Raw genomic sequence first — 144,179 nt, forward strand, 5'->3', positions numbered from 1 at the left:
GGGCTAAGAGGGAAATTTAGAGCACGAAATGCTTACATTAGAAATAAGGAAAGGTCTTAATTAATATTCCAAGTTCCTACATCAAGAAACTAGAAGGGCAAAAATAAACCCAAACCAAGCAGAAAGAAAGAAAGAAAAGAAAGGGGGTTTTTTTTTTGTAGATATAAGATAAACTTTTCCTAAAACTTACATGGAAAGGCACAGGCTCTAAAATAGCTAAACAATATTGACAAAGAATAGTGGGAGAACTCAACCCAATATCAGTGCTTAATTGTATTGCTACAGTAATCAATACACACATAGGTCAGTGGAACAGAACAGAGAAACCAGAAGTAATCCCTCCCTGTATGCTGAACTTATTGTAACAACTTCATTGAAAATATAATTCACATACCATGAAGTTCACCTATTCAAAGTATACAATTCAATGGTATTTCAGTATGTTCACAGGGTTATGTAACTATCACAATTAAATTTAAAACATTTTCATCACCACAAAAAAGAAACCCTCTATCTATTAGCGCTCATTCTTCATCTCCTCCGTCAGCCCAAAGCAACCACCAATTTACTTTCTGAAATTTGCCTATTCTGGATATTTCAGATAAATAGACTCATACAATATGTAGTCTTTTGTGACTGGCTTCTTTCACATAGTGTGATGTTCAAGGTTCATCCATGTAGTGTGTGTATCAGTACTTCATTACTTTTATTACTTTCGATGGCTGAATAATATGGGCATTTGGGTTGTTTCCACTCTGGCTATTATGAATAGTGCTGCTATGAACAATTTGTGTACTAGTTTTTGCATGCATGTATGTTTTCATTTTTCTTAGGTATACACCTAGGACTGAAATTGCTGGTTCATATAGTAACTCTATATCTTTATCTTTTTAAGGAACTTCTGGAATGTTTTTCCAAGGCAGCTGCTTCATTTTAAATTCCCATTAACAATGTATGAGGGGTTCAGTTTCTCCACATCCTCACCAGCACTTGTTATCTGACTTTTTGATTCTAGCCATCTTAATAGGTGTGAAGTGGTAAGTCATTTTGGTTTTGATTTGCATTTCCCCAAGGACTGATGATGCTGAGCATCTTTTTATGTGCTTTTGGACCTTTTGTTTATCTTCTTTGGAGAAATGTCTATTCAAATCCTTTGCCCATTTTTAAATTGTGTTAATTGTATTTTTATTAGTTACTTGTTAAGTATTCTTTACGTATTCTGGATACAAGTCCTTGTCAGAACTGAATTTTTATTTTTTTTTTTTTGCGGTACGCGGGCCTCTCACTGCTGTGGCCTCTCCCGTTGCGGAGCACAGACTCTGGACGCGCAGGCTCAGCGGCCATGGCTCACGGACCCAGCCGCTCCGCGGCATGTGGGATCTTCCCGGACCAGGGCACGAACCCGTGTCCCCTGCAACAGCATGCGGACTCTCAACCACTGCGCCACTGGGGAAGCCCCTCCTTTTACTTTTTTATCACAGGAACAGTTTTCCAATTTTGCAATCTTAGTGTAATTGTAACAGCTCTGTTCCTCCTCAGAACAAAACTTAAGAAATATTTCTACAGGTTGCTTCATCATCACACGATTATTTTTATGTTGTATAGTTTCAAACAGATGTAGTTATTTATTTACTTCTCTATTTTTAGCCATATTGTTTATATTCAACATTTTATTACTATGTACAGTGTTTCAATAACTTTGTGAATATAACATTTGCATTTTTACATTTCCTCAATATAAAAATTACCAGCTTATTTGCTTTTTGTCATTGGGTACTTTGGTGAGACAAGTTACATTGAAGCTCTGCATCTTATAACAAAATTTCTAAAGAGGTGAGGCATGAATGTGGGTTAGTACTAGAGATAGAAGTTTATGAAGTATTTTCAGACATAGGTTGAATATGAACCAGAGGGTGTAACAAAGAACTAAGAACTGAAAGAATGATGTTTATACTCTGTTTTGCTTTTCTTTATAACGCGTATCAATTCCCAGTATATATTAGTACCTTTTTTTTCCTATTAAATTTCTCCCATAATAAAATGTCAGCTCCACGGGTGGGGATTTTTGCACGTTCACAGTTGCGTCCCCAGCATCTACAACAGTGCTTGGCACACAGTAGGCGCTCAATAAGTGGAGAATGAAAGGATAGGGAGGACAGAAGAAACAGAAAAATAGAGCAAAGAAAGAAATCCAGAGCACCTTATCTCTTAACTACGCCCGCATCCTCCCGGGATGTCCCCCTCCGGCGGGCCCCAGCCCTCACACCCAGCCTCGCCAGCTGCGTTTTTCCAGCACCGGGCCAGGAGCCCCACCTGCTGCGCCCGGGCGCGGGCCCGACCACCGCGCATGCGCAACACAGCCGCGTCCGCTACTCGCGGCCGACGCGTGCACCGAGCCTGGACGCCTCCGCGACGCGAGCAAGCTGCACCTGCGCAGTTCGAGCCGGCCAATCCAGGTCCGGGCTGGATTCGGTGGCGGGAGCGGTGGGTTGGACGGCCTGAGAGGGCGGGGCGAGTGCGAGTTCTGGGTCGCAAGGTCGGGGTGTTAAGGAGCGTGGCAGAGACGACGCGAACGGACGAGGCAGGAAGCGGCTGTCTGCCCGGCCCCCTGCGGCGAGCAGCCCCAGGATGCTCCGCGCCGCGCCGCGCCTGGCCCCGGACTCCATTTCCCAGCAGCCACTGCGGCTGGCGCCGACAGCCTGCCCGAGCGCTTTGGCCCCTTTGTGAGTCCGCCCGTCGGGCCCGAGATCGAGTCCACGCCCCGGCCGCAGAGCGCTCAGCTCCCAGCCTCCGCGAACGGTGCGGAACGAAGTGCGGACTCTCGGGGAGAAGGCGGTGAGGAGCCCGGGGTGGGTGCGCGCGCCTGGGCAGGCCTGTCGGGCGGGAGCGGGCATGTGAGGGGGCCTGTGACGGTGGGAGCCTGGGTCCGGTGTGTGTGACCGTGTTTGAACAGAGTGAAACCGTGTGACAGTGTGTGAGGCTGTGTGGGACCGAGGGAGAATGTGTGACAGTGTCTGAGAATGTGACAGGGAAACCGTGTCACTGTGTATGAACAGTGTGACCGTGTACGGGACCGTGTGTTACAGTGTCACTGTGTGTGTGACCTTGTGTATGGGGCTCTGTGCGACGGTGTGTGAACAGAATTTGAGAATGTGTGTGACAGTTTCTGTAACAGTGGACGTGCAGCTGTGTGTTCACCTGAGACTGCTTGAGATTGTGTGACCCTAGGAGTGTGTGACAGTATATGACACCGTGTGTCATCATGTCAGTGACTGTGTGACTCACTGCGAGGGGTGGGCAAGCTACAGCTCGGGAGCATGTCCACAGTCTGCCAGGGGAGCTGCCAGCATGAGGGATTGTGTGGTTTGTGTGGTGGCTGGGAGGCTGTGTGGATGCTTTGGGAAGCCAGTGTGCTCCAGGATTTGGGAGACTCTTGTAGCGGGAAGACCGAGATTGAGATGAAGGGGAAGAGAGGGCGTTTACGGAGAGGAGAGTGGGAGAGGGGAAGAGAGCTGGAGAGGAGGAGAAAGGCTCGGGCCTGGAGAGCAGAAGACCGAGCTGCTGGACCTTAGTCCTCTCTGGCACAGAAGGTCTTTCCGTCCCTCTCTTAGTGAGGAATCGAAGAGAAAAAAGGACGGGGAGACCTACTGTGTGCTACTTATGAAAATAAATGATTGAATGATATTTATTGCACACAAAGGATGACCAGGTACTGTGCTAAATGCTTGATGTGGATCATCTTATGACCCTCCCAACCGTTGATAGAGAGTAGGTACTACTCTGTTGATGAGGAAATTGAGGTTTGGAATAGAGGCTGCAGAGCCAGTTAAGTGGTGGATCAGATGTTTGAGCATTCTGATCCACGAACCTAGTTGTTCTTACCACTAAGTTATGCTGCTTCTGAGATCATTTCTTTACTCTCCAAGGCAGTGAAGTTTAGTGGAAAATAATTAATGATTAAGGGGTTGCAGTGACTGTTTCTGCATATCCCTCCCCCCAGCCCCTTCTGAGGAAATTTCTTAGAAAAGTTGAGAGGTTGGTTTTCAGGTGCATTTTATTATAAGCCAGGACCAGAAGCAGGATGTTCTTTTTGGTCCAGTGTCTTCCAGACCACGTGATCCCTCTGATGCCTACTCTGTGTAAAGATGCTTTCTCTGAGGCATTCACTTTGTAGTTTTATCTCTCATCTTTGTAGAAAGGGTGGGGACACATTTCCTTTCAACGTCATCATCTGGTGGAAAGACTAACGAGTCAGACCTGGATTCCAGTTGGGCTCAATTACTTAATTACCATGAGGCATTGGATGATATCACTGACGAATAGCCTGCATGTGTGAAGGGGGAAATTATCCTTATTTGGCAGTGCCATTCTGAAGCATAAATACTGTTACTTCTTATAAATATAAACGAGGTATCTTAAGCACAGAAAGTTTATGTTGCATATTGAGATCTAAAGCACGTGGGAGATTTAAGTGGAGTATAATCTATAAAAATATTGAATCACTATGTTGAACACCTGAAACTAATATAACACTATAAATCAACTATACTTCAAAAAATAAAGCACATAGGTGAAAGAATTATAAATTTAGATAGGAATGACCAATGCAGTGACACCTTGTATCTACTTCTGTGGTTGGGGAGAACTGCACAGAGAAGGAAAGGAGAGTATCTAGGCTGGTGATGCTGGGAGATGAGGGCAGGCCCAGCATTTCATGTTTTCTTTCTCCCTCTCCAGCTCTGTTTTCTCTGGACACTGCCCTTCTCCCAAAGAGAAGCCAGAAGGTGGAGGACAGAAGGGCTGTCCTAAATTCTTAAAGCCATGTCTGAGGTAAGGAAGCTTTTCTACTCTCTTCTCTGAAATGCCTTGTTTTTCAGATTTTATATGAACATTTTGCTTTTCTTCTGAAATTTCCCATTCTAAAATTCCATTCATTCAGTGACCTGGTCCTCATGTTCTCCAGTCTAGTAAAAGGAGGTCCCCCAAAACCCACTGAGCCTCCTTTTTTTTTTTCTCAGCCAGAATTTTCATCTTCATTCAAGAAACAGTTTAGCACTTCCTGCGGGTTAGGTGTTCTGTTGGGAGGTCTCAAGAGGCAAAAATACACTCCTTGGTGGAATCTGAAAGTCTTCCCTGTAGGGAAGTGAAGTGATTCACTGAGGTCAAGGTGGGTGTTCAGATGTGACCAACAGTTTAGAGCTTTTCCACAGACCTGGGTTTGAAAAGTAGACAGGGACTACTTGGGGAAGTCTTAGCTGTAGTATTGATACATGACAGGGTTGCTTGCTCAAGGTGATTTTGAGGAGTGGGATCTGTTGTGTCTTGAGTATTAAAGTGTGGGTCAGCTAGGGCAGGAGTGTTTTTCAGGCATTCTGAAGGCACTGAAGAGCAGGATTCCATGGGGGTAATGAGGTCCTGTTCTAGGGATATCCTGACTTAGTAGCTGGTTACAGCTAAAATATTCTAGATCATGCAGTAAAGATTAGAGGAGTTAATATGGAAAAATAGCAGGGAATTTTTTGAAAAAGGAGAATAGTAGGGAGTATTGAATCTACATAAAAAAATGGCTAAATACATCTGTAATAACAAATCGTAAATAGTAAATAACAAAAATAGTATAGAATGAGAGCCAGAAGAAATAAATGAAAAAAATCAGCATATAATATCCAGAAACAAATGCAAATATGAATAAGAATAGAAAATATTTATTCATTCACTGAACATATAGTTATTAAAGACTTACTGTATATTAACTGCTGGCAATACTGTGGTGAAAAAAATACTGTCTTCATGGAATTCAATGTCTACTAGTTTGTTTATTACATAATAACGTAATGATGTTATTTTAAATCAGTGGAGAAGAGCTGGAGTATTCATTTAGAAAAAAATTTTCTTCCTCATACTTTGAGGTTAAATACATTTTGTAGGTTAAACATAAAAAATAAAACCATACAAACTACTACATCTTTTTATTTTCTTACATCTTAAGATGACTCAGAAGCAGAAATCACCTAGAGAAGCACTGTGATGATTGATGATAAAAGTGCTCTATGTTTGCACTGCCCAATACAGTAGCAACTAGCCACATGTGGCTGTGGAGCACTTGTATGTACTAGTGTGACTGAAGAACTGAATTTTTAAATGTTAATTGATTTAGATTTAAATAACCACATGTGGCTAGTAACTAGTGTATTAGGCAGCAAAGATGTAGGTTCATAAAATGATAAAGCCAGGAACAAAATTACGGGTGATCTTGTCTAAGACACTTGTTTTACAAATGAGGAAAAAGCCAAGGAAGGAAAGTGATGTATACACATCACTAGTTAGTGACTGTCAGATGTAGGAAGTTGTACTCTATATTGAGGGTCAGTAACACAGATGATGGTGAGAGATTTAAAGAGGGTGGTAGAAAATAATGAAGGACTCTAGGGAGCAGTGTGCTCAGTGTGATGGAACACATCATTTCACTCCTTGGCCCAGAAACTTTGTTCGCTTCCCATTTTACTTGGAATGAAATCCAGTTTCCTTACCTGGGCCTCTAAGGCCCTACATGATCCAGCTCCTGGCTACCCCACACCTCATTTTCTACAAGTCTTTACTGCTCTCTGTTCCAGTCACACTGGTCAACTTGCTGTTCCTCAAATGTTCCAAGCTACCTTCTATTTCTGAACCTTTGCGTTTGCTCCTCCCTCTTCTGTAATTCTCCCCTAGATGATGACATGGCTGGCTCTCCCACTTTATGTATTGACAGATTTTTGTTCAAAAATCACCTCTTTGTTAAGTTTTACATTATTTTTTTAAAAAATAAATTTATTTTTATTTATTTATTTTTGGCTGTGTTGGGTCTTCATTGCTGCGTGCGGGCTTTCTCTAGTTGTGGCGAGTGGGGGCTACTCTTCGTTGCAGTGCACGGGCTTCTCATTGTGGTGGCTTCTCTTGTTGGGAGCATGGGCTCTAGGTGTGTGGGCTTCAGTAGTTGTGGCGTGCAGGCTAAGTAGTTGTGGCTTGTGGGCTCTAGAACGCAGGCTGAGTAGTTGTGGCACACGGGCTGAGTTGCTCACGGCATGTGGGATCTTCCTGAACCAGGGCTTGAACCCATGTCCCCTGCATTGGCAGGCGGACTCTTAACCACTGCGCCACCAGGGAAGCCCTACATTACTTTATCTTACTTTATCTTACACAAACGCTCCTGTAACTTTCAGTTACCTTACCTTGTTTTTTGTCATAGTATTTAATAGTACATGACACTGTATGACCATATGGTTGTTTTTTTTTTTTAATGGGGGTATAGTTGCTTTACAATGTTGTGTTAGTTTCTCCTATACAGAGAAGTGAATCAGCTATACGTATACATATATCCCCTTTTTTGGATTTCCTTCCCATTTAGGTAGCCACAGAGCACTGAGTAGAGGTCCCTGTGCTATACAGCAGGTTCTCATTAGTTATCTATTTTATACATATTAGTGTATATATGTGTATGACCTTATGTTTAGTGTCTTTCTCCTCTGTTAGAATATTAACTCCACAAAGGGAGGGGCTGTATTCTGTTCACTTTTGTATTCCCAACTCTTAGAACAAAATAGGTAGTAGTCGTTCAGTAAATATTTGCCAAATTAATATATGAATCAACAAAGGAATGAATTTGTGAGACCAGGGCAGCAAGAGCCAGCAGGCAACCTCTTTTTTCCTGCCACTGAATTGGTAATGGAAGAAGGAGAAGGCAGAGGATATGATGTGTAGAACAGACAAAGCCCATCAGCCCAAATGCTCTTTCTGGGATGCCACCCCAGACCTCCTGAATCACAGTCTCTTGTGGTGCTCTAAAGATTATATTTAAAGTATGCCTCTTATAAACAGTATATAGCCTTTCTTTTTTTTTTTTTTCTCCCCTGCGCTCACAGCCAGGCACTCGGCCCAGTGTGCCTCCCAATCCCCTATGCCTCTCATGATCCCTTGTGCCTCCCCGCAAAAAAGTTTGGCTGGTTTTTAAAAATCCAGTCTGATAATCTTGGTCTTTTTAAATAAGCGTTTAGTACATTTTCATTTAATGTATTATTAATATATTTGTGTTTAAGTATACCATGCTGCAATTTATTTTCTACTTATCCCATCTGTTCTTTCTTCCTTTATTTCTCCTTTTTTGCCTTCTTTTGGATAAATCAGGTTTTTCCCTAGTTATCTTAATTATACATTACTTTTATTATTCTTTTAGTGGCCACTCTAGGATATGTACTATTGCTTCTTACGTAATGATCTTCTTTCTTCCTTCTGTAATCTTCCTTCTAAATAATTAGTATTCTTGCCACTTTCTGAATAAGGTAAGTCCCCTATTATTAGTAGATATAATATTTTGGGGGACTTACCTTATTGAGTTTATAATTAGTTTGGGGGCTCTTAGTTTCTTCCTGTGTTTTGATGCTTCCATTTTCCTTTTATTTCCATTTCCTTCCATTTTCTTTCTATGTGAAGAACCTTTATTAATATTTCTTTGACTACCGGTCAACACTTTACTCCCAGCCTGAATTATTTTTTCATTAGGTCCTATTCTGACTGGGTCAAAATAGTGTAAACTGTTTTCTGATGTTAAGTAACTTTGGGAGATCCTAGTCTCAATGGAGAGAAAAACTTTTAGGAATATATTTTAAGAAAATAATAGAGACCTTTATAGCATCATAGTGAGAAAGTAAGATTCATATAACTGAAAATAAGCAAGGGGATAGTAAATAAGATATCACATATTTACATCATGTAATATTATCTAACAAGTGATGTTATAAGAAAATGAATATGTATAGATAATCATAGACATGTCTGTATAAGGAAACATTTGAACAAATATATACTAACTAAATTTTGATTGTTTCTAGGTCGGGTGCCATGGTAGGTAGGTGCTGAGGGTTGAGGACTTCCAGTTTTTTACCTTAGAAAGGGAAAAAAATTCACTGAGGGTAGAAATACCAGACTTTTTTGTTTTTGTTCTCTTAAGCCATCACCATATTTTATAAATTGTATTTATTACTTTTTATTGACATAAAAATTGACATATTTTTATTGACATTGATTTACAATGTTGTGTTAATTACTGCTGTACAGCAGAGTGATGAGTTATACATATATACATTCTTTTTTTAATCTTCTTTTCCATTATGGTTTATCACAGGATATTGAATATAGTTCTCTGTGCTATACAGTAAGACTTTGTTGTTTATCCATTCTATATATAAAAGCTTAGATCTGCTAAGCCCAACCTCCCACTTCATCCCTCCCCCAACTTCCTCCCCCTTGGCAACCCTCAGTCTGTTCTCTATGTCTGTGATTCTGTTTCTATTTCATAGGTAGGTTCATTTGTGTCATATTTTAGATTTCACATATAAGTGATATCATATGGTATCTGTCTTTTTCTTTCTGAGTTACTTAGTATGATAATCTCTGCTTGCATCCATGTTGCTGCAAATGGCATTATTTCATTCTTTTTCATGGCTGAGTAGTATTTCAGTGTATACATGTACCACATCTTTATCCATTCATCTGTCGATGGACATTTAGGTTGATTCCATGTCTTGGCTATTGTGAATACTGCTGCTGTGAACACAGGGGTGCATGTATCTTTTTGAATAATAGTTTTGTCTAGATATATGCCCAGTAGTGGGACTGCTGGATCATATGGTAATTCTATTTTTATTTTTCTGAGGAACCTCCATACTGTTCTCCATAGTGGCTGCACCAACTTACCTTCCCACCAACAGTGTAGGAAGGTTCCCCTTTCTCCACACCCTCTCCAGCATTTGTTTTGTAGACATTTTAATGATGGCTATTCTGACTGGTGTGAGGTGGTACCTCATTGTAGTTTTGATTTGCATTTCTCTAATAATTAGCGATGTTAAGCATCTTTTCATGTGCCTACTAGCCATCTGTATTTCTTCTTTGGAGAAATGTCTAGGTCTTCTGCCCATTCTTCTGTTGGATTGTTTGTTTTTTGGGGTTGTATGAGCTGTGTGTATAATTTGGAAATCAAGCCCTTGTTGCTCACATCATTTGCAAATATTTTCTCCTATCCTGTAGGTTGTCTTTCCGTTTTATGGTTTCCTTTGCTGTGTAAAAGCCTGTAGGTTTGATTAGATCCCATTTGCTTATTTTTGTTTTTATTTCTATTGCCATGGGACACTGACCTAAGAAAACATTGGTACAATTTATGTCAGCGATTGTTTTGCCTGTGTTATCTTCTAAGAGTTTTATGGTGTCATGTCTTATGTTTAAGTCTTTAAGCCATTTTGAGTTTATTTTTGTGTGTGATGGGAGGGTGTGTTCTAAGTTCATTGATTTACATGCAGCTGTCCAGATTTCCCAATACCACTTGTTGAAGAGAATGTCTTTTTCCCATTGTATATTCTTGCCTCCTCTGACAAAGATTAATTGACCATAGGTGTGTGGGTTTATTTCTGGGCTCTCTTCCATTCCATTCATCCATATGTCTGTTTTACTGCCAGTACCACACTGTTTTGATTACTCTAGCTTTCTAATATTGTCTGAACTCTGGGAGGGTTTTGCCTTCTACTTTGTTCTTTTTCTTCAGGATTGCTTTGGCAATTCTGGGTCTTTTATGGTTCCACATGAATTTTAGGATTATTTTTTCTAGTTCTGTGAAAAATGTCATGGGTAATTTGATAGGGATCACATTAAATCTGTAGATTGCTTTGGGTAGTATGACCATTTTAACAACATTAATTCTTCCAATCCAAAAGCATGGGATATCTTTCCATTTCTTTGAATCATCTCAGTTTCCTTCATCAGTGTTTTATAGTTCTCAGTGTATAAGTTTCATCTGCTTGGTGAGGTTTATTCCAAAGTAATTTATGTTTTGAGTTGCAATTTTAAAATATTTTTTTTTACATTCCCTTCTCATATTTCATTGTTGGTGTAAAGAAATGCAACTGATTTCTGTACATTAATGTTGTATCTTGCTACCTTGCCAAATTCGTTTATCTGTTCTAGTAGTTTATGTGTGGACTGTTTAGGGTTTTCTATATGTAGTAACATATCATCTGCATATAATGACAATTTTACCTCTTCCCTACCAATCTGGATTTTTTTTTTTTTTTTTTTTAGTTTTGGCTGCACTGCGTCTTTGTTGCTGTGCGCTGGCTTTCTCTAGTTGCGGCAAGTGGGGGCTTTGTTGTCATGCGCGGGCTTCTCATTGTGGGGGCTTCTCTTGTGGAGCACAGGCTCTAGGTGCGCAGGCTTCAGTGTTTGTAGCACACAGGCTCAGTAGTCGTGGCTGGCAGGCTCTAGAGTGCAGGCTCAGTAGTTGTGGTGCACAAGCTTAGCTGCTTTGCAGCATGTGGGATCTTCCCAGACCAGGGCTCGAACCCATGTCCCCTGCATTGGCAGGCGGATTCTTAACCACTGTGCCACCAGGGAAGCCCTAATCTGGGTATCTTTTATCTCTTTTTCTTATCTGATTGCTGCAGCTAGGACTTCCAATAGTGTTGAATAGAAGAGGTGAGAGTGGTCATCCTTGTCTTGTTCCAGATTTTAGCAGGAATGCTTTCAGCTTTTCACTGTTGAGTATTATATTGGCTGTGGATTTGTCATGAAGAGCTTTTATTATCTTGAGGTATTTTCCCTCTATACCCGTTTTGGTAAGAGTTTTTATCATGAATGGATGTTGAATTTGTCAAATGCCTTTTCTACGTCTATTCAGAAGACCATGTGGGTTTTGGCTTTTCTTTTATAATTGTTCGTAGTATTCCCTTACGGTTTTTTGTATTTCTGTGGTGTCAGTTGTTATGTTTCCTTTTTCATTTCTTATTTTGTTTAATGAAATAAGTTCTCTCTTCCTCCTTGAAGAGCTTGGTGAGAGGTTTGTCAATGTTGTTTATCCTTTCAGAGAACCAGCTCTTAGTTTTATTGATTTTTTCTATTTTTTTAAATGTCTTTTATTTATTTCCTCTCTGATCTTTATTGTTTCATTCTTTCTGCTGACTTTAGGTTTTGTTTGTTCTTCTTTTTCTAGTTCTTTGTGGTAGGTTAGGTTGTTTGAGATTTTTCTTGTTTTTTGAGGAAAGCCTGTATTGCTATGAGCTTCTAAGAACTGCTTTTGTTGCATTCCATAGATTTTGTATGGTTGTGTTTTCATTGTCATTTGTCTCAAGGTATTTTTAAATCTCCTCTTTGATTTCCTCATTGACCCATTGGATTTGTAGTACCATGTTGTTTAGTCTCCATGTAATCATTTTTTTCTCATTTATTTTTCTGTGGTTAATTTCTAGTTCCATGCCGTTGTGGTCAGAAAAGATGCTTGAGATAATTTCTATACTCTTAAATTTGTTGAGGCTTGTTTTATGCCCTAGTACGTGGTCAGTTCTAGAGAATGTTCCATGTGCACTTGAAAAGAATGTGTATTCTGGGTTTTTTTGGATGTAACGTACTGAAAATATCAATTAAGTCTAACTTTTCTGTTGTATCATTTAGTATCTCTTGTCTTATTGATTCTCTATCTGGAAGATCTGTCCATTGATGTGAACGGGGTGTTAAAATATCCTATTATTATTGTAGTCTTCTCAATTTCTGCCTTTACTTCTTTTTCTTTTTTATAAATGTATTATTTATTAGCTGCTTTGTGTCTTCGTTGCTGCACACGGGCTTTCTCTAGTTGCAGCGAGGAGGAACAGGGGCTACTCTTTGTTGCGGAGCGTGGGCTCTAGGCACACAGGCTTCCGTAGTTGTGGTGCATGGGCTCAGTAGTAATGGCTCTCAGGTTCTAGAGTGCAGGCTCAGTAGTTGTGGTGCATGGGCTTAGTTGCTCCACGGCATGTGGGATCTTCCTGGAACAGGGCTCAAACCCATGTCCCCTGCATTGGCAGGTGGATTCTTAACCACTGCACCATCAGGGAAGTCCCTCTCCCTGTATTTCTGTTAGTATTTGTTTTACGTACATGGGTGTTCCTATATTAGGTGCATATATGTTGACGTAAAATCCTCTTGTATTGATCCTTTTTTCATTATATAGTATCCTTCTTTATCTTTATGGCTTTTGTCTTAAAGTCTATTTTATCTGATATGAGTATTGCAACCCCACTTTCTTGTCATTTCCTTTTGCATGAAATATCTTTTTCCATCCCCTCACTTTCAATTTCTATGTGTCCTTTGCCCTAAAGTGGGTCTCTTGTAGGCAGCATATTGTAGGCTCTTTTTTTTTTTTTTTCTCCCAATCTGCCACTCTGTGTCTTTTGATTGGAGGATTTAGTCCATTGACAGTTACGGTAATTACTGATAGATATGTATTTATTGCTATTTTAAACCTTGTTTTCCTGTTGATTTTATATTTCTTCTTTGTCCCTTATTTTTCCTTTTGTGGTTTCATGATTTTCTTTGGTATTATACTTATGTTCTCTTCTTTTTGGTTTTTGTGAATCTACTGTATGTTTTTGATTTGTGGGTCCCCTATTTTTCAAGAATGTTAACCCCTTCCTATATCTACTTGCCTTAGACTGGTAGTTATATAGGCTGAAACACATTCATTCTAGGAAAGAAAAAGAATCTACACTTTTTTACTCTCCTCCCCCACATTTTATGATTTTGATGTCCTGTTTTACATCTTGTTCATCCTTCTGCTGTTCATTGTGGTTACCATCATTTTCACACAAATTTTTGGATTTTTTTCTTTAGTCTGTGTCCTGGCTTTAAATTTAAAGTAAATTTAAGTAATTTACTTTCCAATTGTGATGTTTTTTTCTTTCCTATAGATTCTTCTTTTCTATTTAGAGAAGACCTTTCAATGTTTCCTTTAGGATAGATTTAGTATTTTAGTTTTTATGAGTCTGAGAAATTCTTTATCTCTCTTTCTATTCTAAATGATAATCTTGCTAGGTAGAGTATCCTAGGTTGTATATTTTTCCCTTTCAGGACTTTGAATGTATCTTACCACTCCCTTCTGGCCTGCAGCATTTCTGTAGAGAAATCACCTGGTAGCCTTATGGGGGTTTCCTTGTAATGAACTCTTTGTTTTCCTCTTGCTGCCTTTAGAATTCTCTCTTTAACTTTTGCTGTTTTTATTGTAATATGTCTTGGTGTAGGTCTGTTTTGGTTTATCTTACTTGGGACCCTCTGTGCTTCCTGTACCTGGATATGTGTTTCCTTCTTTAGGTTTGGGAATTTGTGTGTGTGTGTGTGTGTGTGTGGTACTCGGGCCTCTCACTATTGTGGCCTCTCCCATTGCGGAGCACAGGTTCTGGAAGCGCAGGCTCAGCGGCCATGGCTCACAGGCCTAGCCACTCCACAGCATGTGGGATATTCCCAGACCAGGGCATGAACCCATGTCCCCTGCATCGGCAGGTGGACTCTCAACCACTGCGCCACCAGGGAAGCCCCATTGAGAATTTTTCAGACATAATTTTTTCAAATACATTTTTGACCCCCTTTTTCTTCTCCTTCTGGAATCCCCATTATGTGTAGATTGGCATGGTTTATATTATCCCATAGGTCTCTTATATTGCTTTCATTTTTTTTCATTTGGCTTTCTGTCTGCTGTCCTTGTTGGGTGATTTCCATTATTCTATGTTCCAGGTCACTTATTCATTCTTCTGCATCATTCATTCTGCTATTCATTGCCCGTAGCTTTCATCTCTGCGGATGAGTTTTCTAATTTTTTGTGGTTCCTCTGTATAGTTTCTAGTTCCCTTTTACAGTACTCTGCATTTCTGTCGATAGCTTTCCTTACTCCTCCAGTATTTTCATTATCTCCTTTTTGAAATCAGTGTCTATTAGAATGAAGAGGTCTGTTTCACTGTTTGTTCTTTCAGGGGAATGCTCTTGGTCTTTTAACTGGGAGTGGTTCCTCTGCTGTTTACCAACCAGTGTGGAAGGATTTCAATATTTGACAAGTCAGTTCAGCTGTTTAGGTCATCTACATACCAGCTCAGCTTAAGAGTAGATTTTGCTCCGTGACATGCCAGACCTGTGAAGCATATACCAAATCAGACAGCAAGCCTTGATAAGTCTGAAGCAGATTTACCACATTAGGAAGAATGCCCATTTTCAATTTCTAGGGAGCAGACTAGGTCATCTTCCGTGCTATCAAGATCCTTAATGTAACATACAGTGGTATTTAAAGAGCTATGTTTTAACATTTAAAAAACTCTTGCTCATTAGATGTGCACAATTGGGTATGTTCCTCTAGTGAGAGTTGTAGGTATTTTTTGATGGCACTTCATTATCACGTTTGAAATGTTCACTCTTTAACTTAATTAGTAGTGCTTAAAATTACTATTATTTTGTCTTTTAGGTAGCATGATAAGTTACCAGCTGTCTTTGAAACTTAGTGATGTTGTCAGAGCTGTTATGTAATCTTTTGTTGTCCCTGATTGTTCTCCGTAATGGCATATAGTTTTATTTTTGCAAAATCACCATAAAACTTTACTGTTATTATATTTGTATTTAATTTTAGAAAACCAGTTATAAGCATCAAATATACTTTAATATATACCTTATTGATATAGCTGGCACATTGACCATTCCATTGTAGAATTTGGGAAAATGCTGGTTTAGACCATGTACATCCTGTAAGGCAAAACTCATGTTTCTGCCTCCTCTTTGAAGCCTTTTTCACTGCCCCAGTCTATCCTTATTTTCCATATTGAGAAATGCTCTAGCATTTAGTATGAATAACATTTTACACTTGATTGTTTACAGTGTTGTGTTATTGCCAATTTCTGTGTGTATCTTTTCTCCATCAGTAGAGACTCTGAAATTGTATACTTTCCATGACAGAATATCAACACTAAGCGGAGAAGTTGTCTAGCAATTACTTGACATGTGTTGCTCAGAACTCAAGATACTGACAGAAAATTTCACTACCTGTAGTATTTCTCTCTAGAAGTATAGACAATTTAATTTTTTAAACTATGCTCATGCGAGGGTAAGGACACTAGTTGAGCAAGAATATGTTTATGTCATTTCAGGATTTGGTGACATTTGGGGATGTGGCTGTAGATTTCTCTCAAGAGGAGTGGGAATGGCTGAACCCTGCTCAGAGGAATTTGTACAGGAAAGTGATGTTGCAGAACTATAGGAGCCTGGTATCACTGGGTAAGGAGGTCTCCCTGTAATTCAGAATCTGCACGTAGGGCTGCTTTCCAATGTAATGTTTGGGAAACCTCTGATATAGTTCGCTAAGTTTCTGATTTTTGTGCTCCCCCAGATAAATATAGTTTTGTAGAATTGGCAGCTTCATTAGACTGTCCATGCAACTTCATCTTCCCCATTCTTCAGAATACTTCATCTCTTCCTCAGCTCCCTTCTATAATGGCCTCACCTTCCTGATGACCAAGCAACTTGATCTGATTTATGGGCCTGGCTAATTCCCCTTTTATTTCTTGTAAGCAGGAGTTTCAGTTTCTAAGCCAGATGTGATCTCATTATTGGAGCAAGGAAAAGAGCCCTGGATGGTGAAGAAGGAGGGGACAAGAGGAGCATGCCCTGGTGAGTGAGAGAGAACTAGGCAGGCAGAGGCCATTGCAAGGAAAAGCTCAGCTATTCTGTAAAGTTCCAGCTCATAATTGATGTTTCCTGGGTAGCCTGAAAAGGCACAAGGCCTGGGAAGAAACACTGTGGTGTGTCTAGCGTGAGTTCCCCAACCTAACTCTCCTCACACATTATGTGTGTATATTTTCTCTCACACATAACTGTCTTCTCTGATAACATTTTCTTATTCTCTGGATGCAGATGTCACAGTTATCTCCTTGTCCTTGCTTTTTAGTTTTACACACATTGCTCCATACTATGTTTAAAAATCCAGACACAGCAATGCATATTTTTTCCTTTTTGGTCACTCATTCCTTTCAGATTGATTCATTTACTTATTCACGTGATTCACTGAATTTCTACTTTCATAAAATCATTCTGCTCAATTTTTAGGATTATTCAGAGGTTTATAAACCATCAAAGAAAAAATAAAGCATTTCCAGTTGTATTTTCAAGTCTGGGTAACTGGAAAGTGATAGCATTTAATAGAAACAAGTCAGAAGAACAGGTTGGTAGAGGAAAAGATGAATTTGGCTTGGGACAATAAGAGACTTATTTTTAAGAGATGGGGAGATTGCTAAGGGAAGATATGCAATGTATGATTGGAGGGAGATGGAGGCTAAGAAGAAAAAGTCTGATTTAGAGATGTTAGTGTGAAGGAATGAGGTCATAGTCTTCAAGTTTGAGAGAAAAGTCCTGGTACTTGGGCCTTTGTGGGGAAGTGGACCTTTGACAACTTTCTCAATGTCCTCTCTGGTAAATAACCTCCCTATAGTTTCTTCCTTGGGTTAAATTATATAAATTAAAATTTTTCTAGTTAGTTACCCTTTTCATTTAGGTTACAGATTTATTTCTATGAACCTGAGCATAATAATCGCTTATAATTGTTTTTCTTTTATATCTAGTAATTTCCAATTTTAATTTATTTTACATAGCTGTTATTTTTTTAAAAAATTGTTTGCTACTCAGTCAATTTTGTTAATTTTTATTTATTTTTAAAATCCAGCTTTTGGATGTATCTGTTAAATATGTAGTGTCATCATTCTTCTCTTTTCTAATTCTCTATTTTCTGCTTTTCTCTTTACTAATTCTTTCCATCTAATTTCCTTAGGTTTATTTTGTTTTCCATTTTGCTGAAAAAAACTTAAATTATTAATTTCATTTTCTCATTCACTAATGACATTATTAGGAGTTTTAATTTTCCTCTGAATATACCTTTAGGTGACTTCCATAGATTCTGATATGTAGTTGTTTTTCTTATTTCCATTTCCTAGACAACCTATTTTTTTTTAAATTCCTTTTTACACAGAGTTGTTTAAAAGAAACTTTTCTTGTTTTATTTTATCTTGATCAAATTGTTTTATCATATTTGATCAGGATAGTAATTAGTACTAATTCTACTCTCTAACGATTTGAGGATTTTATATGTCCTAATATAGCATTAGTTTTCTTTAACGGTTCCATATGTTCCAAGGTATAGTCTCTATTTTCAGTGTAAAGAGCTTATTACATGAGTTTCTTTTTTTATTATGTTACTAAAGTCTCTCTTTACTTAATCTTTCTTGATTCCATCTATAATTTGTTCTTTCTTATTTTTGGCTGCATTGGGTCTTAATTGTGGCACGTGGGATCTTTCATTATTGCGCACACGCTCTTCATTGTGGTGCTTGGGTTTCTCTCTAGTTGTGGCATGCAGGCTCCAGAGCACATAGGCTCTCTAGTTGTGGCACGTGGGCTCAGTAGTTGTGGCATGCAGGCTCCAGAGTGCATGGGCTCTGTAGTTGTGGCACACAGGCTCTCTAGTTGTGGCATGCAGGCTCAGTAACCACGCGGCATGTGGGATCTTAGTTCCCCAACCAGGAACTAAGAAGGCAGATTCTTTACCACTGGACCACCAGGGAAGTCCCTATAATATTTTTCTTAATAACTAATTATTTACATACAGTAAATTGCGTTCATATAAATTACACAATGTGATGAGTTCTGCCAGTTGTATACGTCCATGAAACCATCACCACACTCAAGACATAAAACGTTTCCATCACCCCAAAAGATAGCTTGTACCTCTATGCAGTTCATTCTTCTTCACTCCTGGCTCCAAACATTAATCTGATATTTGTCATTTTAGATTACTTTGCATTTAAACTAAATGGAATCATACTGTTATGTGTGGCTTATTTTGTCATCAAAATTATTTTGAAAATCATATTGTTTCATATATAAATAATTTACTCCTTTTGTTTCTGAGTAGCAGTCTATTGTATAGATGTTCCACACTTTTTCCATTCACCTGTTGATGCACTTTTGGGTTGTTTGCAGTTTGGGGCTATATGAAGTGGTCACATACAGGACTTTGTGTGGACATACGTTTTCATTTCTCTTAGGTAAATATCTGAAAGTGGAAAAACTGAGTCATATAACAGGAATATGTTTAAATTTTTAAGAAACTGCCAGATAGTTTTCCAAAGAGATTGTATCATTTTCATTCCCACCAGCACTGTAGAAGAGTTCCAGTTGCTCTACATCCTCACCATATCTTGGTGAGGTTTTTTTCTTTTTTAAAATAAGTTTATTGAAGTATAGTTGATTTACAATGTTCTGTTAATTTTTGCTGTGCAGCAAAGTGATTCAGTTACATACGTATATTCTTTTCCATTATGGTTTATCACAGGATACTGAATATAGTTTCCTGTGCTACACAATAGGACCTTGTTATTTATCCATCCTATATATTGATATAATACTTTGCATCTGCTAATCCCAAAATCCCAATCCTTCTCTCCCCCACCCCTCCTCCCCCTTGGCAAACACAAGTCTGTTCTCTAGATGAGTCTGTTTCTGTTTTGCAAATATATTCATTTGTATTGTATTTTAGATTCCACATATAAGTGATACCATATGGTATGTCTTTCTCTGACTTACTTGGCTTAGTATGATGATCTCCAGGTCCATCCATGTGCTGCAGATGGCATTATTTCATTCTTTTTTATAGCTGAGTAATATTCCATTGTGTGTATGTATGTACATATGTGTGTGTGTGTATATGTATACACACACATATGTACCATAGCTCCTTTATCCATTCACCTGTTGATGGACATTTAGGTTGTTTCCATGTCTTGGCTATTGTACATAGTGCTGCTGTGAACATAGTGGTGCATGTATCTTTTTGAATTATAGTTATGTCTGGATATATGCCCAGGAGTGGGAGTTCTGGATCATATGGCAAGTCTAGTGTTTTGAGGAACCTCCATACTGTTTTCCATAGAGGCTGCATCAATTTACATTCCCATCAACAATGTAGGAGGGTTCCCTTTTTGGTGAGCTATTTTTAGTTTTATCCATTCTAATGATTGTGTTATGGTATCTCATAGTTTTAGTATGTATTTATCTGATGACTAATGATGTTGAGGATCTTTTCATGTGCTATTGGCCATTCATATATCTATTGTGAAGTATTTGTTCAAATCTTTTGCCCATGTTTTATTAGGTTTTATTATTATTGTAAAAGTTCTTAATACTGGTATACTTCATTTTATTGTGCTTCACTTTATTGTACTTCGCAGATATTGCACTTTTTACAAATTGAAGGTTTGTGGTGACCCTGCGTTGTCAGATGATGGTTAGTACTTTTTAGCAATAAAGTGCTTTTTAATTAAGGTATGTAAACTGATTTTTTTTAGACTTAATGCTATTGCACACTTAATAGACTACAGTTTAGTGTAAACATAACTCTTACATGCACTGGGAAACCAAAAAATTCGTGTGACTCGCTTAATTGCAACATTCATTTTATTGGGGTGGCCTCGAACTGAACCCATGATACCTCTGAGGTATGCCTGTATAGTCCTGATACAAATTCTTTGTCATTTATGTGTATTGAGACATACATACCAATTGTGACTTGTATTTTTATTTTCCTACTACTGTCTTTTGAACATCCAAAGTTTTCAATATTTGTTAAGTCCAAATTATTGCCTTGGTTTGTCCCTTTTGTGTCATATCTAAGAAAGTCTTGCTACCCGCAGGTCACAAACATTTTCTTCTGTGTTTTCACCTGGGAATTTTATCATTTTGGCTTTATATTTTGGTATATGTTCCATTGAGCCAATTTTTATGTCTTGTGTGAGGTAAAGGTTGAAGTTCTTTTTTTTTTTTTCCCCCAATTTGTATATATAGTTTCTCCAGTACCTTTCTTTTAAAGACTTTCCCTTCCCCATTATATTGTCTTGTTGGTACCTTCACTGAAAGTCATTTGACCGTATATGCATGCATTAAGTTCTAAACTCTGTCCTTTCACCAGTACCACACTGTCTTGATTACTGTAGGTTTATAGTAAATTTTGATATCAGTTCAATTTGTAAAATCACTTTGACTACTTTAATAGATCATTTGCATTTCCATATAAATTCTAGGATGAAGTTGAGAATTTCCACCCAGAAAGCCTCCTGGGGTTTTGTTTGGGATTGTGTTGAATCTATGTATCAGTTTGGAGAGAAATGACATCCTAATATCATTTTTTTCAATTTCTGAGTATTGTTTATTTAGCCATTTTTTACAGTCTTAATTTCTCTTAGCAGTGTTTTGTCATATCCAGTGTAGTGGTCTTATATTTATATAGCTATATATAAAAAATATACTTATATCTAAAAATTTTTTTCCCTGAGTCTTTTGTGTTTTTTTGGTGCTTTTATATTAAAAAGACCATTTTCCAATTGTTTGCTGCTAGTATGTAAAAATGTAAATTGATTTTTAAAATTTTTTTATTGAAGTATAGTTCATTTACAATGTTGTTAGACTTTTATATTAACTTTACATCTTTTGACCTTGCTGGATTGATTTAGCAGTTGTTCTAGTAGTTGTTTTGTAAGTTCCTGAGGATTTTCTGCATGAACATTTTTTCTGCAAATACAGTTTTATTTCTTCCTTTCTGATCTTTATGTCTTTTTCTTGACTAATTGTAATAGCTAGGACCTCCTGTAAAATGTTGACTAGAATTGGTAAGAGCATATATACTTGCATTGTTGTAAGGGGAAATGTATTCACTCTTTCACTGTTGATGTTACAGATTTTTCATAGATGCCCTTTATCAGCTTGAGGAATTTCCTTTCTGTTCCTGGTTTGCCGAGAATTTTTATAATAAACAGGTGTTGATTTTTTTTTTTTTTTTTTGCCGTATGTGGGCCTCTCACTGTTGTGGCCCCTCCTGTTGCAGAGCACAGGCTCCAGACGTGCAGGCTCAGTGGCCATGACTCACGGGCCCAGCTGCTCCATGGTATGTGGGATCTTCCCAGACTGGGGCACGAACCTGTGTCCCCTGCATCAGCAGGTGGACTCTCAACCACTGTGCCACCAGGTGTTGAATTTAGTAAAATACTTTTATATCTTTTGAAATGATATGATTTTCCTTTTTTTAATCTGTTAATGTGGTGAATTACATTGATTTTCATATATTAAACCAACCTTGCATTCGTGGGACAAACTCCACTTGGTTATGATTATGCTTTCATATGTTCCTGGATTTTATTTGCCATAATTTTATATAGGCTTTACATTTATGTTCATGTGCTACATTGATTTTGTAAATCATAATAGGAATTTTGGTTTTATTTTGGTTTTACTATAAATAAGGTGAGAAACCACTGGAAAATCTTGAACAGAATAATAGGTGATTTGATTTGGGAATGAAAAGGGTAAGGCAAATTAAGGCCAATGGCAGTTAATATAAAACCAAGAAATTTTATACAAAATTACTTCTATATGAAGGCATCTTAGCTTGAGTATCACTTGAAAACTTACATTTGGTTGGAACATATCACACAGAAAATGATACTCAGGAAGACCACTTCCAGGCTGCAAAAGTTTAACCATAGAGTTTTATTTATAGCCTATGGCAATTAATGGTACTGGGAGTTTATTCAGCCACACTGACATGATATTGGTTTTTTAAGGGTAATGAACTTAGCTTGAATGCAGGATAACTAGCAGCAAGAGAGGAAGGGTGTTTGCAGACTGTTATATTAATATATCTATAAAAAGATTATTATGATTTTCTGATAATTACCTTTAGTTATGCATGATTTATTTTCTTAATAAATTTTCCTTCATTCTCATTCTTTATAATCTCATTATTAGACAGCATTTAATAGCTGTTAAATCCTTGAACTTCTTATGTAGTTCATTCACCAATTTGTGCTTTAGAACTTTTTCTTTTCTAATGCATAAATACAAAAGACATTTGTTTTCTTGGTATCTTTTAGATTGGGAGTATGCATTTAAAAACAATGAATTTTCATCAAAGCAAGTTATTTATGAGGAATCATCCAAAGTAAGGACAATGGGAAGAAGCCATCTTAGTTATAACCTTGACTGCTCCAGTTTGAGAGAAGACTCTAAAAATGAGGACTGGTTTAAGAACCACTTGGGAAGTCAGGAGATACATTCTAGTCAATTGATCATCACTCATAAAGAAATCCTGACTAAAGATCAAAGTAATGAATATACTAAATCTTGGCAAACTTTCCACCAGAATGCAATCTTTGATATAAGGCAGAGTTTTCCCACCAAAGAAAGAATACATAAGCATGAGCCACGAAAGAGAAGCTACCGGAAAAAATCTGTTGAAATGAAACGTAAGAAAGTCTATGTAGAAAAGAAACTTTTGAAATGTAATGAATGTGAGAAGGTTTTCAACCAGAGCTCATCTCTTACTCTTCATCAGAGAATTCACACTGGAGAGAAACCCTATGCATGTGTTGAATGTGGGAAAACCTTCAGCCAGAGTGCGAACTTAGCTCAACATAAGAGAATACATACTGGAGAGAAACCCTACGAATGTAAAGAATGTAGGAAAGCCTTCAGCCAGAATGCCCATCTTGCTCAACATCAGAGAGTTCATACTGGAGAGAAACCTTATCAGTGTAAAGAATGTAAAAAAGCCTTCAGCCAGATTGCACACCTGACTCAACATCAGAGGGTTCATACTGGGGAAAGACCTTTTGAATGTATTGAATGTGGAAAGGCCTTTAGTAATGGCTCATTTCTTGCTCAGCATCAGAGAATTCACACAGGAGAGAAGCCTTATGTATGTAACGTGTGTGGGAAAGCCTTCAGCCATCGAGGATACCTAATTGTACATCAGAGAATTCATACTGGAGAGAGACCCTATGAATGTAAGGAATGTAGGAAAACCTTCAGCCAGTATGCACACCTGGCTCAACATCAGAGAGTTCATACTGGAGAGAAACCTTATGAGTGTAAAGTATGTAGGAAAGCCTTCAGCCAGATTGCATACCTTGATCAACATCAGAGGGTTCATACTGGAGAGAAGCCCTATGAATGTATCGAATGTGGGAAGGCCTTTAGCAACAGCTCGTCACTTGCACAACATCAGAGAAGTCATACCGGAGAGAAACCTTACATGTGTAAGGAATGCAGGAAAACATTTAGCCAGAATGCAGGCCTTGCTCAACATCAGCGAATTCACACTGGAGAGAAACCTTACGAATGTAACATTTGTGGGAAAGCCTTTAGCTACAGTGGATCTCTTACTCTACATCAAAGAATTCATACTGGGGAAAGACCCTATGAATGTAAGGATTGCAGGAAATCTTTCAGGCAGCGAGCACACCTTGCTCATCATGAGAGAATTCATACCATGGAGTCATTCTTGACTCTTTCCTCCCCCTCACCCTCCGTGTCCAGTCAGTTGCCAAGACCTGTAGGTTCTATCTCCTAAATATGCCTTGAATCTGACTCTAATTAATTTCCATTCTGTCATCTTTGTCCAGTACACAATAATCTATTTGACATGGACTATGGAAATAACTCTCTAATTGATCTCCCTGTGTTTACCATTTCCTGCTAGTAGTGCATATTACAGTCAAACTTGTGTTTAAGAAGTTTAATCATATCACTTCTCCATCATTAAAACCCTTCATTGGCATCCCATAGGTCTTAGGTCAAGGCACACATTCCTCAAAATAGCCTAAAAGACCTCCAACCCCCAATACTTTGTTCCAGTCTACATTTCAGAGTCCTATCTCATGTTATCCACCTCATTCTTTGGCTACTTATCAACATTAAGAATTTATAGTGCAGCATCAAATAGATCTGGGTTCCAATTCTTACTCTTCCATTTTTTGGCCCTCTAGTTTTTGGAGAAACCTTTTGTCCCTTGTAAGCTTCAGTCTTTTTATTTATATTATGGAAAATAATAATGGTACTACCTCAAGTTAATGTAAGGATTAAATGAGATAATGCATGTGAACTGCTCAGCAGAGTGCCTAGCATAAAGTAATCACTCAATAAACACTAATGTAAAATAAAAAGGTACTATGAAAAAAGAATATCATCTCAGCAATGATTATCTGCGAAATAACAAAGCAACCCAAAAGACTGTAAAGGTTTTTGATTAGGAACAGCAGTCATTGTTCTAAAGGTGGGTGATAGGGGTATCCAGCACAGGAGAGTTAATGTTGGAGTCCATGATGACAGAGTAAGATGGGGGCTTCTGTTTCAACATGAATACACAGAGATATGATTTTGTTGATAAGAAAAACTAACTTCATTATATAGTCAACAGTTTTAAGAAGCCAGGTGTTAAAAATCACTTGTAATAAGTAAAATTTACTGAGATGTATTCATCACTTGCATTTAAATAAAGGCAATATAGTTTTTAAAAGACAGAAAACTTTAAAAGATCAATAACCAAAGAAGAATAGAAAGTTAAGTTTAACTCACCTCTCTTAATCCCAGGTAGATGAATTGTATTAAACACATGTCATTTAAATAGAAAAGTTGTTAAGCTTCTAAGCTGTAATTCCAAAACTAGAGGGAAAAGAAACCAAAACTATAGGTCAAAACTCATCAACATGTTTGATTTGATATGCATCAAGTTTCAAATGAATATGAATACCTTTAGATGGACATGTGTTTTCCAGTTCTGCACAGTTCAAACCACTACCTGTTCCCTTACATCTGACTTGTTTTACACTTTATATTACTTCCTGACTCCTGAAGGCTTTGAGCATGCAATCAATGCAGTAACCAGTTCTCTTGTGAACATAAGTACAAAGAAAATAACTAAAGTTTAATGGAGGATTAAAAGAATAGACATTTTATCCTTCTGTAGGGGAAGACTCAGTACTCTACAGATGTTAATAGGCCCCAAATTAATCTATAGATTTGTTAGTAGGCCTCAGATTAATCTATAGATTCTTTGTACCTGACAAAATAAGGCTTTCTTTTTAAGGCTTGAAACATTGTGTTTGCCAACATACACACATACACATTCACAACATACACACATAAAGGAAATATATAATAAAGGTGATATTTCATGTCAGTGGCTTAACAGTATTGGTAAATGAGATTCGGCTCAAAAAATTATTTCTGTACAAAACAATCACCTCATTCTTTTATCCAGATGCAAAACAGAGTCATTAAAGGACACCATAACATGCTTTATAATCATGAAGAATGGTCTTCCTAAATACGACATGAGATCCAGAAGCCACACACACAAAGATTCTAGATTTGACTATATAAGAACTTTAATTAAAGCTTTTATATAGTCAAAGATAGTACAGACGAAAGGTTTTTAAACATTAGAGTTGGAAAAAATCATTAAAATATGTTTAACTTATGAAGTTCGTATACTTAACATAAAAGTGCTTCTACAAGTCATTTAGAAAAATGACACCTCCTCCCCTCATGGGCAAAAGGGTATAAAGAGCCAACAGGTGACTGATGAAAGTGGTAAGTACAGAATCTCACAAGGATCAGAACACAAGTTAAACAAATGAACTACCATCTTTCAATATCAGATTGATAAAATTTGCATTGCAAAAGCATAGGAGAGGAGGTACTTCTATGTACTGATGTAAGGGTGTATGAATTTGTACAGTATTTCTGAAAGGTAACTTGTCAGCATCAAAATTTTCATTGGGAATCAAGGTTTTCTTTTGCAGTTAAACACAAGTTTATCTTTCCTCCATATCCTATTAAACAGATAAAACAATTTAAAAGGTATCAAAAAAGAGCAGAAGTCATCAGTGGATGAAAGAATCAAGTTTTATAAAAGACAAAAGGGAAAAGAGTGGTTATTCATGAAATGTTGCAGAAGAAGCTGTTACCTGAAATGTTGGCATGACAGGGATTTCAGTAAAGGGAGTCAGTCTGTCCAAAGGGTCCCTAGAAAAGTTCATGCTTTGAGTTGGCTTGTGTAGAGGCTGGGTAATAAGGAGACACGATGACAAGACAGTTAATGATTTTTTATGTGAAAGTTATGTTAGTACCCCTGCCAACAGCTTTCCCACTCCACCCTCTCTTCTATAAGTAAATTGAAATGGATCCTTCCTTCACACCATTCACAAAAATTAGTTCCAGTTGAATAAAATCCTAAATGTTAAAGTAAATAGTAAAGTATTAGAAGAAAATATAGTACCATATGCTTATGACTTTGCTGTTGGACATATCTTCCTAAATTAGACAAAAATGAAAGCCATAATGAAGATTAAATCAAACGTTAGAATGCTTTTAAAAAAAGATAAGAAACAGAATGGGAAAAAATTGTAATATAATACAAAGGGAAAGATGTAAGAGTACTTATAAATAGGTAAAGGACAACCAAGTAAGAATAAAAATGAACAAAGGACAAGAATGCGCAAGTCAGAAGAAATACAGGTGGACCATAAATATGAGTACCTGCTTAACCTTGCTAGTATTGAGATGCAAATTTAAGTAATCTACAATAATAAAAAAACTTGGTAGTTGTGTAGAGAAATAAATACTCTCATCAGTGCTAATTTGGAGGCACTGAAGTTTTAAAAATGCTCACTATAACCCCTTTGGAGGGCAGCACAGTACATGAAACTGGGAACAGTCTAAATTTCCATCAACAGAGGCATGACTAGAAATACTAGCACCAGTTTAAAAAAATGGACTTGTAATATTGGTATGGATTTGACTAAAAGACACTGATTGAAAATGGAAAATTTTCAGAATAATAGAGTATTATATATTTAAAATATATTTATAATACATTTATATAAGTATGCAAATACTTAGAAAAAGTCCTGAACAGACACATCCAACTGATAAGTGTTTCTTTGGGGGAGGGAACTAGAATTGGACATTCTGGTCAAGAGGGTAAATTTACCATTATCTGTAATGTTTGAAGTTTTAAATAAGAATGTTAAAATTTAAAAAACTTAAACTATGAAAAAATTCAACAAACTCACGGAGAACTAGAGCAGCTAGAGTGAGAGTTGGCAGCCTAAGTTGAAACCTTTTTTGGAATTTGGAGAATTTCCCATCAACTCACCAGCCTTTCCCATGCAGGCAGAGATCCCAGTAAACCTTTTCATTCAGGGAAACAGATCTACAATGAGAATAACGAGAGAACCTCCTGCTATCTACCTAAGATAATCAAACCATATCATTATTAAGCGTGAACAGACAGCTAAGGATCATCACAGATGAAGAAAAGTACCAACATAAGGACCAAGAGAGAGACTGAACCAGAGTAGGGAAAGTTATACAATGAGAAGAAAATAAAAATTTATGTTAGTCTGAGATTTGAATAGATATTGCACTTTTAAAGCAAATATGGGAAGCTACCAAAAACAGGAATAAGACAGAACTCCTAAGGATGAAAAAACATTATTGCTGTAATAGAAGGTTTGAAAGAAAATTGTGGAAACTCTTCAAGTTCATAAATTGAAAAGTTAAATGAGAAACAAAAGGGACCTGGAAGTTCAGAAGGTCTAACATCTAATTAATGAGTTCCAGAAAAAAAATTAATGGAGAAAATATAATAGGAATGTATCAAATAAATGATTAAGAATCTTTCTAAACTGAAGAAAATTATGAACACTCAGCTAGGAATAGCTCACTCAATGTTGGGCAGGCTGAAGTGGCAAAAAGCACAATTACAATAGAAACAAAAGACACCCAGAAATACGCTTGTGAAATTTCATAATACTAAAGACGAGGCCATCCTAAAAGCTTTCAAAATATGGAAATTTCTCCTGATAAAGAATAATGATCAAGATAGCATTAGCCTTCCCTCTGATGAGCAATATTAGATTGTAGAATACAGAACAGCACTTTCCAACTTGTGAGTTAAAACTGCTTTGAATCTAGAACTTTATACCCAAACAGTAATTAAGCATGAGGCCAAGTACTGATATTTTGTATTACCAGTTTACTTCAGTTTACTCCCACTGTCTTTTAATAGGGTATTGAATGATTAGCTTCAGCAAAATTTGGATGGAAAAGGTAAAAAACAGGAAGGGCTTTAAACAGTGGATCTAACCCAGTAAAGTGGTGCTGAGGATGAATAGGATGATCACCCTGCAAGAATCAGACCAAATTACTGGTAGCCTAGATATCCAGGGAGTCAGTGAAGAGGAACTTAAGAATGAAAGGGGTGGGTTACATTAAATAGAATTAATACAAAGTTTGAGGATTTTAGTAATATGGTGAAGACAAAAGTTCGTCAGAAGGAAAGAAAAACAATTACTGGCTCTGGAAAAAAAAAAAAGGAGAAGCCATACCAGATATTATGGTCCTAATATAAAGCAAGCCCCCATAAAATGTCACATGACTTTGGAAAATAAGTAGAATATGAAAAAAAAAGTCCATATGACTGATACAAGGAATAGATTCCTTTAAGTGGGTACTGGGATCATAACATTGGACTTGTAGAGCAGAAAATGTAATCGTCACACATTGCTTGGCTCTGACTCTTCAGAGAATAATATTTACGTGGTGATAACGATCTAATGCTATTTTATTTCCAACTTTAAAATAGACAAATCACTGAAGTCTCTATGTGTATATATATCTACATATCTAATATCTACCTAATAACGTAAAGGCAAAATGTAGCTGATATAGACTGGATGGTGGGAGGTTGACAAGGAAATAAGAGCTTGAAGCAAGGATAAGGGGAAATATGCTCACTGTATATAGAGGGGATTCAGGAGATGTCTAAAGGCGATAGAATAAGAAATGTAGGTTAGCTGTATTTCAAGTTAAAACACATCAGAGGAGCTAATATAACTCAGTGGGATGAATTAAATCCTTACCTTTCATAAGAAAGACTGTATAAAGTTGATAAATTTACAAATAAAATTACAACTGTAATCATGATTATGACAGAAACCCAATTCAAGTCAGCTCAGGAGAAAGGTATTTATTAGTTCCTATAACTCAAAGATGTAGAACATGTATGTTACAGTCTCAGGTAGGCTGTAGGCTGCATGTAAGTGTTCAGACTCATCAGAGATTAATAGCTCACAGCTCTGTGTTCAGTTGTTTCATCCTCTGGCAGGTTCTGTCTCTTGGCAGGAAGAAAATGGCATCTGATGATATTACACTTAAAAAATCCTTCGAGCTTTTAATCTCAAAAGCAAGGTGATCTCTTTCTGAGCCTCCATGTCAATCCCTGGGAGGAAAATATAATTTGTTCCAGTTTATGCTATGTGCCCACTCTGGACCAATCACCAGATCCAGGGTAGGGGGTACTCTGGCCAAGCTGGGTCAAGTTCACATACCAGGGGAATTGGATCACTGGATGGCCAATTAACAAAATTCCCATGGGATGGGGGTAGGGTGGAGGGCAGTTGAGAATCAGTTCCCATAAAGAAAACAACAGACCTGAACTGACATATGAGGGCAACACTGACTCACTAAGTGTGTAGATATACCTATCTTTTGCTGCAAAAATACTGTGTGTAATTATAGGGAGCTGCCTCAGCCCCTGTAGCAAGGGTAAGTTAAATTTCCAGGGGTCAACTGGACTCAATACACAGTTGCTAGTAATTAAGCTATCTTGCCAGACTCCTGAGGTGGCTGCACATTGGACAAGGTAACTCCAACAGCAAGAGACTAGGGCTTGGGTGACAAGTGGTTGAGCCTCACCTGCACCATTTATGCCAGGAGACATCAGGGGAGTTCCCTTTAAAGACCTCCAAAGAAGGCTTTCTGCACAGATGTCAGAGACAGCCAACAAAAAGTGAAGCTGTTTACATAAAGGACAGCAGATCTGCTCTACAAAGGGGACTGCCTTCCAGTTTAGAAAAACTCCATTTCCCCCCCACCCCCCACCGCCCCTTTTCATGGTCTCTATGGAAGAGTAGCAGACTGGTACATTCCCATAAGGAGGCAAATTCAAATGTATGTATGAGGAGCTTTTAAAAATACTAACTTTGAATTTAAAGTGGTGGGACCAAGATATCTCTATCCATTTCTCCTTTCTGAAACCAAGTGAAAGCAACAAGAATAAGAAACAGAAGGAAACTCCATCTTCGATGAAGTAAAGAAACGTCTATAATTCTGAGTCTCAAAATCCACAAGGAAATGCTGCTAAATGTGAGAATCCTGGGAGAGGAAACTGATGATGCATTGATGAGCACAAAATACCTCCAAAGTAGTGGCATATCTGGAAGGGCAAAAGAAAAGGCACCTCAACTGAAGCCACAGTATTACTCTGAAAAGTCTGGCTTTAGAAGTCTCCGGAAATTCTGTTTACAATTGCAAGAGTGGTAGGGGTGAGGAGCTGGAGTGTTCAAGGAGGAAATACATGGGTTTTGAAGAGGTGATTTATCATCTGACAGAGGAGAGGGAAGCTGCGAATGATGTGCAGAACTGCAAGGTAAATGCTAAATCCTTGCTACTCAACATGTGGGGCCTGGACTAGCAGCATCAGCCTCACCTCGTAATTTCTTAGGATTCCAGAACCTTGGGCCTTAACCCGGAGCTAGTAATTCAGAATCTGTATCTTACAAGATGCCCAGGTGATCTGAATACACGGTAATACACGAGAATCACTAGGCTAAAACAAATTTCCTACTAGTCTAGAATACAGGCCTTTAATAAACAGCCAGATCAGGAAGAGCTCTACTCATTCAAAAATGTAGTCTAGTCTTTCAGAGACCCTATGGAATGATAGTAGACTCAGATTTAGAAATTCCTCTTACTAAAATTGAACAGAGTGAGGAAAAAAAACCCCAATATACCACCTTACATCACACACTATGAAAAGTAAAATACAGAATTAACAGAGCCACATTAAAAGAACATGCCAATATCTTTGGCACAGTCTGCCCTCTGGTAAAGTGGCATAATGGAGAAAAAGTAGGCAGAAGAAATTCTGAAAAACTTTACTAATATATCTCAAGATGGGCAAGATGTAGGCAGCACTGGACAAAGGTACATAACATTTCTCTAGGTAACCTTCATTCTAGATAAATACTAGTTTGAACAGGAAAGGCAAGTTGGCAGTATCTATCAAAATATGCCTATCCTTTGATCCAGCAATTTAATTCTCCAAAAATATTGGTAAAAAATTTCAAAAGCATATGTGAAAGACTGTTAATTGCAACCCTGTTTTTAAAAATAAATCCTAGCTCCACAGTGAGGCCTACCCTAACTAAATGCTTATTTGAGATCTGCTGGTGAAGATGGATTTATAGAGAACTGTTTATCCTCCCATCTGAAACAATAAAACACTGGACAAAACATGAAACCTTGGCATTCAAGACACTGGATAACAGGCAATGAAACAGAGACTGCTGAAAAATGGGAAACAAATGAGATGAGTACTATGATTTCTCCAGATAACTGCATGGAAAGTTTCCAGGCTGTTGCCTCCCAAAGTTGAGGAAATGAAGCTAAAAGTCACGGAGACTGAGGTGACTGGAGTTCACAGGATGAAGTGCCTGAAAGCTCTTAGAGGAAAAAACCCTAGACATCTGCAGAATTTTTAGGTGAATTTTACCTGAATACTCATCAGAACATGCATGTGAAGAAATTACCTGAAGCAGGGGAAAAAAACTGATAGAACTACAAAAAGAAATAGACAAATCCAAATCTTTAAAGTAAAGACTGTTACAAGAAACAAAGAAGGACACTACATAATGATCAACGGATCAATCCAAGAAGATATAACAATTGTAAATACATATGTACCCAACATAGGAGCACCTCAATATATAAGGCAAATATTAACAGATATAAAAGGAGAAATCCACAGTAATACAATAATAGTAGGGGACTTTTAACACTCCACTTACATTAATGGATATAAAAAACACACACTTAAGTAACACAGTAGAGCAAATGGTCTTACCTGAAACCTATAGAGCAGCAGTCCCCAACCTTTTTGGCACCAGGGATTGGTTTCGTGGAAGACAATTTTTCCACAGACTGGGGTTGGCAGGGCGGATGGTTTCGGGATGATTCAAGCACATTTCATTTGTTGTGCACTTCTATTATTCTTTTTTTTTTTTTTCAACTAATACATATTTACACTTAGTGACACTTTTGTAACTATCACAGCAATACATCTATAATAAACTTTGCCCGCTATACTTTATCTGTGCCTGTCAAACGCCAAGAGCACAAAGTAACAGTAGATACTACCAACGAAACTTGTACGTCTGTTAAGGTCCCAATAAAAATTCCACTGAAAACAAAAACAGCAGTACACACAGTTATTTTATTGTTTTAGTGAGAGAGAGAGAATAGACGTACGTCAATACATATCAACAGGGACAAAAATGACGTCCAAGCGACAAAATTAAATCTCGCGGGCCAAAGAAAGGGAACACGAAATTTGCGGTGATGCTAAGGTTGGGGAAATCAAACAATTTCAACTTACTAAGATAAAAACACCATAAAGAATGGGTTTTAAGGGTTTCCCGGTAGCACGGTTACAAACAGTTCATGTTTATGTCGGTGAAACTTAAGCAAAAGAAAGACCTTGAATGAAACCGTCTATTCAGCACTACCGCGTTGCAAACGCCTTCAGGGGCAGACTGTCTTGTTTCTTATCCCTAGATTCTAGAACACAGAAACCATTTGCTAAACGAGGTGCACACGTGTAAGTTTGATGGCTTTTCATCTTCTTGAAATATCAAACTTCCCAGTGGTGATAAACCACGCAACAGTCCTTTTTATTTACTCAACCACTACTTAATGAGGGCCTATGAGGTGCCAGGCACCGGTGATACACGACTCCTCGAGAAGCCTCGGCTCCCGGCACGTACGTAGGCCGCTAAGCTCCTCTGGGCGCTCCCACACTCTGCAAAGAACCCCCACACAGGGTCGTAAAGCACCAGGGCCTGGGCCAGGATTTCTCCCCAGGAGGCCGCTACGCTTTATCTCTCCACCTGCCCTCACCTTTTATCTCCTCTCTCGTCTCTCCTCCCTCTCCCTCCTGAAGTAAATGAGGAGGCGGAAAGGAGGCACGGACAGTTTCGCGAGTTATTAACTGGAAAACGGAAGTCTGCGGAGGCTGTAAAGGCCGACCCAGCCCCTCGCCCCCTCAACCTCAGGAAGCCGGGCACTGCTGCTTGGGGCGCCGCAGGCCTGGAAGGCTCCCCACGAAGGACTCCAAGAGCCAACCCAGCCTCACCCGCTCTCCACGGACTACCACCTTTCTCTCCACAGCTTACCCTAAGTTCATGGCGCAACCAGCCGCTCTATTATTCTTTTTTTTTTTTTTTTTGGTACGCGGGCCTCCCACCGCTGTGGCTTCTCCTGTTGCAGAGCACAGGCTCCGGACGCGCAGGCGCAGCGGCCACGGCTCACGGGCCCAGCCGCTCCGTGGCGAGCGGGATCCTCCCGGATCGGGGCACGAACCCGTGTTCCCTGCATCGGCAGGCGGACCCTCAACCACTGCGCCACCACGGAAGCCCTATTATTCTTATATTGTAATAATATAATGAAATAATTATACAACTCACCATAATGCTGACAGGAGGTGGAGCTCAGGTGGTAATGCGAGCGATGGGGAGTGGCTGTAAATACAGATGAAGCTTCGCTCGCTTGCCTGCCGCTCACCTCCTGCCATGTGGCCTGGTTCCTAACAGGCCACGGACTGGTTGGGGACCCCTGCTATACAGCATACTATCCAAAAGCAGCAGAAGACACATTCTTTTCAAGTGCACATGGAACATTCTCCGGGACAGATCACGTGCTAGGTGGCAAAACAAGCCTCAGTAAATTTAAGAAAATTGAAACCATATCATCTTTTCTGACCACAATGCTATAAGGCTAAAAGTCAACTACGAGAAAAACTGCAAAAAACAGACACGTGTAGGCTGAATAAAATGCTACTAAACAACAAATGGGATCACTGAAGAAATCAAAAAATACCTAGAGATGAAAACATGACAATCCAAAACCTATGGGACACCACAAAAGCAGTTCTAAGAGGGAAATCTACAGTGATACAATCTTGACTCAGAAAACAAGGAAGAGCTCAAAAAACAACCTAACCTTACACATAAAGGAACTAGAGAAAGAAGAACAAACAAAACCTAAAGTTAGTAGAAGGAAAAAAATCATAAAGATTCAGAGCAGAAACAAATGAAATAGAGACTAAAAAAATAGAAAAGATCAATGGAACTAAAAGCTGGTTCTTTGAAGAGATAAAATTGATAAACCTTTAGCCAGGTTCATCAAAAAAAAAAGGGAGAGGGCCCATTTCAATAAAATCAGAGGGCTTCCCTGGTGGCGCAAGTGGTTGAGAGTCCACCTTCGGATGCAGGGGACACGGGTTCGTGCCCCGGTCCGGGAAGATTCCACATGCCGCGGAGTGGCTGGGCCCGTGAGCCATGGCTGCTGAGCCTGCGTGTCCAGAGCCTGTGCTCCACAATGGGAGAGGCCACAACAGTGAGAGGCCTGCATACCACAAAACAAATAAATTTGAAAAAATAAAATCAGAAATGAAAAAGAAGTTACAACCGAAAACACAGAAATAAAAAGGATCATAAGAGACTACTACGAGCAATTATAGGCCAATAAAATGGACAACCTAGAAGAAATGAACAAATTCTTACAAAGGTACAATCACCCAAGACTGAGACAGGAAGAAACAGAAAATATGAACAGACCAATTGCCAGTACTGAAATTGAATCAGTAATTTAAAAACTCCCAACAAACAAAAGTCCAGGACAAGATGGCTTCACAGGTGAATTCTACCAAACATTTAGAGAAGTTAACAACTATCCTTCTGAAATGATTCCAGAAAACAGTAGAGGAAGGAACACTTCCAAACTCATTCTGTGCAACCACCATCACCCTGACAGCAAAATCTGACAGAGATTTCCTGGTGGTCCAGTAGTTAGGACTCCGTGCTGCCACTGCAGGGGGCCCAGGATCAATCCGTGGTCAGGGAGCTAAGACCCCACAAGCTGTGTGGCGTGGCCAAAAACAAAAAAACAAAAAACTCAGACAAAGATATCACAAAAAAAAGAATTACAGGTCAATATCACTGGTGAACATAGATGCAAAAATCCTCAACAAAATACTAGCAAACCAAATAATAGGTTAAAAGGATCACACAACCAATATCAAGTGGGATTTATCCCAGGGAGGCAAGGATTTTTCAATATCTACAAATCAGTCAATGTGATGATACACAACATTAAAAAACTGGAAAATGGGGACTCCCCTGGTGGCTCAGGGGTTAAGAATCCGCCTGCCAATGCAGGGGACACGGGTTCGAGCCCTGGTCCGGGAAGATCCCACATGCCGTGGAGCAACTAAGCCCGTGTGCCACAACTACTGAGCCCACGTGCCCCAACTACCGAAGCCCACGCGCTTAGAGCCCGTGCTCCGCAACAAGACAAACCACCACACAGTAAGAAATCCGCGCACTTCAACGAAGAGTAGCCCCCGCTAGCCGCAACTAGAGGAAGCCCTCACCCAGCAACAAAAACCCACCGCAGCCAAAAAAAAAAAAAAAAAAAAAAAAAAAAACTGGAAAATGAAAACCATATGATCATTACCATAGATGCCGAAGAAGCTTTTGACAATATTCAACATCCATTTATAAAAACTCTCCAGAAAGTGGGCATAGAGGGAACATACCTCAACACAATGAAGACCATATATGATAAAGCTAACATCATAATCAATGGTGAAAAGCTGAATGCATTCTCTCTAGGAACAAGACAAGGATGCTCACTCTCACCACTTTTATTCAACATACTTTTGGAAGTCCTAGCCACAGCAAGCCAAGAAGAAAAACAAGAAAAGAAATCCAAATTGGAAAAGAAGAAGTACAACTGTCACTGTTTGCTGATGACATGATACTATACATAGAAAATCATAAAGACACTACCAGAATACTAGAGTTCATCAATAAATTCAGTCAATTTGCAGGATATAAAATTAATATATAGAAATCTGTTGAATTTCCATACACTAACTACAAAATATCAGAAAGAAAAATTAAGGAAACAATTCCATTTGCCACTGCATTAAAAAGAATAAAATTCTGAGGAATAAACCTATCCAAGAGAGCAAAAGACCTGTATAAGACTGATGAAAGAAGCTGAAGACAATACAAACAGATGGAAAGATACACGGTGTTCTTGGATTGGAAGAATCAATATTGTTAAAATGACCATACTACTGAAGGCAATCTACAGATCAATTGCAATTCCTACCAAATTACCAATGGCATTTTTCACAGAACTAGAACAAAAAAACTTTTAATTTGTATGGAAACACAAAAGACTCCTAGTAGCAAAAGCAATCTTAAGAAAGAATGGAGCTGGAGGACTCATGCTCCCTGACTTCAGACTATAATACAAAGCGACAGTAATCAAAACAGTACCGTACTGGCACAAAATCAGACAGATCAATGGAACAGGACAGAAAACCCAGAAATAAACCCACACTCTTATGGTCAATTAACCTATGACAAAGGAGGCAAGAATATAAAATGGAGGGCTTCCCTGGTGGTGCAGTGGTTAAGAATCCGCCTGCCAATGCAGGGGACATGGGTTCAAGCCCTGGTCTGGGAAGATCCCACACACCGCGGAGCAACTAAGCCCATGCGCCACAACTACTGAGCCTACGCTCTAGAGCCCACGGGCCACAACTACTGAGCCCACGTGCCTAGAGCCCTGCTCCGCAACAAGACAAGCCACCACAGTGAGAAGCCTGCATACTACAACAAAGAGTAGGCCCCGCTCATCACGACTAGAGAAAGCCCATGCGCAGCAACAAAGACCCAAAAAATAAATTAAAAAAAAAAAAAAAATATATATATATATATAATGGAGAAAAGACAGTACCTTCAATAATAAGTGCTGGGAAAACTGGACAGCTACATGTAAAAGAATGAAATTAGAACATTCTATAACACCATATACAAAAATCAACTCAAAATGGATTAAATACCTAAACGTAAGACTGGATACTATAAAGCTCCTAGAGGAAAACATAAGCAGAACACTCTTTGACATAAATTGTAGCAATATTTTTTTGGATCCTTCTCCTAAAGTAACGGAAATAAAAGCAAAAATAAACAAACTGGACCTAATTAAGCTTAAAAGTTTCTGAACACAAAAGAAACCATGAACAGAACAAAAGACAACCTAGGGAATGGGAGAAAATATTTGCAAATGAGGCAACCACAAGGGATTAATTTCCAAAATATACAAACAGCTCAGAATCAAAAAACAAATAACCCAATTTAAAAAAATTTAAAAAATGGACAGAAGACCTAAACAGACATTTCTCCAAAAAAGATATACAGATAGCCAACAGGCACATGAAAAGATGCTTCACATTGCTAATCAGTAGAGAAATGCAAATCAAAACTACAATGAGGTATCACCTCACACCAGTCAGAATGGCCATCATCAAAAAGTCCACAAATAATAAATGCTGGAGAGGGTGTGGGAAAAAGGGAACCCTCCTACACTGTTGGTGGGAATGTAAATTGGTACAGCCAGTATGGAGAACAGTAAGGAGGTTCCTTAAAACACTAAACATAGTTACCATATGATCCTGCAATCCAACTCCTGGGCATATATCCAGAGAAAATTATAATTTGAAATGACACATGCACGACAATGTTCACTGCAGCACTATTTACAACAGCTAAGACATGGAAACAACCTAAATGTCCATCAAAAGATGAATGGATAAAAAAGATGTGGTATATATGTACAATGGAATACTACTCAGCCATAAAAAAATAAAATAATGCCATTTGCAGCAACATGGAGGACCCAGAGATTATATTAAGTGAAGTACGTCAGACAGAGAAAGACATATCAAATGATATTGCTTATATGTGGAATCTAAAAAAAATGATACTGATACAAATGAACTTATTTACAAAACAGCAATAGACTCACAGATACAGAAAACAAACTATGGTTACAAAAGGGGAAAGGTAGGGGAGGGAATAAATTAGGAGCTTGGGATTAAGAGATACACACTATTATATATAAAATAAACAACAATGACCTGTATAGCACAGGAAACTATATTCAATATCTTGTAATAACCTATAATGAAAAAGAATCTGAAAAACATATATATATATACACATATATATATATAAAAGTAAATCACTCCACTGTACATCTGAAACTAACACAACACTGTAAATCAACTATACTTCAATTTAAAAAAATAGACAAATCCACAATTATAATAGATTTTGACATGCATCTCCCGAAGAACAAGTTGACTGAAAATCAGTAAGGGCACTGAAGACTTGAACAACACCATCAGCCAACTTGATCTAGTTGACATTTAAAAAACACTCCACCCAAGAACAGTAGAATATGCATTCTTTTTAAATGCACCCAGAACATTTACCAAGATAGACAATATTCCGGGCCTTAAAACACATCTCAATAAATTTAAAAGGATTCAATTCATACAAAATGTTTTCTAACTAGAATGGATTAAGTTAGAAATCAATAATAGAAAGATAATTGGAAAATCCCCCAAATATTTGGATCTAAATAGCACAATTTTTAGTAACCCATGGGTTAAAAGAGAAATCAAAAGGCAAAACAAAGTATTTTTAATTGAATGAAACTTGTAACACAGCATATCAAAATATGTGGAATGCAGCTAACACATTACTTAGAAGGAAACATAATATTACTAAGTTGGAAAATAAAACTCTCAAATCAATGACTTCAATTTCCACCTTAACAAATTAGAAATTGAAGAGCAATGAAACCCAGTTACCATAAAAATGGAAGTAAAGAAATCAGTAGGAAACAGAAAAGACAAAAGCAGGTCAATAAAACCAATAAATCTTCACTCAGACAATATGAAAAAAAAAAAGAGAGATAACACACAAGTTACCAATATCTGGAATGGCAGGGATGACATCACCACAGTTATTAAACAGATAAGGGAATATTGGGAACTTTATGTAAATAAATTTAACCACTTAGATAAAATGTAAAATTTTTCTTGGAAGAACCAAACTGCCAACCTTACTCAAGAAGAAATAATTCTTCAACTTATTCCTGGTTTATCCTTTGTCAAGTGCTTTTTATAAAGGAATGTTTGATTTCTTGATATATCTGCCACAATTAGTAACACCCAGTTTCCCACAGCAAATTTTATAACCTTCATGAAATAAACACAAAGTGAAACTCACCTTTTGGGATCTTAAATAATGAAGCAGGCAAGGTAGATGAGCTTTTGTCTGTCAACAAAAAGATCATTAACTTTAAATTCATAGTCAAGAAGTGTCAAAAGCAGAATTAATGACCATGGAACATAAACTGAAAAACTTGTATCTTGCAAACGAATTTGAGGAAATATAGGATTGGTCAATTAAAAAAATAGGATTGAGTGTACAGTCTACCTTGGCTTTTTCCAAATAGCTGCTTGTTCTCTTCTAAATGACTCAAAGTTAATTCCATTCTTCGGCAATGTGGCAGGAGTACTGGGAATCAAACATACTGGGGCAGTAAGAAATGACTGAGGCAAACTTGGCACGAGGTCATCGAGCAGATGCCCACAGGATGTAGGTTCCGTGTCATGTGGTGCCAGCAGTGGAGGAAAAGGTGGGCTTGCTCCTCGAGGTGGCGGGGCCCGAGGGGGGTGGCCCGAGATGCAGCCAGAGCAGTGGAGGGGTCTGCACTTTAAGAAGTTAAATTACATGTCAAGTTCTTGACTTTAAAATCAGGTGGGAAATTGGGGGCTTTCTCATTTCTAACCTGTTACATCTGCCTGAATTGCCTGCATTTCTGCATATATGAGAAAGAAACTGCTGAAGAAAACCCCACACGTTTGAAGATTAAATTATTTGATGCTTACTAGCCAATTTCTGAATTCTTATGTATTTCCAGGAGTGTGTGACATATCAGAAAACGGCACAGAAAGTATCACATAATGGGTCTTTCCCATCATGATTTAAATCCCAGCATTTTCAGTTACTTATGTAATTCCTCTGTACTCATTACAGTTGACCCCAAATCACTTGGGTCTGAACTGCATAGGTCCACTTATTCAATAGTAAATTTAATTCTGTATCTATTAAAAAAGTGGAATTTGTAATTTAAACCTTCCAAATATTTTCAGATACCATGCTGTTATTGCTAGTTTAGTTCTGTATGGACAGGGAATATACTTTATGTAACTAAATTTTAAAAATTTATTAAGATTTGTTTTACGGTCTCTCTTGGTGAAATGTTCCATGTGGAAAGAACATTTGGAAGACTTGGAAAGAAAGTGTATTCTACTCTTGTGGAGTGGAATGTCTTATAAAGGTCAACTCATTAATTTGGTTGATCATGTTGTTCAGTTTTATATTCTTACAGATTTTCTACTTGTTCTATCAATGACTGAGAGAGAAGTGGTGAAGTTTCTAATGATAATTGTAGACTATTTACACTTTCTTTTTTCCTTTGTGAAATTTGCACCTCTGTAGTTTGATGCATATACGTTTAGGATTGTTATGTTTACCTAGAAAATTTATTGTTATGTAGTGTTTGTCTTTTTCCCTGATTATATTCCTTACTCTGAAGTCTACTTCATCTGATATTAAAAATGAATTCAGCTTCCTTTTTACCAATGCTTGCATGATCTCTCTTTCCCCACTACTTAACTTTTACCTATGCCTTTAAAGTGACTTTCTGCTAGACAGCATATAGCTGTGTCCTGCTTTTTCATTCAATCTTATAATCTGTCTTTTAACTGGTGTGTTTTGACCATTTATATTTGATGCAATTTTTTATATATTTGGATTAAAACCCACCCATCCTCTTAACTATTTTCTAATTGTTCTGCCTATTCTTTGGTTTTTGTTCTCTTTCTGCCTTCTATTGGGTTAACTGAGGATTTCTAATTATTCCATTTTATTCTGTTAACTGCTTACATCTCTTTAAAATGTTTTAGAGGTTATTGTAAGGTTACAATATGTCTTTAACTAACCAGAATATATCTTCAAGTAATGTAACATTAACAAGTAAAGATATTACACAATATATTTCTTAATTTCTCCCTCACATCCTTTGTGCTTCTGTCATCTATTTACACTGATATATGCTATAGCATACTGTTTTAGACAGCTTTTAGGTAGATAAGTTAAAAAAAAAACTATCTTACCTTCATTTATTCCATTTCCAGATCTCTTTCTTTGTGCATCTCCTTCTGTTTAAAGAACTGTTAAATAAAGTTAGAGTAGGGTCTTCTGGCAATGTATTTTCTGTTTTTTCCTCCTCTGAGAAAGTCATTTCTCTATCAATTCTGAAAGACATTTTCATGAAAAATTTCATAAAGACAGTTTTTTCCCCCTTTTGTTCCTACGTAACGTCTTTTTTAAAAAAGTCTTTCCTTGTATTCTTTGAAGCTTTATAGATTTTTGTTCTGGTGTCATTATCTATTGTTTATTCAAATATTTCTTCCCACCCAATTTCTCTATTCCTTCCAGGAATCCAATTCTGCATGTGTTGGACCAACAGATCTTTTCCCACAGCTCTTGCATGATTTGTTTTGTGACCCCTGCCCTCCTCTGTGTTTCAGTTTTGCTATTCTTATTGACTTACCTTCAAGTTGACTTCTTTCCTTGGCTATGTCAAGTATACCTTTGAGCCTGTTGAAGGTATTGTTCCCACCTCTTTACTGTGCTCATTTCAGTATTTCCATTTGATTCTCATAGTTCCATCTCTGATCAAATGACCCATCTAATTTGCCTGTTGTACACTTTTTTCATTAGAGCCTTTAACATATTATTTAAAATTCTGTGTGAGGTAGTCTGGGTCTAGTTCTTGACTGCTTTGTCTTTTGGTGGGTGGTGACTTTTCTTGCATTTTTGTATGTCTTGTAAATTTTTATTTTTTGGCCCAAACCCAGGTATCTCATGTAGGACAGTAGAAACAGAGGTAAACAGATTTAAGCCCTAGAAATGGTCATGTCATTCCTTCTGTTATTCCCTTCATGTAGGTTTTCATTAATATAAAAATTGGACTAGGTTTAAGGTTGCTCCTTGCTGTGGTTACCCTAAGTTCATCACAGCCTTCAAAATTCACTAGTGATTCCTTAGATTTAGGGCATGTTTTCCATGGGTTAATCTCAATGTCTGTGTGACCTTCAAATTTCAGTGTTCTCTTTGGATTATGCCTTAGAGACAGGACAGCTAAACTAAGATGTTTTCATTCATTCATTCAATATTATTGAGTACTTACTACTTCCTATGTGCCAGTCACTGTACTAAATGCTGGAACTTGTAACTCCCCTAATACTCCACAACCCTCTGCCTTTAGTTTGTACCTCTGTACTTTCTCTTGCCTTCAATAGCCTCCCAACTTTTCTGTGCCTAGTAAATTTCTATTCTCCCTTTAATACTATCGCTGTCTCCAAGTGATCCATCACCATGGAGTTCATCATCCTCTATATTACCTGTGTACCTTATATGCTTCCGTATTTAAATATTCTGTATTCCCTAAACTGTAAATGCCTGCAGACAAGAACAGTGTCTTATTAGTACATATTAGGTTTGTGACCATTATTTTGGAACCAACTTCTATGGCAGACTGACAGAGGACTTAACAAAGTAGAGGGGTGTGTGTATAGGATAGGGAGAAAAAACATGCCCCTCCATGAGCCTTCTCTATGCTGTTTGCTCATCCATTTGCTTGAAGTGTTGATTTTTTATGCTGATCTTGCAGACTGATATGACAAGTTTAAATGGAAAATTGTTCTATTATCCTACATGCATGCTCCCTTCACAAATCCAGTTGTCGTCTTCTCAGCTGTGGTCAAAGTTAGAGGGACCTAATCCATGTGGTCAAACATTTCACAAAGTTGTCTTAGATATAGGTGCTTTCAAAAGTAGCTTTTGCAACAGAAAAACGCACACAGAAGAGTCCAACTGTATATAACCTAATTCCAAAAAAGAATTCTGATTTTATTTCTTACACATTTTGCACAAACTGGAAAGCAGCATTGAAAACTATTATATATATGGTGAACAGCTGACATGAAAGAGCCTGGCACATAAATGCAGGGTTTTTCCCATGTATTAGTCAGTTTAGGTTGCCATAACAAAATACCATAGACTGGGTGATGTAAACAAAATTTATTTCTCACAGTTTGGGAGGCTGAAAGTCTGAGATCAGGATGCCACAAGGTTGGATACTGATGAGGGCTAGTTTCTTGGCTTGCAGATAGCCACCTTCTTGCTGTGTCCTCACATGGCAGAGGTCTCTGGTGTCTCTTCTTTAAAAACACTAATCCTATTATGAGGGCCCCACCCTCATGACCTCATCTAACCCTTATTATCTCCCAAAGGCCTCAATTCCAAATACAATCACATTGGGGGTTAGGGTTTTAACAAACGAATTTTGGGAGGACACATTCAGTCCATGACATCCCATTCTCCACCAATCACTTGTACACCAGTGTTTTCACATGAAAATACCAATGTTTATTCATATAAATATAAATTCATTTTCAAACAAAACAATAACAAATGATTTCTTCTTGTTCTGAAGTTCCTCATTCTTCAATACATCCTGTTTTTTTTTTCATTAGCTTGTCCCAGGCTTGTTAGATTTTTCACACCATTAAGATCATATGTCTTCATATCCATAGAGACAGTATGGTAATGACTCTATTGCGTCACACAATTATGAGTGCTATCTTTACTCAATCTTCTTTATTCTCAACCAGAAGTTTCTGCCAGCTGAAAATGGCACCCTGGTTTGTGAGGAAATCCCTTCTGTGTGATACTTCTAGTTCTAAGGGACAAAGTCAAACTCTTTCTTCATGTTACCTTAAATCAGGCTCACAGCTCCATCCAGAAAAATGGATTTACAATTCACTTTGTTGTACATAACCAATGAAATAGCTTTAAAATTACATTGGAAATAAAGTACCAGTTATTTTTATCAAATGAAGAATGCTCTTCATTAAAAATGACTGATCCAATCATCTGAGCTTGCTATTTTGAAACAAAGACCTATAATAAAGTCACTGCCTCAGTTGATTTCAAATACTCAGGTCAAAATCACCAATGACTTTTGCTCTTTGGGTTTCAAAGTGGGACACACCATCAAACTGTCCCATTTTTACACAATTTATGTTATAGACAAATGCATTTTCCCATGCCTGTGTCTCTGCTACTTTGCTAGCCTCCCTCTTAGCTTTTACATATTTAAAACAATCTTAAGCCTTTTCCTCAGAATGTGTATTCTGATGTCGAATCAAGGATGAGCTCCGACTATATGCCTTCCCACATTTACTACACTCATAGGGCTTCTCTGAAGAATGACTTCTCTGGTGCCGAATAAGATCTGAGCCACTGCTAAATGCCTTCCCACATTCGTTACACTCATAGGGTTTCTCTCCAGTATGACTTCTTTCATGTAGAATAAGGGATGTACGCTGGCTAAAGGCCTTCCCACACGTTTTGCATGTATATGGTTTCTCTCCAGTGTGAATTCTCTCATGTTGGGCCAGGTGTGCACTCTGACTGAAGGCCTTCCCACACTGATCACATTCATAGGGTCTATCTTCAGTATGAATTCTCTTATGTCGAGTAAGAGATATTCGGTGACTGAAGGCTTTCCCACATTCCTCACACTGATAGGGTTTTTCTCCAGTATGGATTCTCTGATGTTCAATAAGAAATGATTGGCGGCCAAAAACTTTACTACATTTATTGCATTTGAAAGGTTTCTCTTCAGAATGAATGTTTTGATGTATTTTAAGGTTGGCAATTCCAGAAAACATCTTCCCGCATTCCTTACATTCAAACAGTTTCTTTTTCTTTGTATGAACTTTCTGATGTTGAATAAGGGATGAATGCCGGTTGCAGACCTTCTCACATTTATTACATCTGTATAGTTTCTCTCTATTATGAATTCTTACATGTAGAGTAAAGGTTGAAAGCCGCATGAAGATCTTCTCACATTTATCACATTTGTAGGGTTTCTTTGAAGTGTGAATTCTCTGATGAAGCATAATGGATGAAATCCTATTAAAGAATTTCCCACATTTTCTGCATTTATAAGGATTCTGTGCATGGTGACTTCGCTGCTGTAAACTCTGACTTAAGGCCTTCTCACTTTCATGGGTTTTCTCTCCAGTATGAATTCTTTTATGTACAACAAGGACGGATTTCTTACTGAAGCCTCTCCCACATTCATTGCATTTATGTATTTTCTTTCCATTGTGAATTTTCTTATGGAGTAAAAAAGATGACATTCGAATGAAGGCTTTCTCACATTTTCTGCACTGGTAGACATTTTGGACAAGGTGGATTTTCTGATGTATACTGAGAGATTGGCATTGACTCAAGGCCTTCCCACAGTCAAAGATTTCCTTTTCATCGTGACTTCTCCCATGTAAAATAAGGGTTGTTCTTTGAATGAAGCCTTCCCCACATTTATCACATTCATAGCTTTTCCTTCCATTGTGAATTTTCTGATGAAGAATAAGGGATGAGATCTGTCTGAAAGCTTTTCTACAATTACTGCATTCATAAGGCTTCTCTCTAGTATGAGAGTTCTCATGAAGTTTAAGAGATAAGCTTTGACTAAAGAATTTCCCACAGTCGTTACATTTTAGAGATTTCTTCTTTGAATGCACTTTCTTGGGTTTTATTAGGACTGAATTTTTCTTGCAGCCTCTCTTTCCTGTGGGAACTTTTTGTGGTGCAGAAACTGCTTTCTGATAGATGCTTTGCCCAGATTTGTTGCACTGATATGGAGATAACTTCTTGGTCTCACATTTAGACCCTAAGTCTGAAAGACATCAAGAAATTCAATTTGTTTTCCTGTGCTAGAAAAATAAAGCTATTTGCAATCATTATCATAATAACAATGATAATCAGAATAACTTTTTAGTGTCACATTATGGTTTTAACACAGTAAGGGCTTTATAGAAACATTTCATAACTGAAATTCAGGGAAGCGCAATTGGAAATGAATAAAGGTTTTATTTAGAGAATAAATGTATACCATATACCACATTAAACTCCATATATTGTTCAGCAGATGAATGTAGTTTTATTATAGGAAATGTCCAGAAAAGGCAGAAGGTAAAATACAGACAGAAGGTAAATTACTGGTTGCCTGTGGCTGAAGGTGGGAATGGGGATTATCTGTAAATGGTCATGAGGGATCTTACTGAGGTGACAAAACTGTTCCAAAACTGGTTTATGGCGATGGTGGCACAACTTGGTAAATTTAGCAAAAACTACTAAATTATACACTTAATATGGATGAATTTTACAGTATGTGGCTCAATAAAGTTGTAAATTTTTTAAATGTATTCTTAAAATCGAATCTTAAAAAAAACAAACTGGACTTCTGGTTTCTGGCTCCTCATGTAAAAGTTTGGAAGTCACCATTTTGCCCTACAACTCTTCTTAGATCCATTATAGAGGGGAGGGCACGGGGCGAACCACTTCCTCCAAGACTGGAGAGACAAACCGAAGCTTACTGAAGCAGAGACTCAGAAGCATAACCACCATGGGAACCTGTGCTGGGGCAGGAAAACCTAAACTATAATTAATGAGTTGTTGGAGGCTCAGTGCCAACAGCTCTGAGAGTTAAAAACTCCAGGGGGACCTAGTCAAAGCAGCCCACACAATATGGCAAGATTTACCTTTAGGAGTTTGATCAGATTCTCACCTTAAATATAGGAGAAAAATTATCTTGGGCTGCCTCCAAGGGGTGGGGAAAAGGAATCATTTTGAAATATGCCAGATCAGTCTGTTCCTCTTAACCAGGCCTGCCCTCAGGGGACACTAGGTAGGTAACCAGAGCCTACCAGGCTGAGGTATTATCAGAGCTTAATTGACCTGGGGAAGGAAAATATCCAACTCCACCTGGCTCTAGCCAGCTTGTCCCACCTAACGTGGGAGGGAAAAACAGAATCATTTGTGATGTTCGCAATCCAGAGAAGTTTCACTAAAAGACTGAAAACCTAATCATAGGACTAAAGACTTCTTCCCTCCCCCACCTCACCATCACATCACTAAAGACCTATTTAGAGCAGTTCCTTTTAAATGGTATATCATGGTTGGCTATCAAGAAAAAATTAGAAGACATACCAAAAGGCAAAAAACACAACTTGAAGAGACAAAGCAAGCATCAAAACCAGATTCAAATATGGCAGGGATGTTTGACTTATCAGGTCAGAAATTTTAAACAAGTATGTTGGGCTTCCCTGGTGGCGCAGTGGTTGAGAGTCCGCCTGCCGATGCAGGGGACACGGGTTCGTGCCCCGGTGTGGGAGGATCCCGCATGCCGCGGAGCGGCTGGGCCCGTGAGCCGTGGCCGCTGGGCCTGCGCGTCCGGAGCCTGTTGCTCCGCGGCGGGAGAGGCCGCAACGGTGAGAGGCCCGCGTACCGCAAAAAAAAAAAAAAAAAAAAAAAAAAAAAAAAAAAAACAAGTATGTTTAATATGCTAAGGGCTCTAGTGGATAAAGTATACAGCATATTAGAAGAGATGGGCAATGTAAGCAGAAAGATGGAAATCCTAAGGAAGAAACAAAATGAAATGTTAAGAGATCAAAACCACTGTAGCAGAAATGAAGAATGCCTTTGATGGGCTTTTTGGTAGATTTAACACAGCTGAGGAAAGATTCTGCGAGTTAAAGAATTTATCAATAAAATCCTCAAAACCTGAAAAGCAAAGAGAACAAAGACTGAAACAACAGAACAAAATATCCAAAGACTGGAACAATTACAAAAGAAATAACATATCTGTAATAGAAATACCAGAAGAGAAGAAAGAGAAAAAAAGATAATGACTGAAAACTTCCCCAAATTAATGTCAGACACTAAATTACATATCTAAGCTGCTCAAAGAACACGAAACAGGATAAATGTTAGGAAACCTATACCTAGGTGTGTAATTTTTTTTTTTAGGCATATCATTTTTTAAACTGCAGAGTATCAAAGAAAAAATCCTGAAAGAAGCCAGAGGGAAAAAAGATTCCACCTATAGAGGAACAAAGATTAGATTTACATTCAACTTCTTAGAAACCATGCAAGCAAGAAGAGAGTGGCATGAAATATTTAAATTACTGAGAAAAAACCCCACCAATCTAGTATTCTGTACCTTGTGAAAATTTCCTGCAAAAGTGAAAGAGAAAGACTTCCTCATATAAACAAGTATTGTGAGAACTTGTTGCCAGTACACGTGCCTTGCAAGAAATGTTAAAGAGGTCCTTTGGAGAGAAGGAAAATAATGTAAGTCAGAAACTCGGATCTACATAGAGAAAGGAAGAGCACTGAAGAAGGAATAAATGAAGGCAAAAAAAAAACCTCTTTTATTATTTTTGATTAGTCTAACAGATAACAGTTTATTCAAAATAATAATAGCAACAATGTATTTGATTACATATGCTTATATATTTACCTTATGTGTGTGTGTATGCTAATGTATACTTATATATATGAGTGAAGTAAATGACAGCAATGAAAGAGGGGATGGGAGGAAGGAGTTAGCATTACTTTATTATAAGGTACTCATGCTATCCACAAAGTGGTACAGTGTTATTTAAAAGTGGACATGGATTAACTGTAAATGTGTACTGTGAGCTCTAGGGCAACCACTAAAAAGAGTTTAAAAAGTAAAAAAAAAAAAAAGTATAAAAAAAGAAAGTATGCTACGGATAGAAAATGGAACCATATAAAATGTTCATTTAAAAGGCAGAAAAGAGTGGAAGACAAAAATAGGAACAAAAAATAAAGGTAACAAATAGAAAACAGTAACAAAATGGTAGATATAAATTCAACTACATCAATAATCACTTTAAATGTCAATGGTCTAAATGCATCAATTAAAAGAGATTTTTCAGGGTGCATAAAAAACATGACCCACCTGTATGCTGTCTATAAGAAACCCACTTTAGATATGAAGACACATATGGATTAAGAGTAAATGAATGGAGAAAAGTAGACCATGCTGACACTTATCAAAAGACAACAGAAGTAGCTATATTAATTCTAGATAGAGCAGGCTTAAAAACATGGAACGTTATCATGGATAAAGAGGGATATTACATAATGATAAAGGGGTCAATTCTTCAGGAAGACATAACAATTCTTAACATGTATGTACCTAACAACAGAGCATCAAACTACATGAGACAAAAACTGATAGAACCACAAGGAGAAATAGATGAATCCACTATCATAGTTGGAGGCTTCAACACCCTCCTCTCATAAATGGACACATCCAGCAGGCAGAAAATCAGTAAGGACATAATGGAACTCAACCACACCATCATTCAACTGGATATAATTGACACCTATAGAGTATTTCATCCAACAGCAGAATTAACATTATTCTCAAGCTCACGTGGACCATGCACCAAGACAGACTATATTCTGGGCCATAAAACGCACCTAAACAAATTTAAAAGAATAGAAATCATACTGTCTGCTTTCAAACCACAATGGAATTAAACTGGATATCACTAACAAAAAGATGACTCGAAAATCCCCAAATACGTGGAGATTATACAGCACACTTCTAAATAACACATGGGTCAAAGAAGAAATCTCAAGAGAAATTTTAAAATACTTTGAACTAAATGAAAATGGAAACACAACTTATCAAAATGTGTGGGATGCACTGAAAGTAGTGCTTAGAGGGAAATTTATAGCACTGGATGCATATAATAGAAAAGAACAAAAACCTAAAGTCAAAAATTTAAGTTTCCCCCTTAGGAAACTAGAAAAAGAGCAAATTAAATCCAAAGTAAGCAGAAAAAAAAAGAATTAGAGCAAATCATTGAAAATGAAAACAGGAAATCAATAGAGAAATACAATGAAATAAAAAGATGGTTCTTTGAAAATCAGTAAAATTGGTAAGTCTCTAGATAGACTAAGAGAGAGAAGACACAAATTAATATCAGAAATCAAAGAGGGGACATCACTACATATTTCATGGAAATTAAAAATATAATAAAAGAAAACTGAACAATTCTATGCCCACAAATCTGATAATCTAGATGAAATTGATCAATTCCTTAAAAGACATAATTTGCCAAAACTCACACAAGAAAAAGATGATGTGAATAGGCATATATCTATCTAAAAAACTGAATCAGTAATTAATAAACTTCAAAAACAAAGTACCAGGCCCATTATGTGTTCACTAGTGAATCCTACCAAACATTTAAGGAAGAAATCATTCCAATTCTCCATAATCTCTTTCAGAAGACAGAAGCAGAGGGAATACTTACTCATTGTGTAAGGCCATCATTACCTTAATGCCAAAACCAGAGACATCACAACAAAGTAAAACTACAGACCAATATCCCTGGATAAATACTGATGCAAAAATCCTAAACAAAATACTAGCAAACCAGATTCAACAACATATTAAAAGGATCATACACATGAGCCAGTGGGATTTATACCTGGAATGCAAGGATAGTTTAATATGGGAAAATAAATGTAGTCTATCACATTAACAAATTAAAGGATAAAAACCAGACGATCATCTCAACTGATGCAGAAAAAGCTTTTGACAAAACTTAACATGATAAAAACACTCAAAAAAATAGGAATAGAAGGAACTACCACACTGTTTGAAGCAATCAATGAATTCAGTAAAGTGGCAGGATATAAAATCAACACCCGAAAATCAGTTGTGTTTCTATACACTAACCATGACCACTCCGTAAAGGAAACTGAGAAAACAATCCTATTTATTATAGCATCAAAAAGGATAAAATATTTAGGAACAAGTTTAACTAAAGAGATGAAAGACTTGTACACTGAAAGCTACAAACATAGCTAAAAGAAATCAAAAGACACAAATAAATGGAAAGACATCCTGTGCTTGTGGATTGGAAGACTTAATATTGTAAAACTGTCCATACCACTCAAAGTTATCTACAGATTCAATGCAATCCCTATCAAAATCTCAATAACATCTTTTTGCAGAAATAGAAAAAAGTCCTAAAATTCATATGGAATCTCAAGGGACCCTGAACAGCCAAAACAATCTTGCAAGAGAGGAATGAAGCAGGAGGGCTCAGACTTCCTGATAATTAAGATGGTGTGGTAGTAGCATAAAGATAGATATGTAGACCAAAGGAAGAGAATGGAGAGCCCAGAAATAAACTCTTGCAAATCTGATCAAATGATTTTCAACAAGGGTGCCAAGACTATACAATGGGGAAAGAACAGTTTCTTCCATGCACGGTGTTGGGAAAACTGGGTATCTACATGCAAAAAATGAACTTGGACCCCTACCATACACCATATACAAAAATTAACTCAAAATAAATTAAAGACCTAAGTGTAAGACCTAAAACTATTAAACTCCTAGAAGAAAACATAGGGGAAAAGCTTCAGGACATTGGATTTGGCACTGATTTCTTAGACATGGCATCAAAGCACATGCTACAAAATGAAAAAACAGACAAATGAGACTACTTCAAACTTAACTTTTGCATGTCAAAGAAAACGACAGGGAAAAGGCAACCTATGGGTATTGTAAATCATATATCTGATAAGGGATTAACATGCAAAATATATAAAGAACTCCTACAATTTAAAAACAAAGGACAAATAACCCTGTTAAAAAATGGGCAAAGGACTTGAACAGACATTTCTCCAAGACAGACAAATGGCCAATAAACACATAAAAAGATCCTCAACATCACTCATCATCAGGGAAATGCAAATTGAACCCACAATATCACCTCACACCATAAGGATGGCCACTATCAAAAACACCCCAGAGGACTTCCCTGGTAGTCCAGTGGTTAAGACACCATGCTCCCAATGCAGAGGGGCCCAATTCAATCCCTGGTCAGGGAACTAGATCCCACATGCCTTAACCAAGAGCCTGCATGCCGCACTAAAAGAGCCTGCATGCCGCAACTAAAGAACCCACATGCCGCAACTAAAAAGAACCCACATGCCACAGTAAGACCAGCATGCTGCAACGAAGATCCCACAAGCAGCAACGAAGATCCCGGGTGCCACAACTAAGACCCGGCGCAGCCAAATAAATAAATATTAAAAAATAATAATAACAACAAGTGCTGGTGAGCATGAGCAGAAGTTGGAATCCTTGTGTACTGTTGGTGGAAATGAAAAATCGTGCAGCCACTGTGGAAAACGGTATGGAGGTTACTCAGAAAATTAAAAACATAACTACCATATGATCCAGCAATCCTACCTCTGGGTACATACCCAAAGGAATTGAAATCAGGATCTCGAAGAGATATCTGTACTCCCATGTTCATTGCAGCATGATTCACAATAGCTAAGAGGGGAAGCAACCCAAATGTCTATTGACAGATGAATGGATAAAGAAAATGTGGTATATACATACAATGGAGTATCATATAGCCTTAAAAAAGAAGAAAATACTGTCACATACTACAACATGGATGAAACCTTGATGACATTATGCTAAGCAGAAAAAAGCCAGTCACAAAAAGTCAAATACTGCATGATTCCATTAATATGAAGTATCCATAGTAGTCAAAATCATACCAAGGGCTCAATGGAGGGGTGGGAAGAACTAGTATTTAGTGGATACAGAGTTTCAGTATTGCAAATTAAAGTTCTAGATAACTCTTGGTCAACAATGTGAATATACTTAACAATACATTTAAAAATGGTTAAGATGGTAAATTTAATGTTATGTGCTTTTTACCACAAATAATAAACTCATAAATCTATAAAAACAAACAAAAAAACACAAAAAAATTTTAAAAACCCATAACTTGACCAACCAAAGAGGAATCTATGAGAAAAGGGAATGAGTTCTTGAAAAGCAGTCAAAATAAACAGTTATGGAAAAGATTTTTAATTTTTTTTTAAGGATTGAAGAAAATGATGCAAGTTTGATCATTTGAAATGCTATCATTAGAGAAATCAGAACACACTTTCTCTGAAGGGAAATATGAAAGCCGAGATAGGGGACTGGATAGGTGGGGATGAGGCTGTTAAAAGCTGAGCTTCTGGGACCGGAAGCTGGGGTTCAAACTCCAACTCTGCTGCCACTTCCTAGCTGGGTGACCTTGGGCAAGTCACCGAACCTCTCTGGCCCTCAGCTTCCTCATCTATAAAATAGGAATAATAATAGTACCTACCTTATAGGGTTGTTGGGAGGAACCTGTACTTAAAAGAGTACCTAATGAGGAGCTTGTTAAATGTTGGTTATTCTCCCTCTTGGGGCTCATACTGAAGAGGCTTGCGTTTTCTGCACAAGCCTGGGGCCTCTGAGGTGGAGAAAGTGGCTCTCAACTATTATCTTAAAGATGTTGCCCTCTCATGATGGAGGGCACCTTTACACAGAATGTCAGCTTCTAAGCCTTGGTTCTCTGTCACTCACCCAAGCCCCGGCGTCTTTTCACTGGCTCCACCATCCAGGGTGCTTTCCCTTTTTCCAATAAGGTGATCACATTTGGCCTCCGAAAGGAAAGTCCTGCACACAGGAAAAACACTGGAACTGAGCATGATGTGGGCACCATGACATGCTTGACATGACACTGACACATGCTTGTCAGAGCCAAGCTTTGTGTCAACAAAAATGGGGCTTATTAGTGCAAGAGAAGCATGGAGGATGTAAAGGATAGGTGGAGAATAAGAAGGATGAAAGTTCAGTCATAGCCAGCAGAGTTATTCATTTCTAACTCTACAAAGCCAACTATTTTCATGAAAAGTTGGACCAGAAACTCCTGAGGCTGGTTATTCAGCTATTGCCTTTCTGCTCCCAAGCCCACCGTTCTGCTGTAATCCACACTTCTATGCCAGGTGCTCCATGTCAGCATCCACCAATAGGGGTACTGGTGGTTTCAATTTATGCTTTTCTTTTTTTCCCTGCACTTCCAGAACTAGCCTCATCTTGCCCCCTCAGAAGGATAAACCAAGCAGTGCACCCCTCTCCTTCAGAAGTCTGAGTCCCTTCCTCAGAGTCCTAAAAACTCTCAACTCTTTCTTCTGTCCTCCCAGCCCTAGGATGGTGGCTGTGTCCTGCAGTTACCATCTGTGTCTAATATTCACCTTTTAATAGTACCTGTTAAGTCAATACTTCAAATTTTTTCTCTTAAAAACAAGCCAGGTGTCCTCAAAAGATTACATATATAGTTACCATATGACCAGCATATACCACTCCTAGGTATATACCCAAGAGAAATGAAAATATGCATCCACACGAAAATTTGTACGTGGACATTCACAGCAGCATATTCGTAACAGCCACACAGTGGAAACAAGCCAAATGCCCACCAACTGGTGAATGGATAAACAAAATGTGGAATATTATTTCGCCATAAAAAGGAATGAGGTATTGACACACACTACCATGTAGATGAACATCAAAAATATTACCTTAAGTGAACGACGCCAGACACAAAGGACAACATATTTGATTTCACGTTTATGGAATGCCAAGAACAGGCAAATTCATAGAGACAGAAAGTGGATTAGTGTTTGCCTAATCGGGCGGGATTAGTGGGCAGGGGGAAATAAAAAGTGATTGATGATGGGTATAGGCTTTCCTTTGGGGATAATGAAAATGTTCTAAAATTGACTAGGGTAATGGATGCACAACTCTGTAAATACATTAAAAAAAAATCACTGAATTGCATACTGCAAATGGGTGAACTGTATAATATGTAAATTATACCTAAATAAAGCCATTAAAACCACAACAAAAAAAACTGGAGTGGCTTCTGTTTTCTTGACTAGACTGATTGATTCATGTCCCACGATGGGCCAGCTGTGGATTATGGGGGCAGGAGAGCCTTACCGAGAGAAACCAAGTTCTGGTAGTTTTCCAACATGACATCTTCATACAGATCCTTCTGAATGGGGCTCAGCCATTCCCACTCCTCCTGGGAGAAGTAGATGGCCAAATCCCCAAATGTGACTGGTGCCTGAAATGGAAAATCACACGTTCTTTCACTGTGGGCTTGTGCTTCCACATGGCTGAGAAAACGTTGGACTTCCAAACACGGGAGATACATGATGCCAGGATTCTATTAAGGAAACATTTGCGGTTCTGAGATCAAAAGGGGCAGGTGTATTAAACAAAACACAATACAACATGATAAAGATTTTGTTGCATAAAAAGCATATCAACTTGGATTTACGGGGCATTGACAAAGACAAGGCATTTTTCTAAGTACTCTGCATGTACTGGCTCATGTTAGCCAGTGACTGAGGCCCAGAAACGTGAGGTGACTTACTGAAGATCTAATAGCTTGTAAATGAAGGAGCTGGGGTTCAATTTGGGCAGTCTGGCTGCTGATTCATGTCCCTAACCACATGTGCCTGCATTATACATGGCAAAAGTTTATTTGCAGATGTAATCAACGTTACTAATCAGTTGACCTTAAAATAGGAAGAGTAGCCTGGATTATCCAGGTGGACCCGATGTCATCACAGGAGCCCCGAAGAGCAAAGAATTTTCTCCAGCTGGTGGAAGAGAGCAGAAAGGGAAGTCTAGGAGATGTGAAGGATGAATGGGATGTGACCTGTTGCTGCTGGTTTGAAGATGGGATGAAGGGAGCCACATGAAATGCAGGAGGGGGATCTAATTTTGCCAATAACCAATGAGTTCAGAAGAGGACCCTGAGCTTCAGATGAGACCACAGCTGCTGACACCTTGATTTCACCCTTGTGAGACCCAAAGCAGAGGATCCAGCTAAGCCAAGCTGTATCTGAACTCCAGCCCACAAACTGTGTGATAATAAATGTGTGCTGTTTTGAATGGCCAACTTTGTGGCAATAGGGAATGAATACCCATAACTTAAGGGCAAAAGTGTCTATTATGAGAAACTACACTGAAGAGGCTTACTGTAGAAAATCACTTCATCATCTAAAGTCTTGAAACATGCTTATTTCAGGAGGCTGACTCACTGGCCTGGCTCCAACTAACTCAACCTGAATACAGGGTTATGAGGAGTCTCTTAGAGAGATGTCCTCCTTGTAAAACTGGGGTGTACATGTAAAAACAAAGCAACATCAAGAGATTAACTCTGGAGCACAGCATCCAATCCTCCTCTGCCCCAGCAGGTCCCACCTGGGTACTCATGTCCACCTCGAGAAATCATGGTGGCTCTGGTCTTCTCTCTGGGGACAGTATTCCTCCCAGCACAGGCAGAGACCCTGGAGATGCTGAATGAATAGGTGAATGGTCATGTGCACACTGAGAAAAAAGGAGAGGGGGTACGCTGAGTGGCCCTTCTCACGCTCCCACGCCCCGTGGTGGTGATGGAAGGAAACCAGGGACTATGTCTTGGTTGGGTCTCTGTGGGATAGGATGTTCCCATGGAAGGAAAGCAAATGGTTTCTTACACGATGGAACTTTCCCAAAGGACGAGGAACCACTACTTACCTTGGACTTGGATTTCCCGCGTGCAGCAGGCATCCTTTCCTCCCCCTTGAGGGTTTCAATTTGGAGAGGGGCAGAGTGCTGAGAAGGTGGGGCTGGGAGAGAAGAGAAGTCATGAGTCGACTGGGCCTTCTGGGTGGTCCCAGGGTCTCTAGGATAAGAATCCCCTGGCCCCACACCCTGGTCACACACACGTGCACAGACATGCACATTGTGGGAGGTCACAACATCTTCTGAAGCATTCCTGCCCCTTCTCAGGATCAGGGAGGGACCACGGCCAACACTATCTGTTCTTAAGATCACAGGAGGCTCCAGATCAGGAGGCAAATGAGACAGGCAGACACCTGTTCTTCCATTTGACAAGGAATTGTGGAGTGCTCATCAGGTGCCAGGCACTGTCCCCAGCGCTGGGGAGAGAGCAGAGTTAGAGCAGAGAGGTACTGGCTCCCAAGTACCTTACATTCCAGCAGGGAAGACAAGTCCAGATAGAACACAGTGTTAAAAAAAAAAAAAAGAACACAGTGTTAGCTGAGATCACTGCTATGCAGGAAAAAAAGGACCCGAGCAGGGGATGGAGTGACGGGGTGGCAGGGAAAGGCCTCTCAGAGGAGGCAACAACTACTTCTGGAGCCGAGGTGTGACTGCAGTGTGAGCCACCTGGGCACTGGGAGAAGGGCATTCTGGGTAGACGTACAACAGGTGCAAGGGCCCTGCGGCAGGCACATGCTTGCAGGTGAAGGGAAGTGCGAAGGCGGGTGAGCTGACGCAGAGTGAGTGAGACGGGGAGTGGTGGACTAGGAGGTGTGTGAGGGCAGGAGGGGCCAGATCATGAAGGGCTGAGGAGCAGTTTGGAATTCATCCTAAGCGCAATAAGGCATCATGGGGGGTTGGTGGCTGAGCAGAGGAATGATGTGGCTGACCTAATATTTAACAAAATTTTTCTTGGTGGCTATGTGGCAAATAAACTGGGTGTGTGTGGTGGGGGAGGGGCGAGGGGGAAGCAACAGCTGGAGAAGGGACTCATTAGATAGGTATGCAGAAATCTAGAAGGGTAATCTCAATGGTGTGCATTAGTGGGAGAGGAAGAGGTGAGACGTCAAGTATCACCTCCACAGGAGGCCCTCTATCACCCTGAGTCACTCTATACCTGTGCTGCCCAACACATGCCAGCAGCCACGTGAGACGCGGAGTTCTGGAAATAAGAAACTATTTAATTTTATTTCAATTTGTTTATTATTAAAACCATAATAAATGATAAATACTAAAATCACTGAATTAAAATTTATTATTAATCTAAAATTAAGAATTGATCCTTAATTCAGTTACTGTAAACTTTTAAGTATGTTTGGAACAACTTGGGTGTGTGAATCTACTTTTCCAATGGTAAATTTTATGAAATTTAAATACAGATCAATTAAGTGTCTGGATTGAGGTGCACTATACATGTAGAAGACACACCTGACTTTAAAGACTCAGTTAAAAAAGAAATGAAGAATGTAAAAAAATCTCACTGGTAATTGTTTATATTGATTACGAATTAAAACGGTAATATTTCAGATATACTGTATTGAGTTAAACAAAATGTATTATTAAAATTAACTTTAATAATTAATTTGTTTACTTTTTTCAATATGGCTTCTGGAAAATTTAAAATTCTGCCTTGCATTATGTTTCTACAGGACAGCACTGCTTCATACTATACAGTCTACGCCATTCTACTGCTCCATTTTCTGTGCAGTACCCCCGGCTTCCTGAAAAGGGCTTGTTTATGCAGGTACCATGTCCCCCATGTGACTTGGGCTCTATGAGAGCAGACACCTAAACTGTTTTGTTCACTCTCTCCTCCCATGTATGAGACCATACCCTGTGCAAAGCGGTGCTCAATAAAAATTATTGACTGACTTAGTAACCAGTCCAAAATGCTTCCTGGCATGCTGAAAGTGGGGTGGAGTGCAACCATTTTATGTTGAAACCACAGCACAGAGAACAGTTCTAACAGCAGTCATTCCAAGCCCTCTTGTCTTTGGAAAAGGGCAGGGTCTAAAAAAGGCCAAAATGGGGACTTCGCAGATATGACGAAATGAAGGATGCTGAGGTGGGGAGATGATCCTGGATCATCCAGGTGGGCTCAATGTGGTCATAAGGCCCTTATGAGAGGGAGGCAGGAGGTCAGAGACAGAGAAGATGATGGAAGCAGAGTCAGAGAGAAAAAGGTCTGGATACACTGTGCCACCAGTTTTGAAGATGCAGGAAGGGAATGCAGGTGGCATCTAGAAGCTGTAAAGGGCAAGGTCACACATTCTCCCCAGAGCCTCCAGAATGAACATGGCCCTGCCTAAACCATTTCAGACATCTGACCTTCAGAACCGTAGGAGAATGAAGGTGTGTTGGAAGCCACTAAGTTGGTGGTAATTTGTCACCAAAGCAATGGGAAACAAATACAGTGACCCTTCCATTTGTTCCTTCCCATTCATGTGCCCTATAAGTGGGCTTTTCTTCTCTTTTGTCAATGACCTGGTGCTAAAAAAAAAATGCATGATTCAGAGGAATCTCAGGGATGCGCTAAGGCCAGATGAAAGGGGCTGGTTGGAGATCACTGAGGTTAGCCTATGAGGTCACTCCAGCAGGGCAGAAAGGAGCCATGGGACACCAGCCCTGCCTAACTCAGACTCACAGGTCCAGAAGGAGCTTGGAGCCCTGCCCTATCTTCACCTGGGTTACAGGGAACGGCTGGGTGGCCTGGTGTGTGTTAAACGCCTCACTCTGAAGTTGGACCACCTGGGCTTGATGACTATTTTTATTAGCTGTGTTACCTTGGGCAAATTACTTAGCCCCTCTGTGCCAGTTTCCTCCCCTGTTAAACGGGGGCAACACAGAACTACTTCTGGAGTTGTTGTGAGGATTAGGTAAGAGTCTACATGTAGTATCTGGCCTTATTTTCCCTCCCATGAGCTATGAATTCAGGTCTCACAATTCTCCCCTTCCTCACACTGGCCTTCTTGCCAATCCCTGAATGAGCTGCCACAGTCCTGCCTCAGGACCCCGCCTGCAATGCTCTTTCCCCTGTCTCAGTTCCTCATTCCCTTCAATCTTTGTTCTAACCTCACCTTACCTGTGAGGCTCACCCTAACCATTGTATTTATTACTGCAACCTACCTCTGACCCTCCTATCCATCACCCTCCACCTCTCCCTTTCCCAGTTCTGACTTCTCTTTTCTCCACAGTTCTCCTCGCTGACACACTATGTGATTTGCTTCTGGTGCTTACAGTCTGTCCCAACCACGTGAGCATAAGCCCCACGTGCCCTGGGGACCAGGAGCTGGCACGTGGAAGGGGCTGGCTAACTATTCGCTACCTGAACGACTAAAGGCCCAGTAGTAAATACTTTCTTTACCATCACTTCTTCAAAGAGCCCTCCCTGGCCCACTTAGCTGGGGTAGGGGCCTCTTGAACATGCAGTAGGTGCCACTTCATTACGTGGGAAACTAATTCTATTGTTACTACGTCCGCCTTTGCCTTCACCTCCTGTTCTCCACTGCACGCTGTGAGTTGACCAACATTCCTGTGTGTAGCTGTGTGGCCTTGGGCAAGACACTGAACCTTACTGGGTCTTTACCTTGATCCTTTATGTCTGCAAAAGGAAGGTGAAGGGCTGCTGCTGTGAGGAGCAGACAAGACAGTTATCATGGTAGCTGTACTTATCATTTTTGTTGTTATTAGTGTGGCATGTGGCCGGTGCTGTGGGCTGAGTCTTCTGTTCTGAACAGTCTACTGTCCTTCTGTTCACATGCTCTGGGGAAGCCCTCAGGTGTGTGCATGTTAAATGTGCTCAACCCCTGGTGACAACAATGCCTCCCAGTTAATAATAAGTATGAGATAATAAGGACCTACCGTATAGCACAGGGAACTCTACTCAATACTCTGTAATGGCCTATATGGGAAAAGAATCTGAAAAAGAGTGGATATATGTATATGTATAACTGATTCACTTTGCTGTACACCTGAAACTATCACAACATTGTAAATCAACTATACCCCAATAAAAATTTAAAAATCAATAAAAGTAGTAAGTATGAGACTGAGAGCTGTACTGGATATTTATATGCATTATATGATTTCACCTTTAGAGCAAACTGACCACATGGGTTCCAGTTTCCATTCTGAGGATGAAAGAGGGAAGAAGACCTGCCTGACGTCTCAGAGCTTTAAGTGATGAAGCCTGGATTTAAGCCCCATCCACATGCAGCACAGTCTGTCCTCTTGGAGCAGGATAAGGGTCTACATGGCAAATACTCACACTGTCTTCTCTGGCAGGGTTCGGGAGGTGTCAATGTGGCACCACAGTTACGAGATATGTACCTCTGTTATATCAGAGTGCCACAGCACTTGGGGAGCTTTGGAGCAGACCACACTAAGGTTGATGAGTTGTGGCTCAGTGACAAACCGAGTGGCCTGGCCTTCAATTCTGACTGTGCTGAGCAAGGCTTCCCTTGTGTAGAAAATGGTGACAAAGAATCCTGGATGCCTGAATTCTCTGTATTCAACCTTGGGACAGTGATGCGCTGGGTAATTTGCAGTGTCTGCCAATTTCCACGGTGTACATACTCCCACCAGGGCCCACTGTAATATATCAAACTGATGTCACTGAACATGGAACTGGGGAGAGGTGTGCACAACGGGTTCATGTGAGGCGGGGCAAGCCAGCTCCAGCACTTCACTGACACGTGGCGTCTGAGAACTTCTGACAAATGTCCTTGCACAGTAGAGGAGGGTTAATGGCTAGCTCTGTGGCCTGAGAATACCCCAATGCAGTTGCCCCATAACATAAAACTCTTGCAATCTTCTGTTTTGTTCTGAAACATCCATATAACTTTTCGCATCCTACATCATGATAAATCTGAGTCTGTGTTAATATAAAATCATGTTTTAAATCATTTACCAGATTCTTCTCTTCTGATTCCTCAAGTAAAATGGATTGCTCCAGGAAGTGGCAACGCATCCATCCTGTGGATTCTCATGGCTGTTTGCCCTTGAAGGAGCACGATTCTCGTCCACAAAATAATTTTCTCCAAGGAACTCAGCACTGCTGGGGAGGAAAGAACAGCAGTTTGATATTAGATAATTCTGGATTCAAAGCTCGCTTCTGCCAATTATTGGCTGTGGGAGAGCCACACAAAGCCTGGTTGCTCACCTGTGCAATGGGGTAAACAAAACCTGCTTCACCCTTAGCTGTTAAAAGTTTACATGAGATATCTTCAGCAACAGCCACACGGTTATTTCTTGCCTTCCTTTTCCTTTTTAACTCAGTATACACCACGCATCAAGGAAGCCTGACACTAAGAGGGCCGAAGTAAGAATTCTCACACAGTGCTGGTTGGAGAGAAATTAACAGTATCTTTTTTTTTTTTTGGCGGTACACGGGCCTCTCACCGTTGTGGCCTCTCCCGTTGCGGAGCACAGGCTCCAGACGCGCAGGCTCAGCGGCCACGGCTCACGGGCCCAGCCGCTCCGCGGCATGTGGGATCTTCCCGGACCAGAGCACGAACCCGCGTCCCCTGCATCGGCAGGCGGACTCTCAACCACGGCGCCACCAGGGAAGCCCAACAATATCTTTAAGGCTGAAGGTGCACATACCCTTTAACCCAGTAACCTCATTTCTGGTATTTATCTTCAGACGTTCTCGTATGTGTGTAAAATGACAGCGTTTGTAGGAAGAGGCAGTACAGTCCTACAGTGAAGGGCATCCATCTGGAGCCAGGCTGTCTGGGTTCAGCTTCCAACTCTGCCACCTGCTACCTGTGTGACCTCAGACATGCTCCCTGTCCTCTTTGGGCCTGAGCTTCCTCAACAGTCAAATGAGGCAAATAACAATGATGACTCCACTGGGCTGTGGTGAAAATTAAATGAATGAAAACATGTAACACACTGAGAGCAGTGCCAGAGCTAAACAAATGTTAGTTTCTTTATTATCACTATGTTACTGAGGCCAATCTCATAGCGCTCGCCCTACGACAGGCCAGTAAATCGAGAGACGAGTTGTTGGGGCAAGGAACAGTGACTTTATTCGGAAAGCCAGCAGACGGAGATGATGATGACTCACGTCCCAAAGAATCATCTTTCCTGAGTTAGAATTCAAGATTTTTTTATACTAAAAGGGAGGGGAAAAAGTCAAACATTTCAGAGGGGATGTGTTAATTTCTTCCTTCCTGCAGTCATTCACAGGTGGGTTTGGTCAGGATGTTTCCTATGGGCTAAACAAAGGTATTTTAGCTTAATGCTCATTACCTGGGAGGCACGGTTTCCCAGAGAACCCCATTATGTGTAATTCAAGCAACCTCCCTTTAGTGATTAACTTGTAATAGAACACAAAGGTTCTGGGACTTCCCTGGCAGTCCAGTGGTTAGGACTCTGCACTTCCACTGCAAGGGGCACAGGTTCGAACCCTGGTCGGGGGAACTAAGATGCCACATGTCTCACAGTGCAGCCAAAAAAAAAAGAATACAAAGGTTCTTCCCTATTACAATTACTACTCCTATCAAGAGATTGGAAACAACTGCCCATCAATAAGAAAATCAGTGAATGTTACACGCACATATGGGACACTGTGTAGTTCTTAAAAGGAACAAGGCAGCACTACCTCAGAGGTTCTTTACTGGGGGCAATTTTGCCCCCGGGGGACACTTGCAATGCCTGGGACATCTGTGGTTGTCCCAACTTGGGGGTGGGAGGTGTTCCTGGGATCTAATGGGTCGAGGCCAGGGATACTTCTAAACATCCTATAATGTACAGGACAGCACCCAGAGCAAAGGACAATCTGGCCCAAAGTGTCAACTGTGCTGAGGTTGAGAAATCTGCTCTATATGTACTGTGTGAAATGATCTCCAAGATATGGTGTAATGAGGAGAATAAAGATATAGAGAAAATGCTTAGAAGAAACAAAATACAGGATACGAATACATGAGTTTGAAAAGGAACAGACAAGTTCTGGAAGGGAAATAAAGAAGTTGGTAGCAGCGATTGTCCCTGAAGAAGGGAACTGGGTCACTAGGCTTGGAAACTCAAAACTCACTTTTCCCTATCTATCTACGCTTTGGCGTTCTGTATCATATATACAATTACCTTTTCAAAACACCATCACCATCACAAATAAAGAGGCTGGATCCCACCCACGTCAGGGCATCGCTGTAAACCTGGCCTCTCTTCCGAGTCCGAGACCTTAGGGTGGGAAGGGGCTTTGCAATTTAGCACAAAGCTAAATTCCTGCTCCTAAGGCAGGGATGGCTAGAACCTGGATGAGAACAAGCTTAAAGAGTTACTGGAGGGACTTCCCTGGTGGCATAATGGTTAGGAATCCGCCTGCCAGTGCAGGGGACACGGGTTTGTGCCCTGGTCTGGGAGGATCCCACATGCCATGGAGCAACTGGGCCCGTGTGCCACAACTGCTGAGCCTGCGCTCTAGAGCCCGCTGCTACAACTGCTGAGGTCCTCACACCTGGAGCCCAGTGCTCCACAACAGGAGAGGCCACAGCGATGAGGGGCCCGTGCACAAGGAAGAGTGGCCCCCGATCGCCGCAGCTAGAGAAAGCCCGCGTGCAGCAACGAAGACCCAGTGCAGCCAAAAAATAATAATAAATAAATTAAAATAAAAAGAGTTACTGGACAGTGGCCATGCCTCCCCTTGGGGCACAGCACCCTTGTGATCCTGGGGGCCTGTGCTGGGTGTTGAGCTGGGGTGGGTCCTGACATAACTGAAAGCCAGCCATTAATGCACCCACACATTGCTTCCGTTCAGCCAGAGTTTGTTTTTGCTATACCACCTATCTAGTATTTTAAGATCACCTCTATCCTGAACCTGCCAGCCCCAGAGGCCGGGGATATAGAAAGGTACTTTCTCCAAAGACCCAAGCCCAGCTATAGCAGAAAACATAAGCTTTGCATCTGAATGTCAGACCTGCCCTTGCTCTGCTGGCACAGGTACAGATCTGATTTCCTCACTTGTAGGATGGGGTTAGGAATGTCCCTATTGCAGGGAAGTGCAGCTGTAGGGACTACCTTTGATAAGATACTGAAAGCACTCAGAATTAATTTCTTTCATTCTGAGAAGCCCACGAACTCTCACAGCTGTAGCTCTCAACCCTGTTTGTACACAGGAATCTCTTGGGAGCTTTCTAATAAATACTGATGGCTGGGCCCCTTGCCAGAACCATTAAGTCAGAATCTCTGGGGATGGAGTCCAGGCATGTCTTATTTTTATCTTTTAAGATTTCTAAATTATATGCAAGGCCATAGTTTAGAACTACTGCTCCAGTCTCCAAGCCTCAGTCGCGGGCTGGAGATCTGACCTCTCCCTGTTAAGAGTCCAGACCTCAGCACTGGGGAGGAGAAAAGCCAAACCCTTAGATTCCCTGATCAAAGGATTCCAAGGGGGGCTTCCCTGGTGGCGCAGTGGTTGAGAGTCCGCCTGCCGATGCAGGGGACGCGGGTTCGTGCCCCGGTCCGGGAGGATCCCACATGCCGCGGAGCGGCTGGGCCCGTGAGCCACACCTGCTGAGCCTGCGCGTCTGGAGCCTGTGCTCCGCAACAAGAAAGGCCGCGATAGTGAGAGGCCTGCGCACCGTGATGAAGAGTGGCCCCCCGCTTGCCGCGACTAGGGAAAGCCCTCGCACAGAAACGAAGACCCAACCCAGCAAAAATAAATTAATTAATAAACTCCTACCCCCAACATCTTCAAAAAAAAAAAAAAAAAAAAAGGATTCCAAGGAGTCACTGATGGTGGCCATTCTTGGCTTTGGAGTTGACTGAGATGCCCATGGAAAGCCTGGGTGTCGACACTGAAAACAGCACCCACTGTCACCCTGTAATCCCTTCACCCTGCTTTCCTTTTCAAAATAATTACTGCCACCTGTTATAAATTTAATTTCAGGGGCTTCCCTGGTGGCGCAGTGGTTGAGAGTCCGCCTGCCGATGCAGGGGACACGGGTTCGTGCCCCGGTCTGGGGGGATCCCACATGCCGCGGAGCGGCTGGGCCCATGAGCCATGGCCGCTGGGCCTGCGCCTCCGGAGCCTGTGCTCCGCAACGGGAGAGGCCGCAACGGTGAGAGGCCCGTGAAAAAAAAAAAAAAAATTTAATTTCATCTCTCTACTAAATGCAAGCTCCAATGAGTAGAAACCTGGTCCATCCTGACTAGCAAGGTGCTTGGCCCATGGCAGGCATCTGACTGCTCAATGAATGAGTGCCTCTCAGAGCCTACCCATGTTGCAGGCTTTGGACACCCTTTCTTCTCATCTCAGAAACATTATCCCTTTATCACCTCTCTCTTCCAGCCCCCTTGCTCTCCTCCCCACCCTCACGCCCTGAAAATGTTCATGGTGTGCCCTCATCATGGTCCTGTACACCAGTGGTTCTCAACTGGGGTGATTTTGTTCTCCAGGGGATACCAGGCTGTGTCTGGAGACACTTCTGCTTGTTAAAATTGGGGCAGCAGGGGTATGCTACTGGCATCTGGGGAGTAGGAAACAGGAATAATTCTAAACATCCGAAAATATATAGGACAGCTCTCCCCCATCTCTCAATTATCTGCCCCAAGGCATCCAAAGTGCCAAGGCTGGGGCTTCCCTGGTGGCGCAGTGGTTAAGAATCTGCCTGCCAATGCAGGGGACACGGGTTCGAGCCCTGATCCGGGAAGGTCCCACACGCCGCGGAGCGACTAAGCCTGTGCGCCACAACTACTGAGCATGCGCTCTAGAGCCCGCGCGCCACAACTACTGAAGCCCATGAGCCACAACTACTGAAAGCCCGCGCGCTTAGAGCCCGTGCTCCGCAACAAGAGAAGCCACTGCAATGAAAAGCCCGCTTACCGCAACAAACAGAAGCCCCAGCTCACCGCAACTAGAGAAAGTCCACGCACAACAACGAAGACCCAACGCAGCCAAAAATAAATAAATAAATAATAAATTTATTTTTAAAAAAAACAACAAAGTGCCAAGACTGAGAAACCCTGGTCTAGACACGGAGATGTCTCTAGATCGCTGTGTTATCAGGAGATACTCCTCCTCAGTCCCTGCCACTGGGTCTTGACCAGTGGGCTTCTCAGAATGAAAGAAATTAACTCTTGAGTGCTTGCGTCTTGACCCCACAGGCTCCCTAGGGATATCTCCATAAAGGAAGACCCTCTGTTCGTGCCCTCCTAGGACCCCGACTAGAAAATTCTGAACCTAAGCTCAATTTAGCCTTTAGGATTACTTTATCTCTTAACCTGCAACTTTTTCTCTGAGGCTCCACTTCTTGCTTTTCTTCCTGTGGATTTGATTCTCTGGGTGTGGAATCCTTGGGGTTATTAGGTTAATAATAAAGCAATTAGCATTTATTCGTTGCTTACTTGTGTCAGGCACTGTTCTACTTAACGCTCACCACAGGCCTAAGATTGGTACTATTATTATCCCCATTTTGCAGGTGAAACTGAGGGTCAGCAATTTAAGTGACCTCTCCCAAAGTCACAGAACTACTGAGTGATGGAACCAGAAGTCCCAGAGTCCCCCAAGCTACACTGGTTAGGAAGCAGACACACAACCATACGCAGCCTCAGGTCCCAGAGACCAGGGCAGACACTGCCCTCCCTTCAAATGCACTAATGCAATAACAGACAACAAGGAGCAGCTGGGCTACTGGGGCACCGCTTCTCTTCTAGAAGAGGTCAGATCCCCAGCCCTGAGAAGTACTGCTCAATCTCAAGGTCAGAGATGCAAATTTCTCCAGCGTTCACGACCGCGCTTCTACCTCTGCACGGGGACAACGAAAAACGACCACCATCACTCCAACAAACACCCAGCACCTACACAGGGCCTGGTGAGTGCCAAGCTCGGCAATGGGGTATTTCACTACGTTACCCCATTTATATAATTTTCCCAAAACTGACGCGGGTGTTATCCTGTTTTACCGAGAAGGAAAGCCTCCCACAACCGCACACATACTTCCTTGCCAGGAGCCTGCACGCCCGTAAAGCCGCTGAGTCCTCCCCACAGGGATCCTCCTTCCACGCTTACAGGGAGAGATACACCTCGACAGCGCAGTCGCACACTGCCACACACGCACAACCGCAAAGCCACTGAAGCTCAGTCATACAGCCACCCGGTCAAATCACGCAGCCACTCCAGACGGCGATAAACGGCCACCTACATCAGTCGGTCACACACACACACACACGAACGCGCTTCAACAACACAAATTCTCACAGCCACACTTACATACCCACTCCCGGCCCCCCTCCCACAGGCGCAGTCACCTCCTCCTCACATAAACACCACAGACCTTGCGGTGAAATACGAACATGGTCCTGAGGCACGTCCCCGTCACCACACGGCTGGCTCCGTCACAGACACACGCAGAAACGCCACAACCCGCTCTCCTCTCACAACACAGCGACGCCACCACACGCTTCAAACACAGTCCCTCACCTCACACTCCGTCACCACACAACCAGACAAAACCCCACAGGCGGTCACGGGCGGAAAATTCCAGGCAGCCGTGGGCGCACACCCACAGCCACACTCAACCTGTCCTCCTGGGTCGCGTCCCGGCAGCGCCCACCCCGGCAGCTGCGCAGGCACGGCGCGCTCCCCGCGATCCCCGCGCCTGCGTACTCTCCTCCGCGGCCCTCGGTCTGCACTGGCTGGACCCGCCCCCTCACGCGCGAGACACGTCGGCGAGCCGCGGCCCCGCCCCTAGGCGTCCACAGGAGCGCGAGGCCCCCGCCCCTAAATAAAGCCACGCGGTGCGCAGGCGCTTACTCACCTCTCCCGGGACCTTTCCACAGGCACAGACCTGAGGCCCCAACACACTCACAGGCAGGAATACGCAGGCGCGCTCGCGCACTCAGAGCCGCTCTTGGGGGCATCGCCGCTCGCGTGCCCGCCCGAGGCCCCGCCCCTACACCAGCCCTCGGAACACGCTACGCCGCGCGCACGCGCAAGGGCCGCCTAGCGCTTCCCAGGGCCCCACTTGTTGCTGTCCTTATAAAATCACGTAGATGTTTTCGGGTGCTGAGACCCTTCCTTGATCCCTTCAACCAAACCCAGCCTCCCCAGCATCCACACCTACACGTTCCCGTCCGGGGGCTTCTAGCCCCAACACCCTCCCCTTTGCCCCTGGAGCTCAGAGGGGTTTGGGGAGCCAGGCTCACCCACGGACCGTAACGCACACGCTCGCGCATGCGCACTGCGAGCTCAGGCTGCACGTCCCAGAAGCCTCCGGGACGTGGCGCCGTTCAGGACGGCCACTCCCGGATCGTGAGGTTGAGGGATCCCGGCCCGGACACGAATGGACCCAGGAGAGGAGCGAAGGGATGTTGCTCCAGGCCAGGGGTGGGATATCGCTTGCGCCTTCTCTGAACGAACAGCCCCAGAGTCCTTTGCGCGGCGCCTTTCCAGGCCCCAGACTACATCTCCCAGGAGCCCCTGCGACTCGTTTCCGCTTCGTGTAGTGACGCGGCTGCGCGTCGGCCGGGCGGGGACGCGAGCGACCTCCTGTGGCGGTGCGTGAGGTGACCGCGAGTCTGTGAGAGAAGACGGGAGGTGTGAACCCGCCCCTGACGTCTGGGCTTGCGGGTCCCGGGTGGTCATTGTGCATTTACGTGTGTGAGGCCCAGGTTGTGTTATTGTGTGTATGTGTGAGGATGAAACTTTGTGAACGCGTGTGACCGGATTTTTGTGGTTGTGTACCCTTGTGTTTTGCGTGTGTGAGAAACCCAGTTTTTGTGGTTGTGTACGTGTGTGTAAATTCATTTTGAATGTGTGTGCTCGTGCACCTCGATGTGTCATGTATGGCTGTTTTTGCGCAATGCAGAGCTGAGCAGTTGCCACAGAAATTGGCCCACAAAGCTTAAAATACCGACTCTGTAGATCCCATTTTTTGTGGTTGTGTAGTTGTCTGTGGACCCGCAGATAGTGAATGTGTGTAGAAGCTACCATTTCTGGAAGTGTGCGTTTGTACAAGTATGCGTGTGGCCCACTTTTTGTGGTTGTGTATGAGCATATGGGAAACCAGTGTGTGTGTGTGTGTGTGTGTGTGTGTGTGTGTGTGTAGTGATCCAGCTTTGCGTTTTTAGAGGTGTGTGTGTATGTATAATTCTGATTTCAATTCCGGTGTGTGGATTTTTTTTCCCCCCCACCATCAAGCAATTTTCTGAAAGCAGCTGGGAGTCCTAACAATTCAACTCAACTCTGACACTGTCTAGCTGGTGATAGAGGCAGATTCCCATAGGTTAATTAAAGGCTGGGTCCCCAAGATGCCCCCACCCCCCACAGGTGCCAGTCACAAGTCCAGGTATCACCTGTGCTCTGACTGACCCTCTATAGATGGGAGGTTCCAATGACTGCCCCCCGCCTCCTTGGGTTTGATTAGTTTGCTAGAGCAACTCACAGAACGCAGAGAAATGTTCACTTACTTTACTTACTAGATCACCCACCAATTTTTATAAAAGGATATAACTCGGGAGTGGAAAGATGGAAGAGATACATAGGGCAAGATATGTGTGGGAAGGGGCACGGAGCTTCCATGCTTACCGCTCTTCCAGTGTGTCCATGTGTTCAGCAACCCGGAAGCTCTCTGAACTGCGTCCTTTTGAGTTTTTGTGGAGCCTTCATTACTTAGGCATGATTGCTTAAATCATTGGCCGTTAGTGATTGAACTCAGTCTCTAGGCCCTCTTTCCTCCCTGGAGGTCTAGGGGTGGAACTGAAAGTTCTAACTGCTGAGTAATTGGGTTGGTTCCCGTGGCAACCAACCCCCTACTAGTCGTTCATTAACATAACAAAAGACACCTTGATCTGGCTCCTCACAAAGGAAATTCCAAGAGTTTGGGGAGCTCTGTGCCAGGAACTGGTGATGAACGTATTTCTTATTATAAATCAGAATATCAGGGTATGTGCAGAGGGAACCCAGGGCTTGTGGTTGTGTGTATGACCCTGTGAGTGTGTGAGTTTCTGGGAGTAGGTATCAAGAATGAATGTGTGAAGAACTAGTTTTGGTTTCCCAATTCTGTGACTAGGTAGTGATAATCAAAATAGCAGCTAACTGTACTATTATTAGGACTTTTACTATTTCTACCACCACCACTACTACTAGCAGTTAGCACTTAACTGATTGCTGTCCCTGGTCAAAAGTATATTGTCAACTGAAAAAACCTAAAACTGAGAATTATGGTTTATTTGGCAGACTGATATGGCAAGCAGCATTTTTCATTCACATTGGCATATTGATTATTTTGAAGGCAAGTTACATGAGAAAGAGCTGGTGAAAGAGGGATGCTTTGACCCACCTCTGTTTCCCTGAAAGCAGGAAATCTCCTGTGTGAAAGGCGCTTTTCCTGTACCAGAAGGTCTCGAGACATCCTTATCACCAGAGATGGAATTTAGGGCCAAGAGACCTGTATAAGCAAACCTTACTACTTCTTTAATTTACCAGCTAAACCTAATTCTGTTTAGATTCTTCACTAACTGAGCACCCAAAACCTAAAATTCTTTGTCCTGTCATTTCCTCACAAATTTATTGTTTCTTTGTCTAAAAAGTATAAAAGCTGCCTGCTGTGGCCACTTCTTAAGTCTCATTTCTTTGAATTAAAGTTAGTTTCTTTTTCTCCTGTTACTCTGTCTTGAGTCAATTGTATTATTAGTCCAGCCACAAGAACTCAAGAGGGGGAGGGGAGAAATTTCCCTCCCCTCCCCCCAACAGTGTCCAGAGTCATGGAGGTCACAGTCAAATAAATGACCCTTACAGTAAACAAGCAAACAGAAATAGAGTACAACATTCATAAAATATAATACACTGTGATATAAGAATATTCTGATCATTCATCCATTACATCACAAAAGGTGGGTTGAGAGAGTTTCGTGCAATTTAGATAACGTGTTTTGTATCACATGATTTAAACTATAAGAAGAGTACAGATCCACATTTGTATCTCTAGGGATATTCAAAGTTAGAACCTTCCTTTGGAGCTCCTGAAATTTTGCATCACGGGACTGTGGAGCAGTTGATTGGGAAAGACATGCCCTACATAGATGTCATGATTAGAGGAGTCCCCATTGGGTTTCAAATGTAAACACCAAACCCATATTTCCTCTGAATCGTAAGTGATGATTTGTAACTGAGCTGCTTTTCACGTGGGCAACTCAATGTTGGGCACTTTACACTAGGGGGCAACAGAGATTTATTACTTAGCTAAGGAAGACAAAGTGTTCTCTGGAGCAATACCAAGGAAATTATCTAACATACAAACATGCCACTTTGAACAATGTTTTCTGATATGCTCACTTTGAATCAAGTTTTAATCTGTCCCACAAACAGTACAACCAGAGACATGATCCAAACTGAGCTTGCATTATTAGCTCACCTTGGCCTTGGAATTGAAGAATGACTTGGGAAAGAGTTGAATGGGGAGGGAAGGTTTAGAAACATTGTTATTTCTCATTCTTTACTTGTCCTTGCCTAGATTTATTTCCTGTCTATGGTGATTGATCCTAGTTGATGACAGATTGTTCCCTTCTTGCTGACGTCAATCCAAACTTTTCATTTTAAAAAATCTGCTGTTTTCCTAACATGCTTTTGAGATGCAATTGTTTCTATATTGTTCACCTATGGTTGTTAACAGATCGTTTTTGTACTAATTTTAAATGTCAAAACTAATCTCTGTTTTTTCAAGTTAAACTTTATAATTGTGGACCTTAAAGTTGAATAGAAACTTAATCTTCAATAAACAAAATTGTAAAGGAAAAAATAATCTGTTTTCCTGATTCCGTTTTGTTGCCTATCTCTGTTCTCCTGTAGCTCACGGAGCTTCTTTAAGACGATGACTTTGAATTCTCCAGCAGGCTGTTGGTAGATCTCCATTTCTCTGGGATCCGTCACTAGGGCTTATTTCCTTCATTCGATGATGTCCTGTTTCCCTGATTCCTCGTGATCTTTGTAGCCTTGCGTTGATGTCTGCACTTTGAGAAGCAGTCGCCTCTTCCAGTCTTTATGGACTGGCTTCAGGAGGGAAGGACCTCCAGCAGACAGCCCGGCTGGAGATTCTGGGGGTCCCTCCTGGAGGCGATGTTTAGGATTGTGTGTCTTCCCTCTATGCCACAGTGATCTCGGGTGGCCTCAGCCTGCAGCAGCTTCAAGCAGGATTTCGGATCCTGGCCACAGGCTGAAGTCAGGCCATGGCAGAGAGAGCACTGAATCCTAGTCACTAGACCAGTGGCCAGTGACAAGGCCCTGGCCCATATGGCTTTGGAGAAAATGAATTTCCACAAAGAAACGGAAAGTAGTGAAACAAGTAAAGTGTTTATTAGGAGGAAAAAGAGTACATATGAATAGGCACACACGGGTGGGCTCCCAGAGAGAGTCGCGCCCTCGTGGTAGTTTGAATCACTTACATGGGGCATTTCTTCCGGGTTTCCTCTGGCCAGTCATCTTGCTTTGCCTGGTTCTGAGTCCGTACTTGGTTTATCTCAGGGTCCTCCCCTGCGTGTGCGTGCATCTCTCAGCCGAGGTGGATTCTTGCGAAGAGGCGTATGGGTAGGCTGACATCACCCCCTTTTTGACCTCCAAGGAGCCTTTCTGCGCATGTGTAGTCGGGAAGGTCTCCTCGACCTCGAGAATGAGAAATACGTGGTGTCTTATCTGGGCGGGGCTCAGCTCCTTCTCGTCATCTTGGAGTATCTGTCCACAGGAGACAGAGTCCAGCTTCTCAGCCCGGGTCCCGTCTATCTCCTGCCTCAACAGGGCTGAGTCAGGTGTGTAGCGCTGCCAACCTTTCCCCAGGGCACTGCCCCAAACTGCTGGGGCGATGGGTACCAGCTTCACCCCTTTCCCTTCTCCTGACGGACCAGCCTCAGGACCGGGGTGTCTCCCTCGGTTCTGGCAGGGTCAAGCCAGTCCGTGAGGTCTGTGCCATCCGTGGGGGCGCCCAGGTGGTCCTTGAGACCCTCGAGCGGGTTGCTGCCATCCTTACCCCATTTCTTTGATCTTAGCTCTCCCCAGGCCACAGCCACGTGGGTTTCCTCACATTCCGTGTGTGAAGAGACAAAAGCAGGTCTGTCGGGTAGCGGGTCTCAAAGGCTGGAGAAGCTAGCCCCTCGCTCTGCTTTCTCTTTCCCCACTGGGTGAGAAGGGCTGGGGGTAGGCGGCTCGGCACTGAGATGTGGCAGCTTTGGAAAGGGTGATGCGGGCAGGGTGAGGCTGTTCTCATCCTGTCCAACGTGGCTGAACTTGGATTCCGTGGTCCATGTGGGGACTGGAACTACCCTCCTGGCTTCCAGAGCCCTCACATTATTATCATCCGGGGCCAGGGCCTCCTATTTCACCATCCTGCTGACATCACTCCCACACGGCCCTTTATGATGTAGCAGAAGCTAGTTGAGGCACCCCCATTATGTCAGCCCTTATTCAGCCACACATCCAACTGGTCTCCTGTAGACTTTTTTACTTTTTTAATAAATGTATTTATTTATTTTAGGCTGCGTTGGGTCTTTGTTGCTGTGTGCGGGCTTTCTCTAGTTGCAGCGAGTAGGAACGGGGTGGGGGGGCTGCTCTTCGTTGTGGTGTGCGGGCTTCTCATTGCGGCGGCTTCTCATTGTAGAGCACGGGCTCTAGGGGCGCAGGCTTCAGTAGTTGTGGCGCGCGGGCTCAGGAGTTGTGGCTCATGGGCTCTAGAGTGCAGGCTCAGTGGTTGTGGCGCTCGGGCTTCTCACTGTGGTGGCTTATCTTGCTGCGGGGCACAGGCTCTAGGCACGCAGGGTTCAGTAGTTGTGGCACACGGGCTTAGTTGCTCCACAGTGTGTGGGATCTTCCCAGACCAGGGCTCGATGTCCAGCCAGGGAAGCCCCTGGAGACGTTTTTTATTTTTCCCTTCTCTTTCTTGCTTAGCTGCACTCTGACAGTGACTGCCCTCTAGCTAAAGTTGTACTGTGCACCTGATGTTTACTCCTCCAAGACAACACTCCCTAGCACTCCTTTCCTTTGTGAGCGTTCTTCATTCCAGAAAGAGCGTCATGGAACGATAACTTTGAGGACCACCAGAACCCCTTCCAGAACCACCTGACGCCAGCCCTAATAATCCCAATGTCTCCAGGAGGAAAGAAGAATGAAGACTATATCAGCCCCGATCCTTATCTACAGCCCTGTTTTCCACCCTGAAATTATAAGACCCCTTCCTATTGCCTAGGAATCAAGGCACAGTTTTCTGTTTTTTTGTGGGGTTTTTTTTGTGGTACGCAGGCCTCTCACTGTTGTGGCCTCTCCTGCTGTGGAGCACAGGCTCCGGACGCACAGGCCCGGCGGCCATGGCTCACGGGCCCAGCCACTCCGCGGCATGTGGGATCCTCCCGGACCGGGGCACGAACCCGTGTCCCCTGCATTGGCAGGCGCACTCCCAACCACTGTGCCACCGGGGAAGACCCAAGGCACAGTTTTGAGGGCGTTAGCCTGCTGTGGCCCCCTTTGCCTGGCAAAGTAATAAAGCTACTCTTTTCTACTCCTCCAGGTTCTGTCTCTGTGTTTCTATTCGGCAGCAGTGAACAGAGGCCGGGTTTTCGGTGACATTTACAACCCTGATGAATCCATCTGAGGTCATTGTCTCCACTGCTTTTTGCGTTAGTGGCACTTTTCAAAAGGCACCTAATTCCACAGTCCTAAGAGTTACTGTTCCCCCTGTAACAATCACATTCCAGATATACTGCACGTGACAGGTCAGCCCTTTCCACCTGTATCCCAACACAGTAGTGAAAACCTTAGCAGGGGACTTCCTTGGCGGTCCAGTGGTTAGGACTCTGTGCTTCCACTGCACGGGGCACGTGTTCGATCCCTGGTCAGGGAAGTAAGATCCTGCATGCCGTGTGGTGCGCCAAAAAACACAAACAAACAAAAAGCCCTTAAGATTTGCCCTGGGATAATATGTCAGGGTCTGTCTGTATGTTCCCCTCTGCTAGTATTGGGGTCCTCATTGTTGTCTGGCTGGTAAGTGATCAATTCCAGAATCCCATCTTCACAGTTTTATTCCTAGGATGGCTTCTGGGGTTAAGTTTCTTGAGTTGGGTTTCTTAGAAACAGCTTGAAATGGGTGCTTTTGTATAAATGATTCAATGAATGAGTGTGCTCTGCAAAGGTGTGAGGCCAGCACAACACGGCGGGGGTGAGTGGTGGGTCTTGGGGAAGAAGCCAAACACAGATGTGGTTTGTTCTCGTCCCCCAGAGAGCTTGACAACAACGCACACCACGAATCTGCTCCTTTCCTAGCGCAAGGTGTTAGTCTTTAGTATTTATCTCTGCAAGTCATTTGCTGGGTGCCGTTTGTTTTTCGGGAAGCCTAATCTTCCAGGAAAGATGTCTCTCGTTTTGCTCAAAGCAATGTTGCAGATAAGAGGGCACCTGCAAGCCCTCAGCCGGCTCCCTCACAGCGGCTGGAACATAAGTGCGTCAGTGTGGTGATCTGAACAAGGTATCCCCTACAGAAACGTAAACACTAAATTCTGAGTAGTTATTAATTATGAGATGCCAAAGATACAGAGGGAAGATATGATTGGGGAATGGCTACAGAAGAAGAGGTAAGTATATTAATATATGTAATGTTCTGTAGTGGACTTTCATATACTCACCAATATGGGAAAGTATTCACTTTTACTTTTTAACAGGTTAGAATTCATATGAGGTTTAAAATATTGTTTTCTTTCTTATTCTGTGTGTTTGAAATATTATATAACTTTTTTAAAAATTTATTTATTTTTAATTTATTTATTTTTGGCTGCATTGGTTCTTCGCTGCTGCGCGTGGGCTCTCTGTAGTTGCTGTGAGCAGGGAATACTCTTTGTTGCGGTGCACGGGCTTCTCATTGCCGTGGCTTCTCTTGGTGCAGAGCATAGGCTCCAGGCACGTGGGCTTCAGGAGTTGCGGCACGCAGGCTCAGTAGTTGTGGCCTACGGGCTCTAGAGCTCAGGCTCAGTAGTTGTGGCGCACGGGCTTAATTGCTCCGTGGCATGGGGGATCCTCCTGGACCAGGGATCGAACCCGTGTGCCCTGCGTTGGCAGGTGGATTCTCAACCACTGCGCCACCAGGGAAGCCCTATATAACTTTTTGAAGCTGGCATGTCTTACAGTTAATAAGGAACATGATTCTTTTGTGTGTGTGTGTGCATGTATGTGGGTTCCATTAAAACTTTATTTATGGCACTGAAATTCAAATTTTATATGACTTCCACCTATTATGAAATAGTATTCTTAGAACATGCTTATTTTCAATGAACCACATATTGAATTGTAGGATTAAAATTTGCTTCCTAGGAGCATGGTCGAACACAAGAACATCAGGAAATTCAGCATTTATATCTGATCCAGGAATATAAGGCTATTATTCCCACGGGAATAGGTCTTGAGCGAGCCCAGCCATCTTCTCCTGGTATATTTTATCAAAGGCTTCACTCTGGGCCACTGTAAAGTGACTTTTCCAGTCCCCAATGATTCCTGTCAAATATACAAAAAAATAAGTCCAGATCAGGTTTATAAATAAGGTCTCAAGACTTCACTTGAGCGTCTTCTGTGTCTGTCACCACTGCCAATCTGTCACGAACACTGAACTGGAAATTGCAAGGCAATATAACCGAGTGGTTAAAAGTTTCTTGTCCAGAGTCCGACGGCCACTGGTTTTTGGTAGTATGTTTGAGTCTCCAGTTTGCAATCTGTTTATATTGTGAGGTTTGAATAATCACAAAAGGCAACCACAACAGTAATAACACCTAACCTACATGAAGTAATTTCTCATATGCCAGGCATTGTGTTAGGATATTACATGTATACCTCATTTAACCAGCAACACATTTCTTTAGGACAGTGGAGGTTCTTTTCTCCCACGCTGCTCTTACCCTGGGTCATGTAGGTAGATATGGTGTACTTGTGATTGATTGCTACCCCCAAATCATGCCTTCTCTTTCCTTTCTTTTTATTTTATTTTTTATTTTTAGATGTGGACCATTTTTTAAAAGTCTTTATTGAATTTGTTACAATATTGCTTCTGTTTTACGTTTTGGTTTTTTGGCCACGAGGCATGTGGGATCTTAGATCCCCAGCCAGGGATCGAACCTGCACCCCCTGCATTGGAAGGCAAAGTCTTACCCACTGGACCGCCAGGGAAGTCCCTTTCCTTTTATTTTTAACTCTCCACCCTTGAATATCACCGCAAACAGCACTACCCAGTGTTTTGTACCTTGCAGTTTTTTCTACCTCGAATGCTCTTCCCTTGGGTAACCAAGCAAACAGTCACATGTCATCTTTTCCTTGAGGTCTCCCCAGCCCCACTCTTGTACACTGCAGGTTGAAAACGGAAACTACCCACTACATGCCGTCAACACCCTCATTCCTTCTGTGTAGTGAACATCTTTGGTCTTTAGTATAGGGTCTCAACAGAAGGTTTGGCCTGGAGCTAAGTCACATGTCTTTCCCCTCATTTTTCTTTTCCCAGGGTTTCTATTTGCCAGCTCCTTTTGGTGGAATAGATATTCCCATTACAAGTCAATACTTGTAAAGGGAGGGTCACTCCATGGGGCAAGGGACCACACCAGTGTTGTGAGCGGGAACTCTAACAAGAAAATGTGAGGGTGCCCTACACAACAACCAACACCTAGGACATGAGTGGGGACAGGTAAATACATTATTCATAGGCAGTGCTTCACCTTCACAAGTTTTCTTTATGACCTTATAAATATCCCAAATCATTCCTTAAACTCTCCAAGTCAGGTGCCACTTTTGTGATTTTATAGACTCAAGTATTTTCCTCACCCCATATCTTAGTTTATCCACAGAAGCAGAGGAATTCTCTGTCCATTTCTTCCAGGTCCTAAAATTAGAAATGCTCAGGCATAAAAAAAGAATGAAATTCTGCCACTTGCAACAACATGGATGGACTTGGAGCTATTATGCTCAGTGAAGTAAGTCAGACAGAGAAAGACAAACACTATGTTTTATCACTTATGTGTGGAATCTAAAAAATAATACAAATGAATGGATATAACAAAACAGAAACAGACTCACAGATATAGAGAACAAACTAGTGGTTACCAGTGGGGAGAGGAAAGGGGGGAGGGGCAAGATAAGAGTAGGGGACTAAGAGGTACAAACTACTATGTATAAAATAAATAAGCAACAAGGACATATTGTACAGAACAGGGAATGTAGCCATTGTTTTGTAATAATGTTAAATGCAGTATAATCTATAAAAAATACTGAAACCCTATGCTACACCTGCAACTAATCACCTGCAACTAATATAATATTGTAAATCAAATATACTTCACTTTTAAAAAATGCTCTCTTACCTTTTCTCATGAAACCTTTGCTTTGATCCATAAAGATATCAGGTGATAGGGAATAATTGCTATTTTATTATCTCTCATGGTCTTGAAGGATACATTCTTGAGGACTGCGTTCAGTTCTTCTGGGCTTAGCTTCTTGCCCAAGAAGTGGCTGAGCGTCTCTACACTAGCTTGTATGTCCTAGGATGAGAACCACAGAGAGTGGAAAGAAAATGACAATCGGGAAAAGGAGAGCAAACAGAGACAGCAGAGTGACGACCAGGAGGAGACAGAAAATAAGCGAAAGCAGGAAGAGGATGAGCTCGTCATGCTCGTCTGGAAACGTGCAGTCCAAGTGTGGGACAGAGGAGTGTTTATAAGAGACAGTCTATTTATTTTTTACTTTGCTTTTATTTATTTATTTACTTATTTATTTATTTATTTATTTTTGGCTGCGTTGGGTCTTTGTTGCTGCGCACAGGCTTCTCATTGCAGTAGCCTCTCTTTGTTGCAGAGAACCGGCTCTAGGCTCATGGGCTTCAGTAGTTGTGGTTCAGGGAAGTCCTGAGACAGTCTATTTAAAGTTATGTTGGCCACGGGCTTCCCTGGTGGTGCAGTGGTTAAGAATCCGCCTGCCAATGCAGGGGACACAGGTTCAAGCCCTGGTCCGGGAAGATCCCACATGCCGCGGAGCAACTAAGCCTGTGAGCCACAGCTACTGAGCCTGCGCTCTAGAGCCCACGAGCCACGACTACTGCACCCATGTGCCGCAGCTACTGAAGCCTGCGTGCCTAGAGCCCGTGCTCTACAACAGGAGAAGCCACTGCAACGAGACGCACGTGCACCGCAATGCAGAGTAGCCCCCGCTCACCGCAACTAGAGAAAGCCCGCACGCAGCAACGAAGAGCCAATGCAGCCAAAATGAGATTAATTAAAAAAAATTTACGTCGGCCACTTTCTCTGGAGGTCAGCCAATGCTTCCTATGAATACTGACATATTCAATTCCTATCAGTCGGTCTGGGAATATGTAAATACTTTTGCCTCTATCCTGACCCTGCCAAGCCCCACCTGCCTTCCATACCCACCGGATACTGCCCCTGGGTTCCCAGATTGCTTCAGATTTTTGCCATGAAATCGTTGATAGCCCTCAGTATGTTACTAAACTCTTTGTCAGTGCCTGCATTAAATGTTGTAAAAAGAAATAAATGAGAAAATTGAAGAAAGAATGTGTACAACCTAAGGAGGTCAAAGAAGAAATGATCCCTCTTGATTTCCTCCCAGGGATAAGATCCGATCGAAAGGGTAGGATAGAAATATTAAAGAATGGATGAGAGAGTGGCATGGACTTATATATACAACCAAATGTAAAATAGATAGCTAGTGGGAAGCAGCCGCATAGCACAGGGAGATCAGCTCGGTGCTTTGTGTCCACCTAGAGTGGTGGAATAGGGAGGGTGGGAGGGAGACGCAAGAGGGAGGAGATATGGGGATATATGTATATGAATAGCTAATTCACTTTGTTATACAGCAGAAACTAACACACTATTGTAAAGCAATTATACTCCAATAAAGATGTTAAAAAATTAATTAATTAAATTAAATTGAAAGAATGGATGGAAGATAGACAGCCATGAGATGGAGCTAGAGAGAATGGTTACCTGTTGCAGCTCCTCATACGATATCACCAGAAAATTCTCTTTTCCTTTCATCTGCAGCCACTTGTGAACATGGTCAAACCACGATCCATACAGCACTGCAAGAGAAGCGGGGAGAGAAGTACCTAGTTCACTCTCGTGGACCCCACCGCCCCGGGAATGCTGCCCGCTTGATACACACCCTATGTGTCTGATGAGCAAGTAAGCAAAGCGGGAGGAATCCTTGTCCTTTCTTCTTCGTTGACATGAGAAAGAGAATTTCTGCCTTTACTGCCTGGATGGCCACCAGGTGGTGCCATATACAATGCAGTATTTAAGATGGGCATCTATTTAAAATGGATAACCAACAAGGACCCAGTATAGCACAGAGAACGCTGCTCAATATTATGTAACAACCTAAATGGAAAAAGAATTTGAAAAAGAATAGATACATGTGTATGTATAACTGAATCACTTTCCTGTACACCTGAAACTAACACAACATTGTTAATCAACTGTACTCCAACATAAAATAAAAAGTTAAAAAAAATAATGTATCTCATCTACCTGTGATGAGATTTTTGAACTGTAAAGAGAATTCAGTTAGCAAATGAAAGAGCTAATTTTAAACTCCTTCTAATTTGGAGTCCATGTCTTTGTTCTTTCTGCTATGAATACAGTTTCTTTCCCCTATACCAGAAACACATGTCTTTTGTATGTCCTTCACCCATCCCAAACCTTTGGAACAGCACATAGTGTGGAAAAAAATTTTTTTTTCCTTTCACAATGTGCATTTGAGGAGTCATAGGTCAAATGATCTTGTCACTTAGACATTGTTGAATAAGGCATTAGACACATGCAAACCTGCGTCTCTTCCCTGAGATTTTTGGTCTTCATATCAAGAGTAAACTTTCCAGAGGAAAAAAAAAGAGCAAACTTTCTGTCTCTCCTTGTATAACTGCACAATACTATATAAGTTCCCCAATTCAGGAATGGTCAGCTCTCTTTCATATCATGTGAACCAAACTAGCAGAAACCTATGTTGAGACAGAAAAAAAGTTTTTTCATATTCTTTTTCATTGTGGTTTTTTACAAGATATTAAATATAATTCCCTGTGCTATACAGTAGGACCTTGTTGTTTATTTATTTTATACATAGTAGTTGTATCTGCTAATCCCAAACTCCTAATTTATCCCCCCAACTTTCCCCTTTGGTAACCATAAGTTTGCTTTCTATGTCTGTGAGTCTATTTTTGTTTTGTAAATAAGTTCATTTGTATCATATTTTAGATTCTACATATAAGTGATATCATATGGTATTTGCCTTTCTCTGTCTGGCTTACTTCACTTAGTATGATCATCTCTAGGTCCACCCATGTTGCTGCAAATGGCATTATTTCATTCTTTTTTATGGCTGAGTAGTATTTCATCGTGTGTGTGTGTGTGTGTGTGTGTGTGTGTGTGTGTGTGTGTGTATCACATTTTTTTTGTTCAGAAAATGAAAATTTCAAGGAGAAAGGTGCAGAGATATAAGATCTTCTGTTTAATCCCATGGTTCCAGCTATTCCTACAGGAATATAGCTCGTTGACTTCTTATGTTGGATTCACTGAGACGTGCTTAAATTATTTATCCTGTTTAATTATAATTGCTTGGACTTCCCTGGTGGTCCAGTGGCTAAGACTCCAAGCTCCCAATGGAGGGGACCTGGGTTCCATCCCTGGTCAGGGAGCTAGATCCCACATGCCGCAACTAAGAGTTCCAATGCCGCAAATAAAAAGAACCCGCATGCCACAACTAAGACCCGGCGCAGCCAAATAAATAAATCAATAAATATTTAATTATAATTGCTTGATCTGTTTTTTATGTTTAAGGTTGTTTGCAACTAAGGGTTTGGTATAATTAAATAGGAGAGACAGTTGTGTTTGACATAATTAGATGATAAACTCCAAGAAGTTAAAAAAACAAAAGGCAAGATTTTTCTCTACCTTGCAATAAAGACACCTAATTTTTTCTTACAAGTGTGGAGCAGGTTTCAGCACAGTCTCAATTATTACACTCCCAAATCCAATAGGGAAATCGAAGCTCCTAGAAGTTAGGTCCTCCTTCTGCTGAAAAAACAGCTAGTAAAATGTTGAACATTCACTGTCTGCACACGGACACTGGGAACTGTTTTTTTTTTTTGGCCGTGCAGCTTGTGGGATCTTAGTTCCCCGACCAAGGATCGAACCCATACCCACTGCAGTGGAAGCACAGAGTCCTAACCACTGGACCACCAGGGAAGTCCCCACTGGGAACTCTTAAAGGAGGGCATTTCATCCAGGAACGTCCAAGATTATGGCCAGGAGGAGCATGTTTGTTATAGGAAAAATTGTAGTAGTTAAAAATATGTTTCCTCTGTGGCTCTACGAGGGAATCAGATAGGATTCCAGAGCATTGGACAAGCTGACACAACTAAAACAGGTATTTAAATTTTTTTTGGCATTAAAGCCCTTTAAAAATATCTTTGATGGAAATCCAGATCCAAAATTTGAGTTTTCTTCAGAAATAATATATTTTTTTAATCAAAATATTGCATAAGTTAAATTCCAAGCTCTTGGGAATTCCCTGGCAGTCCAGTGGTTAGGTCTCCGCACTTTCACTGCTGTGAGCGTGGGGTCAATCCCTGGTCGGGGAACTAAGATCCCACAAGCTATGTAGAGCAGCCAAAAAAAAAAAAACCAAGCTCTTTAATACAATATTTAAGGTTGTCTCTGATGGTGACCAGGCAGATATTAGTTGCTTCTTTTATATATATCTTTATTGGAGTATAATTGCTTTACAATGGTGTGTTAGTTTCTGCTGTACAACAAAGTGAATCAGCTATACATATACATATATCCCCATATCTCCTCCCTCTTGTGACTCCCTTCCACCCTCCCTATCCCACCCCCCTAGGTGGTCACAAAGCATCGAGCTGATTTCCCTGTGCTATGTGGCTGCTTCCCACTAGCTATCTATTTTACATTTGGTAGTGTAGATATGTCCGTGCCACTCTCTCACTTCGTCTCAGCTTACCCTTCCCTCTCCCTGTGTCCTCAAGTCCATTCTTTATGTCTGCGTCTTTATTCCTGTCCTGCCCCTAGGTTCTTCAGAACCTTTTTTTTTTTTTAGTTTCCATATATATGTGTTAGCATACAGTATTTGTTGTTCTCTTTCTGACTTACTTCACTCTGTATGACAGACTCTAGGTCCATCCACCTCATTTAGTTGCTTCTTTCTTATCACACCCAACTCTCCAAATTTTACCAAACTCTTCTCTCCTCATGCCCTTTCCTGTACTTGTCCTCCGTCGTTGTTCATTGGTAGCCTATGCTACAAACTTTTCTCCACATCTCAATTTTTAAAATAGTTAGCAGTGGATTCTAGAGGTCACTCTATAATAGAATGGCAACATTCCATTTTTTTTTAAGTTGAGTAGCATTTCATTATATATTTGGTTGCAACTTTATTTTTTGCTATTACAAATAAGGATAATTTGAATAGTCTAGTAAATCCATCTTCTGCTTCTCCCCACCGCAACTTTTTTTTTTTTTGTATTTTTGCTAGTACATTTTTTTCCACTGGAGAAAGGGGAGTTAAACATGAATGTGTAAATGCTAGAATGCTAGAACTTGCAAGATGACCCTACATGGGTTAGTACTGTTATCCATGCCACCAGCAACATATGAGCGTGTTGGTCTACCCAGAGTCTCACCGCCACAGCGTGAGTCAAATGTTTTGAATGCTAGCTGTGCTACAGCAGAATGATAGCCACACAAAAGTGTCCACAGCCTGATCCCCAAGTCTCTGAATATGTTACTTTTCATGACAAAATGGATTTTGAAGATGCAATTAAATTTAGGATCTTCAAAGGGAGAGATTACCTTGGATTATCCAGGTAGAAACAACATAATCACAGGTCCTTATATGAGAGCGGAAAGAGTGTCAGAATCAGAGAAGGAGATGTGATGACAGCAGAGTGTGGAAGGATGTGGTCCACGTGCCAAGAAATGTGGGCAGCCTCTAAAAGCTGGAAAAGGCAAGAAGTGAATTCTCTCCTTGAGCCTCAAGAACAGAATGTAGCCACGCCAGCACATTAATTTTAGCCCATACGGCATATTTTGGATTTCTGAACTCCAGAATGTAAGATACTTTTTTCTTTTACTTATTTATTTTATTTTAGGCCATGTCAGGCGGCTTGTGGGACCCTAGTTCCCTGACCAGGGATTGAACCCGGGGCCCTCAGCAGTGAAAGTCCTAACCACTGGACCGCCAGGGAATTCCCAATTTTTTGTTGTTTTAAAGCATCAAATTTGTGGTAGTTTGGTACAGCAATGAGAGGAAAGGCATACACTTTCCACTATGACAGATGAGAAACCGTATATCATTGTAGCTTGAATTCATACTTCTCTTATTTTGAGTGTGGTGAATTATCCTTTTATATGTTTATTATATTTAGAAAAAATTTGGGAGAACACAAAGCACATTGGCTAAGATTTCTGTTGTTAACAGGAGGGACTACAGATTTAGCGAAGTCTAGTTTTCAATTACAATGTGGGTGTTTAAATCATGGGACAGTAAGACCTGGGGATGAGACGCAGAAACTTCCGCATTCCACCTGGAGTCCACATTTTGAGTCAAACTCACCATTTCCTTGAAGGAACCGTTCCGAATATTCTTCAAATGATTCCGGCTCTCTGATGATCTTTACCATTTTCCAGAAATGATAACCGGAAGTAATAACATCTCTGGGATTTCTCATTACATAAATACACTTAAATTTAAAAAAAAAGAGAAAATGAGAATAAATGTATCCATTTCCCTTGCTCCACGCTTTTCACAAATGGAGAAAATGCCAACGCCCATTAAAGTGTTTGGCCACAATTTAGTCTTTAATTCATTTATTTAACAAAATATATTTAGAACCCACAATGTGCCAGACGTTTAGTTAGATTCTATAGAAGGAGCAGTGTATAAGATATGGATTGTTTCTGCCCTTAAGAACCTTATGGTACATGGAATGATGGTCTTTAAAGTTTTGAGAGGCAGAGATGTTATTACATTTTGAAGAAGTCTGACTTTTATTGGGATTCTGCCCTATTCATTGCTATTCCTGGAATTTCATGTTCCAGGCCTCACTATCTTTTCCTAGGAATTTCTACGATATCAGTATTTCCCAGGTACTAATCAGACAGATGTGAATGGCCAACTGTATATAAGGGTTCGTTTATAAAATTCAAAATGAATTTTATAAAATTCAAAATTCAAGATGGTGAAACCTCAAGAGGAAACAAACTTTCAGGGTTCTCAAAACAAACTTAAAAAAAAAAAGGAACTAGTTTTATGTCAGTAAACCTGGGCTAGGACATGCTGGATCAAGTGTTATATGAGGTCATTTCCAATTCGGATCATTGCTTTACTCCACTGCAGTCATAATCTGAGCTGGGTATCACTTGTACGTGAAACCTAAAATATGACACAGATGTTTAAAATCAAATGTCAAATCTAAAATATGACACAAACACACAAATGTTTCCCTTCTGTTCTTATTTACAGAACGGAAACAGACTCACAGACATAGAAAACAAACTTACAGTTACCAAAGAGGAAGGCGGGGAGGGATAAATTAGGGGTATGGGATTAGCAAAGACAAACTACTATATATAAAATAGATAAACAACAATAAGCGGATTCTTAATCTACTTATATTTCTTAAAATAGATATAATTCATTGAGTACGTACTAGGCTCTGATCTAAGCTAGGCTGTCAGTAAAAAATGTGGTCGCTACGGAAACTAACACATTTTGTCTGTTATTGGTCTTTTTTCAAATGATCTATACATTCCTTTCGGATGTGGCTTGAGGTCATCTTAATCATCAAATTCCTCCCAGCCCTTAGCACAGATGAATAAACCCTGCTGGTTTAAGCACACAAAAATGGAGCTTCAGGGCCTCCCTGGTGGCGCAGTGGTTGGGAGTCCGCCTGCCGATGCAGGGGACACGGGTTCGCGCCCCTGTCTGGGAGGATCCCACGTGCCGCGGAGCGGCTGGGCCTGTGAGCCATGGCCGCTGAGCCTGCGCGTCCGGAGCCTGTGCTCCGCAACGGGAGAGGCCACAGCAGTGAGAGGCCCGCGTACCGCAAAAAAAAAAAAAAAAAAAAAAAAAATGGAGCTTCAACGACATTGCACTATTTGTTCACAGACAAAATCTGGAGAACTGAGGTTCAAACCAGAATTTTCTGGCGTAAAGTCATAATCATTTTACAGAGTGTGGTCTTGGACTATTTTTTTTTTTGGTTTGTTTTCCTGTTTCATGTATTCTTTCACTCATTCAATATTTTCTTTCTTTATTATTTTATTTTACTTAGGTATAATTGACATACAACATTATATTCGTTTCAGGGGTAAACCATAATGATTCCAAATGATGACCACAATAAGTCTAGTTAACACTGGTCACCAGACATAGTTACAGAATTACTTTTTTCTGGTGATGAGAAGGCTTAAGATTTACTCTTTCAGCAACTTTCAAATGTGCAGTGCAGCATTATTAACTATTGTCACCAGGCTGTACGTCACATCCCCATAATTTATTTATTTTATAACTAGAAGGTTGTACCTTTTGACCTCCTTTACCCGTTTTGCCCACCACCCACCCTCCACCTCTGGCAACTACCAATCTGTTCTCTGTATCTATGAGCTTTTTTTTTTTTTAATTTTGGATTCCACATATAAATGAGATCAAGTGGTATTTATCTTTCTCTATCTGACTTATTTCACTAAGCATGAATGCCCTCAAGGTCTATCCATGTTGTCACAAATGGCTTGATTTCATTCTTTTTCATGGCTGAGTAATATTCCACTGTGCAGTTGACCCTTGAACAACATAGGGGTTGGGGGTACTACCCCCTACACGGTGGAAAACCCAAGTACTGCTATCTCTGCTTCAAAAGCAAAGGAACTGATACTCACCCAAGGGCAGGAAGTGGAAACAGTTTGGATAGAATCAGGACTCAAACCCTAATTCTTTTGATTCCACATATTGTGCTCTCTAATCGAACAGAAACATTTCCCCACACTTAGTTAATTTAAAAAGCAATAAAATGGGGCTTCCCTGGTAGTGCAGTGGTTGAGAATCCGCCTGTCAATGCAGGGGACACAGGTTCGATCCCTGGTCCGGGAAGATCCCACGTGCCGCGGAGCAACTAAGCCTGTGCGCCACAACTACTGAGCCTGCACTCTAGAGCCCACGAGCCACAACTACTGAGCCTGCATGTCACAACTACTGAAGCCCATGCTCCTAGAGCCCACGCTCAGCAACAAGAGAACCCACCACAATGAGAAGCCCGCGTACCGCAATGAAGAGTAGCCTCCGCTCACCGCAACTAGAGAAAGCCCGCGCGCAACAATGAAGACCCAACGCAGCCAAAAATAAATAAATAAAATAAATAAATTTATTAAAAAATAAAAAGTAACAAAATGAAAATACAGTACCATATTTATTGAAAAAAATCTTTGTATAAATGAAACTCACAGTTCAAACTCATGTTGTTCAAAGGTCAACTGTATGTATATATACATTTATATATATATATATATATATATATATATATCTCACATCTTATTTATCCATTCATCCATCAGTGGATACTTATGTTGCTTCCACATCTTGGTAATCATAAATAAGGCTGCATTGAACATGGAGGTGCATCTATCTTTTCAAATTAGTGTTTTCGTTTTCTTTAGATAAATACCCAGAAGTGGAATTGCTGGATCAAATGGTAGTTCTATTTTTAATTTTTTGATGAACCTCCATGCTGTTTTCCATACTGGTTGCGTCAATTTACATGCCCACCATCCAATATTTTCTTAAATCTCTATATTGTTTTAGCATTCTGGTAGGTTGGTGTAAAATGGTAAAAAAAAAAAAAAAAAAAGTTACAAAATAAACCTGGTCTTCATAATCATGGTGATCACAGTAACGTAAATATACCTGACAATAAACAAGCAAACAAATAGAAACATAGTACAATATTAATATTATGAAAAACACTGTGATGTTAGAATATTTTGATCATACTTCCACTGCCACATCACATACGATTGTTTGAGGGAGTTTCACACATTTTTTCTTTCTTCCTTTTATGTATTTATTCATTTTTGGTTGCACAGCAAAGTGATTCATATATATATATATATATATATGTATATATATATATATACTTTTTCAGATTCTTTTCCATTATAGGTTATTACAAGATATTGAGTATAGTTCCCTGTGCTATACAGTAGGGCCTTATTGTTTGTCTATTTTACATACAGTCGTGTGTATCTGTTAATCCCAAATTCCTATTTCATCCTCCCCTTTCCCCTTTGGTAACCACAAGTTTGTTTTCTATGTCTGAGAGTGTATTTCTGTTTGTAATAAGTTCAGTTTCACACAGTTTTGATAATACCTTCGGTGTCACGTTTTAAACTATAATCTAAGATGAGTGAAGATGCACATTTACAGCACAGGGTCACTCAATGTTAGGGTCCTCCTTTAGAGGTCCTGAGATTATGCCTCAGAGGTCTGTGGATCTATTAAGTGGGAAAGACATGCCCTAAATGATTTCACGATTAGAAAAACCCAGTGGGATTTCAAACATGTGTTCCAATCCTACATTGCTTCTGAAATACAGATGCTGATTTACAGTTGAGACACCTCCCATATGGTCATATCAATGTTGGGTACCTAGGGGTTGGGGGTGCAGCCAGGGTTTATTTAATTAAGGACCGAGTATTCTCTGGAGCAGCAGCAGGGAGATTGTCTGGTATGTGCCACCATAGCTTGGAACAAGCTTTTCTAATATGCTCACTTCACTGAATCACATTTTTTAAAATTTATTTTTTAATTGAAGTATAGTTAATTTACAATGCTGTGTTAGTTTCAAGTGTATAGCAAAGTGATTCAGTTATACATACATGTATATCTATTTTTTTATCTTCTTTTCCCTTATAGGTTATTACAAAATATTGAGTATCGTTCCCTGTGCTATACTTGTCGTTTACTTATTTTATATATAGTAGTGGGTAACTGTTAATCCCAAACTCCTAATTTATCTCCCCCACCACCACCCCTTTGGTAACCATAAGTTGGTTTTCTATGTCTGTGAGTCTATTTCTGTTTTCTAAGTAAGTTCATTTCATTTGTGTCATTTTTTAAGATTCCACATATAAGTGATATCATATAACGTTTGTCTTTGTCTGACTTAACTTCATTTAGTATGATCATCTCTAATTCCATCCGTGTTGCTGCAAATGGCATGATTTCATTCTTTTTTTTGGCTGAGTAATATTCCACTGTGTATATGTACGACATTTTTTTTTTTTTTTTTTTTCTGTACGCGCCTCTCACTGTTGTGGCCTCTCCCATTGCGGAGCACAGGCTCCAGACGCACAGGCTCAGCGGCCATGGCTCACGAGCCTAGGCGCTCTGCGGCATGTGGGATCTTCCCGGACTGGGGCACGAACCCGTGTCCCCTGCATCAGCAGGCAGACTCTCAACCACTGCGCCACCAGGGAAGCCCTGTACCACATCTTCTTTATCCATTCACCTGTCGATGGACCTGAGTCACATTTTAACTCTGTCCCTAAAACACAGGCCTTCAGGATAACCAAAGAAGTGACCCAAACTGACCTTGCATCACTAACTCACCTTGGCCTTGGAATTGAAGAATGACCTGGGGGAACAACTGAATGGGGAGATGGAAGACGTAGAATCATGGGTCTTTCTGATCCTTTATATATTGAAGCCCAGCTTTAGTTTCTAACCACATCGAATGCTCACTGCTGACAACAGATTGGACCCAGGCAGGATCCCCCTTGTTGCAGATCAGGTTGACGATCTCTGTCATCCACAAGGTTCCTGCACAAGGAAAAAGAGAGTGTTACCCACTTCAGCCTGATAATTAACCGCACCACCACATCTTACAGACACTGTGTTATTTCAGCCATGAAGCCCCTGCTCATAACTCCAACGGATGCTTTCATTTCTCACCTTACTGTTTCCCTTTCTTAAAAAAATATTTACTGACATAGCTTATTTTAAATTTTTCATTATTTTGAAAAGGAGTGAACTATAATAAAATTACTACAGCTCAGAAAATAAAGTTTTAATTTTTGTATGCAGAATTTCTCAAAATGTAGAATGCAAAATAGTTTCTATGGGAATAATCTAGGAATCTTATATTATGTATCTATACATCATCTTACTGTTTCCCTTAAATGTATCTCACTGATTCTTCATCCTTTTTTGTTTTTGAGCAGAGTTAGCTCTTTATTGTATTCTTGTTTTTATTAACAAAAGACAACAGATTGATCATAAGGGGATCAGTTCTTTTTAGATACGCATTTTTTTTGTTATTTTATTTTGCAAATGGTTTAAATCAGGGCTCAGCAACCTTTTCCTATATTGGAGTATAGTTGATTTACAATGTTGTGTTAGTTTCAGGTGTACAGCAAAGTGAATCAGTTATACATACACATATATCCACTTTTTTTAGGTTCTTTCCCCATATAGGCCATTAGAGTATTGAGTAGAGTTCCCTGTGCTATACAGTAGATCCTTATTAGTTATCTATTTTATATATAGTATCGTATGTATGTCAATAGGTAAGCATTTTAAAGCTTCAAGCAGTAGATGTCCAAATTTGGGTTAATTGTTAAATCTTTGATGGAGAATACAAAGTAAAGGATTACTTTTTATCCATTGGGAGGTATTGGAGTAATTTTTTAAAAATCAGAGAATGAAAAAAAAAAAAATCAGAAGAATGAAGCAGCATCTAGCAGTTGGGTGGGAAAGAAGGCTCCCAGATGCTAAGGAGTACAAGAGAAGACCTTGCCCTCATTTCCCCTTTCCCTGTTCTCACCATACTCTTTTTGGCAACCACTAAGCTCACCAAAAAGAGAAGCTCCCTTTTCACTGCTCTCCAGGCTCCTGGGTGTTGAGGTCACTCATATTATCTGTCTCCTTCCACTTGATAGAATTGTGAGTCTGCATTCTTCAAAGACTCTGCTAATGAGAACCTACTGTAGAGCACAGGGAACTCTACTCAGTGGTCTGTGGTGACCTAAATGGGAAGGAAATCCAAAAAAGAGGGGATATATGTATACACATAGCTGACTGACTTTGCCGTACCGTAGAAGCTAACACAACATTGTAAAGCAACTATACTCCAATAAAAATTCATTAAAAAAAAGAAAGACTCTGTTCCTTGGGCTCCCCTGAGACCATCTCCACCTTTTCCCTACTACTCTTTTTTTAAGGTTTTTTTTTTTTTTTTTTTTTTTTTTTTTTGCGGTACACAGGCCTCTCACTGTTGTGGCCTCTCCCGTTGCGGAGCACAGGCTCCGGACGCGCAGGCTCAGCGGCCATGGCTCACGGGCCCAGCCGCTCCGTCCGGACCGGGGCACGACCCCGTGTTCCCTGCATCGGCAGGCGGACTCTCAACCACTGCACCACCAGGGAAGCCCGCCCAGTATCTTTTTCTCTGAGCTTTTCTTCCAGTCACTTTCTGTGTCACACCAAATCCCAAGACACATTTTGAACTTTGCTTACTGTGCTAAAAATCACGGGACATTATTACAATTCCAAAATCTCTGCAAAATATGTTTATGTAACAGCAAAGGTCACAGGGAGATTGAAAAGAATCAGGAATAGTGGACATACTTGGAATTCCCAATAAGAAAGAGGTTTTTCTCTCTCTCTCTCTCTCTCTCTGGTAACTTATGTTACCAAAGGGTAGAAGTGGGGGGGGGGCGGGGAGGGATAAATTAGGATTTGGGGATTGACATATACACACTACTATATATAAAATAGAGAACCAACAAGGACCTACTGTATAGCACAGGGAACTATACTCAATATTTTATAATAACCTATAAGGGAAAAGAATCTGAAAAAGAATGTATATATAAAAGAATATATATATGTAACTGAATCACTTTGCTGTACACCTGAAACTGAATATATATATGTAACTGAATCACTTTGCTGTACACCTGAAACAATATATATATGTAACTGAATCACTTTGCTGTACACTTGAAACTAACACAACATTGTAAATCAACTCTACTTCAATTAAAAACAAACAAACAAAAAAAACAATAGAAGTACCTATGACTTGCCAAATTCTTTCTAACGCCCTCAACCAGGAAAAAGGATTGTGAGGTCTTTAATCTATGTAGCACAAGCCATTATTTCAGAGCATGTTGTATATTTGAGGGCTTAGTTTTTGTTTTCTGGGTCTTGAGAGCAAGGAAGAAGCTATATTCATCCAGGTGTTACAGAAACACTGGGGAGTTTGCCCCCAGACTGATCTATATTAAAACAATTGTTAGACCTATACTTGCTGAAAGAACTTGGAGTAAATATTTAAGCTCCCTGGACAAAAACATTCCTGGGTGTTCCACAACAGTAAAACCAACTTGAAAGAGATTACAAGGGCCGTAAAAACACACGTGACCTCATTAGCACACAATCAATGCTCCAAAATTGGATCTTTGATTGTAATTATATTTCTCCATTGACTATATGAACCCTATTTTTTTTTTTGGCTGAGCTGCGTGGCATGTGGGATCTTAGTTCCCCGACCAGGGATGGAAGCCGCGCCCCCTGCAGTGGAAGCGAGGAGTCTTAGCCGCTGGACCGCCAGGGAAGTCCTCTGAGCTATTTGTAGAACTGAAACCCCCAACAAATGGAAGATGTTAGCTTTCTTCATTCCAGAGAAGACCACCTGAGGCCAGATGAAAGGAGTACAGTCCCTGCACACACCCTAATCCTTACCAGCAGCCCCACCCTTGAACCATGGCTATAAAACTCCTCACCAAATCCTCCTGAGTTGGGACACACAGTTTTAAGGGGCACAAACTGCTGCGTCCCCCTTTGCCTGGCAAAGCAATAAAGCTATTCTTTTCTGTTTCACCCAAAACTCTGTCTCCGAGATTCGATTTGGCACCAGTGCACAGAGGCCAAGTTTTCGGCATCAACTACGGTAACTCACCTGCCTACACTGTTTGTACCAACAGTATGGCTTATGCCAAACACCAGCTTTCCTTCTGGGAGTCTGGGATTTGGGTAGGTGCTAGGCAGGGGGAGCCTTTGTGACCAGCCCCCAGTAAAAACCCTTTGGCCCTAAGTCTCTAATGAGCTTCCCTGGTGGACACCTCACAGGTGTTGATGAAAAGCTTAATCAATAGTTGATCTAAGAAAGAAATGGATTTTCGGTTTTTTTTTTTTTTTTGGCCGTGCCACATGGCTAGTGGGATCTTAGTTCCCAGACCAGGGATTGAACCGGGACCTTGGCAGTGGGAGTGCTGAGTCCTAACCACTGGACCACCAGGACATTCCCAGAAGTGGAAAATTTTATTCCAGCCAACCTGAGGGTTATAACCCAGGAGGCAGTCTTTCAGAAAGCTCTGAAGACTGTTCCACCCATTAGAGGTCAAAGCACAGTTATATAAGTTTTTGAGACAAAGGTTTATAGTCAGATGACGTACTGACAGTGTACACAATCCAGATCTACACGTACACGTACAAATTGAGTAGCGGTCTAAGCAGATAAGCAGATAGGGTAGGGGGTGTCCAGAGAAAGGGAACCAGGCATGGCTTTCTTGACACAGAGAAGCCATTTTTGGCCTGAGCCACTTTGTGATGTGAGCCTGCACGCAGCGCTTATCTTTGAACAGGTCTCACTAATTAACGATCTTGAGGGAACAGAAGAATGCAGGAACAAAGGACTGTTATCAGGCAAGCGAAGGGACAACAGCAAAGATAATAAATCAGTTGTAAAGACTCCCAGTTCCGTTTCGCATTAGCCTGAAGCACATCCTTGAGCTGTTTTGCGGAATTTAAACCCTCCTCAAGGGCCCAACCGCCAGATGAACTGGATGATGTTGACCTTTTCTGACCCTCTTGACTTCAATCAACTAACACTTGGACTCAACCTTAGCCCCAATTCTATGCTGAATTCTCCTCCCTTAGCTTAGAACTTCCCCAATTTTGCTGTTTGGGAAAAATCCCTGGTGTTCTCCTTCCTTGCTGCAAGTAATACATCCTTATTTATTTATTTTTTTTTTTTTTTTGCGGTACGCGGGCCTCTCACTGTTGTGGCCTCTCCCGTTGGGGAGCACAGGCTCCGGACGCGCAGGCTCCGGACGCGCAGGCTCAGCGGCCATGGCTCACGGGCCCAGCCGCTCCGCGGCATGTGGGATCCTCCCGGACCGGGGCAAGAACCCGTGTCCCCTGCATCTGCAGGCAGACTCTCAACCACTGCGCCACCTGGGAAGCCCGTAATACATCCTTCTTAATCCCAATCTTTGGCTTGGTCGTGTCTTTTGGTTCGATGCCCACCAAGAGGGGTATCCAGTTTTTGGGTAACAGTGGGTCATGGGTCATTGTCGCCCCTGACAAGATTAAGAAAGAAGTTTATCTCCTGAGGAGGTCTGGTTAAGGCAGGGGCACAATACACATTAAAGGGGAGGGAGGAGGCCCAAACAGGCAGAGAAAATTCTTACATTTAAATTTTCTTGTCTTGACATAAAATATGAATTGGATTTCATCACAGGTGTTGTCACATCACTGGAGGAATTCAGTGTGATCAGCGTAGGGACTTCCTGGGTGGTCCAGGGGCTAAGACTCGGAGCTCCCAACACAGGGAGCCCGGGTTCGATCCCTGGTCAGAGAACTAGATCCCACATGCATGCCACAAGGAAGATGCTACATGCCGCAACTAAGACCCGGTCTGAGGAATAAAGATGCAGACGTAGAGAATGGACTTGAGGACACGGGGAGGGGGAAGGGTAAGGTGGGACAAAGTGAGAGAGTGGCATGGACATATATACACTACCAAATGTAAAATAGCTAGCTAGCGGGAAGCAGCCACATAGCACAGGGATGGGATAGGGAGGGTGGGAAGGAGATGCAAGAGGGAGGGGATATGGGGATATATGTATACATATAGCTGATTCACTTTGTTATACAGCAGAAACTAACACAACACTGTAAAACAATTATACTCCAATAAAGATGTTAAAAAAAAAAAAGAAGACCCGGTCCAGCCAAATAAATAAATAAATATATATGTGTGTGTATGTGTGTATATATATATATATATATATATATATATTTAAGTGTGATCAGTGTGACTCCCAAGGAGAGGACTTGAAAGCTTGGGCCAGGTTTTCTGCAGATCCCACCCCATGTGCCTTTACCTCTGCTGATTTTGTCATGTATCCTTAGCTGCAATGAACCATAGCTAGGAGTATGACTCTACGCTGAGACCTGTGAGGCTTCCTAGGGAATCATCCAACCCGGGGGTGGGCTTGGAGGCCCCCAACACACCCACATTCAGCCCTTTCTGCCTCCTCACCCTGCCAAGTTGACCCCACATCTGTTGCCCCCCTGGCTGGGTTTGCCTTGATGCACCCTCCATCCCAGTACTTGCCACCGGTATCCAGGTGTATGGATATACTTTTTCAAGCTCATCTAGATTCCATACATACTTTTTATATTTTCTTCCGGTATTTTACATCTTTTTTTTTGAAACAACTAGCTATGTGATTTTGCCTGAATAACTATTATGGGATTCAGTTTCTTTATCTGGCAAATTAGGGGATTGGTCTAGTCTTATTCATGGTCCCCCTCAGGCCTCAAATTCAAAAATATTGTATGACCGCGTGTCAATTTTTTTTTTTTTTTGCAGTACGCGGGCCTCTCACTGTTGGGGCCCCTCCCACTGCGGAGCACAGGCTCCGGACGTGCAGGCTCAGCGGCTATGGCTCACAGGCCCAGCCGCTCCGCGGCACGTGGGATCTTCCCGCACCGGGACACGAACCCGCGTCCCCTGCTTCGGCAGGCGTACTCTCAACCACTGCGCCACCAGGGAAGCCCCTGGCATGTCAATTTTTAAAGCCTGTATATGAGACGGAAAACTCAAATGTTTGGAGGTGTTAGACACACAGGATCAATGAGTGAAGTGTGGTAACTATGGCTGACAGTGAACCAGGCAACAAAAGACCATCCAAAGCTGTGTAACCAAGACAACCTACCACCTGGGAGAAAATATTTGCAAACGATGAGACTGACAAGGGCTTAAACTCCAAAATATACAAACAGCTCATACAACTCAATAACAAAAAAAACCCCAAACAACCCAATAAGAAAATGGGCAGAGACCTAAATAGACATTTCTCCAAAGAAGACATACAGATGGCCAACAGGCACATGAAAAGCTGCTCAACATCACTAATTATTAGAGAAATGCAAATCAAAACTACAATGAGCTACCACCTCACACCAGTCAGAATGGCCATCATCAAACAGTCTACAAATAACAAATGCTGGAGAGGGTGTGGAGAAAAGGGAACCCTCCTACACTGATGGTGAGAATGTAAATTGGTGCAGCCACTATGGAAAACAGTATGGAAGATCCTCACAAAAGTAAAAATAGAACTACCATATGATCCAGCAATCCCATTCCTGGGCATATATCCAGAGAAAACCATAATCCGAAAGGATACTTGCACCCCAGTGTTCAATTGCAGCTCTATTTACAATAGCCAAGACATGGAAGCAACCTAAATGTCCATCGACAGATGAATGGATAAAGAAGATGTTGTACATATATACAATGGACTATTACTCAGCCATAAAAAGGAATGAAATAATGCCATTTGCAGCAACATGGATGGACTTGGAGATGGTCATACTAAGTGAAGTAAGTCAGACAGAGAAAGACAAATATCATATGATATCACTTACATGCGGAATCTAAAATACAACACAAATCAACATACCTACAAAAAAGAAACAGACTTGGAGAGAACAGACTGGTGGTTGCCAAGGGGAGGGAGGTGGACGGGGAAGCATTGGGAATTTGGGATTAGCAGAGGCCAACTAGTTTATATAGTATGGATAAACAACAAGGTCCTACTATATAGCACAGGAAACTATATTCAGTATCCTGTGATAAACCATAATGGAAAAGAATTTGAAAAAGAATATATATATATATGTATATAACTGAGTCACTTTGATATACAGCAGAAATTAACACAACATTATAAATCAACTTCACTTCAAAAAATTAGGAAAAAAAAAGCTGTGTGACCTTGGGGAGGGCACTCAGCTTCTCTGTGCCTGTCTCCTCATATGCAAAATGAGGATGACAGCAGAATCCACTTCAAAGGCTTGGTGTAGAAACCCAATGAAGTCATTTGCATACTGCATTTAGCAAAATATCTAGCAGGAGACTAGAACTTGACAAAAGTTAGCCAGTACTATTATTAATGGTTTTAAAATTGAAATAATAAGAAACTACCCTTTAAGTTTCAGGGACAATGACATGAGAATAATGCAGGTAAAGCATAAGCACGTAAGAGACACTTAATAAAAAGTCACTGTATTAGTCAAGGTTCTCCAGAGAAACAGAACCAATAGGAGATATATCGATACAGATATATACTGCATATTTATTATGAAAAATTGTCTTATAATAATTGGTTCACGATTGGCAGAGAAGTCCCACAATCAGGGAGAACCAGGAATGCCAGTGGTTCCAGTCCAAGGGCAAGAGAAGACCAATGTCCCAGCTCAATAGTCAGGCAGAGAGAGTGACCCCTACCCCTTGGGGAGGACCATCTGCTTCACTCAGTCTACCGATTCAGACACTAACTTCCAGAAACATCCTCACAGACACACCCAGAAATAAACATCTGGGAACCCTGTGAGCCAGTCAGGTTGGCACATAAAATTAACCATCACAGTCCCCCCAAAAGAAGGTGAGGGAAGATTTATTTTGAAAATACCATAAGACCATACTATAAGACATCACAAAGTGGTGAGCAACGGGCTATAGCCAGCCTCCACGTGTGTTTGGTCAATATAGTGTTTGCAAAAAAATATTGATTAGTTCCCATCTCTGAAAATGGAGATGCTTTCCACACGCATTGGAATTTCTTGGGTGGGGGGCAGATCACAATTTAAGAGAATTAATTCTAGGTCTGCATTCCACGTGGCGACGCTTTGCTGGAGATTTGGGATGGCTTCGCAGTATGCAACAATTCCCATCGCTCCCTGCGTCTCACACTCAGACAGCTTCCCTCACTTGCCCCATTCGCCTGGCTCCCCGTAGGGAGCCGAGATTGAGATCCCCGGTAGAAGCAGCACCCCTAGTTCCGTGGAGCAATTGCAGGATGCGGCCACCAGGTGGCGCGCGAGTCATTCCCACGGGCCAGGGTCTCTCAGAAGAGCATCTCACACCTACCAGAGGCCCTACTACGTACCAGCAGCCTCACGTATTTCTTAAATCAATCCTCACGCGTACACAGAGGGAGTCATGCTTCCTACGTGGCAGCGGAGGCTCGGAGACAGAGGCTGTGACTCAGTGTCTCCATTTATAAGACAGGCGTTGCAGCAAGGATTCCATGAGATGGTGTGTCAAGTTGTTGGCAGAACTTCTGCTGCGTAGTCAAGGTCTTTCCAGCTCGGGGCTGGAACCCTGACTTTCAGCTGGTCCGAGGGCAGCCTGATCAAGGCTACACTTCTTGGCGTCCCTTGCAGCCGGTGTTCTGGGCCATGGGACGTGGCATAAGTGGTGTACCCTCCTCACCCGCCTTCACCTCATCTCTCCTCCTTTACATTTCCCTGAGCTTCTTCCCAGAAATCGTCCCTGGGGTACCCCCTTCCCCGCCTCCCCTCCCCCAGCTCGGGTGAAGGAAGTACTTACTTGCTTAGGATCCCCTGGGAGCCTGTACTTTTCCTCCTTATAGCACTTTTCACATTCTTATGGTTACCTATTCATTTGTCTTCCCGACCCCTGCCAACACCACCCCATCCCAAAGGTGTCTGCAAGGTGCAGCTGACAGCCTCGTGGCGGGGCAGGCACTCTTGAGCGGCAGGAACGAATGAGGACGTACTTCTAGACTAAAATGCCAGGCTCTCAACCTGGGCTGCACCTCCTGGGGAGCTTTTTTTTTGGCCCCAGCTTCATTGAGCTATAACAGACATATGACACTGTGTAAGTTTAAGATATAAAATGTGTTGATTTGATATATTTATATATTGCAATATGATTACCACCATACCATTAGCATTTAATGGTAAATAAATAATTTACCATTATTTATAATGGTAAATAATTAATGGTAAATAAATAATTTACCATTATGTATAATGGTAAATAATTACCATTTCCTTAAAAAAAACCATCCCAGCACCACCTGGAGCCAACTGAAGCCCAGTGTCTGCGATGGGGCCCCGCCATGGTGATTCCAAGGGGCAAGAGATTAAGTAAATGCTATAGGTTGCTGTGAAGCTTTGCAACTACGAAGGACCAGACCTTGCCATAATTTAGCGGTTATCAGGTTTCTATGACCCTTAAAGTACTGAGTAAGAACCTTAACTTTCTCAAGTGTCTGTAAGGAGCCTAGCGCTCCTTAACTGACCCTTCAAGTGGTCAGAATATAAGCAGCTTTGGGCGGGGGGGAAAAAGCTCTTTGCAGGAAAGAGCTCTCTTCAGAAGGCATCCCTTTGTCTTGTCACTAATCTTAAACCAGGTGCCCCCATGCTCTACTTATCTCCGGCCCTAACACACCTTTCAAATCTTTTGATCACACAATACCTTGCCTAACCTATTGGTTTTTCCGTAGATCAAAGATGTAGAGGGGCTTCCCTGGTGGCACAGTGGTTGAGAGTCTGCCTGCTGATGCAGGGGACACAGGTTCATGCCCCAGTCTGGGAAGATCCCACATGACGCGGAGCAGCTGGGCCCGTGAGCCATGGCCGCTGAGCCTGCACGTCCGGAGCCTGTGCTCCACAACGGGAGAGGCCACAACAGTGAGAGGCCTGCGTACCGCAAAAAAAAAAAAAAAAAAAGATGTAATTAACTGATGACCAGACCAGATCTCTTCCCTAGCTTCCCCTTCAGTAATCTCTCAAACAAACTGTGTGGACAAGATAGCATCTAGAGAAAAATCACAAGAAATCAACAAGCCTGCACACAGTGGGGGATGGTGACGACTGACCCCCCCATCTCAGTGATTAACAGAGATGACTTCCCTGTTTCCCTTTAAAAGCTTTCATGACGGAGCAGAATCTTTTGTGTTTTTTTGTTTGTTTGTTTGTTTTGGAGCAGAATCTTTAGAGGTGGTTTTTGGGAGACGCTGAGTCCACCATCTCCCCAGACTGCTGGCATCCTGATAAAAGGCAGCTTTCCATTCCACCAACATTTGTGAGTATTGATTGGGCAAGCGGCAAGCAGCAGGAGTGATTCGATAACAAGAAGCCACAAAGAAAAGTCTTGGAGTGCTTCCCTCCTCCCACCACCCCCAACACAGGATGACCATATCAGCCCGGTTTCCTAATCCCCCTAATTTTATCCCTTCTCCACATCATTTTCAAACTCGAGCACATCAGAACCACCTGAAGGCCAGTTAAAACACGGAGTGCTGTCCACACTCCCTGTGTTTCTGGTCTGGAGTGGGCCCCAAGGAATTTGTTTCTAACAATCTCCCAGAAAGTGCAAGTGTTGCTGGTCAGGGGACCCGCAATTTGAGAACCATTAGCCTGAGTACTTCTTTTTTTTTGGCCGTGCTACACGGCTTGCAGGATCTTAGATCCCCGACCAGGGATGGAACCTGGGCCCCCTGCAGTGGAAGCGTGGAGTCCTAACCACTTGACCACCAGGGAATTCCCACCACATGACCAGTTTATGATAAAATAATGTAACTCAGGAACAGCCAGATGGACCAGATATATAGGGCAAGGTGTCAAGAAAGGGCTTGGGGCTTCCATGCCCTCTGCGGTGCTCCGCTCTCCCAAATCTCCATGTGTCCACCCACCTGGAAGCTCTCAGAACCCCATCCTCCTGGGCTTTTATAAAGGCTTTATTACCTCGGCACGCTTGATTAAATCCCTGACCGCTGACAATCGCCAGTCGCTAGGCTGGCGCCCCTGGCAACCAGCCCAGAGTCCCTACATGCTTGCCAAAAGCCATCGCACTAACGTATAAAAAGCACCTTTATCAACTCTCATTACTTATGAAATTCCAAGGGTTTTAGGAGCTCTATGCCCTAAAGAATGGGAACAAAGACCAAATATGTGTTTCTTATTATAAATCACCCTTGGATATTGCTATGAAATCGCTATAATATCAGAGGTGGCAAAACGTGTGGCTAAGGGCAGATCTTTTGACATTAAGGAAATGTGCTGGGTCTAGTTGCTTGCTCTGTGTTCCTGTTCAAGTGAGGCAGCCTGCTTCAGGCTTGACTTTCTTCTTGGTGAAATGGAGATTTTTGAGAGGAACTACATTCATGGGATTGCAGTGAAGGTTGAGTAATAGAAGCGTTTTATAACGCTTTGGCACACGATGAGTACTTGATACGTGGTAGCTGGCATGAGCTGATACGAATTCTATTAAACCTGTAACGTCTATCATTTTTCGAAAGCGATTTTGTGCCAGCCATTTTGCAATTATCATCATTAAAAAATAATTCTAAAACAATCATCAATGATTACTGAGTTCTTTTTAGAAAGCATTCTTAAGAGCTGTTGGGTGTGGTGCAAACTCCTAACCAGGATGCCTTATATCAGCCCAGAGGAGGGAGAGGGCGAGGCTCAGAACCCGCACCCCCTTCAAATTTGCTCCTTCTCCTCCCAGGGGGAGCTATGACGTCACATGCGGGTTAGGAGTGGCTGTTACCACGGAGACTGGGAATCCCAGTGGGAAACCCGGGTAGGGTATCCGGGGATCTCACTCACCTCCCCGGGGCACTTCTACGGAGCCCGCAGTTCTGGCCCCGGGAACGCAGCCCGGAGCGCCTCGCATGCGCAAATTTGGCCATGCCCCAACGCGACCTACGACCCCACCCAGTAGCCGGAGGTTTGCGGACCCCCGGCCTCCACTAACCGAGAATGGGCGCGGGGCCAACGCAGTACGCACGCGCACCCCTGACCTGTCCTTCAAAGCTGGTGCCGTGATCGCTCCGCCAATCAGAATCCTTCTTCCAACCTGGCCCCGCCTCATTTTTTCTGGCTTTCGGCGTCTCGCTGTCTCCAAGGCAACCTTCGGACTGAGGGCCTGGGGAAGAGCGGCCCGGAGACTTCTGGATATTGTAGTCTCAAAGGGGCACAGAAACGGGAGGCACACTTGTTCGTAAAAAGGAGACTGTGATAACAATGGCTGTATTCAAGGATGACTTCGTGGATAGAGAACGCTTGTAAATGGTTCTCAAACTGTTATTTTCTAGGGAAAAATAGCACCCGGATCCGGAAGTGGCCGCCGAGCAATCGGGCCGCCGATGGGAATGAGAAATGTCCCTGACCCAGCGTTCCCGTTTTCTACTCCTGGCCCTGCTTGCCAGGTCCTTCCTGCCAGGTGGCCTGGCCCGTTCGCCGGCCTCGGGGTCAGCTGTGGGGGGCTCGACCATCACTTGTGGAAGTTTCTGAGCCTGTCGCGGTAACCATGGTAACACCGCACGCTCGCTCCCCGCCCCTTGCGCGGTGACGTCACGCGCCGGACCCTGTGATGAGACGTTGAGCTCGTGCGCCTGGGGAGGGCGGTGATGGGGCGGGTCCTGGGAGGAGCCCGGTGGGGGCGGGGCCGCTTGTGAGCTGTCCGCTTGGGGTCGGGGAAGCTTTATTATCGAAATAATCACTAGTAAGTGATCGTGCCTGCTTTCTAGTAAGTGCTAAGAGACTTCGCTGGATTCACTGGCTCGTTTTTGTTTATTATTTTTTTGCTCCCAATTTGGTTGGAAACCCAGACTTTCCATTTCAGGCCTGTCTCCATGACAAATGGGCCACTAGTGAGTCTCAGGAGCACGCCCGCCTCCCCCTGCCCACCCTGGGCCTTCATTTATTCATCCAGCGGGTCGTTATTAAATGCCCGATAAGTGCCCGTTGCCATGGAGACAGCAGGGAACAAAGAAGGGGATGGACGTTTTGAGCGGGGAGCGGGGAGACGCAGAAAGTGAACCCATGTTTTTCAGCCTCAGCGTTATTGACATTTGGGTCTGGGGGCCGTCCTGTGCACTGTAGCGTGTTGCGCAGCATCCCTGGCCTCCCCCTATGCCCAAATTGCTGTATAAGAGTTTTTGCTCCCCACTTAAGGACAAACTGGAAATTGTAGGTCCATATACCCAAACTAAAAACAAAGCAAAACCAACCTCTGGTCCTATATCAAAGCATTGGCAAATATGTGTACAATTACAGATTTTAAAGTATTTTTCATTGCCCCTTTTAACCAACTTTTTGATGAACCAAACGACTGGTCCTGACTGTGATGATTAGAGGTCTTATACACTCTTAATATCCCCATTTTATAGATAGTAAAACACGGCACTGAGAAACAATAACTTCCCCAGAATGGCAATCCAGTAAGGGGTGGAGCTGGGATCTGGACTCAAGTCTTCTATCTTCTCCACTTACAAAGCAGGCAGCATAATAGAACCTCCTTATAGGGTTGCTGCCAGAATTACGTGATAGATAGGACTCTTCGCACACCTGCCACCCCACATGCAAAGTCTCAGTGGAAGAACCAGGCACTCAGCCATTTCAACAAGTGTACACTTTATTACAGAAACAGAGGGAAAGAGTTGATAAAGGCTGAAGAGGAGTTGTGGGGGAGGCCCCTGCAGATGCTCACTCAGCTACACTCTGGGCCCATCTTCTCAGAGACACCTTCCCGCCATGCCTCTGGGCAGATAGGCACTATTCCTCAAAGGACCCAACTCATTACCCTCCAAATCGGCAGTCCAGGGAACAGGGAGTTTTCGCGGGAGTTGAGACTGACTACCTGAGAGATGGAGGACTCATGAAGGCTGAGCCGAGATGGAGCAGGGCCACTAGAAAGCACAGCAGGGATCGTTTCTAAGGAAGGCAAGAAAGGAGGGAAATGTATCTGTGCATCAGTTTATATCCTAGACCACTCTCCTTGCTCACTGGGCTCTGCTCACCCTGCCCCTCCAACTCCCCGAGCTGACCCACTACCTGGAACATGCTTCCCTAGATCTCAGCCGGCTGGCTCCTCCCCATCACTCAGTGCAAATGTCTTCTCCTCAGAGAGGGGTTCTTCTGACCACCCAGTGGGACAAAGCTGCCCGCTCCAGTTCCTCTCTGTCACAGCACCTTCTAGGAAACTCAGATGATTGCTAGTTTATCCCCTGCACTCCCACTAGAGGGCATGCTCCAAGAGCACAGGGAGCTCCCCTGCTGCAGCCCTGCTGCACCCCCAGCCTGTCACACTGGGATCATGTAGAGTTGGTGCAGGGTGTGAATATATAAGGCTTGATCTGGGCACTGGAGTCCCAGGGAGAGATCAAGCGTCTTCTTGCTCCCAGAGGGGCTCACAGTCTGCTGCGTTGGTCTGAAACCTACAGCCTGAGGGTGACTCCAGCCTCCACCCCTTTTTATAGTTTTAAAAAACTGAGGTAAAATCCACATGACATAAAATTCACCGTTTGACCATTTTAATGAATCCAGAATCCATCATAGAGCAGTTACTCAATAAAAATGTATTGACTGCATTTCTCAATAAGTGCAGCATAGAATTATCACATGACACAGACTTTCTACTCCTAGGTGTGTGTACCCCAAAGAATTGGAAACAGGTGTTCAAACAAAAATTTGTACACAGATGTTCATAGCAGCACTAGTAACAATAGTCAAAAGGTGGAAACAACTCAAATGTCCTTCAACTGAAGCATGGATAAACAAAATGTGGCATATCCATGCAAAGGAATACTATTCAGCCACGGAAAAGAATGAAGTGTTGTTACATGCTACAGCTTGGATGGACTTTGAAAACATTATGTTACGTGAATGAAGCCAGACACAAAAGGCCACACAGTATATGATTCCACTCATATGAAATGTCCAGAATAGCTAAATCCAGAGAGAGAGAGAGAGAGAGAGAGAGAGGGAGAGAGAGAGAGAGAGAGAGAGAGAGAGAGAGAGAGAGAGAGAGAGAGAGAGAGTTGATTAGTGGTTGCCAGGGGCTGGAAGGAGAGACTGCTTATGGGTACAGAGGTTCCTCTGGGGATGATGAAAATTTTTTGGAGCTAGATAGTTGCAAAACATTGTGAATGTCCTAAACATCACTAATGGTAAGTTTTATTTTTTATTTGTTTCCAAAAAATTCTTTGAATTTTATTTGATATGTGTGCAGTCAAAATTCTCAACAAGGCACCTAAACCATGAGCAAGAGAAAACAAGAACAACTGCCAGCAAAATCATATCAGCAACGACTTTAGATACGGGAGTTATTCATAGAATATGAGTTAGGCTTAATATTTTAAATATATTCTCTTTTTTTTTTGGTAAGTTTTATAGGGACTTCCCTAGTGGCGCAGTGGTTAAGAATCGGCCTGCCAATGCAGGGGACACGGGTTCGAGCCCTGGTCCGGGAAGATCCCACAGGCCGCGGAGCAACTAAGGCCGTGTGCCAGAACTACTGAGCCCATGTGCCACAACTACTGAAGCCCACGTGCCTAGAGCACATGCTCCTCAACAAGAGAAGCCACCCCAGTGAGAAGCCCGCGCACCGCAACAAAGAGTAGCCCCTGCTCACCACAACTAGAGAAAGCCCGTGTGCAGCAATGAACATCCAATGCAGGCTAAATAAATAAATAAATGTATTCAAAATTTTTTATATTATGTGTATCCTGCCACAACTTAAAAAAAAAATCTCACATAACATTTCTTGAGGGAATTCATAAATGAATTCTTTCAGTTCTCCATATCCTTATCATTTGTGAGCGGTGGCTTGAGATTAGGGAGATGAACTTGAAACTTTTCATTCAATTCTGTGATTCTACAGTTGGAGTTTTGAAACCCCCCCGGGGTTCCCTACTCAAACACTAGGCAATTGGGACCAAGCCCTCCCACGCTAGCAGTGGACAAAACCCCCTTCCCTGTGAGAACATACTTGGTGTCCACTTCTGGGTTACAGTAATGGCAGTAACACTTGGGAGGCTGAAGAAGGGGTGAACCAGAAACAGAGAAAGAGATGGCAGGGGTGAGGGAAGTCTACCACCTTCCCTCCCTTTCTCCCCAGTCCTCCTTCCTTCTTTCCTGCCCGCCTCCTTCTCCTTCCCTCTGGTGGCGACATCCTGGGGTCTCCCCTCTTACTGCTTCATCTTCCAGCCAGTTCACTCCGTCCCCATAAGTGACAGGATCCTCTAACCTGGGGTTTCTCAACCTCATCACCACTGACATTTTGACCTGGGTCAGTCTTTGCTGTGGGCACCGCCCTATGCAGTATAGGATGTGGAGAGGCATCCCTGACCTCTATCCACTAAGTGCCAGTAGCAACCCCTCCTCCAGCAGTGACAACCCAAAAGGTCTCCAGATGCTGCTGAGTGTCCCCTGAGTGGCAAGATCACCCCCATCTGAGAACCACTCATCTAACCAAGGGCCCATGCCAAGCCTGGCACTCATCTCCTCGGCCCCTCGGTCTTCCCCATCCCTCACACCAAATCCGTTAGCACTTCTTCTACAAGTGCTGCAAGGTCCTCCTCATCTTCACTATCATCACCAACATCCTGCCTGGGCCTTGGGTACCCGGCTCCTCCTTCCCCTCCTTCAAGCTCCCCTCTCTCCCCCTCCCTCCATCCATTCCCCCTCCTCCTCCCTCATTAGGTACCCTGATCTTCCTACCCAGCCTTCTTTACTGTAGGACACGAACAAGAAGGTGACCATCATGTAGGCGCATCTCAACGCGTTCCACCTGGTGTTCTTTCTTCGGAGGCTTCTTCAGGGTGGTAGTAGTTGGGTGAAACTTCACTGGGGAGAACCGAGTGGACACAACCGACGATGTGAAGACCTGCCCTTCCCTGTGTGGACATCCTGCCCTTCCCGAATCTCTGTCCGCACAGATGTCCCTCTGAACCCCACACCCACAATCCACATGACTCCCAGATTGAAATGTGGTCCACTGCTGCCGGGTTCCTTCACCTCTCCTCTCCATCCCCAAGGCGCCAGCCTCCCTTTCCCTCCTGACTACCGTTGCCCCAGCCTTCTACTGAACTCTCTCCCTCAAACCAGCTCCCACCGGGGCCGCAAGGATCTAACACCCAGATCTGACCGTGTCACCTCCTCATTGCAGACCTCATCTAGTGCACAAGTCCTGTTTTACCTGCCCAACTGTTTTTCCCTCTTCTTTTTCCATTTTAAATTTTAATGAAACTATCACATACAAAAAAACTAATACAAATAAAGTTAAATACAAAATGGAGACAGGACTTGAAAATTCCCTGAGCGAGGAACCCATGTGAGTCGTGGAAGTTAAACTAAATCTAGCTTCTTTCAGGAACATAAGCAAAATTTAAATTATTTCTTTTAAATGCCTCTGATAACCATAAGAGGAACTTAAGTCATCTTCCGCAAAATGGTATAAGATAGTCCCCTTTTAACCAATCCCACTGCCATCTGGAAACCTCATTGTAATAACCATCACTTTAAAGCAAAAACAGGGACTTGCCTGGTGGCGCAGTGGTTAAGAATCCACCTGCCAATGAACGGGACACGGGTTCGATCCCCGGTGCAGGAAGATCCCACGTGCCGCGGAGCAACTAAGCCCGCATGCCACAACTACTGAAGCCCGTGTGCCTAGAGCCTGTGCTCTGCAACAAGAGAAGCCACTGCGATGAGAAGCCCACGCACCACAATGAGGAGCGACCCTCGCTCGGGGCAACTGGAGAGGGCCCACGCGCAGCAACGAAGACCCAGCGCAGTCCAATAGATAAATAAATTTATTTATTTATTAAAAAAGAAAAAGTCTACAAATGACAAATGTTGGTGAAAAGGAAACCCTCCTACACTGCTGGTGGGATTGTAAATTGGTGCAGCCACTGTGGAAAACAGTACGGAAGTTCCTTTAAAAGCTAAAAATAGAACTACCATATGATCCAGCAATCTCACTCCTGGGTCTATATACATAGACAATGAAAACACTAATTCAAAAAGATACAGGTACCTAAAAAAAAGAGAAAGATACAGGCACCTCAGTGTTCATAGCAGCGCTATTTAGAATCGGCAAGACGTGGAAGCAACTTAAGTGCCCATCAACAGATGAACGGATAAAGAAGATGTGAGATATATATATATATATATATATATATATATATATAGAGAGAGAGAGAGAGAGAGAGAATATTATTCAACCATAAAAAGAATGAAAATTTGCCATGTGCAACAACATGGATGGATCTGGAGGGTATGATAGTGAAATAAGTCAGAGAAAGACAAATACTGTGTGTTATCACTCATATGTGGAATCTAAAAAATAAAACAAATGAATGTATGTAACAAAACGGAAACAGACTCACAGATATAAAAAAGAAACGAGTGGTTACCACTGGGGAGAAGGGTAGATAGGGGTAAGGGATTAAGAGTTACAAATGACCGTGTGTAAAAGAAATAAGCTACAAGGATATATTGTACAGCAGAGGGAGTATAGACATTATTTTATAACTTTAAATAGAGTAAAATCTATAAAAATTTTGAATCATTATGTCGTACACTTGAAACTAAGGTAATATTAATCAACTATACCTCAATACAAATTATAAAAATATGTAAAATCATAATTTAGTCTCATAAAATAGCATAATAAATAAAACAGGTTATAATCTAATTGGAAGATTATCATATAGTAAGTACAATTTGATCTCTATATAATACTTTGGGGTCAATAATAATCTGTATAATAAAATATTTCATTTTATTATTTATAATATATTTATATATTGTAAATAATAATAAAATTTAAAATAAATAATAATAAATATAAAATAATAAATAATATAATAAAAATAACATATTTCAATATTTCTTTATAAATTTATTTATTTATTTATTTTTGCGGGGGCTGCGTTGGATCTTCTTTGCTGCTCACGGGCTTTATCTAGTTGGCGAGCGGGGTCTACTCTTCATTGTGGTGTGCGGGTTTCTCTTTGCGGTGGCTTCTGTCGTTGCAGAGCACGGGCTCTAGGTGCACGGGTTTCAGTAGTTATGGCATGCGGGCTCAGTAGCTGTGGCGCATGGGCTTAGCGGCTCCGAGGCATGAGGGACCTTCCCAGACCAGGGCTTGAACCCATGTCCCCTACATTGGCAGGCGGATTCTTAACCACCGCGCCACCAGGGAAGTCCCACAATAACATTTAAATATACCATTCTAGTAAAAGGAAAAAATGGCAGGTCATGTGAATTACCAAATGAAGGATCAAATTAATTCCCACACTAACAGCAGAAAGATTTATTTTTTTTTAAAACAGATACTCATTCCTTGAAGCATCAGTTAGTGAAACATTTCCTCATTTGAAGAACTGGTTATTTTACTTTATTTTTTCATTTTATTTTTTATTGAAGTATAGTTGACTTACAATATTACATTAGTTTCAGATGTACAAAGTAGTAATTCGATATCTTTATAGAATATACTACATACTTTATTATAAAATATTAACTGTACTCCTTGTGCTGTATATTACATCCTTGTAACTTAGTTTATACCTACTAGTTTGTACCAATTAAATCCCTTCATCTATCTTGCCCCTCCCTCTTCTTTCTCCCCACTGGTATCACTAGTTTGTTCTGATTCTGTGAGACTCTTTTGTTTTATTGTCCCTTTTTTTACTTTTTAGATTCCATTGGTTATTTTATTTTATTATTATTATTATTATTGGCCATGCCATGCAGCATGTGGGATCTTAGTTCCCCGACCAGGAACCAAACCTGTGTCCCCTGCATTGGGAGCATGGTGTCTTAACCACTGGGCCACCAGGGAAGTCCTGGTTATTGCATTTTATTTTATTTTAATTTTTTGGACACTTTAAATTATTTTTAATACAATTTTTAAAGGTTGCACTCCATTTACAGTTATTACAAGATATTGGTTATATTCAGCACTATTCACAATAGCCAACACATGGAAACAACCTAAATGTCCATCGACAGATGAATGGATAAAGATGTGGTACATACATACAATGGAATACTACTCAGCCATAAAAAAGAATAAAATAATGCCATTTGCCACTACATGGATGGACCTAGAGATTGTCATACTGAGTGAAATAAGACAGAAAGAGAAAGACAAACACCATATTATATCACTTATATGTGGAATCTAAAATAAGACACAAATGAACACATCTATGAAATGGAAACAGACTCACGGACATAGAGATCAGACTTATGGTTTGCCAAGGAGGAAGGAGGTGGGGTAGGGATGGATTGAGAGTTTGGGATTAACGGATGCAAACTATTATTGATAGGATGGATAAACAACAAGGTCTTACTGTACAGCACAGGGAACTATATTCAACATCCTGTGACAAACCATAATGAAAAGATTATGAAAAAGAATGTATGACTGAATCACTGTGCTGTCCAGCAGAAATTAACACAACATTGTAAAGAAACTATACTTCAATTTAAAAAAAAAGCAACCATAGGCAACAATATTGAGATTCTAACCAGCAAAGAGGTACACTTCAAAACGATGGCCTTCTATTTGTGCCTCTGGAGGCAAAAAGTACAACATCCAGTTTGGCAAGAATGTAGGAAAATGATCACCCTGCTCTCTGCTGGCCGGATTGTGAAGTGTTAGTTTCCCGGCAGGTATTGTATCTGGTAACATATACTAAATGTTGTATGAATGTGCATGTGTCTTGACCCAACAATTTACAATTATTGAAATCAGAGAAATGTTCCAAACTTGCTAAGAAGAGTTAATTGTCACTTATTTATTGTTACATTAAATTAATGACAATGGCTAAATACTCCCTATCTTTAAAAAAATAATAAATATCTATATTATATATAATATATATGTATAGGCTATATTCCCAGTGCTGTACACTACATCCTTGCAGCCTGATTTACACCCAAAAGTTTGTACCTCCTACTCCCCCACCCATATATTGCCCATCCCTGCCCTCTCCCGACTGGTCACCACTAGTTTGTTCTCTATATCTGTGAGTCTGCTTCCTTTTTATTATACTAGTTTGTTGTATTTTTTAGATTCCACATATAAGTGACATCATATGATATTTGTCTTTCTCTGTCTGACTTACTTCACTCAGTATGACAACCTCTAGGTCCATCCATGTTGCTACAAATGGCATTATTTCATTCTTTTTATGGCTAATATTCCATTGTATATACATACCACACCTTCTTTATCTATTTTTCTGTTGATGGACAGGGGTTGCATCCATGTCTTGGCTATTGTAAATAATGTTGCTGTGAACTTTGGGGTGCATGTATATTTCTGAATTAGTGTTTTTGTGTTCACTTGGGTGACAAGTTCTTCTCATCTCACAGAAGAGTTCAACAATCAACCATAGTTCATATGAGGATCCAGGGAGGTCAGTTGTTTTCCCAAGGTCTCCGAGTTAGCTCGGAGAATAGAAAGTTGAATAGAAAGCCAAACCTTTCGAAAACCCACTTCTATCTGTCCTGATTTCTAAGTATTCTCTTTAGACATTCCCACTTGGGACTTACCCCACAGAGCCCTCTTGACCTCAGTGACCTCAAGTCACAGACTTGTTCTCAAACTGTGCCAGGAGATGAAATGTCTCTATTTATATGGAGCTGGGGGAAATTCCAGGGGTCCCTGACTGTTACCCAGTAAGCAGAGTGATTGGGTTAATGTTGTGGAACGAACCATTTTGCATAATCCAGGTGGATTCAATTTTCCATGGAAACTTCACCAGGAGAAACCATGATTTATTCAAGGGGCTTCCATATTGGTTTTGTGGTAGACTTCTTTATTGTACTTTATTTATTCTAGAATTTTATGGATTGCTTTTTTTTGGGGGGGGGGGTCGGTGGGTGGGAAATGGATTGGTATTCCTGGTTTAGTGAATTATTTTCTCATTTGCGTGAAGTGTTCCAGGGAGAAAGAGAATAGAGATCTGATAGTTGGTGGGTTACCTAACTACTTTTTCTCATGTAAATAAGGCTTAAAAGACTTTTTTCTAGGACTTCCCTTGTGGCACAATGGTTAAGAATCCCCCTGCCAAGGCAGGGGACAGGGATTCGATCCCTAATCCAGGGAGATCCCACATGCCGCGGAGCAACTAAGCCCATGAGGCACAATGACGGAGCCTGCGCTCTAGAGCCAGCAAGCCACAACTACTGAAGCCGGCGCGCCTAGAGACTGTGCTCCGCGACAAGAGAAGCCACTGCAATGAGAAGCCCTCGCACCACAATGAAGAGTAGCCCCCGCTCGCTGCAACGAGAGGAAGCCCACATGCAGCAACAAAGGCCCAATGCATCCAAAATAAATAAATAAAATTAATAAAAAGTTTATAAAATTTTTAAAGACTTTTTTTTTCTAATATCAGCTGATGAGCTCAACTATAAGAACCTATTTCTGAGTAGACATTTAGAAAACCAGAGGCTGAACACCAGCAGGGAAAAAGAATGATGTCTATCAATTTAGGAAGCCTTCCGTTTTGTAAACACCTAAGGAAGCAATATCTGAAAAGGTATAGAGGGAACATATTTCAACATAATAAAGGCCACATAGACAAGAACACAGCTATTATCTACTCCACGTAGAAGTCTTGGAGGAGGAAATACACAGAACACGCTTTGACAGAAAAGTGTTTGTTTATTTGAAATTTAAATGTCACCGGTTATCCTGTATTTAGTCTGGCCACCCTACACGGAGCATCCTATTTTACAATGAAATTGTGCCTAACAGGAAGACAATCGACAGCAGCCTCAGTTTCGTGATGAAGTACTGAAAACCAATGAAACATGACTTCATTGGAAGAAGAACACAGAGCAAAAGCTTATCAGAAAAGCATAGCCTACACTAAAGTAGAAAACAAAATCCAAAGGGAATTATAAGTTAGCGCTCAAGGACCCTCCTAATTCACGTGAATGGAACCCCATTAGGTTCCAGTATAATCCTAAATTCTTCAAATGTCATCCTTTCTTGATATTACATAAGTAACAAATTATCCTGAATTTCCTTCTTGGATCAGAAGAGACTGGCATCTGAGGGCAGGGGCTGGGGCGAGTCATTTGGAATGTGTTTTCTGGTGGCGTTTGAAAGTCCCCAGCTGACAGAAGGCACTGTGACACTCGGGACACACGTAGGGTTTGAGCCCAGAGTGGGTGCGTCGGTGAACATTGAGGTTCCCTCTGTGGCTGAAGGCTTTGTCACAGTGCTCACATCGGAAAGGCTTCTCCTTGGTGTGGGTCCTCTTGTGAGCACGCAACGTGGAGTCGTGGGTGAACTTCTTGGGGCAGAGATCACAGCAGTATGGCTTCTTGCCTGTGTGGATCCGCTCATGAGCTCGCAGGTCCGAAGACTGCATGAACCCTTTGTCACACGTGTTGCATCGAAAAGGTCTCTCTCCTGTGTGTGTCCTCTGGTGAAGGGTAAGCTGAGATGGATAAGGAAATCTCTTCTTGCATTCCCTACATTCATAGGGTGCCCATGCCTGGGCTTCTTTTCCCTCAGGAAGAATGTTGGGTCCCACCGTGCTAGGTGAACCAATGAAAGGGGACCCAAGTTGTCCTGAGAATTCTCCTTTGTCCAAAGATGTGGTTTCTTCTTGATGTACTTCTTGGAAACTGGGACTGTTGGCCTGTTTCCTTTTGAAACCTCTTAGACCCCTCAGAGAACCTTTTCTGTATCCACTCTTAGTAGAAACTTCTCCCTCTGGAACACAAGAGGAAAACGTTCAGCATCCACATTTGAAATATGAATTCCTTCTTGGGGATTCTTCCCACCCTCTGCCCTCTCAGAACGTTCTGAAAAAAGAGATTCAGCACACAGCATTTAACAAGGAGTATTTTCCGTGGTGCCAACCTCACTGAAACCCAGAGCTGATGTGGCAGAGAGCCTCCCATCAACTAAACAACCTAAGAGTCTAGATTATGACACACTCTGGAAAGGGGATGATGGAGAAGGTTGGTTTGGAGAACCAACTCCCCCCGCCCGCCCAAGGGATGGTAATGCTGGGTACCCAGCCCCAAGCCACCATAGGAAGGGAGTCACTAACTCCTCTGAATTCCAAGTTTCCAGACTCACCAGGACCTTTCAGATGTTCAGGCTCTTGAGATTGATGGGTTCTTGTCTCTTCCGTGTCTTCCATCAGGTCTTTCTCCAAGTTCTCCTTGGATGTCAGACCCTCCATTTCACCTGTTTCAGGAAAGGTCTCTGGCAGGAGACCTTTCTGGTCCTGCCAAGGAGCAACCAAGCAGAGTCAATAACCCATCTACCTTAGTCCATGGAAAGCTCTGTTTCCTCTTTCCCCATCCCTGTCATATCATGATCTAAGACTCCAACTTTCTTAATATCAGTTTGGGGGATATGCCCTGACTTCTTCTGGGCCACCCCCATCACCCCAATTGATAACCATCTCCTGATACCTAAGTCTGTCCTTGATCTCTACTGGCCACATCATGCAATCAAGTCTTGATACCACAGTTGGCACTCTGAATTCTCAATGCATACATCTCTCTGTGTCATCTCAATACTCCCTGCCCCTGACTCTGGAAGCAAAGGACCCTGGGTACATTCTCCCAAGTTCATCACGTTTTCCTACTCTGTTTGAGTTCGTCCTTCTGATGGTGGTTACACAGTACATGGTAAGATGATGAGCAGCATCCCTAGTCTCTACTCACTAGAAATCAAGAGCATCCCCTCCCCCACACCCAACCCCATTTGGAAAAATCAGCTGTCTCCAGACATTCTCCAGTGTCCTCTAGGAGGAAAAATGAGTCGAATTGGGAACCACTCCTTCAACTCCAAGGGTTGACAATATTGTGAACTATGAAGTGCCTCTGAGGAAAGCAACCATGTGGAAATCAGCTGTCAGTGCATTTACCCGCGGCAAACTGACCTAGCACCATTCCACTGAGGCAGGATTCCTTTCTCCCCACTCTTAAAACTACACATATTCATGGCAAAGGGACAAAGATGGATGAGTCTTCATTCTCACACAAGCTGGAAAATGTCTAGGAACTTAAGGCATCCATGAAAATCCCTGAAGCCAATGGGTCCATTCCTGTCCTTTACCAAAACTCCCAATTACTCTAGCAGCAATGTCCACCTGAACCTCTTCTAAGTTCTCCCAGACTCTCTCCAGAGACCAGGGCATCACACACTCACCTGCCCCCTTGACAGGTCCTTGGCTCCTGTCAGAATATGCAGCTCTCGTCTTTTCTGCTGGCCGTTCTCTGGAGGTATCTCACTCACAGGGGATCGGGGCTCCCTGCATTGGTCTCTCTCATCGTTCATGTCACTGGCCTCGGATTCAACCATCTCAACTTCCGAGCTTCGCACAAGAAATTCCTGTCCTTGTATGCGGACTATGGTCTGTGAGGGAAAAAACTCAATCGAGATCCGTCTCCTATATGACCTGGAAAGCAGCTCTCAAGGCAACCAATGGCATCGTACCATACAAGCGCACTTTTTTTTTGTTTAAAAGATCTACATCCCTCAAGTTGGGACAGCCAAAAATAACTCTCAACGATGCCCAAAGAAACCTCTCACCCATTTGAATATCAGTGATTTAGAGTCAACCACTCAGATCCTATCTTGTTCAACCCCCAGCTTACAGATCCCATCCCATCTCTCCCTTTCCCATACCAATCCCAAGGTTCCTACTCACACACTTCTTGGGTTTCTGCTTATTTCTTAGCATGTCCTCCAAGGCTTTGCAACTCTGCACCCCCGTTTCCTTGACTAAGACCTGGCACTCCAGCGGCATGCAGATCATAAACTGCTCCAGCACCAGCTTGTCCATCATCTGCTCCTTGGTGTGAAGATCTGGCCTCAACCACAGATGGCAGAGCTCACGGAGTCTCCTCAGATCCTGGACGGGGTCGGATTCCTCTGAGCTGATAAACGTTCTGAAGTGAACATGCCACGTTTCCTGGTCACAGTCTGGCTTTTCCAAAAGTGTATCTTGGTGTGGAACAGACACTGGTGGCTCTGATCCAGGGCCGTAGGGGAGTTTTCCTTGACCCCAGAAAAATATCTGGTCCTCAGCCATGTTGACAGAGAAATTTTCCAATAGGACACTGAGGAAACACTTGTAGAGCTGGTGCCAATTGAATTCCGTGGAAAGGGATTTCCTCACTTCTTCTCAGCAATAGAGTCACTGTTCAGAAGGCTGGGATTAAAAAAAAAAAAAAAAGAAAAGGAACGGAAAAGAATGAACCAGATGAGTTTCATTTTATTCCACCCTTCCCTCTCCCATACATCCCACATCCAAATACTGGACATCACTACCCCCCTGGTTCAATATTTCATGCCACAGACAATAATCCATTCTATTAAAATTCTGACATCCACCTTTATAGGAAAACCAAAAAATGTCTGGTCAAAATATCCATAGCGCCACGGTTCAGAAACCCTAGTTGAAAAAATGAACTGTAGCACACCACACCACGGACTATGGAAACATTCTTCGCATCTCACAGAAGAGTTCAACAATCAACGATAGTTAGTGTGGGGTTTGAGGGAGAACTGCTGCTTTCCCAAGGTCTCCGAGCTAATGCAAGGTGAATAGAAAGCCAAACCTTTCTGAAACCCACCTCCATCTCTCCTGATTTCTAAGCATTCTCTTTAGATATTCCCACATGTCACTTACCTCTTGGAGCCCTCTTGCCTTCAGCCTCCTCAAGTCCGGGACTGGCTCTCAAAGTGTGTCTGGAGCTGAAATGTCTCTATTTATATAAGAGCCAGGGGAAATTCCAGGGGTCCCTTCCTATAACCTCATCATCCCAGTGATTGGATAAAGGTCTTGGATGGAACCATTTTAGATAATCTGGGCAGATTCAATTTTCCATGGAAACTCCACCAGGAGAAACCATGATTTGTTAAAGAGGACTCCATGTTGGTTTTTTGTAGATTATCTTTATCATATTTTATTTATGTTAGACTTTATGGTTTGCATTTTGGGGGGAAACAGATGGGTTTTCCCGATCTAGTGAATTTACTCTCACTGCCTGGAGAGTTCGAAGGAGTTAGAGAATCGAGATCTAATGGCTGTAACCAAATTGGGTTACCTACTCTTTTTTCTTTTCTCATGAAATAAGTTGTAAAAGACTTTTGTTTAAAAGCAGCCGATGAGCTGAAGTGTGCGAAGAACCTATTTCTTTTTTTATGTTTTGAATTTTTAAATTTTATTTTATTTATTTATTTATTTTTAAAAAGTTATTTTTTATTTATTTATTTTTGGCTATGTTGGGTCTTTGTTGCTGTGCGCGGGTTTTCTCTAGTTGTGGCGAGTGGAGGCTACTCTTCGTTGCCGTGAACAGGCTTCTCATTGTGGTGGCTTCTCTTGTTGCAGAGCACGGGCTGTAGGTGCGCGGGCTTCAGTAGTTGTGGCACGCGGACTTCAGTAGTTGTGGCTCGCGGGCTCTAGAGCACAGGCCCAGTAGTTGTGGCCCACGGGCTTAGTTGCTCCGCGGAATGTATGATCTTCCCGGACCAGGGCTCGAACCCATGTCCCCTGCATTGGCAGGCAGATTCTTAACCACTGCGCCACTGGGGAAGCCCTATTTTATTTATTTTTTTATACAGCAAGTTCTTATTTGTTATCTATTTTATACATATTAGTGTATATATGTCAATCCCAATCTCCCAATTCATCCCACCAGCACCCCTCCCCCCGCCACTTTGCCCCCTTTGTGTCCATACGTTTGTTCTCTACATCTGTGTCTCTATTTCTGCCCTGCAAACTGGTTTCTCTATACCATTTTTCTAGGTTCCACATACATGCGTTAATATACGATATTTGTTTTTCACTTTCTGACTTACTTCATTCCGTATGACAGTCTCTAGATCCATCCAAGGAGAAGAACCTATTTCTGAGTAGGCATTTAGAAAGCTAGAGGGTGTACACCAATGGGGAAAAAGAATGACATCCTATCCAAATAGGAGGCCTTTATCTCAACAAGTATAGAGGGAACATATCTCAACATAATAAAGGCCAGGTAGACAAAACCACAGCTATCATCTACTCGATGTAAAAAAGACTTAGAAGAGGAAACATACAGAACACTCTCTGACAAAAATGTGTTTGTTTATTTGAAATTTAAATTTCACTGGTTTTCCTCTATTTTACCTGGCTGCCATGCCAGGAGCATCCTATTTTACAATGAAATCACTCCCAACAGAAAGACAATCAGCAGTAGCTTCAGTTTCATAATGAAGTACTGAAAACCAATGAAACATGCATTGTTTTTTTGTCTTTTGGGGGTTTTATTTATTTATTTTTGGCTGTGTTGGGTCTTCATTTCTGTGCGAAGGCTTTTTCTAGTTGTGGCGAGCGGGGGCCACTCTTCATCGTGGTGCGCGGGCCTCTCACTATCGCGGCCTCTCTTGTTGCAGAGCACAGGCTCCAGACGCGCAGGCTCAGTAGTTGTGGCTCACGGGCCCAGTTGCTCTGCGGCACGTGGGATCTTCCCAGACCAGGGCTCGAACCCGTGTCCCCTGCATTGGCAGGCAGATTCTCAACCACTGCACCACCAGGGAAGCCCAAGACATGCATTGCTGAAAGAAGAACACAAAGCAAAAACTTTATTTTAAAAAACATACGCTTGGGGCTTCCCTGGTGGCGCAGTGGTTAAGAATCCGCCTGCCAATGCAGGGGACAGGGGTTCGAGCCCTGGTACGGGAAGATCCCACATGCCGCGGAGCAACTAAGCCCTTGCGCCACAACTACTGAAGCCCGTGTACCTAGAGCCCGTGCTCCGCAACAACAGAAGCCACCGCAAAGAGAAGCCCGCACACCGCAACAAAGAGCAGCCCCCGCTCGCCAACTAGAGAAAGCCAGCGCGCAGCAACAAAGACCCAACGCAGCCAAAAGAAAAAAAGAGAGAGAGAGAGAGCTCAAATAATGGGGTTTACACCAGTTAAATACAAGGATCCTGCATATCTCAAAGACCCTAAAGTTTGTAACATCAAAAAGAGGGAGTATGTGCTCGCTTCGGCAGCACATATACTAAAATTGGAACGATACAGAGAAGATTAGCATGGCCCCTGCGCAAGGATGACACGCAAATTCGTGAAGCGTTCCATATTTTTCACCTAGAGGGGTGGGATAGGGAGGGTGGGAGGGAAGGAGACACAAGAGGGAGGAGATATGGGGATATATGTATATGTATAGCTGATTCACTTTGTTATAAAACAGAAGCTAACACACCATTGTAAAGCAATTATACTCCAATAAAGATGTTAAAAAAAAACAGGGAGTAAATTCTATAAAGTTATCAGCAGTAAATTTATTTTACGGTTGAAAAAAAACAACAACAAAACAGTTTCCAAAACCAGCAACAGGCAGGTGGAGTAGAGTGCTGGGGATGGAGGCTAGGGCAGTCTACCCATTCGCTCACCAGTGGCCTTCCACAGGTCTAGGATCCCGAGGGCTATCTTCTCCTTCCGGCCTCCATCAGTCCTGGCCGGGGATTGGGGGCAGCACGACCAGGTGGTCCTTAAAGGCAGGGAGAACACAGAATCCAGCAGACCCAGAGCACTGCTCATCGGATGGGGCACCTCCACCGAATCCGGGGGAACAGGCTACACGCTGACCATCCCTACTTGCCAGGGAGAGGACTGTGGCTATGACAAGTAGACGCTTGCTCAACGTTATCCCACCACTAAGTGGCAGAACTGGGGTTTGAGCCCAACTGCGTCTGGACCCAAACCTCACATCCTCTCTGCTCTGCCACACCGTTGTGTCACTGGAATGTTGGCATGTGGCTGATTTAACTGTCATGAAGCAGCACATCCCAAGTATACAGCAAGTACCCAATGAAGATGTGTTGGGAGAACGGGGAGAGAGGGTGGAGGATCCTCCCAGGAATTGCTGTAGTTTATCTAATCTTCACAGCATCTCCATGCAGCAGGGGGACATCGTTATACCCATTGTCACAGATGAGGAAACTCTGGCGTTGAGAGATGAAGGCGGCACACCAAGCCAGGGGCAGAGCCGGGACTTGAAGCCAGCGCTCTGGCTCCAGGATCCATGCAGTATATCACTCCACTAGACTAACCCTCAAGACAGGTCAGGAAATAAAGCCCATGGCCTTGAGGGAATGTGAGTTTAGGGTTGTTACAGGGTTGCCAATGCACTGCTCACAGGCAGGAGCCAGGGATGGAGCGCTCAGAGCAGGCTCAGTCACTGGAACCCAGGAGATAGCCAGCACTGTTGAGGGTCCAGCCTCCTTGCCCCTGGACAGAGATGGAGAGAGAAGACTCAGAGACAGAAAGGGCAGCCAGCATCCCACAGGTCTGGGAAGACGTGGGTCAGCACGCCGCTTAACCACTAGTCCGTGAGGTGGGTTCTCTTAATCCACATTTCACCAATGTGGAAATTGAAGACTTCCTAAGACCAGCAACTGGGAATGAAAAGAAAGCTTTAAAAACCACTGCTGTAAGTCCTTGACGTGTGTAGTGTATTGTCACAAATCTCTCTCTCTCTCTCTCTCTCTCTCTCTCTCTCTCTCTCTCTCTCTCACACACACACACACACACACACACACACACACACACACCCAGGATCAAATCCAGGCTGCATCACTGCATGACTGCAGGTAAGGTGCTGAGTTCCTTTGATAATTATAACGGCTAACATTTACTGTGGGTTTTACTACATGCCAGCGTCGGTTCCGAGGAGGACTGGCTACCTAATCTAGGGGGCCCAGTGCAAAATGAAAATATAAGGCCCCTCGATGAACACGATTAAGGATTTCAAGATGACGGCAGGGCATCGTCACGTGGGGCCCCTCCTGGCATGGGGTCCTGTGTGGCTCTGCCGGCTGCTTGCCCATGAAGCCGGCTCTGGGTCTAGTCCTTGACATATTTACTCACCTAATCCTCCCAACAACCCTGGCAGGTAACAATTATTAGTAGCCTTGTTTAACAGAAGAAGAAACTGAGGCTCAGAAAGGTTGGGCTAATAGCCTGAATGAACACGTTTCATAGCAGAGCTACAATTCAGACCCAGGCAGATATGGGAGTCTTAACAATTATGTGTCCTGAATATTTAAGCCTTGGTTTTCTTTTTCCTTTTTTTTTCTTTTTTTTAGCATAATAGGAATAACGTACATTTATTGAGTAATTATTATGTACCTATACTCCAAAGGATTGTGGCCTAGGAAACACATCCATTCACCTTGCAGTTTTGTCTGTCTAGATCATGATGTACACTTGTTAATTCCTGTCTTGCTGATAAGCCTCGGTTTTCCATTCTGTCAAAGGGAAGTAACACAATAAAGTCTACATTCAAATTTGCCGGATAGAACTGGCCAGTGCGTGTTCAGGGTTTAGCACTGGTCCTGGGGCCAAGAAAGCACCCCACACCCATTAGCGCATGTCAAAATCCCCTGAACATCCCATCAGATGGGGATCATTATCCTCTAATTGTATAGAAAGAGAGAAACTCAAAGAAACTGAAGTGGCTTACCCCCAGCCACCATGGAGCATAGCTGGTACCCCAACGTGCGGCAGCCACAGTGACTACCTGCTGAAGGTCATTCTAAGAGCCTGCCACCCCTACTCCCCACAGAGGATCACCAACAGACAGAGATAATAGGCAACGTGCCAGAAGTCATACAGCTAGAAAGTGACAGAACGGGACTTCCAACTCAGCCCCGTCTCCACGGCCCAGGCTCTGAATCAGGGGCTCTCAAAATGTGGTCTCAGGACCACCAGAACCAGCATTGCCTGGGAACTGGTTAGAAATGCAGACTCAACCACAAACTCTGGGGATGGCACTCGGTGCCTTGTACGTTAACACGCCCTCCAGGGGACTATCCTGCTTGTTACAGCCTTGAAAATTTACGATGATGGGAAGCTTTACCTTGGAAGGCATCTTTGGGCATCTCTGGGCAAACACCAATCATTAGGAAGTTTTTGCTTTGGATAAGCTGAGCCCTCACCCCCTGTATTCCACCCGTGTTCTGCTCTACCCTCCTGGGACCGAGGAGGTGAAATCAGCTCCGCTTCTTTCTTCTCCTATTTTTTTAATTTATTTTTGTGGTCGTGCCCCGTGGCATGTGAGATCTTAGTCCCCCAACCAGGGATCAAACCTGTCCCCCTGCATTGGAAGCGCAGAGTCTTAACCACTGGACTGCCAGGGAAGTCCCTCTTCTCATATTTTCACAACTTGTTTCCTGGCCCCAGCTCAGCCAGGAAAATTAGAACTCTCTTCCTAGGAGGGCAGTGACAGGGGATGCTACAGGTGTGCAGGAGCACAGGAAGGTCTCACCCGGTGGACGGGAGCAGAGGCTGCAGTTTCCGCCAGGCGGAGCAGGATGCCAGGAAGGACCAGTAGGACAGACAGAGCCATCTGAGGGCTGGAGGGATGGGCGCTTAGGGCTGCAGAGCACTGCAGAGAAAGGGTAGTGAGTTTGTTTACTTATTCTGTAGCTTTACTGAGGTATAATTGATAAGCAAAAAATGACAGACATTTAAAGTGTACCTCTTTGTAAGTTTGGACATATGCTTTCACCTGTGATGCCATCAAGGCAATAGACACATCCACCACCTACAAAAACTTCCGTGGGTTGTTTTTTGTTTTAGTTTTTTGTTTATTTTGTCACATAAGATCTATCCCCTTAATGTATTTTTTCCTTCCGGTTTCACTGAGAAATAATTGACATGCAACACTGTATTAGATTAAGGTGTAACTGTCACTGTTTGCAGACGACATGCTACTATAATAGAGAATCCTAAAGATGCCACCAGAAAACTACTAGACCTAATCAGTGAATTTGGTAAAGTTGCAGGATACAAAATTAATGCACAGAAATCTCTTGCATTCCTATACGCTAATGATGAAAAACCTGGAAGAGAAATTAAGGAAACACTCTCATTTACCACTGCAACAAAAAGAATAAAATACCTAGGAATAAACCTACCTAGGGAGACAAAAGACCTGTATGCAGAAAACTATAAGACACTGATGAAAGAAATTAAAGATGATACCAACAGATGGAGAGATATACCATGTTCTTGGATTGGAAGAATCAATACTGTGAAAATGACTATACTACCCAAAGCAATCTACAGATTCAATGCAATCCCTATCAAATTACCAATGGCATTTTTTACAGAACTAGAACAAAAAAATCTTAAAATTTGTATGGAGACACAAAAGACCCTGAATAGCCAGAGCAGTCTTGAGGGAAAAAAATGGAGCTGGAGGAATCAGACTCCCTGACTTCAGACTATACCACAAAGCTACAGTAATCAAGACAATATGGTACTGGCACAAAAACAGAAACATAGATCAATGGAACAAGATAGAAAGCCCAGAGATAAACCCATGCACCTATGGTCAACTAATCTATGACAAAGGAGGCAAGGATATACAATGGAGAAAAGACAGTCTCTTCAGTAAGTGGTGTTGGGAAAAATGGACAGCTACATGTAAAAGAATGAAATTAGAACACTCCCTAAAACCACACACAAAAATACACTCAAAATGTATTCGAGACCTAAATGTAAGACCGGACACTATAAAATTCTTAGAGGAAAACATAGGAAGAACACTCTCTGACATAAATCACAGCAAGATCTTTTTTGATCCACCTCCTAGAGTAATGGAAATAAAAACAAAAATAAACAAATGGGACCTAATGAAACTTCAAAGCTTTTCCACAACAAAGGAAACCATAAACAAGACAAAAAGACAACCCTCAGAATAGGAGAAAATCTTTTCAAATGAATCAACAGACAAAGGATTAATCTCCAAAGTATATAAACAGCTCATGCAGCTCAATATTTAAAAAAAAAACCCTATCCAAAAATGGGCAGAAGACCTAAATAGACATTTCTCCAAAGGAGACATACAGATGGCCAAGAAGCACATGAAAAGCTGCTCAACATCACTAGTTATTAGAGAAATGCAAATCAAAACTACAATGAGGTATCACCTCACACCAAATGCTGGAGGGGGTGTGGAGAAAAGGGAACCCTCTTGTACTGTTGGTGGGAATGTAAATTGATACAGCCACTATTGAGAACAGTATGGAGGTTCCTTAAAGAACTAAAAATAGAATTACCATATGACCCAGCAATCCCACTACTGGGCATGTACCCAGAGAAAACCATAATTCAAAATGACACATGCACCCCAATGTTCACTGCAGCACTATTTACAATAACCAGGTCATGGAAGCAACCTAAATGCCCATTGACAGACAAATGGATAAAGAAGATCTGGTACATATATACAATGGAATATTACTCAGCTATAAAAAGGAACGAAATTGGGTCATTTGTTGAGACGTGGATGGATCTAGAGACTGTCATACAGAGTGAAGTAAGTCAGAAAGAGAAAAACAAATATCGTATATTAACACATATATGTGGAACCTAGAAAAATGGTACAGATGAACCAGTTTGCAGGGCAGAAATTGAGCCACAGATGTAGAGAACAAATGTATGGACACCAAGGGGGGATGGGGGTGGTGGTGTGATGAATTGGGTGATTGGGATTGACATGTATACAGTGATGTGTATAAAACTGATGACTAATATGGACCTGCTGTATAAAAAAATAAATAAAATAAAATTCAAAAATTAAAAATAAATAAATTTAAAGAAAGAAGCAGAATACAAGGGGAAGGGGAAGAGGAACAGCCAAAAGGAACACTTTTCAGGTATGGGACTCAGATGGGATGGAGTAGGCAGAGAAGGGCTGCTTTTGTTATAAACCTCGCAGTATAACAAAGAAAAAAGGAAAAAGAAGTAGAACATTAGCCACACCACAGAATTTCCCTTCCAATCACTCTTACTATTCCCTTCAGGGTTAAACTGATTTTGAACCTTGTAAATTAGCTTAGCTTGTTTTTGAACTTTATATAAATGTAATACTACTGTTACACACACACACACACACACACACACAGATTAAGGTGTACAGCGGGGCTTGACATAGGTATATATTGTGAAATTATTACAATAAGTTTAGTGAACATCCATCACCTCATATAATTGCAAAAAAATTTTTTCCCTGTGATGAGAACTTTTAGGGTTTATTCTTTCAGCAACTTTCAAACATATAATACGATGGTATTGGTAATGATTGTCACCATACTCTACTTTACATCCCCAGTATTTATTTATCTTGTAACTAACTGAAGGTTTGTACCTTTTGACCATCTTCATCCAATTCCTCCATGCCCCCAGCAACCTCGGCCTTTGGTAACCACCAATCCGATCTCTTTTTCTATGGGTTTGTTTTGTGTTTTTTTAAGATGCCACAGAAAAGTGACATTATACGGGAACTTCCCTGGTGGCACAGTGGTTGAGAATACGCCCGCCAGTGCAGGGGAGCTGGGTTCGAGCCCTGGTCTGGGAAGATCCCACATGCTGCGGAGCAACTAAGCCCGTGCACCACAACTACTGAGCCTGTGCGCTAGAGCCCGTGAGCCACAACTACTGAGCCCGCGTGCCACAACTACTGAAGCCCGCATGCCTAGAGCCCGTGCTCTGCAACAAGAGAAGCCACCGCAATGAGAAGTCTGCGCACTACGACAAAGAGTAGCCCCCACTCGCCGCAACTAGAGAAAGCCCGTGTGCAGAAACGAAGACCCAACGCAGCCAAAAACAAACAACAAAAAAAATGAGATCATACAGTATTTGTCTTTCTCTGTCTGACTTTTAACATGTTATAAAGTGCAGAATACCCTATTGTTAACTGAAGTTTCATCCCTACGTCTTTTTGTCTTAAATATATAATAGAAATTTAAAACGAACATTTCCGAATTTTTTGAAGTTTTTGTGGAGCACACTTATTTAAGTAAAACAAGAGAGCTGTTTTACTTAAGTTTTATTTAAGTAGAACAAGGGAGAATACCAAAGGAAGGAAGGAAGAGGGTATCTGATACATAAAATATACCCCACCAAACCCCACAATGCATGAGTGACCCAAGTTTAAGGACCACAGAGGCATCACCACTCCCCCCCTACCCATTCCCTTTGGCCCATCACCAAGCCCTGAAATGCCTCATTCTCACTCCATCCTCCACCCCCTTCCCAGACCTCCTGTCCTTGTACCTGCCCTCACCTGTGCCCCGTCACCACTTGCCCCCATTTCTCCCCTTCCCCCCATCCTTTCCTACCTCCCTGTATCCTCCCAGGACCATCACCACCTCCCTGCTCTCACCTCACTGGATTTGGCAGCTCTCCCCAGCTCGCTCCGGTCTGGTCTGGGTCCCAGCTCCCCGAGACTCCAGCTTTTGTGCCTGAGGAGGGAAAGCAGGGGAGGCGGTGCTCAGCAAACTAGGAGACAAGAGGGAGAGAGAGTGTGGAGTTTGGACTGGGGCGAGCTGAGCGTTCACCCGCAGGAGAGGCTTTTCCTAGCTGCTCTGTGAGGTCACAACAAGGATGCTTCTCAGAGGGAAAAGTTTCTCTGCCGCAGTTTTCCCCACAGGCCCTCCAGCCCGAGGCGTTTGCTCTGCATTTATCGAAGGACCTCCCCCGTGCCGTGTCTGTATTTGCGGGCAGGGGGCAGCAGGGGTGGGTGGGTGCAGAGTTTGGTATTCTTAGTTCTATCCTCAGCCTTGATTTCTCTTGACCTGTAGCTGGTGTTTGCAGTTCCCTTGCTGAGTCCTTTTCTCCTCTCCTGCACGAGGCACCTGGGTCACCTCTTTCCTTGTTTTTTGTGAATCTCCCCCTCCTTGGAAAATAAGCTCAGTGCGGGAGGGGGGGCGTTTAAGTCCCGCTCACCACTGAGTTGCTAGCACAGAGGTGCTCCACCAGGTGGGCACATTCGGCTGTGCTCGGAGACTCTTTGGCTTGTAGCGACTTGGGAGGCTGCTTCTAGCATCTAGTGGCCAGAGGCCAGGGGTGCTGCTTGACACCCTCCAGTGCAGAGGACAGCCCCCCAGCAAAGAACAATCCAGTCCCAAACGTCCATAGTACCAAGGATGGGAAACCCTGCAGCAGCCCCTAAACGGTACCCAGAACTCAATAAATACTTGTTGGATGAACAAATGAAGTGCATGTGTGTGTGTGCGTGTTTATCTCCCTCCCTCTCCGTTTCTGTTTCTGGGTTTATCTGTTTCTCTGCCTCTTGGCCCCGGACAGCATCAGTTTTCCAGAGGCATGTGCTCCTGGCTTTGCGCTGTGATTCCTGACATTCTAGTCCTCACGGGACACGGTTTTCCTCATCTCTATGAAGAAGGGCCGCGCTCAGCCTCTGAGACCCTTGCCTGTATTCCGCGGGGCTCCATTCCAGCTCCTCATTCCAGCCCTCCTGGAGTCCAAGCTCGCTCTGCTCGCCGCACAACAGGCCAATAAATCGGAGACGAAGCGTTGAGGCAAGGAGTACGACTTTACTCAGAAAGCCGGCAGACGGAAAAGATGGCAGACTAAAGTCTCCAAATAACCATCTTATCGGGGTGTTATCTTTCTTTTCTTTTTTTTTTTTTTTTTTGGGCTGCGTTGGGTCTTCGTTGCTGCGCACAGGCTTTCTCTAGTTGCAGTGAGCAGGGGCTACTCTTCGTTGCTGTGCACGGGCTTCTCATTGCGGTGGCTTCTCTTGTTGCTGAGCACGGGCTCTAGGCGTGCGGGCTTCAGTGGTTGTGGCACAAGGGCTCAGTAGTTGTGGCTCGCGGGCTCTAGAGCGCAGGCTCAGTAGTTGTGGCGCACGGACTTAGTTGCTCCGCGGCATGTGGCATCTTCCCGAACCAGGGATTGAACCCGTGTCCCCTGCATTGGCAGGCGGATTCTTAACCACTGCACCACCAGGGAAGTCCCTGAAGTAATTTTAGATGTACAGAAAAGTTGTCCAAATAATTTCCAGATACTCAGAAGCTCTACATGTTTACGTTTTACCACATTTGATTTCCCTGGACACCCACCCCTCTGCCTCTCTCCTCTCCATATAGGTGCATAGAGATATTCTGAACTGTGAGAGTAAGATGCAAACATGATGCCCCTTCACCTCTAAATTCTTCCCTTTTTTCCTAAAAATAAGGACGGTCTCATAACCACAGTAAAATTGTCAAAATTGCAGAATTAACACTGATACCGTGCTGATATCAAAGCTACAGACCTTATTAAAATTTCACCAGTTGTAGTAATTCCATTTATAGCAAAAGAAAACAAAAAGCAAACAAACCCCACCTCCACAGCATACCTCTCTACTCCCCTACACTGGAAGCCTGCCTCTACCTTCCTTGTCTTTCTTGAACTTGACATGGTCCTTGACATTTTGGGGTGCACCAGTGACTTGTTTTGTGGGACGATTTTCAATGTGGCTTTGTCTGGCATCATCTCATGATTAGATTCTTGGTATGCACGTTTGGCAGGAAACCCACAGAAATTATTGCTGTGCTGTTGTAGGAATTATCTCCTTCTGGGCACATCCTATCGTGGGAGCCTGGGAGGTCAATTCATCCGCTCCAGGTGATGCTAACTTTAATTGCCTAGCTAGGATGGTGTCCATCAGGTGTCTCCACTGCAATGTTCCTTTTGTCCCTTTGTAATTATTAAGTGCCTTGTGGGAAGATAGCTGGTGAGTATGTAAGTGTGCTTCCTTACTCTCCCTCTCTCTTTATTTTTTAAAAAATTTTATTGGAGTATTGTTGATTTACAGTGTTGTGTTAGTTTCAGGTGTACAGCAAAGTGATCCCGTTATACGTATACATGTATTCATTCTTTTTCAGATTCTTTTCTTATATAGGTTAACAAAAAATTCCTTGCTCTTTTTTTTTTTTTTTTTTTTTTTGCGGTACGCGGGCCTCTCACTGTTGTGGCCTCTCCCGTTGCGGAGCACAGGCTCCGGACGCGCAGGCTCAGCGACCATGGCTCACGGGTCCAGACGCTCCGCCGCATGTGGGATCTTCCCGGACCCGGGCACGAACCCGTGTCCCCTGCATCGGCAGGCAGATTCTCAACCACTGCGCCACCAGGGAATCCCCCTTCCTTGCTCTTTTGAGAGAGTTTTTGGAAGTATATCTCTCTACATATATGGCTATGGATATGGATATGCATATACATATATCTCTCTTCCTTAAAAAGCCCAAAGCCCTAGGAGTTGTTATATCACCCTGTCACCATGAGAGGGAGCCAAACCTAGGACGACCCAACACCCAGAGTTTCCTTGTGTTCCTTTGTTACTGGTGTGTGTGTGTGTGTGTGTGTGTGTGTGTGTGTGTGTGTGTGTGTGTGTGTGTGTTAAGAACACTGGCATTATATGTGGAATTAAAAAAATGTTACAAATGCATCTATTTACAAAAGAGAAATAGAGACATAGATGTAGAAAACAAACTTCTACATCTATGTAGAAGACATAGATGTAGAAAACATAACAAAATGGTTATGGGGGTGGGGGAAGAGGGCGAGGATAAATTGGAAGATTGGGATTGACATATACACATTACTATATATAAAATAGATAACTAATAAGGACCTACTGTACAGCACAGGGAACTCTACTCAATACTCTGTAATGACCTGTATGGGGAAAAAAATCTAAAAAAGAGTGGATATATGTAAATGTATAACTGATTCACTTTGCTGAAGAGCAGAAACTAACAATTGTAAATCAACTATAATCAATTAATTTTTATTAATTTCAAAAAGCACTTCTCATGAGATCTTCCCTCTTGAAGAATCTTGAGGTGCCCAGTCCGTGGTTATGCAGATCTCTGGAGCATATGCATCTGGCATAACTGAGTACCTTTCCTGGCCACAACAACGTGAGACGAGAAATCAGAAACAGAGGAAAACTGTAAAGTTCACAAACACGTGGAAATTAAACAGCACATTCCTAAGAACCAAGGGATCAAAGAAGAGATGGAGAGGAAAGTCAGGAAATACCCTGAGTTAGGCTAGATGACAGATTTTTGTAACTTGCCCTGAAGGCTTCCCGAGAGATTACACCTCCCACCCCCACTGTTACACCTAAATTTTCATGGGGCGGGCCGGGGGGCTTTTAAGGCCAAGGTATCAACAGCGACTGGTCCTCAATGCGCTCATCCAAAGGGTGAAAGAATATGCCACCCCAAAATATGCCATATTCGCATCTTGATTACTCTGAGAAGTGGGCACCTGACACGAACAGCAAATGCAGGGAGAGACTTCCTCCCCCACCCCCCTCCTTCCACAAACACATTCTACTTCTGCTGGGAACACTCATTAACATCCAAAGGGACTGATTATCCACTGCATTTATTTACTATCTAGTACTTGAAGAAATGAGGTGGGAGGACTTAGCCTGCTCCCAGCAAACAATATATTTAAGCGTCTACTTTAGGATTAAGGTTGTAAATTGAAAGAGCAGAAACTTGGAGCAGGAAGCAGAAGGAACTGGGTTTTCCGTCTGCTGTCTCCTTCTATAGAATCCTGAGAAAAAAATAGGGAAGTAGAGATGGGGTGGATAGAGATAGGTAGGTAGGTAGGTGGATGATTGATAGATTATAGACAGATAATTGATAGTTGCTATATACCTGAAAGATATAGAGAGTGATGATGGATAGATGATAGATTGATAGATATTGATAGATGATATATAGCTGACAGAGATGATAAATGGTAGTGTGGGGCCTTTAGGGACTTTCCACCCCCTCACTTGTTCCCGTAAACCAATTCTTCTCCCTATCGTGCGCCACTCCTTCTCCCTATCGAAACCAATTCTTCTCCCTATCGTGCGCCACTCCTTCTCCCTATCGAAACCAATTCTTGGAGTTTTTCAGTTGACGGGGACTTGCCAGACAGCGGGTAATTTTCCAGTTGCCCGTAACAGGTATACGCCCTAACCGCCACAATGAACAGACAACTATAACGGCCAGAAGGTGGGACAAAAGTTCCTAAGCCAATGAATTCAAAAGTCACCACATTTACCCAATCATTGTGAGAATATACCCGCCCTATGAGTAAATAAACCTATAAAAAGTATGTGATTCCGCTTTTAGGGGTTCCCCATCGGCCTCCTGCGTGAGGTTCAGGGAACCCCGGTGCATCGGCTCCTAATAAACCTCTTGCGTGTTGCAGCGGCTCTCGACTCTTGGCGGTTCTTGGGCGAGTTGGAATCCCTCGTAGACCGTTTGGGTCTAACAGTAGATAGGTATAGATGAAAGATAATTGAAAGCTACACAGCTAAACAATAATACAAGACCTTAATTAAAAGTGCTTCACAGACTTTTGTGAAGATTGAATGACTTAATGTTTAAAGCATTTAGAACAGTGCCAGCTACTTACGGAGTACTCAAAAACAGGAGCTATGGCTAGGTAGCTACACAGCTGGATATCTGCATGGATGGATGGAAGGAAAAAACAGAGAAAAAGAGAGAGGAAAAGACACGGAGAGTCAGAGAGAATATCTGCACCTAAGATTCATGCTGCTTCTAAGAGTCAAGGGAACAAAACAAATATTTCCAGAGCAATGCTAAGTGAATGATAAAAGGATAGCTTCTGTATTGGACTTCTACTCTACGCCATGCACTGTGCTAACGTCTTTATTTAGGCTATCTCGTTCAATCTGAAAACAGCCCCATAAAATAAGTACTATTATGATCTCATTTTACAGAGGGGAAGTGCAGGTTCTAGAGCTGGAATAGTGTCACTCTCCCAGGGGTCAGAGACGAGATTCAGCCACAGCTCAGGTGCTCTTTGGCCAGCACTCCCAGCCAGTACATCGGGCTGCATCTTGGGTTCCACTGTCAGCCACGTGAAGCAGGCAATGAGCGTCTCAGTACATCAACATCCCTATGAGTTTCTGATTAATTCTTTACTCGCAAATCCTAGAAGAAAGGTAACTCAGTCAAAAGTTATACATATTCTGAGGTTCTTTTTGTTTTTAATTAATTAATTTATTTATTTTTGGCTGCGTTGGGTCTTCGTCGCTGTGTGTGGGCTTTCTCTAGTTGTGGCGAGTGGGAGGCTACTCTTCGTTGTGGTGCACAGGCTTCTCACTGTGGTGGCTTCTCTCGTTGCAGAGCACGGCCTCTACGCATGTGGGCTTCAGTAGTTGAGGCACGAGGGCTCAGTAGTTGTGGCTCACGGGCTCTAGAGCACAGGCTCAGTAGTTGTGGCGCATGGGCTTAGTTGCTCCGCGGCATGTGGGATCTTCCCGGACCAGGGTTCGAACCTGTGTCCCCTGCATTGGCAGGCGGATTCTTAACTACCAGGGAAGCCCAGAGGTTCTTAATATATTTACAAACTGTCTTTCAACAATAGGGTGCCAGTTTGCAGTTCCATCAACACTACAGACAGGTACCCATTGCACCTGGGAAGGTTACAATTTTGAGGGAAGGTTAGTGAGAGGGGTTGGGAAGGACCCAAGCATTGTTGGTGCAGAAGAAAGACCTAATTGAATTACTGAACCAGAAGGGAGGGAATTCTTAGATTTTTTAAAGAGGGATGGGTTGGTGAGGCTGCAAATCATGATATCAGAAGGGTCAAGATATCCAAGAGGTGACAGGATAGGAACCCATGGTCAGGAAGAGAAATTTCAGGGTTGACCTTCCTAAGAACATTTCTGTGTGAAGCTGGTGAATCGGAATGGAGTGGAGCCAAGGAGGCGTAAGAATGTGGAGGACAGCACGTGGAAAGCATCACTGGTGCTGCCGGTGCGTTCACGCCGGGGACTCAAGTGGAGTGATGCAGCGAGGAACGTGCTGATTCGTGCTGGAGCTTGCGAAGGTGGGAGAGCTTCCTGCAGCTCGGAAGATGAAAACAGCCATGATGGGGAGTCAATGGAATAGTATGGCTTAGGCTTTAACAGGCAGTGGGCCGCAAGATGTGGACATTTTTAAATTAAAGTATAGTTGATTTACAATGTGTTAATTTCTGCTGTACAGCAAAGTGATTCTATATCTATATACGTGTATCAATTCTTCTGAATATTCTTTTCCATTATAGTTTATCACAGGATTTTTTGGGGGGTGGGGCACATTTATTTATTTATTTGGTTGTGCCGGGTCTTAGTTGCGGCAGGCAGGCTCCTTAGTCGTGGCACGCGAACTCTTAGTTGCAGCACGCATGTGGGATCTAGTTCCCTGAGCAGGATCGAACCCGGGCCCCCTGTATTGGGGCGCGGAGTCTTATCCACTGCGCCACCAGGGAAGTTCCCCTATCACAGGATTTTGAATATAGTTCCCTGTGCTATACAGTAGGATCTTGTTGTTTATCCATTCTATATATGAAAGCTTACATCTGCTCACCCCAACCTCCCACTCCATCCCTCCTCAGCTCCTCCCCCTTGGCAACCACCAGTCTGTTCTCTATGTTCATGATTCTGTTTCTATTTCATACACAGATTCATCTGTGTCATATTTTAGATTCCACATATATGTGATATCATATGGTATTTGTCTTTCTCTTTCTAACTTCACTTAGTTTGATAATGTCTAGTTGCATCCATATTGCCGCAAGTGGCATCATTTCATTCTTTTTTATTGCTAATATTCCATTTTGTGTGTGTGTGTGTGTGTGTGTTTGTGTGTGTGTATGTGTATGTATACATATCTTCTTTATCCGTTCATCTGTTGATGGACATTTAGGTTGTTTCCATGGCTTGGCTATTGTGAATGGTGCTGCTATGAACATAAGGGTGCATGTATCTTTTTGAATTATAGCTTTGTCTGGATATATGCCCAGGAGTAGGATTTCTGGATCATATGGTAATTCTATTTTTAGTTCTCTGAGGAACCTCCATACTGTTTTCCACAGCAGCTGCACCTACATACATTCCCACCGACAGCGTAGGAGGGTTCCCTTTTCTTCACACCATTTCCAGCGTTTATTATTTGTAGACTTTTTGATGATGGCCATTCTGACTCGTGTGAGGTGATCCCTCACTGCAGTTTTGTTTTGCATTACTCTAATAATTAGCGATGTTGAGCCTTTTTATGTGCCTGTTTACCATCTGTATTTCTTCTTCGGAGAAATGTTTATTTAGGTCTTCTGACCATTTTTTGATTGGGTGGTTTGTTTTTTTGTTGTTAAGTTGTGAAAAGGCTTTGTTTTGTTTTGTTTCGGTACGCGGGCCTCTCACTGTTGTGGCCCCTCCAGTTGTGGAGCACAGGCTCCGGACGCGCAGGCTCAGCGGCCATGGCTCATGGGCCCAGCTGCTCCGCGGCAGGTGGGATCTTCCCGGACCGGGGCACGAACCCGTGTCCCCTGCATCGGCAGGCGGACTCTCAACCACTGCACCACCAGGGAAGCCCAAGTTGTGAAAAGTTTTAAAAGAGAGAAGAATACAAGGCAACCTCTCGATGTTGAATCAGAGGGAGCACGGGAAATGGTACAGAGATGCTTGTGTGGGAGATGGCTCCTTCAAGAGAAGAGATGCAGAGAGTGGCTGCATCTCTCCAGCATGGGCCTCCCTTGTAGGTGCACAGATACTATTAGTGGAATGGAAAAGGGGGTAGAATCTTGAGAAGTGTGGGAAAGGAGAGAGCATTCTGCTATTGGCTCTGCCGGGAATGCTCCTGTCAGATACGGCACAAGTGACTCTGTTCCTTCAGAGTCTGCAAAACTGTACAGTGAAAAGAAAAAAAATTTTTAATAGTAAAATAAAATGAGCTAAAATATCATAATAAAAAGATGGGGCCAGACCTTTTCATGACCCTGGCAGGCTGTGTACTTCTTGTTAACAACTCTGGTTACCATGACGGTTTGAGGAGGGCTGTTAAATGTTTTGATGGGAAAGGGGGGTTCTCTCTAAACAGACACGTGAATGATTTTGAATTTTACGTCTTTTGGGTTAGGCAGGTTCTAAAAACCGCTGCCCACGTGATGTGTGGTCCAGCCACTTGGCATTTGTAATAATCTGCTCAGATTGAAAGTTGTAGACCCATACTTGTCTTTTCAGTCTTATCAGAGAATTCCCCTCACATACACACAATGAAGCAACAAACAGGACGTCCTTGTGCAGTTTGAAAACCATTTGCATGAAAGCTTTATTTCTCTTTCCTGCCTGAGAAAGGAGGTAAAGAGAGATTTCCGGGGCGTCAGGAGACAGGCATCCTTCTTTCCCGTGGCTCAGCTTCGAGCAAGCACCTCTGTCCATTGTGCTGAATATTCCTGCATCTCCCTCAATCAGTTCCTCCTCATCTTGGACCAAAATCAAGGGATTACAATTAACCCTCTAAAGGACATGGGTGTGTTATTGTTGGGGCTGCGGGTCTGGATTAGGATTAAGGTCCCTCTCCCTCTCCTGCCCGTAAATAACCCAGAGGTCAGTGTCGTCCCAATGCCCCCCACTTCCCCACTCCTGTTTTCACAACTTCATGCCCCAAAAAGAAGGGATTTGGGGAGTCAAGCTTCAGTCGTTGCCCTGACTCAAGAGAGGGGCCGTGAGGAGGCATCTCTGCATCTCACTGGCCGACTGTGGGATTGTGGTAGATTCTCTGCGGGTCTGTGGACCTCCATCTCCTCACTGGTTACCCGGGGAACCCACTGTATCTTGGTTTTTTTCCTACGTTTATGGAACCTGTTGTGCCATTTTGTGAGTGGGGTGGGGGTGGTGCAATAGCTCTGATTATCTTTCTTTCTTTCATTCTCGCTGCTGTAACCGCCCGGAATGTTTCGGAGAGGTCATGCTTCTGCGGATACTTCTAGCTCATTGCCTCCAGCTCCAGGTAGTATTCAGTAAAGTCATAATTATTGATTTTAAAAAAATCTCATACAAATAGATACCAGTGCTGGGTTGATGATTTATTGGGCTTCTTTACGACGGACCAGCAGGATGCAGAGCTTGTTGGATTAGGACTGGATGAACCAGGGCTGTGTGGTTGGTGGGGAGGGATGCCGAAGCAGGGCTGCTGCTTAAAACTGGTTCATGCCGCACCAGACGGTCAACCTCCACACCTGGCTGCTCCGTCTGCCAGACAGAATAAACCTGGTCCCCACACCCACCTAGCTGTGTTCGGGTTAACCTCTGACTTGGCAGGAGTGGTGAACCAACCCCTCTCCAAACAACTGTTAGCCCGACACAGTTTCATTTGCAAGGAGTTACAGGAAACTCGGGGGGGAGGGGGTGGTGGTGTTGTTTTTTTAACACTCTAGCATGATTTTATAAGGTTGCAGAGCTGAATTCTCACCCTATTTCCGGGTTTTGGACAACTTTTCCTGAACGGTGTGCGTGCACCTTCTCTTCCCCCCTCTCCCAGGGTGGACGTCCGAACAGCCTTGCGAGGCACAGGGCTACACAAGTGCTCCTGTGTGTGGCCGAGCACGGGAGTTTATCGGGGTGGGGTGGGGGCCAGGGCGTCAGTCCACCACGGCTGATGCTGACACGCTACAGAATCTGGAGTCCTCCCAGCCGGTTCCGCTTGCGCCCGCCTGCACCGTCAGCAGCAGGGCACATGCTTCCTACCGCCGTGCAGAGGGTCTTTCTGTTCCATTTCAGCCTCCCAGCTTCTCCTTCCCACCCTGACCCCGGCCACTGTGTGAGCCTTGGAGGAAGGCACGGCCCATCACCAGGTGTGGGAGCCAAGGTGGGACCAGCGCTCCCCGGCAGGCAGACAGGGGATGGGGGTGGTACCTGTGTGGAAACAGGCGAACCTCCAGCTGTCAGAGCTCTTCATCTTCCCAGCTGTCAGAGGTGTTTTCTCCCCCCTCCAACCCCTACCATGCCCGAGGCTCATCCAGCACTGTGATCCCCAGTGACACAAAGGTGGAGGGGGTGGGACATCTCGAGGGACCGTCCACACTGATGGATGCAGTGTGTTGGGGTAGGAGGTCCCCAGACGGAGGTCCAGGATGGAGGCTTAACAAGCCCAAGCCACGGTTGTGCTGGCGGCAGTCTGGGGCCCCTGAGCGACGGTAGGAGCTGGACTAAGTATTATTGCTGGGTGATGAGCACACATCAGGACGCCGGGGCCAGACACCCAGCTCAGATCTGTGACTGCGGCCCAACCACGCACTCTTTCGATAACTTGGGCCCCTCACCTGCATGATGGGAGTAACCACAGTGCTTGCCTCCTTGGGTTATGACGATTAAAAGACCTGATGGCTTTAAGTGCTTGAAAGAGGGGCTGGCACATGGCACGCTCTTGTCAGACCCAGTCTTCAGCCCCCAGCCCCGTGGCCTGACACCTCCACTCTCCTGCCTTGTGCTCCTGCCAGCTCCCTTGTGAGGTCCTGCAGCAGATGACGTGGCCTCTTGAAGCCAGCTTCCTCTGCTATAGACATGGCCACATGGACCTCTAGTGTGGAAGGACAGCCCTGCCACTAAAGGTGCCCTCGGTGCTCACTGATTCTGCTGGCCTGGCAGTGCAAGCGTTTGCCGTCATTCCATCATTTAGTTGCCAGAATGGGCCCCTTCTCAGGGGCCTGAGATCATGGAGCCTGGGAGCTGTTAAGGCCAAGACTCCAACCCAAGCCGTTGGGTGCTGGGCTGAGTCTGGCCTGTGTGCGGTGGAAGCAGGGAGACCTGCTCCTGGGGCAGTGAGTGGGCTCCATAAGGTGGCGTGTGCCTGCGTTTCCCCCACAGTGCAGACCCCCACGAGAACTCATCTCTGTCACCTCTCACGGGGTTCATCTCATCTCTAGGCTCAAGGAAAAGGAACCAGCCCCCTGGGCCCAGGCTCCCAGGGCCCTGCCAGCTGGGAAGGTCTGAGGGGGGGCCCACAATGCCCCTCCCATCCTGGGCAGCATGGGGAGGGCGGCCCCCAGGACAGACGCAGGGCACTTGGGGTCTGCACAACTTATCAGTGGCTTTATTACTCTCCAGATGCTGGTGAACTGTCGTCTCTGACGCGCTTCCCACAGGCAGGCATCTCTGTCCATCCCATGCCTTCTGGCTCGCAGAGAGACAAGCCAGACCAGGGAGCCCACTGCCAGAACCCAGGTCTGTCCTGTCGGAGCCGTCCCCGACTCCGCCCTGGGGGGTGTCTCCTGGGGGGTGTTGTCCTGTCGGAGCTGTCCTCCACTCCGTCCTGGGGGGTGTCTCCTGGGAACAAGACCCAGTCCCCTTCCTCCAGCCTCCTCTAGACCAGGGGCCCCGCCTGCTGCTCCTGGCCAGTCCTGCCCCCGACCCGGGAGAGGGAAGGACTGCGGAGTCTCCTTCTATAGGCGGGAGAGACTGCGAGGACGAGGACGGCGTGAGATCCGAACAGGAATGAGGTTTGGGACATAAAGTGAGAGTTGGGAAGGAACAGAAAGCTCTAGGGCACCAGGAGGACAAAGGAGGGGCCGGTGGAGGAGAGAGACAGGGGACAGAGGAGCCGCGAGGGACGGGAGGGGTTGCACGGCGCGGCGGGGGCTACCCCAGCGGCCAGGGCGGGAAGGGACCCCCGCCTTCGGGGCCCGGCGCCGCCGCCCCGCCCGCGCCCGCCGCGCGCCCGTGGATGCGCTGGTGGCGCAGCACGTGCTCGCGGCGCCCGAAGCCCTTGCCGCACTCCCAGCAAGCGAACGGCCGCGCGCCCGAGTGCGTCTTGCGGTGGCGCACCAGGTGCTCGCGCCAGTAGAAGGTCTTGCCGCACTCGCAGCAGGCGTGTGGCTTCTCGCGCGCAGGCAGCGGGCGCAGGGCCGGACCCGGGCCGCCAGGGTGCGTGCCGCGGTGGCGCCGCAGGTGCTCCTTGCGCCGGAAGGCCTTGCCGCACTCGGGGCAGGCGTGCGGTTTCTCGCCCGAGTGGCTCTGCCGATGGCGCAGCAGGTGCGCCGGCTTCAGCGAGGCCTTGCCGCACTCGGGGCAGGACGCAGAGCCCGGGGCCGCCAGGAAGGCGGGCAGGCCGGGCGCCGGTGGGGGCGGTGGCGCTGGCTGGGGGCTGCCCGGCTCCTGCTTGTAAGGGCGCGCGGCCTGGGCGTCCCCCGTCGCCAGTTCCTCAGCCCCGGGGGCCGCGTCTCCTGCAGGCAAAGGTGCAGTCAGGGCGGGCGCAGGGCACAGCCGGGCAAGGGAAGGCCACAAGGGCGGCCCGTGTCCTGGCTAGAGGGGTGGTCCCGGGGCAGGAGGGGAACGCTTAACGCCAGGGAGCCCTCCGGGAGGGAAGAGCGTTGTCCGCCAGCTTCTGATTCATCCCTGGGTCCCCGTACCGCACAGGGCCTGGTGCAGAGTAAGTGCCCAATGAACGAATGGATGGGTGGATGGATGGGAGGAGGAAATCGATAGCTAGGTAAGTGGTAAATGGGAGTGTGTAGACGGATGTTGGAGTGGATGGATTGGGTGATGGATGGATGCGTGGGTGCACGGGTGGGTAAGTGGGGATGGATAAGTCGGGTGGGTGGATGAACCACACATTTCCTTTCTTCAGGTTTCCAAACTGCTCTATGGAATTCCAAGGAGATAAGCAACCTTTAAGTGTCACACTAGGACGGGTGTGATAAAAACCCGTTAGTCTCTCCCTCTGTTCCGGGCACGGTGCCGAGCACGTTGGTGTGCCGTCTCATTCCACCCCCGCTGTGGTCCCCGTTGAGGGGCATAAGAGGGCACTGCCTCGGGTTCCCAGCCACCGTCCCAGCGCTGCTCCCTCTCCGACCCACGCCCCTCTGGAGGTCCACAGGCACCACCACCCCCCCCACCCCCCGCCGACCCGGGCTCTACAGGTCCTGATGGTGTCATCAGAAGGGCCCCCATCCTGACACCTCTACACGTGGCCTCAGACATGATCCCCAGCTCCTCCGTCCTCTCCAGCCACAGCCCTGGCACAAGGTGAGCGCCACCCTCCCCCACCGGGTCTCGAGGCGCCTGAGTCCAGGCCGGCTACCAGAGTCACCTTTCTGCCTCTGGTGGGCATCCTCGGGTTTTGCCTCCCGGGTCTGTTACCCGCTTTGACGAGATTCAATCTGATTCTCCCTTCCTCATCCTAATGCCTGTGGTCGGGGTGGAGCCAGCACCTTCCCCAGCTCCCGGCCCAGGCATCGGCGCCAGGCTGGGCAATGAGAAGAGAGTCCTGCACAGTGCCTGGGTCAGGAGAAGCATGACTGCAGGAGGTCTCGCCCCGCGAAGAACTGGGGCTCAAAGGCTCTGAGGTCAGGCTGCCGGGGTGCAACCCTGGCTTGGCCGGCACCTGAACCTGGGTGAGTTCACTTCTCTGTGCCTGGGTTCCTGCAGCTACAAAAGGTAGCTGATGATGCCGGGGATCTCAAGGGCGGGCGCGGGATTTTGGCGAGCTGGTGGGACCACGCCTGGCGCATCATGGGCGCTCGCTGTCCTGTCTGACCCCCCCCACTAGACGTGCCCTCCAGAGCCGGGCGTGTCTGATTCAGCTCCTGTCCTGGTGCCAGCACGGGGCCTGGCTCACAGCAGGGATGTTCACTGGACAAATAAAGGACAGACAGGAGAGGGTCCCCCGGGGCTGGGAGCGCTGTGGGGAAGGAGTGAGCTGCTCACCTGAGGGCGTTACCCCACCGTCTTCCTTTCCCACGTCGACCCCGGAGCCTTCTGCCGCATCCCGAGGTGCCCTCATTGCTGGTCCCTGAAACCAGAGATACCACAACCCCAGCTGAGCAACCCGAGCCACAGCCTCTACTTCTCTCCCTCTCAGTCCTACCGCTCGCTCCGGGGGTAGCCGGCTACCAAGCTGGAGGATGCTCGGCCACCCCACGGAGAGGTCCATGTGGCGAGGACGGAGGCCTCCAGCTGACCGCCGCGTGAGGGAGCTGCCTCAGAATCAGATCCTCCAGCCCTGGGCCAGCCTCCAGGTGAGGACAGCCCCAGCCGGTCTTAAACGCAACCTCGTGAGAGACCTTCAGCCAGCATTGCCCCAAACTCCTGACCCACAGAAGCTGCCTGAGATGATAAATGTTTACTGTTCTGAGCCACTAAGTTTGGTGCGATTTGTTACACAGCAGATAACTGATGCACCTGCTTTGAATCTTATTTTAGCTTTTTAATGCCTTTTGCAAACTCCTCGACAAAATGCAGAAGGAAAACAGAGAAGCTACTTTTAACTCAGCAAAAAATAAAGGAAGTTGAGAACGGAACTTTTCCCAGCTCAACCGGTGGACAGCTCCAAGCAGCACGGCACCAGCCAGAAGACCAGTGGTTTACAAAGAAGCTTCACACTACTCTGGTTCCTTTATACTTTCTCTCTGTTCCTCGAGCCCGTGCCTCCAGGAAAAGACCAGAATCCTCCTGGTGCTGAGGAAGAGCTGTCAGGGGTTACAGGCACACAACCCCCCTTCTCACATTTCACTTGTTTCAGTGCTTTCGGACCCAAGCAGCTGTTAGGCTGCAGACCAGCGATGCCGACAATTCTGCCAGCTGGCGAGCAGACGGCAGGAAGCTTCCAGGGCCTTTTAGGAAAGTTCGTTGTCAGGGATCCCTAAATGCCCACCTTGTCTGGCGGGAGAATCCACACGGTCACCTTGCTACTGCAGCACACCAGTGCGGCTTAGGGCGTTACGGCAACGCAGGTGCTGCCACGTCACTCGCGTCTGCTGTGGCCTCGTCACTGCCACGCGCTCAGCTCCTACCTCTGCCCGGAGCCCCGCCTGCACCTCCAAGCCCAGGCAACAGCAAAGGGCCAATGGTGTCCTGGGTGTGCCAGGCGCTCAGAGCCCCACGCTTCTGCACGCGCTCTTCCCTCTGCCTGGAGCCCCCTTCCCACCCGTGCCCGGCCTGCCCTCCTACACACCCTGCAGGCCCTGGCCAAGCGCTGGCTCTGCCACCTCCCACAGGCTCAAGGGCGCCCCCATCCTGGTACCCTCCACACCGCACTCCCGGCAGCTTCATCGAAGCGTGACACACGTACAGTGAATGCACATGGTTCATGGCACACGACCCGAGGAGTTCCACGTGCGTATGTGCTCACGAAGCCCCAGAACGCACACGTGGCCCCGCAAGCTTCCCTGTGCACATCCGGAACCTTCCCCCTTCCCTCCAGCAGGGCAACCACTGATGGGCTTCCCGGCACGATACAGTGGTCTCTGTCTTCTAGGGCTTCATGTTCATAGAGCCATACAGTAAATCGGTACTTCTTCGGGGGGGGAGGGTCTAGTTTCTTTCACTCAACATCATTATTTTGAGATTAAGGAAGAGGGCCTACATTTGTCTTTCCTTGGTTTTGGTACCAGGAAAACGCTGGCCCTGTAGAATGAGCCGGGACGTTTCTTCCTCTTCAGATGTCAGGAAGAGTTGGTATGGTCATTTTCCCCGCAAAAGGCCTGGTCGGCCTCCCAGTGGAGCTGCCTGGCTCGCACGCTCCAGGAGGGCGGGGACTGGCCTGTCCCACTTCTGTGCTGACCCTGGCACCAATCTTTTTATAAATAGCAGCTTTGTCGCGACATGACTTATACGCCAGAGAATTCACCCACTTAAATTGCAATTCCCCGGGTTTTGGTACATTCCGTTGTGCAACCCTTACCACAATGGATTCGAGAATATTTTTATCACCCCCAGCCCCCGTACCCCGCCCCTGTCAGCAGTCACTCCCCATTTCCTCCCCGCCAGCCTCCGGGAACCGCTAATCTGCTCCCCGCCTCCATGGACCTGCCTCTTCTGCGAATCTCACGGCAACGGAATCATGCAACGGAAAGTCCTCGTGACCGGCTTCTTTCACGTTTTCCTCGTGTTTCTGATGTTCGCCCACGGCATAGCCCGTCAGGGCTTCGCTCCTCTATGGCTGAGTGGTGCCCCGCTGCGTGGACAGGCCACGTTCTGTTGATCCACTCACCGGCCGGTGGACATGAGGGCTGTTTTCACTTCTTGGCTGTTACGAGTGACGCTGTCTTGCTACCACTCAGGTCGTATCGCATGCGAGGTTACGTGTGGTGTGTTTTCACTTCTCTGGGTTCACACACAGGAGTGGGGCTGCTGGCCCACGTGGCCGCTCCACGTTCAACCCGAGGAACTGCCAGACTGCCCCCAACTGCGGCTGCACCATTTTACATCCTGACCACCTCAGAGGGTCCCGACCCCCGGAGCCTCTCACCGCAGCCCTCAATGGACACTGAGCAAGTGCACGGACAGAGGGACGGAGGTGTCCAACCACCCGCCTTTGCTCCAATGGCTCAGGACATGCTCCTCGAGGAAGAGGGTGAAGACAAGGGCGTGCCGAGGTGTGGGGCGCGGCTGGCACGGGGCTGCCTGGGTCCTGGGCGCCTCCAGCCACAGACCTGCTTGGGGGGCCCAAGCGA

General features: G+C 43.1%; 5 protein-coding genes, 1 long non-coding RNA gene and 1 other non-coding gene across 31 annotated transcripts in view; 2 read left to right on the top strand and 5 right to left on the bottom strand.

Annotated features, from left to right (window-relative positions):
* The first annotated feature begins 2,359 nt into the window (after window positions 1-2,359).
* ZNF583 (zinc finger protein 583) lies at window positions 2,360-25,855 on the top strand. 7 transcript variants are annotated; one of them, XM_032612573.1, is made up of 5 exons: window positions 2,360-2,849; window positions 4,738-4,830; window positions 15,960-16,086; window positions 16,381-16,479; window positions 22,782-25,855. In XM_032612573.1, the coding sequence occupies exons 2-5, from the start codon at window positions 4,822-4,824 to the stop codon at window positions 24,257-24,259; spliced, it is 1,713 nt and encodes a 570-aa protein (XP_032468464.1). In that variant the 5' UTR covers window positions 2,360-2,849; window positions 4,738-4,821; the 3' UTR covers window positions 24,260-25,855. The 7 variants fall into 7 exon arrangements, with proteins under 7 accessions (XP_032468464.1, XP_032468462.1, XP_032468465.1 ...); XM_032612571.1 differs by having other exon boundaries at window positions 2,360-2,835; XM_032612574.1 differs by having other exon boundaries at window positions 2,363-2,835; window positions 16,384-16,479; window positions 22,782-25,162.
* LOC116743726 lies at window positions 21,946-26,998 on the bottom strand. Its single transcript, XR_004346865.1, has 3 exons — window positions 26,658-26,998; window positions 25,264-25,350; window positions 21,946-22,735 (listed from the first exon to the last, which is right to left on the bottom strand). It is a non-coding gene; the product is annotated as an uncharacterized LOC116743726 (long non-coding RNA).
* Window positions 26,999-43,877: 16,879 nt separating this feature from the next.
* On the bottom strand, window positions 43,878-72,567 carry ZNF667 (zinc finger protein 667). 14 transcript variants are annotated; one of them, XM_032612558.1, is made up of 8 exons: window positions 72,556-72,567; window positions 68,597-68,755; window positions 62,333-62,477; window positions 62,081-62,227; window positions 57,145-57,236; window positions 55,555-55,681; window positions 54,136-54,228; window positions 43,878-46,560 (listed from the first exon to the last, which is right to left on the bottom strand). In XM_032612558.1, exons 5-8 carry the CDS (start codon window positions 57,175-57,177, stop codon window positions 44,981-44,983), a joined length of 1,833 nt encoding a protein of 610 aa, XP_032468449.1. In that variant the 5' UTR covers window positions 57,178-57,236; window positions 62,081-62,227; window positions 62,333-62,477; window positions 68,597-68,755; window positions 72,556-72,567; the 3' UTR covers window positions 43,878-44,980. The 14 variants fall into 14 exon arrangements, with proteins under 14 accessions (XP_032468449.1, XP_032468459.1, XP_032468448.1 ...); XM_032612568.1 differs by lacking the exons at window positions 62,333-62,477; window positions 68,597-68,755; window positions 72,556-72,567 and adding exons at window positions 61,033-61,089; window positions 70,703-70,744; XM_032612557.1 differs by lacking the exons at window positions 68,597-68,755; window positions 72,556-72,567 and adding an exon at window positions 67,399-68,419 and having other exon boundaries at window positions 62,333-62,511.
* Window positions 72,568-77,525: 4,958 nt separating this feature from the next.
* Window positions 77,526-103,025, bottom strand: LOC116743718 (3-beta-hydroxysteroid sulfotransferase-like). The gene is given in 8 exon segments (XM_032612595.1): window positions 77,526-77,638; window positions 79,486-79,548; window positions 79,551-79,662; window positions 81,121-81,215; window positions 85,763-85,889; window positions 90,812-90,841; window positions 90,843-91,021; window positions 102,917-103,025. Coding segments are annotated over 8 exon segments (786 nt in total). The 5' UTR covers window positions 102,984-103,025.
* Window positions 103,026-114,192: 11,167 nt separating this feature from the next.
* On the bottom strand, window positions 114,193-117,123 carry LOC116743720 (zinc finger and SCAN domain-containing protein 5B-like). The gene is made up of 4 exons (XM_032612599.1): window positions 116,797-117,123; window positions 116,295-116,501; window positions 115,212-115,362; window positions 114,193-114,839 (listed from the first exon to the last, which is right to left on the bottom strand). The coding sequence occupies exons 1-4, from the start codon at window positions 116,932-116,934 to the stop codon at window positions 114,193-114,195; spliced, it is 1,143 nt and encodes a 380-aa protein (XP_032468490.1). The 5' UTR covers window positions 116,935-117,123.
* A 2,991-nt stretch (window positions 117,124-120,114) lies between these two features.
* On the top strand, window positions 120,115-120,221 carry LOC116744845. The gene has a single exon (XR_004347174.1). It is a non-coding gene; the product is annotated as a U6 spliceosomal RNA (small nuclear RNA).
* Window positions 120,222-136,799: 16,578 nt separating this feature from the next.
* ZNF444 (zinc finger protein 444) overlaps window positions 136,800-144,179 on the bottom strand; it is a 16,518-nt gene continuing 9,138 nt past the window's right edge. For 5 of the 6 annotated variants that reach the window (XM_032612589.1, XM_032612590.1, XM_032612593.1 and 2 more), the window contains exons 3-4: window positions 141,433-141,517; window positions 136,800-139,949 (exon numbers count right to left, since the gene is read on the bottom strand). In XM_032612589.1, the coding sequence (XP_032468480.1) occupies window positions 139,366-139,949; window positions 141,433-141,517 (669 nt within the window). In that variant the 3' untranslated portion in view covers window positions 136,800-139,365. The remainder of the gene's footprint in view (window positions 139,950-141,432; window positions 141,518-144,179) is intronic. The other variant, XR_004346862.1, reaches the window with a different exon arrangement.

This window comes from Phocoena sinus, chromosome 19 (assembly GCF_008692025.1).
Source record: "Phocoena sinus isolate mPhoSin1 chromosome 19, mPhoSin1.pri, whole genome shotgun sequence".
Classification (NCBI taxonomy): Eukaryota; Metazoa; Chordata; class Mammalia; order Artiodactyla; family Phocoenidae; genus Phocoena; species Phocoena sinus.

Coding starts and splice junctions, on each gene's coding strand:
- ZNF583 (XM_032612573.1), top strand. Junction 16,087..16,380: donor TAGGAGCCTGGTATCACTGG/GTAAGGAGGTCT, acceptor ATTTCTTGTAAG/CAGGAGTTTCAGTTTCTAAG. Junction 16,480..22,781: donor GACAAGAGGAGCATGCCCTG/GTGAGTGAGAGA, acceptor GGTATCTTTTAG/ATTGGGAGTATGCATTTAAA.
- ZNF667 (XM_032612558.1), bottom strand. CDS start 57,177: ATGCCTGCTGCACGCGGGAAATCCAAGTCCAAG. Junction 55,682..57,144: donor GCGGGAAATCCAAGTCCAAG/GTAAGTAGTGGT, acceptor TTTCCATTTCAG/GCACCAGTCACATTTGGGGA. Junction 46,561..54,135: donor GAAAAGACGCCGGGGCTTGG/GTGAGTGACAGA, acceptor GATGTCTTTCAG/ACTTAGGGTCTAAATGTGAG.
- LOC116743720 (XM_032612599.1), bottom strand. CDS start 116,934: ATGATGGACAAGCTGGTGCTGGAGCAGTTTATGATCTGCATGCCGCTG. Junction 115,363..116,294: donor AGGACCTGTCAAGGGGGCAG/GTGAGTGTGTGA, acceptor GCTCCTTGGCAG/GACCAGAAAGGTCTCCTGCC. Junction 114,840..115,211: donor TGAACATCTGAAAGGTCCTG/GTGAGTCTGGAA, acceptor CTTGTGTTCCAG/AGGGAGAAGTTTCTACTAAG.